General features: G+C 41.5%; 2 protein-coding genes and 1 long non-coding RNA gene across 3 annotated transcripts; 1 reads left to right on the top strand and 2 right to left on the bottom strand.

Annotated features, from left to right (window-relative positions):
- Positions 1 to 28,357: 28,357 nt before the first annotated feature.
- Positions 28,358 to 37,937, bottom strand: LOC311203986. Its single transcript, XR_014617995.1, has 4 exons — positions 37,918 to 37,937; positions 35,789 to 35,911; positions 31,501 to 31,548; positions 28,358 to 28,422 (listed from the first exon to the last, which is right to left on the bottom strand). It is a non-coding gene; the product is annotated as an uncharacterized lncRNA (long non-coding RNA).
- A 31,176-nt stretch (positions 37,938 to 69,113) lies between these two features.
- BRD10 (bromodomain containing 10) lies at positions 69,114 to 123,372 on the top strand (the record flags this gene model as incomplete). Its single annotated transcript, XM_084277880.1, has 8 exons — positions 69,114 to 69,694; positions 72,157 to 72,357; positions 80,116 to 81,551; positions 93,731 to 93,807; positions 100,449 to 100,538; positions 113,501 to 113,616; positions 117,264 to 117,448; positions 119,322 to 123,372. The coding sequence occupies 8 exons, from the start codon at positions 69,114 to 69,116 to the stop codon at positions 122,909 to 122,911; spliced, it is 6,276 nt and encodes a 2,091-aa protein (XP_084134006.1). The 3' UTR covers positions 122,912 to 123,372.
- A 10,241-nt stretch (positions 123,373 to 133,613) lies between these two features.
- On the bottom strand, positions 133,614 to 138,172 carry MLANA (melan-A; the record flags this gene model as incomplete). The annotated part of the gene is made up of 4 exons (XM_084278282.1): positions 133,614 to 133,682; positions 134,585 to 134,686; positions 136,249 to 136,345; positions 138,099 to 138,172. The coding sequence occupies 4 exons, from the start codon at positions 138,170 to 138,172 to the stop codon at positions 133,614 to 133,616; spliced, it is 342 nt and encodes a 113-aa protein (XP_084134408.1).
- Between the last annotated feature and the right edge of the window lie 6,007 nt (positions 138,173 to 144,179).

Raw genomic sequence — 144,179 nt, 5'->3', positions numbered from 1 at the left:
TTTGCAACTAATAAGCAGAAGATTTTTTTAACTAAAAGCCCTGTCTAAGTATGACAAGGTTATCACTTCCTGAAGGCAATGTGAGGCAGTTTTCCCAGATTGTTAATTGACCTGTTGTAAGTGATTGTAGTTTTGGTCTACAGCCACGGCATTCTTAGCATTTTTATGTCCAGTGTGGTATAAAACTATCATCTTTCTGCACACCATGGCTGACATGCTTCATTTCTGGAAAAAAATTACATTTTTATGTCCCCATGGTGCACACAGTTACGTGTTCATTGCCTTCAACACACACAGAGTGACACATTCAACGTAACAGACAGTAGCTAAAATGCAATCAAATTATGGAGTGAAACTTGAATGCTATGGCCACATTACAATGCTCAGTAAAAGATTTCTTGGACACTGTCAGAGAAGGAAGACACAGACACCAAGTGGTTCGTCAGGCTGTCTCAAACTTTAATCACACAAGCATAGCTTAAATATAGTAGTTAGTTAGCTCATTGAATATTGCAAAGCCGAGCTCATCATTGGTCCAGCTAATCAATTGCAGTCCTGCCCTTGCTTACATTCTATTACACATTTGCTTACATTCTGTTGCATTTTGTTATGAGAAAGACCTCTTTCTAAGACAACAGGACTGCCTGCAGCTGGTCCCAAGGGCACACTGACTTTGAACCAACCTTTACCCTACTTATGCCATCTCGAGCAGGTCTGTGCAGCTGTGTCCCTTCTCCAACAACCAAGTCTGCACTGAATCCTCCACAGGACACCACTGGAATTTGATATGAGGAAAGGATGTAGGATTGGCTTCCAAGGGAATGAGTCTGTGACCGGTGACAGAATTGAACCATTATCTCCATAATTTTTGTGATGCCTTTTTTTAAAAGTGTTGTCCAGTTGTCTGGTGTTTAAGGAATTAGCTGAGTCAGAAAGGAAGACTGAAGTTGTTTCATATTGCTCTATGGGATAGACACTAGAAATCTCAGACATTTTAGGAAATTTTTCAGAGACATTCAGGAATTTTATAACTCAAGTATGTGATTTTATGAGGTAATAGACTTTCCAATATAATCCCAATAGGAATACTGCTAAAATGCAACCAAATGGAAAAAAATAAAAGAGAAATAAAAAATCCTTTGGCTTTTCAACCCAGGATGTTACACTATCCACAGCAACTGAAGATTGTGCCTTGCATTAAATTGTGGAGATCATACAATCACAGATTTTACCTTCTGATCTAAAAAAAAAAATGTCAGAAAAATTCCACATCATCAGCTTTTTGCCCCAGAATATCCTGTAGTGACACTGTTACTAGATCTAGCTGAAGAAAGGAGTGAGCATGACTGCCTCATTCAGGGTCAACTTGTGAGTAAAAGTAAGGTGAATCCACACAGCAAACTTGAACCGCTGCAAAGACCAAGGCGTAGGCTGGCCCGACATCTCTTGGTTCTATGGTTCCTGACTCCCAGGAGCCGAGCATTTTCCACAGGCCTCTGTTCCCAACTAATCTTTGCCATTTTGCCTTTGCAAGTTTTCTGAAGAGGATGCGTTCCTTTGTGTTAGGATTACTCTGTCACTTGCTGTAGTGTACAATAAGGTGATGGAAGTTCCAGAATCTTACCCAAGTCGTTTTAATTTTTTGCCAGTGTACTTAGTGGGATTTGATGGGTTTTTTGGTGTGTTTTTTATTGTGGTGGTGGTGGTTGTTAGGTATCTATCTGTTCCACCGTTGTTCACCCTAGCAGATTGTCAGCCACTCTTTTGTCCCAGAAACCGAAGTTCGTTGTTTCCGAGGACGTCTTGCGCTTGCAAACCCGCTGACCACGGGTAGAGGTGCTTCTCGGCGTGTTGTGAGCCAGGCGTGCGGGGGCATGGAGCTCATCTCCTGCCGTCACAGCACGGCGCGGCGGGGAGCGCGGAGCTGCAACCGCGGTGAGGGGCGTGGGAGCCATCCAGCGGGCTCCCGCGCAACGCGCCGCCAAGGCAAACCAAGTTACCTCACAGCGGGGGGGGGGGGGGGGGGGTGTCTGCCTTTTTGGGTTGCAAGGCGTTGGCTTTTGTTCTTCTGCCCAAAACCTGGTTGCGGTATTAAACGGCAAACTGCTTTACTTTTTGTGCTCACTGCAAAGAACTAGTTTCCCAAAATGTAGAAATTTCGGGAGGTCAAGATATGGAGCTGCGTTTTCTAGAATAGGAATTTAATTAAACTGTGAACTACAAGCTCAATTTTTTTTTTCTACTTTATATAATGCAAAGCTACCATATAAAAATTAATGAAGTGGGGAGTTATCCATTCATCCCTTTGATTTCTATTCTGAAATACAGTTTAATACTAATGAATGTGTGTAGCTTTAAGTGTGTGATATTTCAACTGAATGTAAAGATTTAAAAATTCTCATTACAGATTTATTTTGATTATTTCCAAAAACTGTTACCGTTGCTTTATGGGTGATTTATATATTTCTGTTCACTTACCAGAGCAAACTGAAAAGCAACAGGAAATACAACTTTTTATGCTCATAGCAGCACAAGATCTATAATCCAGAAAAATTTTTGCTTATAGCTCAGTGTTGGGAGAAACTGACAATATTTCTTAAGCTTGGAGAAAATGTTAATTGAAAATAAATTTAAGATTTATCTTTATTCCCAATATCCTAGCATGATGTAGATTTTTTCCTGTCATTCTTGTTGATCAAAACTTGATCAGGGACTGATCTGCAGGAAAACCACAACTTTACTTCTTGGCGAAGAATGGTGTAAATAGCTACAATGTCATTGAAACATGCAAGGGAGCAACTGTTAATTGAAACCGTAAGAAGAATTCAGCATAATACTAGATATGGTTTTCAAATTTTTATTCCTTCCTGTATGGCATATTTCTTTAAGGAATGTTTTTCTTCTGATATCCATTGAAAACTGTCAGTATAAACCAGAATCTTCTTTTCTAAAGCTCACCTAACGTGACTGTAAGTGTGGTTTGTTAAAGAAGCCTTCCTTAACTTTTTTATCTCAGACAACCAAAAGTTCTTTGTTGCTTTTTTTTTTAAAAAAATTCAGTTTTTACTAAAAGCTAAGTAAAGCAAATCTGGGATAATGTCCATGAGTACTTTAGGTAAATATGTGAAAAACCTCTAAATTTAACCTGATAGGTGTAGTTCCATAAGAAACAAAATTATGTATCAGTATAATGTTAATAAAATTCAATTTTCTTGTACTTTGAGTACAATAAGAAATGTAGGTGATATTATTTGTTACTTCACTGTCTTTTTTATCTAAAACCTTTAGAGCTTCAAGGATGTTTTAACCACTCTTGTAAACTTGTAGATTTACAGAATCTGGAAGCTCATAAATCTCTTTTGGGTCTAAAACAAATGCCCGTACAAAGCTGAGACCTACATATCCAGAAGTTCATCATGTCATTTCTTAATGCTGTAGCATATGAACTGTAGCTCTGGCTGACCTAGCCTTGCAGAGATTTACGTCAGCTTGGTCAGCAGTTTCTTCCTGTGAATTTTGTCATACATGCCCGTGCAAATTTGCCTGTTGGACAAATAAAAGCCTGGTTATAATTTATCTTCTGTGTTGGCTGAAAGCTGTGCTCAGAATGCTGTTAAATTGGTCTGGTCATGTTTTTCTGTGGTTCCAGTTCATTCTTCCAGTATTTTGGGAGTACTTCTTTAGTTTATGGAAATGTGTTTGCTGCCATTGCATTCAAAATACAATTACTTTTATATTTCAGAGAGGAATAAAGACTGGATGGGAAAACCCCTTTTATACTTATGCTTTTATTTTTAATTGAGAAATTAAAGCACTTGAAAATCATATAACCCAGTACAAATACTCCTCCTTTGTCATCTTTTGACTGCCCTGTAGTTTGGAGATGGTTGGCTGATAACAGAGAACCAAGCAGGTGCTCAGTTCTTAGATGCAGTTTGATCCCTATTTTTTACACAACCACCAAGTGAATTCCTTGTTCAGCTCGGGTGATTTGCTGGCATTCCATGAGTCCAAACTGGACACTGCCTTTCAGTGAGCAAACCTCAGTGTGTAGGTTGATCCCTTTGATAGGAAGAGCAATATCTTCTCAGCAGCTGTTGCAATGGGTATGGACTGCATTCGGACAGAGTTGTGCACATGTTCATTTGAAGGTGCACAATGCAATCCTGTGCTGAATTCTCCCATTATAACCAAAGTGAGGTAGAGAGTCATGTGTCAGGTTCCTCTGCACCATGGACAGCCTCCTGTAGCTATCCAACTATACTGTAAGACCAGGACATCTTGAAAGGTGGTACAAAGTGGTTGTATTTCACATACTTCTCTAGTAAGAAGTTCAGTTCTGCATTTTGAATAAAACAGGGTAATTTTATGTTGTCCCTTCTTTCTGTTAACCCAGTAAAATCTAGTTTAGTTTGTTTTAAAATATATTTTCTGCAAAGTGACTTCTTTTAAAAACAGACATTAAGGAATTGTAAAAAACATGCACTTAATTAAAAGAAATAATTTGATAATTTAATTAAGACTGGGAAAACAATTCATGCTGCTGTAAGATATAAGGCTTCCAGCTCTGATACAGCATATAGTGCATGCCATGTTTCCTGCTAACTCAAACCAGATAGAAAATGGTACTTTCTTTTTTCTTGTTAATTTTATTCCTTGGCCTCCTTGCTTCTTGTTTTTCTGTTTCTTTTTTTTTTTTTTTTTTTTTTTTTTTTTTTGGTAGTATTGGCTAGAAGAATACTGTTTCTTGCCAACGCTGGGCTTTTTTGTATGTTCGGGGAGGAAAGATCAACAAATAGTCCTTCTGTATTCATTTCCAGCAGAACTGAGGGGAAGTCATCCAAAACGTGTCTGTTTGTAAAGGTCTGGGGGTGGTGAAGAAGTCTGACCTTAGAATATAATAACAGGTTTTAAAAAACGGCAATTTAAGAATATGTAATAATTTCCATGGTGGAGCTGACAAAATACTCAAACTAAAATGACTGTTCTATTATAGAATTCATTTCATTGGCTTATTTTTACTGTTAGAAATATATCAGTGTGTTATGCGATTCAGTGCTACAATACGAGCAACTCCTTCCTAGAAACTAAACTGCTAGCTGGATGAGAATGTAAAACAGTCCTTCTTGAAATCTCTTTCAGCATCTAAAGCAAAAAGGGACATATCTCTTCATCTAGGGATTCAGGCTTTTTACATCTTCCTATACAGTTTTTAACACTGAGGCAGGAGGACTAATCTTTTCATAGCCTTTGATTGTGGTGCAGCAAGAAGTTGTATTTGATTTATCTGTTTGCTGAACTTACCAGTTACTAAAGAACACAAAGAATTTCTGTAGTGCACCCTGAGAAAGGGGCACTTTATTTCTGAGATTAAATTTTGAGCCCATGAAATCATACTTCAATTCAGGACTTATTTTAAAAGTAAATTGATTTCAAAACATTAGTTGAAATTACCTTCAGGTTTTACATCTGCCTCTGACCTTCTGCCAAATGTGAGGCTTTGGCACTGTATTTTCGTGTTTCAAGCAAAGTTATTCTCTTGTTATGTTAAAGACCCATTCAAACAGAAGAGGTTTGAAATACAGTCTTCATTGTACAGCTGAACCAGCAAGTATTCAAGAAACAGATCAGTTACTAGGAGATCTGAGAAACCATAATTCACAGTAGCTCTAAAGCCTTTCTAGACTCTGCCAACACTAGTAGGTTCCAAACAAGAAATCTCAGAGCCACTGTTTTCTTAGTGCCAACTCCTCAGCTTTGCCACCTCAACCAGGTTAATTTGAAGCTGACATGCTTTTTGTTCTATCAGCAGACCTAGCCAACTAGGGACGTCCCAGTTGACTGGAGGCTTGCCAATATCACACTCATCTACAGGAAGGCCTAGAGGGAGGACCTAGGGAACTGCAGGCCTCTCGGTCTGACCTTGGTACCAGGGAGAAGTTCAACTCGAGTGTATGGCACATGGCGTGGCAGGACAACGAGGTGATCAGGCCCAGCCAGTATGGGCTCATGAAAGGCAGGTCCTACTTGAGCAACCGGATCACCTTCCATGACAAGGCGACCCACTGAGTGGATGAGGGAAAGGCTGTGGACCTTATATACCTGGACTTCAGTAAAGCCTGTCACACTTTGACTACAGCATTCTTCTGGAGAAACAGGCTGCTCATGGCTCAGACAAGCACACACTTTGCTGGGTAAAAAGACTGGCTGGGTGGCCAGGCTGAAAGAACTGTAGTGAATGGAGCTGAATTCAGTTGGCAGCTGGTCACGAGCACTCTTCTCCAGGGCTCAGTACTGGGGCCTGCTCTGCTTAGTATCTTTTTCAGCGATCTGGATGAGGGGATAGAGTGCACCCTCAGTAAGGTTGCAGATGACACCAAGTTGTGAGGGAGTGTTGATGGGATCAGGGGTAGGAAGGCTCTGCAGAGGCATCTGGACAGGCTGGATCGATGGGCCAAGGCCAATTGTGTGAGGTCAACAAGGCTCAGTGCCAGGTCCTGCGCTTGGGTCACAGCAACCTCACACAATGCTACAAGCCTGGGGAAGAGACTGGAAAGCTGCCTGATGGAAAAGGACCTGAGGGTGCTGGTCGACAGCTGCCTGAATAGGAGCTGGCAGTGTGCCCAGGTGGCCAAACAGGCCAACGGCATCTTGGTTTCTATCAAGAATAGCGTGGCCAGCAGGAGTAGGGAAAGGATTGTGCCCCTGTACTCAGCACTGAGGAGGCTGCACCTCAAACACCGGGTTCAGTTTTGGGACCCTCACTACAAGAAGGACATTGAGATGGGGGAGCACGTCCAGAGAAGGGCAACAAACCTGGTGAAAGGTCCGGAAAGCTTCATCTGGGAGTGGAAGAATGGCTTGTCAACAGCCTACCTCATACTTACTGTTAAATAAATGTTGTTGAATTAGAGAGTTTTTTTAAAGTACATGTGTTCACTGTGTTTTTAGTGATCAAGGGTTTGTGATCAGAACTGGGGCCTCAGAAAGATCTTACTCAGAGTTTGTTTAAAGTACAACAGTACAACAAATTACAGAATAGGGTTACAGGCAAGAAAGGATAAGGGTGATAGTATATTTCCTATGTCTGATCAGCTCTCTCCTGTAAAGCATTATACTTTTTGAGAATTCTAACGCCTCTCGTGATTTAAGTGGAAGAATAGGGGGTAAAAGCCCCTCTGGACTAAATTATTAGAAACTAAATGTCTGTGACACCTCTACTTTCACAGCCATACTTTATGACACAGCTGATCCTTTCCATTTCCATGATTGCTCTCTATTTACACAGGTAGTTCATAACTTTCAGCAATCAATGGTAAAATCCTGGCCATATAAAATTCAATTTCAAAGTCAACTTCAAGTCATATTGCTAAGTTTAGAATATTACTGGAAGGTAGCTGAAAAAATATGACAAATAAACTAAGATTAATCTTAGGTTGTTTTTGTGGTTTTGTGTGACAAGGTTCTGGTGGAGAAGGGAGAGCTGCAGGGGTGGCTTCTGCAAAAATGCAGCCAGAAGCTCTCTGCAGGCCCAACAGAGCAAACACCAGCTGGCTCAAGGCCAGACCTGCTGTTGACCAAGGCCGAGCCCATCAGGGACGGTCACAGCACCCCTGGGAATCACATTTAAGAGAAAAAAAAAACATAAGCAGCTGCTTTTTGCCACCAGAGAAGGGAGTGAGAAGATGTAAGGAACTGTGCAGGCACTGAGACGGGGGAAGAGGAGTTGAGTCACTGCAGGTGCCAAAGAGAAACATTCCTCTGCAACCCATGGTGGAGCGGGTGTCCTAGCCCATAGAAGAGGACAGGGAACAGAGACTCCACCTGCAGCCCGTGGAGAGGCCCCAGGCCGGAGTGGGTGGAAAGATGTAGAAGATTCCGTGACCTGCGTTGGAGCAAGCACCTGGCATCGTATCTGCAAGCCATGGAGAAAGACAGGGAGAGATCCACTGTGAGGCAGATTTGCTGGGGGAACTTGTGACTCCATGGAGGATGAGGCTGGAGCAGTCTGGGCCTGAGAAGACTGAGAGACATTCTATGATTTGTGACAGCACCCCAAGAAATGACCCACGCTGGGGCAGCTGGTGAAGAGCTGAAGCCCCGTGGGAAAGGACTCGGGTTGGAGAAGTTCATGGAGTACTGTCTCCCATGGGTGGGACCCCACAGTGCAGCCAGGGAAGAGTGTAAGGAACTGACCAAAACTCCCTTTTACCCACCTCATTTACTTCCAACCCCACTCCGTGCCACAATGTGGGGAGGAAGAAGAGAGGAAAATAATGACTAAAGCGAAGCCCACGAAGAAGGGAGGGGTGGGGGAGATGCCTTAAGATCTGGTCACACTTGTTACCTGACTCTGGTGTCACTGGCTGTGCAGTGTAGTGTCATAAATGAGAGAATTTTCTTTCCTTTATTCTGTGGTGGGTCTGTTCTGCCCATGACACTGATTGTGGAATGATCAGGGACAGAGGTGAGGCTGACTGGCCTATAGTTGCTGGGATCCTCCTTCCTGCCCTTTTTAAAGACCAGAGTGACATTGGCTATCCTCCAGTCCTCAGGCACTTCTCCTGTCCTCCAAGACCTGTTGAAGATGATAGAGAACGGCTCAGCAATCACCTCCACCAGCTCCCTCAGCACACGTGGATGCATCCCATCCGGGCCCATGGATTTATGTGTGTTAATCCCTTTGAGACGCTCCTGGACCACCCCCACCTCAACCAGAGGGAAGCTCTTCATTTCCCAAACTCTATTACTTTCTTCCTGTGTTTGTGGGTCCCGGGGGTCTTTGAAGTGAAGACCGAAGCAAAGGCGGCATTCAGTATCTCCACCTTCTCAGCATCCTCCGTTACCAGGACACCCTCCTCATTCACCAAGGGACTCACATTATCCCTGGTCATCCTCTTACTATTCACATATCTAAAAAAACCCTTTTTATTGTCCTTTTGTCCCTTGCCAGTTTCAGTTCCAAGAGGGCTTTAGCCTTCCCAGTTGCATCCCTACAGGCCCTGACAACATTCCTATATTCTTCCCAGCTGCTCAGACCCTCTTTCCACAATTCATAGACCTTCTGCTTCCCTTTGAGTTTACCCATGAGCTCCCTGCTCATCCATGCAGGTCTTCTGCCTCTCTTTCCCAATTTCTTGCTCAAAGGGATGCACCAGTCCTGGGCTTGGAAGAAGCGCTGTTTGAATGCTACCCAGCTCTCACAGGCTCCCATTCCTTCAAACAGCGTAGCCCACAGGATAGCTCCTATTAGGTTGCGGAAGAGATCAAAGCTTGCTCTTCTAAAGTTCAGGGTAGCTATCCGTGATAATTTAGGGTAGATCTCTCCCTGTCCTTATCTTGACTCCTAAGCCTCCCAATATATCTTTTCTCCCCCGTCCAGCTGAAAAGGAGATTGATAGAGAGCTTTAGGGGGCATCTGGCCTCCAGCCAGAGTCAATCCCCCAGAGCTGTAAATTTAAAAAGAAGTAATAAACTTCATCATGATGAGTTAAAGCAGTGGTTTTTGAAATTGAACAGGTGACTAAAAGACAAAAGAAAATATTATCATACTGTTTGTTTGCCCATAAAATTAATGGACACTGTCCTGCTGTAAAGAGTGCAGGACTGAAACCAAAGGTTCACTCACTTCGGTGTAAAGCTAAATATCCTGCCACTCAGTTTTGCTGATGAGTTCTGATGAAGATGTGGTCTGAATGTATTTGTAAATTTTCATTTCAAAGGTATCAAAGCCTTAAATGTGTTTTGAGTAATCAAGAAGAAAGCTGCATAAAGTTAGTTGATTTTTTTGTCCTGATCTTTCTCAGCTATTAAAATCAAGGAAGATTGTGGCCAGGCCTTGAACAGATCAGCCAGCTTTAATTGCCACTAGAAGCCTGTAACCCTGTTTCTCTGTATCCCCCTCCTTTTGCAATCTGTCGCCCTCACTGAGTTCCTAACTGCTTTTATTTAAGGTCAGCTTGCTTTCCTTTGTAGACAGGCTGACCCTTGCTGCTCCCTTGCAAGTTATCTGCCATTTCTTCTTCCAAATGCCTGTTATTAGTACCTCAGAATTGTATAACTGCTTGTTATTAAAAATAAATGCAAATTAAAGAAAGTTCTTTTGTAGGTTCCACAGTCAAGTTAACCTAAATCAATCATTCAAAATCATGTTGAATGTAAGAACTTAATAAAGACCCATGGTAAAGGTTTGCAAATAAATCATTCTCCTCTGTCTCTGAAAGAAAAAAAAAAAAAAAAAAAAAAAAAAAAAAAAAAAAAAGAAGCTGCATTTGGGAGGAGGATTTGCCAGAATAGATTTTAATTAGAACACTGACATCTACTAATATGGTAACAAATACCAGTTGCCTTCTGAAGAAGAATTTATGAGTCTTCTGTTAAACTTAACAATTCTCTGGTGCCTGAATTTCTCTATATATTAATTTCTGTATTACAGCAAAAGCAGATGTTATTTCTATTTTTAAGCAATTTCTGGCAATTAGAATCACATACGAAACTTTATACACACTGCTGACAAATCTGTGTCCACAGTTAAAGCTTGGGGTTGGGTATTTTTGGGATTTATATAGTAGACATATACCCATACACTGTAGATCTCCTCTGTCTTGGGACCTGTGCTCTTTAACATCTGTATCAATGACATCGATGATGGAATTGAGTGCACCCTCAGCAAGTTTGCAGATGACACCAGGCTGAGTGGTGTGGTTGACGCGACAGAAGGAAAGGAAGCCATCCAGAGGGATCTTGACAGGCTGGAAAGATGGGCCCGGGTGAACCTAATGAGGTTCAACACTGCCAAGTGTAAGGTCTTGCACTTGGGCCAGAAGAATCCCAGACGTAGGTACAGACTGGGAGAAGAGCTTCTGGAGAGTAGCCCTGCTGAGAAGGACTTGGGGATTCTGGTGGATGAGAAGCTTGACATGAGCCAGCAGTGTGCTCTTGCAGCTCGCAAGGCCAATGGTATCCTGGGCTCCATCAGAAGAGGGGTGGCCAGCAGGGACAGGGAGGTGACTGTCCCTCTCTACTCTGCCCTCAGGCCCCATCTGGAGTACTGTGTCCAGATCTGGGGCCTGCAATACAAGAAGGATGTGGAACTGTTGGAGAGGGTTCAGAGGAGGCCACAAGGATGATTAGAGGGCTGGAGCACCTGCCCTACGGAGAGAGGCTGAGAGAGCTGGGCTTGTTCAGCCTGGAGAAGAGAAGGCTGTGGGGGACCTCATTGCAGCCTCCCTGTACCTGAAGGGAACATAGAAACAGGAGGGGAATCAACTTTTTAAGAGGATAGACCATGTCAGGACAAGGGGGAATGGATTAAAACTAAAGGAAGGAAGGTTTAGACTAGATATTAGGGGGAAGTTTTTTACAGAGGGAGTGGTGAGGTGCTGGAACAGGCTGCCCAGAGAGGTGGTGGATGCCCTGTCCCTGGAGGTGTTCAAGGCCAGGTTGGATGGGTCCCTGGGCAACCTTGTGTAGATCCAGGCTGGAGGCTGCTGTCCCTCTATGATTCTATGATCTTTTAAAACTAAGTTACAAAAAAAAAAAAACATTCAGGTTGAAGTCCTTTCTAGCTTCTTGTTGGTAACCTGTTATGTTACATTAAAATAAAAAACATTAAATTACTTCCATTTCAGTTTTGAAAATAGCAGTTCAGTGCTAAAGGGTCAAAATCAGTCTTGATTGTTACATCTGCAAGATGTTTTGCTTTGCCTTGCTTAAGTTCATATTCTAAAGTGTTCATACTCAGGTAGTCATGGAAAATCTGTTAGAATCTTATTATTTAGCTGTAGGAATTGTGTGTGGATGTCAGGCATACCTCAAGGCTGCAGTTCTGCACTACAACAATAACAGAGAAATGTGTGTAGGTCTGGGAATCACCAGTTAGAACTCTGCCATTTGCTATTGCCTGGTCTTGGCTAAGTTATTTTTCTGTCTTTAGTTTCCTCTATTTAAACATACACAGCAAAATTTGTATTCATCTTTATTACATGTTAACAGTTTACAAAGTTTTTACTTATAAAATACTATGGGATTGTGAAGCATTATTACAGGCTATACCAAGGCAGATTGTGTCACTGTTTATGATATCACAGCTTCTATCATTTTGCTTATTTACAGTTAATTGTTAGATTAATTTAAATAACATGTAATTGAGAAGAATGAGTACTGTCCAGGTACTGAAACACCTCTATATAATTTGTCCCATGGTCTTTGAAAATATAGCTAGTTGTTACCATCTCAAAAACATGGTTTTGAAAAAAGAGGGGGAAAAACCCATTATAGCAAAGGCACCTCAGTGTGACATGGTGAAATAATAACTTCTCTACTCTTTAGTCAAACCCACAAAAGGGGTTTGACTAAAGGCTTATCTTAAGTATGAAGCTTAATCATCAGCATAGATTGCCTATCTTTGTAAATATAGAACGTATTTGTTTATAATATTAGCAGCCAACATATGGTAGTCGTTGATACTTGCTTTAATACTCATGTATTAGTATGACTAATAGTCTAGTATTTAGTATGACCTTATTCAAGAGAATGACATAATTTCAAAGACAATATTAAATTTATATCAGACAGAAAATGTGGAGCAACCAGTAACACAAACAGCAAAGGTCGGAATGTAAAAGCCTTCTGAAAACGCACACTGAATTACACGTCCCGTATTTCTAAGCAGCAGCTTTGTATCTAGAAGCTGAGACTGAAAACTAAGCAAACTCATAATTAATAACTGTCTTTCTAAACTACAAAAAAAAAAAAAAAAGCTAAAATTGGATTGAGAAATCCTGCAAATTCTGTGGTAAAGCTGCAACAAATAATGAAGAACATATGACTTTCTAAACAGCCAAAATGGAACATTCCTGGATAGCTATACTTAATTTTTTTTTGGAGGGGGGGAGAGGGTGTGGGGAGGGAGTGTGGGGAGATTTTTTTCATGCAGGGAAAAAAAAAAAAGTAATTGAATACAACACTTAGGCAGTGAGCATAGGGTCTACTGAGGAATTAAATCTTCAAATAGCCAGCAATACGTTTAATTTCTGTTGTGTATGATCACAGACCTGCTGTCTTCCAAATAAACCCCCAGGGCACCCTTTGGTTAGTCTATCTTATTTGCAGGTCCCTTTACAACTGCAGAATAACTCGGGGCAAGAGGTAAGCATAGTGATACAATATTTTTTTAAACATACCTTTGTGAGTTCTTTCAACTGTGAGAGGCACTAACACGGGAAATTATTGGTACTATGATAAAAGGGCTTTGGGACCCATACAGAGATTTCAGGACCTTGTCCTCTGCTCAGCTATGTGAGAAGTACAGATTTTTACCTGAGGCTAGTGTAGTTAACTCTTCTACTTGTTAGTTTGCTAGAGGGAGGAAGGAATGGGCATAGAATCACATTATTGTTTCTCTGCTTCATTTTCAAACCTTTTCCTTATCCCTCTCCATTTTATACCTTTTATCTAGTTCATTGGGGTTTTTTTCTCGTGCATCTTTCCACTCTCCACATTTTGTCTTTCTGTTCTCATCTGTTCTCTTTCTGTGTATTTTCTTCTCCAATTTCAATCCTTCTTTCTAGACCTCCTCATCCATTTTTCAGGTGCTTCTCATATCCAGTCTCTGTAAACCACCTTCGAGCCAACAAACCCACAGCCAAGATACATTAAACAAGATTTTAGTTGTTTCTTATCAATGTCTGCTAATGGCTTCTGTTACTTGTATTGACAACAGTTAGGCTGGAAGCCAGTAGCACCGACAGCTTGGCCTGAATACTGGAAATCCTAATGCTTTATCTTTGTAAATATTTTAATGAGAAAGCAGTGCAAATCTCAGTCCTGCTTGTGCAGTGACTAACAGGACAGTCTCAATGTTACAGAGCATATCATCCACAACTTCTATGTCTATGAGAGAAAAATCTTTTTATTACAGGAGCTAATTACTCTGGTAGTAATTTGCATAACTTGTGGAATTCAGGTAACACTTGTAGCTAGGTGTATTAGATCTTTTAGTTTTTAATATAACACCTAATATGCAGTCTGGGAGAGTGTGGGTTGAGTAATAAAATTGCAGTTTTTCATTAATTATAATATTAATCTTCACAGAACTGACCAGACTTCAATAAGGTAAGAGGTTATTTCCTGAGATCATTCAAATACTGAGAAGAATATTATTTCAAGAAAAATTACACCAGCTTTTAAATTCACCTGGTAATCATATTGTAATTACTTTCTATTTTCCAGATGAACTATTTCTCTCCTTAAACAGTTTTCTGCTGAAAAATAGCCCATCTGCTTCAATCTGAGTTATCAGGAGATCAAGAGGGAATCTTTTACTCATTATGACATTTTTTCTGACACTGAATATATTTTCTCTTGGCTTGAGCCTGCATGTAGTCATGTAAACATTATACTTTGGGAAGAAATCAGTGGAATTTATTTGCTCTATGTGGTTCTTCCGTATGTTTGCATAGGTTTGTTGAATACTTTTCCTCTCTGGATTAAATATTCTGTAAGTTTTGAGAAGCTGAAGCTTCCTTTAAATCAGATAATTACAATATAATTTATATTGGAAGGAATCTCTGAAGCTCATTTTATGAAGCCATCTTCTCAAAGTAGGCTTACCGTTAGTGTTAGATGAGGTTGCATGTGGCCCTGTCCACTTGAATTTTAAAAAACACTAAAAAGGTGGACACTTTATAACCAGGAAAGGTGTTCCATTACATATGAGGATGATGAGGGGACTGGAGCATCTCTTGTATGAGGAAAGGCTGAGGCAGCTGGGTCTGTGTAGCCCGGAGAAGACTGGTCTCATCAATGCTTATAGGAAGGGTGGGTCTCAAGAGGAAAGGGTCAGACTCTTCTCAGTGGTGCCCAGTGACAGGACAAGGGGCAGGAGGGACAAACCGGAACACAAGAAGCTCCATGTCAATATGGGGAAAAAAACTTCTTCACTTTGTGGTTGGCAGAGCCCTGGGACAGGCTGCCCAGAGAGGCTGTGGAGTCTCCTTCTCTGGAGATACTCAAAACCCACCATGACGCTGGCCTGTGCAGCCTGGTCTAGGTGCTGCTGCTCTGGCAGGGGGATTGGACTGGATGATCTCCAGAGGTCCTTTCCAGCCCCGAACACTCTGTGACTGTGAAAGCTGAACAGGTGAGGAAAGAAAACTCTGCCTCTCATGCTGGAGCATGTCAGTTGGAAATAAGTATCAAGGCTTGCAAAAAGAAAGGATGCTTCATTGTGTTATGTTTTCAGCTGCTGGGGACTCTTCTTGTAGCTTTGTTGATGCGATAGAATTTGGATACAATTTACAACCGTTCACCTGAAGCCCACGAGATGGTGCTAGAGAAAGGCGACTTCCATGTTGGAGTAGCCGCTGAGGTCTTTCGTCCTCGGCTCTCGTCATCCCATGTAATTTGCCAGAAGCAGCAAAGAGAGGAGCTGGTAGAGAATCTGCCTCTCTGCTGCTGTTCATATACACAGGGAATAGGAGGAGTAAACCACACAAATGTCGGAGGAACTTAGGTTGACTACGATTTATTTGGGTACATGAATAAAAACAAGATTACATTTTGAAAGTCGATGTTTATACATATATTTCATGCCATGTATGTCTAAAAGCAGCAGCACTGGAGACAGTGTACTGTTCTGTCTAAATCCCCGAGGAAGCGCGAGATAACATACGAGTCTATCGCGATAGCAACACCATCACATCCTAACGTCCGTGAGGAGAGGGCCCTTGACTGCAGCATGAGTGACTGGGAGGGTGAGAACTTCAGACCAGGGAAGAGGCATGAATGAGTCTGTTTCTACTCACATGTTACTTAAGATCCTTAACAGAAACGGCCAGGTCTGGATTACTCACAAGTAACAAGCACTAGCGCTAGATTGTTATTATTTGTTTAGACTGAAAAAGTGTTAATTAGACTAACAATTTCAGGACTAAAAGTTAGAACAGAGCAGTACAGTTTCGAAAACAAAATGCGAAATAGTAATTATATTTAATGCTCAACCGTTAGACACATTGGGTAAGTAGTGTGTATAGTGTTAGAGGTTACGTTTTTCTGAGAGACTCACTGGCTTTCATTTTCTAGTTTTCAATTTTCTACATGCTTTCTGCCTCACAAACTAAAAACATACCTGCCACTGATAAGACACTCATGTTAACGGGAGTTTAAAAATGTCAGTTTGAAGAGTTTGTGTGACCTAAATAAGAATCCAATAAAGATTAAGATCCAGAAATTTTTATTTTGTTTTTCTATGCACATTTGTAGTTACAAAGCTAGCTGAATTTACTGTGTTTTTTGAGAAAAATATCAAACAGCATTACTATCTTATATCTCCAGTCTGAAACTTTACACAATCACCACTGCTGCCCTAAGGGCTTTTGTCTCTTCAATTATTTTTAAAAATCTTATTTTTCAGACAGATGGTAAAAGTACAAAATTCTGCATATAACTATAATTTAAATTTCAACTATAAAACAGATTCAGAATTCGATGAGGTCAATGTTACTTTTTTGTTGCCATGCTTTGTCGGAGCTTTACGATGAGTTGTCATCGTTTCATCAGGTTACCCTCTAAAGAGCATGTTCTCTAATGCAGTAAGGTCATCACATTGCAAATAATAAATGTATGACTATTAAGTGTTAGTGTACCAGTTAGTGAAATTATTGTAATAATACATAACTGAATTTATTTATTGTGCAACATAATTGGTAGTGCTAAAATTGTTTTATTCTAGTGTAATGTATGCTGAAGTCAAAATCTAGAGTTTGTTAGTTGGTGGTTGTTGGGGTTTTTTCCCGGCTGACTTCACTGAACTCTTAGCAGTTATATTATTTAGGGAATACTCAAAAGGAACAGAACAATTTTTCAGTATTTGAAGATTACAGCAAGTCCAGCAGAGAAACTCCATACTTCTGGGGCTGGGTGGATGGGACAGGGATGACATGGGGGGGACACAACCCCTCTGCCAGAGCAGGATCACCTAGAGTAGGTCAGACAGGAACCTGTCCAGGTGGGTTTTGAATGTCTCCTGAGAACGAGACTCCACAACCTCTCTGGGGAGCCTGTCCTAGTGCTCTGTTACCCTCACCGTGAACAAGTTTTTCCTTATGCCACACGGACCCTCCTATGCACCCATTTCCCCTTGTCCTATCATTGGACATCACGGAGAAGAGCCTGGCAGCAACCTCCTGACCCTCACCCTTTACATATTTCTAGACATTAATGAGGCCACCCCTCAGTCTCTTCCAGGCTAAAGAGACCCAGCTCACTCAGCCTGTCCTCATAAGGAAGATGTTCCACTCTGTTAATCATCTCTGTGGCCCTGTGCTGGACTTTTTTCTGGTAATTCCCCATGCTGTGTAGTTTGTAGGTTATTGCACTGTAACTATGTGACAGCTTCTTGGCATAGGTGAATCATGTCTATGACTTATGCACATACATTCCCAAATGACTCGCATCAAAGAAAATTGCCCGAAATCACCGTGGGACCCCAGAACCAGGAATTTAATACGCAGTCATCCTGCATACACTTTGTGATTCCTCATGTATTTCAAATGTTTTGTGCCTTGCAGGGTATGGTGTATGGACATTTAGGTGTCAGCATCTTCCATTTCACACTGACAGGCCCTCTTGCTAAAAGGCAGGTACTCCTACTGCTCCTCCCGTGTAGCCCACGGAAGTACCTAGTGATTATCTTGTTAAGAAATTTTGAATATTTTATTATTTTCCAGATGACGTTCTGCACCCTGCCTTGGCGCTAAGCACAGGATTGTATTTCCTTCTATGAGTCAGAGAGGGAAGCCAGTACATCACAGCAGTTATCACAGGTGTCTGTTATGCCCTGTCAGTTCAGTGTGCCTCCTTCCCTCTACCTGCACACTGTGAGTCTGATGCTCTGAGCACCATTCCTAGAGAGCTGTGTGCTGGATAGATGCTGGATAGATGCTGAAATTGCATAATGGCGAGTACAGGCTGGCACAGGGACAGACAGATCTTCTGTCTAACCTTCAGCTTCTTCCTTTGTTCCCAGTTAGACCTGAGACACCTTTTCTACTCCTTTCCCAAAACCAGCCAGTCAGTCAGGACATACATTTATACATTTCATAACTGCTAAAAGTTCCCCTTCTTAAAAGGGCATATCATGATACACATATATATTTATATAGATATATATATATTAAAAAAAGGTAAAATGTTTTTATCACAGAGAACTACCTGTGCTTTGTATTTCATACCCATGGATGCTCTGTTCTTTATCCCCTGTCTTCAAAATATCCCCTTTGCATTTTTCCTCTTCCAAAGAATTCAGCTCCTGAAAACCATTATTGTGCATCTAAAAAGACTGATCAGTTAGTGTATTTTTCAAACTTAGCCTTTCTCTTTTTCTACTGAAAGTATAGAAATAAAGGATTTTACTCAAATGGTGACCCAGGAAATTGCAAAAGAAGTTAAAAGATTTAAGCCTAAATGGAAGTTAGTTTATCTCTAACTTGCTTTTCTCTTAGCTTATTATAGGCGCTGTGCGAACACTTAGGCTACTGGAAAGTAGACAAGTTACTTCTCCTGTAAATATGACACCCTGAAGTAAAAATTTTTGTCCTGATTCGGTTCTTTGTTTTCCGGCTTGCGAATGTCAAGCGAGTCGTCGTTCACATACAGGTAGTAACTTTTATCTTCGTAGCATTGGAACTGCACTGAGTCTCCTTGGTAATGCATGATGAAGAAGAGATTATCTTCACTCAGCTATGAAAATACACAAAGTAAAGAACACATGTTACAGTTTTAAAGACATTATATTGGGTTTCGTACGACCGCTGGTGGCTTGTTATAGTTTGAATGCCAGTGACACACATTTGCCAAGCTTAAGATACATCTTTGGCAACAACCAATAATTTCGGGATGTACTCTGTGATAACTAGGAATAAAATAATACCTGTGTCCCTCAAAGGGCCGAGCATTTCTAGACTCGTAGCTCCATTCCTTCACTTCACAAAGTTTTCCTCTGCCATATACCTGCTACTGGGGTAATTTAGGATTTTCACCTGCTTATTTTCTTACCACAGGCAGCAAAATGTCAATCCACGGGGGTTTTTTGCCTCTTTTGGTGTAAATTTAGAATGTCACAGTGCCAATTACTCTTAAACAGCTGCCTCATTACATGCGGTTTTCCTGTAGATCTCCATTTTCCAATTTCCACATTTTTTTAAGGTCTGTCTTTGGAGGAACAGCTATTTCCTGGAAACCTCTGGAGTGTGGGTACAAGGCTCTGCTCCTGAGTGAGTGCACAGAGTGAGGGAGGGAATAGTTATCTGCTGCTAATAATGAGCACTTAATTAATAAAAGGTTGATATTTGTGTTTCCCCCCCAACGTAACCTCTTCAGAGAGCAGGGAATTTATAGTATCTCTTAAGGAAGGCTGAGGTCATAAACGAACGCATCATAACAAAGTAATTTCATTTTCTCTTTTGAACACTCTCATCCTACCACTCTCATCAGTTCTATAAATCTGGCCAGTCTTCTGTATTATTATTGTACGTGATGCTTAAGAGGACCTCCATAATTAAACTGAATGCTTGGGGAAAAGCAGGAGGATATTTAAAGGGTGCCAGCTATGCTGGAGATTTCAGCATTACAAAAAACACCTTTCCATGGAAGGAGGAATGCATCCTTTCAGTCCATAAGACTGAATCAAACAGAAAGAAAAATGTCCTGTAGTTACTGCAGAGTATCTGAGAAAAAGTTGAGGATACACCTCCAGGATTGGCAAAGCTGTAGTGGGAAGGAGGTAGAATTTTCTGTCTTGATCAAGCCAGTGTAACAGCAGAGCATCTGCAGCTTCAATCTCAAAATTACATTTTAAAAAATACTATGAAGAAAGCTGAATGTCCCTGCTAGGCACTCAAAAAGGTAATAAGGAAATACAAGTCAAATAAAATAATCTGGTGAATTCAGAAAGAAAGAGAGAAAGAAAGAAAGAAAGAGAGAAAGAAAGAAAGAGAGAAAGAAAGAAAGAGAGAAAGAAAGAAAGAAAGAAAGAAAGAAAGAAAGAAAGAAAGAAAGAAAGAAAGAAAGAAAGAAAGAAAGAAAGAAAGAAAGAAAGAAAGAAAGAAAGAAAGAAAGAAAGAAAGAAAGAAAGAAAGAAAGAAAGAAAGAAAGAAAGAAAGAAAGAAAGAGAGAAAGAGGAAAGAAAGAGAGAAAGAGAGAAAGAGAGAAAGAAAGAAAGAAAGAAAGAAAGAAAGAAAGAAAGAAAGAAAGAAAGAAAGAAAGAAAGAAAGAAAGAAAGAAAGAAAGAAAGAAAGAAAGAAAGAAAGAAAGAAAGAAAGAAAGAAAGAAAGAAAGAAAGAAAGAAAGAAAGGAAAAGAGAGAGAGAAAGAGAGAGGGAAGGGAGGAAGGAAGGCAGGAAGGAAGGCAGGAAGGAAGGAAGGCAGGAAGGAAGGAAGGAAGGAAGGCAGGAAGGAAGGAAGGAAGGCAGGAAGGAAGGAAGGAAGGAAGGAAGGAAGGAAGGAAGGAAGGAAGGAAGGAAGGAAGGAAGGAAGGAAGGAAGGAAGGAAGGAAGGAAGGAAGGAAGGAAGGAAGGAAGGAAGGAAGGAAGGAAGGAAGGAAGGAAGGAAGGAAGGAAGGAAGGAAGGAAGATTACATGGGATCCATCACAGGGGAATGATACTGTGTTACTGGGGGAAGAAAGAGGAGATGGGAGTAGAAGCGTGTCCAACCACTGCTAGGACTGGTAGTTGCAGCAAATCATTGAAGAACAGGGTGTTGTGTTTGGCAACAAATCATGAAACATATCTGGTTTCCTGATAGGAAGGCAAGTGAGGAAACCTGGACAGGATATATGGTGGGCTGTTGCCAGGTAAAGTTCATCCTGGGGACAGCTCCTGTGGCAGCAGGCATGCATGAGGGATCATTTGCAAGTTCCAGGGAGAAAAACAACTGGTTTTCAACTACAGATCTGACTGTTTCTTTGCCATCACATTAAGAACCAATTTGTCAGTTAGCTCTCGTGTTTAGTGACCAAAAATGTGCACGTTTGCCCATGTCCCACAGCTGGCTCACAATGCACATGCAACAGCATATGCATGCTTGTGTTAGAATAAGGCTGCAAGTTAAAGAAAACACCACTGGATTATGTAGTACTGTGCCAGTGATGGGAGCTAGAGAGAAAAATGTGAGAGCACAGTAGCCAAGTTTTAAAACAAACCGACTGAAAATGGCTCCAACTCAGTTTGAATAAAGTGCAGTGAGTGCAACCCCAGAGTAAGTTGCACTCTAAACCAGGAAGCAGCTAAAGAGTGAGGAGGAATGGATATGAAGGCATCACAGTTCAACCCTGGCTGGCAACTAAGCACCATGCAGCTGCTCGCTCACTCCCACCCAGTGGGATGGAGCAGAGAATTGGAAGGGTAAACGTGAGAAAACTTACAGGCTGAGATAAAGACAGTTTAACAAGTAAAGGAAAAGCTGTGCACACAAGCAAAGCAAAGCAAAGCAAACCTGAGGATTCATTCCCCACTTCCCATGGTCAGGCAGGGTTCAGCCATCTCCAGCAAAGCAGAGCTCCACCACACATAACAGTGACTTGGGAAGACAAACGCCAGCACACCAAATGTCTTGTCCCTGCCTTCATTCCTCTTCCCTCAGATGTGTACACTGAGCATGACCTCATATGGTACGGAATACCCCTTTGGTCAATTGTGAGCTGTGCTGGCTGTGTCCCCCTCCCAGTGCCCCGGGCACCCCCAGCCTCCCAGATGTGGTGACAGGCAGACAGGGCCTTGGGTCAGTGTAAACACCGCTTAGTAACAGAAATGCCCTTGTGTTACAACTGTGTTTTCAGCACAAATACAAGCCATAGCCTCATCCTAGTTACTGTGAAGAGAACTACCTCTACCCCAGCCAAAACCAGCACACACAGCCACCTGAAACAGAACAAAACCTCTTAAGCTGTGAGGAAGTGTTACTCAGTGGAGTATAGAGCACACTACAATATACATATCAGATGAAACAGAGCAATGAGCACGTGATCAAAAACTGCCTGAGTCATAGAACGATGATAAGCAAACTAGTAAAACTGAGCTGGCACCACAATTGCATCAAAGAAGCTATGGACCTTGGAAAGAATTACAAATTAATTGTCGGGCACTTCGGATTTGTGGCTGAAACAGTGTTGATAACACAGCAATGTTTTGAGCAGTGCTTGCATAGCATCAATGCTTCCTCTTTGCCCCACCCTAGACCTGTGAGTAGGATGTGGGTGCGCAAGAGAGTGGGAGAGGACACAGCTGGGACAGCTGTCCTGGTTTGGCCAAAGACATACTCCATGCTGTATGTCATGGTCAGCCAGAAAGGCTTGTGTGGAGGAAGAAGACAGTGGAGTATTTTTTCTCCCAAGTGACTGCGCTGAGAGACTGGCTGGGCACTGATCTGTTCATGGAAGGGAGTAAGTACTTCTGCATGACTTGGGGTTTTATTCTGACCTTCACATATTCTACTGTCTTTATCTTGACCCACAAGTGTTCTCTCTCCTGCTCTTGCTATTGTCTCCCCTGCCCTGCTGGTGGGGAGTGGGATTGTGTGAGTGGCTGTGTGAGGATTTGGCAGCTTTTTTTTTCTCACAGCTGGTCCTGTTGTGCAAATGGTAGGTAGGGCTGTGCTTCCAGCCCCGGGGCAGTCTGTTCCAGGCCTGTTGGACACCTCACCACATGAGAGAAAACTGTGGCCTCCACTCTGTTGCCAAAGGGGTCAAGAAAAGGGCCTTCATAATGTCAGTTGTAGCATATGCTCTGACACTTATGAGTGCCTTACACTCATACTGGAGCTCTAGGCCATCCAGTATAGTTACACTCAATGGTGGCATGACATTGAGCAGGCCTGGATAGTCCACTGCTAACGTCGGCCCTCCGTCAGGCTTGCACACTGTCCATTTGTGACTGAACCCTTAAGACAACTGCTCAGCTTTCCAATAGGTAAATCAACTTAAGGTGCAAAAAAACTCACTGCACATTGCTTGCTGGGAGCCAAAAAAGAACCATGCTGTGTTGACCTAAGCCAGCAGCCAAGCACAACAAACATGACGTTGTTGTTACTGACAAGAACAAGAATTCCGAACAACAGTAATTCTATGGACCTCGCTTGCCAGATTTTGCCTGTTTGGATCTTCCTTTTTCTCTATTTTGGCCTATTCACAGGCCAAAATTTTTTCCCCCTGTACTCCCTCCTCCTATGATTCATTTAGATGCCTGTGTCCCAAGGGTGGGGGCCCAGCTCTGATACTACATGGCCGCATAACACTTTTTCAGACTTCTACGGAAATTGCTAATTTATGAGGCAGCTTACAGGATGACAAGAAATGCATGAAACAGTCTAGCTCAGAACTCCAGGTTAAATCAAGCCATTAATGTCAACAGCGAACACTTAAGTAAAACTCATTTCAGCATCATAACCAATTGCTGGTTTGAGGGGGTTGTGTTCAGAAATGACCAGATTAACATTTTTGTCTGTGTGTACGTGCTACATCAAGTGAGAAGGCTTGTCAATGTAGATCTTACTTGTGCTATAAAGAGACTGTATTGGCTGGTGGGACAATTATATATAAAGGGTGGGAAACATCCCATCATTGTCAAAATGTTGTGGGGAGATAGTTGGGGAAAACTCAGAGGAGGGCCACAAGGATGATTAGAGGGCTGGAGCACCTGCCCTACAAAGAGAGGCTGAGGGAACTGGGCTCGTTCAGCCTGGAGAAGAGAAGGCTGCGGGGGGACCTCATTGCAGCCTCCCAGTACCTGAAGGGAGCTTATAGGCAGGAGGGGATTCGACTTTTTAAAAGAGCAGATAATGGCAGGACAAGGGGGAGTGGACTAAAGCTAAAGGAGGGAAGGGTTAGATTAGATATTAGGGGGAAGTTTTTTACAGAAAGAGTGGTGAGGTGCTGGAACAGGCTGCGCAGAGAGGTAGTGGATTCCCCGTCCCTGGAGGTGTTCAAGGCCAGGTTGGATGGGGCCCTGGGCAGCCTTGTGTAGATCCAGGCCTGGAGGTTGGTGTCCCTGCCTGTGGCAGGGGGGTTGGAGCTCTATGATCCTTGGGGTCCCTTCCAACCCAGACCATTCTATGATTCTATGATTCTATGAAAACCTTTTCTGTGGTGAGGCTAAAGGGAAAGACTGCTCTGTATTCCTTAATTCGCGCTGCCGTGTGGTTAGCTGCATTTACTTGTATGATATTATCAATTATGGTGAGTGTGCTCTATTGTAGAGCTAAAATAATTACAGTTATAAGTAAATGTAAGGCTGCTCTTGAGTGAACTGCTGCGGGTAGCCTCTCCGCTGCCGCTCCAGTTGGGCAACCACAAGCGCACACTGTGTGAAGCAGTAGCTACGTTGCATGATGCAGGTTTCCACTCTTACCAGCATAGTGTTGCAATAAATACTGGTTGTGACCTGTGTTACCTTCCTGACTTCATCCCTTGCCGGAATAAGATGCTATAAACTATTGTTTACTATTGCAAGCTCTTACTAGTTTATTTTGGCAATAGCAGCCTAATTAATAAAGGATGGTTTAATAGATATGGTGAACCATTATCTCTGTAAGCCTTAGTTACAGAAATGTGAATTTACAACACTATATGCAACTCTTCCTGCTGATATAACAGCAGGGTCCACAGATTCTATTGTCTCTGGTAACTCTACTGGCAGTCTTCCAATAAAAACAGGAAAATCTTTGTCTTTAAGAATTACTGTTGAAAGCTAGCAGACTACCACGTTGCAGCACTGCACAGCTTCGTCATTGACCATGAGGAGTATTTCTCCATCTCAACTACTCCCATACTTTATTGCCCCAGTAGAAGTTTAGTTCATCACACCAAAAATAATTTCCTCAGCAGTGCACTCATTTCAGGAGGTTTATTAATTATCACATGATTCAGACTTGACTATGATTTGGTCTCTTGGCCTACCTGGATGTGATTAACCATCAGGCTGCTGATTTCTTACCACAGAAATTAGTAACTTTTTTTCCTTCTACTTGGAATCATAGAATCATTCAGGTTTGAAAAGACCTTTAAGATCAAGAAGGTATCAGCAAGCAACCATAATGAGTAGATCACTATCTGTCTTGTTAAGTAACAAATACATTCCCAGGATTAATTATTTATTTTATTTATCTGTTTAGAAATCTGAAGCTATGAACAAATGTCTACAGGCAACTGTTACAGCTCTTCTTTCCAGCTGTCTCCCAAAACTTGCAGCCATGAAGACACTAATCATTCCCTACGAACAGCACCACAGAAAAAAGCATATCTTTTTTTCTATACAAAAGCATATGAAATACATTTTAGAAGAATGTAATATGACGACAGTGTACATCATACTAGGAGGGGACTGTAAGTTGCCTTTTAAATTTCCTAAGATTTATTGTTTTCTCCTAGAGCCAAAGAATATTTGTAGCAATTACCTCAGCAGGAACATAAACTCAAGGACCTATTTGGATTTTCCAAGCCCAGTGTGCAGATTTACTGCAGATTACTGGGGGGAGGGGAGGGACGAGGGGCAGGGGGTTGGACTAGATGATCTGGAAAAGTCCCTTCCAACCTTACACATTCTATGATTCATTCTGTGAAGATTTGTTCATTAATTACTAAATATGAATTAACTACTAAAAAAAAGAAAATAATAGTAGCTCATGAACTGTAAAAATGAACTGTAGCTCATGCCTTTGAAGGACCATTTCAGAGTGACTTAAAACAAGAAATATGTTGTTATTTCAAATTACTAGAATTCCTCTCCAATTTAGGAGACGTTAGAAATGTGAGAAATATTAGGCTGGAAATTTTAGGTTTTCAGTGTTTCATATTTGTTGTTATGAAGTTCTGAAAGTTATCTGATCTCAGATAGCTTTAATTTTGCTCACTGAACTTGAAAAAAGGGTTTTTTTAAATCCTCATAAATAGTAAGTCCACAATTTAGCAAAAATGCAAACAAAAAATAATATTAGCTACATATCTTTAGTTTTGCATTTTCTCTAGGTTAGAATGTCTTTCTAAGATATCTTACAGAACAACCAAAGTAGTTTCCTTCTTGTGCTCACAGTGTTTAATCTTTTTGATCTTGAAAAAAGCAAACAAAATCAAGCTTTGGTCACAAAAATGTGCTAAGAAGCCACCTCGCTACCTGCATACAAAATGCATTACTTCTGATTTATAATCATCTGCTGATATAAAAATCAGTCTGAAATTACTTCAAGGGCTTCTTATTTTAATTTTTTATTTCCATTAAGTTATATGTATATTTTTAATGGTTTTATTACTTCCCAGAAGTTTCTGACTGATGGATTCACTATTTCCTAAAAACATCATTACTCGTGTAGTTTGACCCTTCTAGAACCGCTACTTCACTCATCCAGGTTTTCTAGATCTTGTCTAAGAACTTGTACTAGGTGAAAACTTTTGTACCTCCCTGCATTTTATATAAGCATAATAATGTGGGAAGCATCTCTGTCTGTTGTGTTTTAATTGGAAGTCAGACCTTTTGCCTGTAGACTGAAGGATGCACTCTTACACACAAGTCAAGTTAAAAGTACGGAAATGTCCTTGAATTCCTTTTTCTGAGGAAAACAGTAAAAATTACGTGAAGTGGGAAAGTAAACAGTCAGCTAATGAGTGACAGCTGGATGGACTTAGCTGCACTTTCTTTACACTTATGTTTGCACGCTCTCTCTCTCACACACACACATTTTTATGTGTTTGATCATGGTGATGTACCTGTTTGAAGTCAGGAGCTTCGTGGCTGCAGGCTTTCATGCTGGGTCTTTCCGCGAAAGGAAAATCTGGCTCTGAACAGGATGCCTTTAAGACCTGTGTTTACAAGTGCCCAGATTAGTAACTTTGTCTTCATATTTTGCTCTTTTAAACCACCAGGTATAGTGCTAATTCTAAAGAAAACTCTCATTTTTTTTTACAAGGTCCATTAATGATTACATTCAAGTTATCCAAGCTGAATAAGTTGGTAAGTTCGTAAAACACTTCAATGAATACTTTTCTCTTTAACAATTTGTAGGGCAAAATGAAACAGGCTGAAAGCAAGTACCAAAGACAGTCCTTCAAACTATGTAATGCCCAATGCAATGCACCCAAGACTGAACCATGCTCTAACAGAATACTAATACTTTATCACAGATAAAGACCCTTGTCATCTCCCGTATCAAAATTCCTGTTGGAATTAAGAAAATTAATTGTATCTGCTAGAAAAAGAAAAGTCCATGATCTTTGCAAGTCTTCTACGTATTTGGGAGATGCTAAGTATGTCTCACCTCATTTTCAGACAAGAACTGGTTTTAGTCATGTCAAGAAACATAATCTGGTTTGACCTGGCACCCTAAAATAGGAGATTGGGTAGTAAAATCCATTAGGGCTCAACGCATAGGGTTTTTTCGCTGATTTGGTGAAAACTCTTTCAAACAATTAATTTATGAAAAGGTAATCTTTGAACCAGAAGAATTCTTTTAAAATAGTTGTTCTTTCAAGGACAGAAAGGAAAATCCCAGAGGGATAGTAAGGATAAATATAATTAATGTATCTTGCAACATAGATTTCCCCAGAAAATTTCAGGAAAATAGATTTTATGGGAAGTAATCTGTGGAATAAAAACAAATTAAAAACATCAAAGACTTAATTTGTGGAAGTATTTGGTGATTTACACCATGCTGCATAGCCTTAGACGAAGGGTCACTCTTCATCTCAACACAACCTGTGTAAACAGAGCTTAAACCTTTGCCCTGTTTCAGAGGGTAAATTCCAATATATAACGTTCTTCCTCAGATTTTAGTAAAGGTTATGACTCTCCAGTAGGGAAAACTATCCTTGCCTCCTCTTCCTACCATAAACAAACCTTCACAAGACTGGAGAAAATGAGAATGCTCCAACAACAGATGGTAAATGTTTAAAACAGGATACACCATTCAGCTGCATTTCATTTTCACCGCATTCCTTATTTTGTACTTGGGTACCTTTGGAGGAAATAATTGTCCTCTTAAATTCATTTCACAAGATAGCAACCCTGCTTCTCCCCTTTTCATTTCCTGCATGTTTTCTGGGAAGAAGCGCCCTCTCCCTCCACAGAGACTGGAAACCAACATCCCCCGCTGTCTTCTTGCAACCTGAGTCAACTACTTAACCCAATGACTTTGGCAATAACCTATTTTAACTATTTCCCCAGACATAATAGAGGGAGGTAGTGAGAAATCGTGAAATGTGGAAAGTGGTAAGAAAAGGATAATGAATTTGAAAGGGTCTCCTGTAGTAAGAGAGAGCACCCACAAGTTACAAAGGAAATAAACTTCTTACCTTCAGAGAGAGCTGCTTCTTACCCTTGCATAATAGGACAAATTCATTAAGCTTTGATCTCTGCGTGAGGATCACCAAGTTTTTAGATTCTGTTTTACACAGAGGAGAATATTGTAATAAAAATGCATCCCTTTGTAAAATGAAGCACAGCTGAGAATATTTTGTAAAGGGACAACATTCAGGTTCACTTTACCTTGATAAGCATAGGGATAGAAATGAATATAATCACTCTTGATACCATTGTTTTCTGTAAAGTATTTAAAGTCTGTGGCTTTGCGATGCTTTAAATTTGCCATTTATATACTTTGTTTCTCTGTAGTTAATGTATGGAATAACAGTTACATATGACTATATATCATATGACTACAAAAGCATATATATTAGTATTTAACATAGCCATGTAATTTATGTTTATGTAATATACCCGACTATGTATAAATCAGAATGAAAAATGGAGGAGTTCTTCCCTTTCATTTTCTGTATAATTACAATAATTTTGACTGTGCTGGATGGACTCCCTTTTGAGACAACACTGGTTTTTTTTCAGCTGCAGAAAATAACAATATATCAGTAATACAGGATAGTCCTTGGCCTGATAAACTGACAATGTTCATTACCTTTTGGTACTTGAAGGCCTTAGGAAAAAGTAAATAAATTCAGATACCCTTTATCACCTGACAGGGCATACAGGAGCATCAGCTAGCAAAGCCTGTGACATTAATAACTACCTAGTGGTGCTATAACTATTTGGCTGCCTTGCAGGTTTACTTCACATATAACCACTTATGGTTTTAAAAGTTCTTCAGGAGTACTGTTTAAGACAAAAAAAAGCAAAGCAGAGGAGAAAAAGAAAAAAAGAGAAGAGAGGAGAGGAGAGGAGAGGAGAGGAGAGGAGAGGAGAGGAGAGGAGAGGAGAGGAGAGGAGAGGAGAGGAGAGGAGAGGAGAGGAGAGGAGAGGAGAGGAGAGGAGAGGAGAGGAGAGGAGAGGAGAGGAGAGGAGAGGAGAGGAGAGGAGAGGAGAGGAGAGGAGAGGAGAGGAGAGGAGAGGAGAGGAGAGGAGAGGAGAGGAGAGGAGAGGAGAGGAGAGGAGAGGAGAGGAGAGGAGAGGAGAGGAGAGGAGAGGAGAGGAGAGGAGAGGAGAGGAGAGGAGAGGAGAGGAGAGGAGAGGAGAGGAGAGGAGAGGAGAGGAGAGGAGAGGAGAGGAGAGGAGAGGAGAGGAGAGGAGAGGAGAGAGAGAAGAGAAGAGAAGAGAAGAGAAGAGAAGAGAAGAGAAGAGAAGAGAAGAGAAGAGAAGAGAAGAGAAGAGAAGAGAAGAGAAGAGAAGAGAAGAGAAGAGAAGAGAAGAGAAGAGAAGAAAAAGAAAAGAAAAGAAAAGAAAAGAAAAGAAAAGAAAAGAAAAGAAAAGAAAAGAAAAGAAAAGAAAAGAAAAGAAAAGAAAAGAAAAGAAAAGAAAAGAAAAGAAAAGAAAAGAAAAGAAAAGAAAAGAAAAGAAAAGAAAAGAAAAAAGAAAAGAAAAGAAAAAGAGAAAAGAAAGTAGCTGTTGATTTATATGTCCATGATTGCAGCAACTGAATACAAATTTTACAGAGATTAGGACAAATTTTACAGAGATTAGGTAATTATGCATTAACAGTTACAGTTAAGGAGATTTTTTTTTTCATACTACCAAAGGGGGTTTTTAGCCTCTGAAGGATATTCTGAATTAGCAGGACATATTCATCTCACCTGACTGATCTTAGCTGCTTTGCTCCTGGCTCTGATTTTAGTGTCCCTAACTTACCCTAACTGCAACACTTTTGTGGGATTCTTCTGAAAGAATTCTGTCCAAGCCAGATGGAGTATGAGAACAGCGTAAAAACCCTTGTTAAAAATAGAGACACACTCCAGCCTAGTGCATTTTACTTAGTTTACGTATGTATTCAGATAAATGTAGCAGAATGTAGAAAGTATAAAATTCTGCCATCTTTATTAATTTTGTGACATCGGTTTAGCCTGCGTCAGTTGCAACTGTCCAGCTTCATCTGCAGCCTACAGGAAGCCCATCAAGCAAGCAAGAGATTTCATATGAGAGTCAAGAGCGTTCTGTCTTAGAGGTGAACAAAAAAGAGGTCAACAAAAGAGGGTGCAGGAGTCCAGCCAGCCATATGTCAACATGATTTACAGCCACCTGTCCTTGGCTTTCTCTGTCTATGGAGTTTATTGTGACTTGCTTGTATGTTGCTTAGTCTGAGTAAATCTGAAGGAATCTAACTTTCCCTGTCACCTCTCAAAAAATGACAAGTGGTCTGTGAGGCAGGCAGTGAATGGCAAGGAAAGGAAGGAAACTTTCCATGATTTCATACATGACAACTTCCAGTCTCTGATGGCTTTTGACTGCATTACCTAGTCTCCCTGGCTACTGCAACCTCACCAGACTCTAAGAGACAATTGTACAAATTCCTGCAAAAGAAATACCTGGAAATTAATTGAATACAAGAAACCACTTCTTGCTTTAGGTGTCTGTGAAACGTAAAATGTTGGGTTTTGGGTGGGTATCAATATCTTACCTAGATTTCTGTCACCTAGAAATCCTCATCTGGCTATTGTTCAAGTCCTGAACCAGATGGATAGTTTCTCTCCTCTATTACAGCAGCCTTTCATAGCTGAAACTAGAATATGTTTCTCTTCTATTGAAATACCTGGAAGTAATATATATTTGATTTTCCCAGTCATTTCTTATGCCTGCAACACTGAAGTTCCAAAAAAGTGTCTCCTCTTCATATCCATTTCTTTTGTTTATTTATCTCCTACTACAACAGGTCTTTGCTAGCTTACACCCATATGCTAGCAACAGCACACACACATTTTTCTTAAAAGATAACTGGATTTTATAGCTTGTGCATTCTATTTCCTCATATACATCTGCCTTCAGTCCAAGACATTACTCATAATTTGCTATGATAAAGTTTGTGACTTCAAAAATTTCTTCTTATGGAACACAGAAAGGCTCTTTAATTTTCAGAATTGTCTAGTGACCTGAACTAAATGAAAATCTGGTATAATTTGTTACTTCTAAGGTCAAGTCCATGTATAAAACATTATCAACACCTTTTCCTACTCTCAAACACCTCTTGAAAACCAGACCCTAACAAAGATAACGATAACTCTTATTCCCGCAAGAGTCTTACCAGGAACTGCTGGTTCATTCCTTGTGAACACACTTAACCATGCAATATCTACAATGGAAGATATTTAATAAATATGTGGAATTAGATAATTGAATTAATCAAATTTAAAAACATCACAAATAATTTACAGAATTGTTTTAAATCATAATGTGAGAAAGGGTGTGTAAAAGCATCAGGCATCAGTGTTTATTTCCTGCAGGCCTCTGAATTCATGTAAGCCCAGAGTAATGTACAGTTAGAGTTGTGAACAGGTAACTTGATGTCTGAACTCTGAGCCCAGTAAGAGTAAATTGTTTCATTATCTTTTGTAAAAGACAACACACCAGAGAAAATAGGAGTCAATAATTAGATGTAAGCCTAAAATGCCCTAGTACTTGGCATTGGTGAGGCCTCACCTCAAATAATGTGTTCAGTTTTGGGCCCCTCACTACAAGAAAGACATTGAGGTCCTGGAGCATGTCCAGAGAAGGGCAACCAGGCTGATGAAAGGGCTGGAGGGCAAACCTTACAAGGAGTGCCTGAGGGAACTGAGTTTGTTTAGCTTGGAGAAAAGAAGGCTGAGGGGAGACCTTATCACTGCCTACAACTACCTGAAAGGAGGTTGTAGAGAGGTGGGTGTTGGTCAGTTCACCCAAGAGACAGGAGATAGGACAAGGGGAAATGTTGCAAAGCTGTGCCAGGGCAGGGTCAGAATAGACATTAGGAAAAAGTTCTTCAGTGAAAGAGCTGCTGGGCACTGGAACCAGCTGCCCAGGGAGGTGGTTGAGTCACCAGCACTGGATGTATTTAAAAGGTGGGTAGATGATCTCAAAGGTCTTTTCCAACCTAGATTCTATGATTCTAGATAGAAGCCTGAAAATCTTTGGCAGGAGATATGTAGACCCCAAAACAGAATGTACAAGATTGAAAAATAGCAGGTATCAATAGCAGCTGGTTCTTGACTCTTCTAACATCATTCTGAATCACCTAGCCAGCTACCTGGGGAAGGCAACACCCTCTTCAATTCAAAGTCATAACATCCCAGTTACAGCTGTTTCCTAATGCAATGCTATCTTAGCTGTACCATCGCAAATATATCGTGGTGATGCTTGTCTTTACATATACAAGAATATCACAGCATTTCCTTTCTTTTTTTTTCCTCCTAGGAGCACCAGTATCTTCTACATTGGGATTGTCACACCATTATTCTATTCACAAACTGCTTGCTTCTGTTGTAGTTCTGTACAGGTTTTGATTCATACATTGGTATACTAATTGCATGAGTTACTTCAATGAAGTTATGAAGTAAAAGACACTTCAAAATATATAAAGCACACCTAAATACTTTATCAGTGCAGCTGCCGTTATTCACAATTTAATAGAATAAAAACAATGTTCATTTAGTCATTCATCGCACAAACCTTTCTGTGTCTTCATTAAAACATATGAGGCATATGAGGACTTCTTGTTCCTGTAAAAGCTAGTGTTTTCTAAGAAATAAAGTTTCACTAGCTTACAGTTTTCAACACTGTCCTGTATTTCAGTTGGAAAGATGGTTTATTGTTTTTTCTTCCATCTTTTTCTGGAAAATGCATAATCTAGAATACTTGTGTGTGTTGTTATTTGGCTCTTCTCTACAAAAAGAATACCCTCTAACAGCTACTTCTGTGATGTTAGCTGTGATATAATTTTTTTGTGTGTCAGTTAGAGAAGCTCCATTTGAGATAAAAGAATTCCATGAAAAATAAAGAAATCCTGCTAATTCCAAAATCTTCTCTATTTTTCTTCATTTCATCCTTGTCCCTAAGGATGGAATATCTTTCTTTTCACTCTCTTAATAGCTAAGCATCTAGACTTCCCACTAATGCAAATAGGAGTGAACAAAATAATCTTCTCATTTAAGTGTATTAGGGGGCTATGGTAAGGTAGAGTAAAAGTGTTCATATATGACTAATGATATTCATAAAGTTGTTTGTAGCTTTGTGTGGTGGAGTTCTGGTGGAAAAGGGGGTGGCTGCAGTGCAAGAGACAGCCATAAAGTCTCTGCAGGCCCCACAGAGTAAACACCAGCTGGCTAAAGGCCAGACCTGCAACTAACGAAGGCCGAGCCCATCAGGGACGGTCACAGCACCTCTGGGAATCACATTTAAGAGGGGAAAAAAACCGCAAGCAGCTGCATTTTGCCATCAGAGAAGGGAGTGAGAAGATGCAAGAAACTCTGCAGGCACCAAGGCTGGGGAAGGACGGGGAGAAGGAGGCACCCCAGACACAGGAGAGGAAGATGCCCCTGAGGCCCCTGGAGAAACCCATGGTGGAATGGGTGTCCCCCCACAGCCCAGTGAAAAGGCCGAGACTCGACTTGCAGCCTGTGGAGAGGCCCCAGGCTGGATGGAACAGGTGGAGACACACAGAAGATACTGTGACCTGCACTGGAGCAAGCCTCGGCCAGCACTTGCAGCCCGTGGAGAGAGACAGAGACACAGAGGTGAGTGAGACAGAGATATCCACACCACAGCAGGTTTGCTGGGGGGATTTGTGACTCTGAGGAGGGCCAGGCTGGAGCAGTCTGGACCTCAGAGACTGAGAGATATTCTTATGAGTTATGACTGCTCCCCATAGAAGTGACTCACACTGGGGCAGCTGGTGAAGAGCTGAAACCCCATGGGAAAGGACTCAAATTGGAGAAGGTTGTGAATGACTGTCGCCCATGGGTGTGACCCCATGGTGGAACAGGAGAAGGGTGTGAGGAATGTCCCCCCTCCCCGGCTACAAAGGAAAACAACTCATGAGGAACTGACTGAAACTCCCATTCCCTCATTCCCTACCCCTCCCCGTGCCACAATGGGGGGAAGAAGGGAGCAAAATCATGACTAAAGTGAAGTCTGCTAAGAAGGGAGGGGTGGGGGAGGTGCTTTAAGATCTGGTCACACTTCTCATTACCAGACTGTGGTGTCACTGGCTGTGCAGCATAGTGTCATAAATGAGAGAGTTTCTTTCCTTTATTCTGTGTTAAGTCTGTTCTGCCCATGACGCAGATTATTTAATGATCTCTCCCTGTCCTTATCAATAGATATTTTCTCCCCTGTCCAGCTGAAAAGGGCAGTGATAGAGTGACGTTGGTGGGCAACTGTCAAACCACCACAAACACTAAACTATACAATCACAGAATCATAGAATGGTCTGGGTTGGAAGGGACCCCAAGGTTCATAGAGCTCCAACCCCCCTGCCACAGGCAGGGCCACCAACCTCCAGGTCTGGATCTACACAAGGTTGCCCAGGGACCCATCAAACCTGGCCTTGAATACCTCCAGGGATGGGGCAACTACCACCTCTCTGGGCAGCCTGTTCCAGCACCTCACCATTCTCTGTAAAAACTTCTCCCCTAATATCTCATCTAAACCTTCCTTCCTTTAGCTTTAATCCATTCCCCCTTGTCCTGCCATTATCTATCCTTTTTAAAAGTTGATTCCCCTCCTGTTTGTATGTTCCCTTCAGGTATAGGGAGGCTGCAATGAGGTCTCCTTGCACCCTTCTGTTCTCCATGCTGAACAAGCCCAGCTCCCTCAGTCTCTCTTCATAGGGGAGGTGCTCCAGCCCTCTAATTATCTTTGTGGCTGGCTCTGAACCCTCTCCAACAGTTCCACATCTTTCTTGTATTGGGGGCCCCAGATCTGGACACAGTACTCCAGATGGGGCTTCCCAAGGGCAGAGTAGAGAGGGACAATCACCTCCCTGTCCCTGCTGGCCACCCCTCTCCTGATGGAGCCCAGGATACCATTGGCCTTGCGAGCTGCAAGAGCACACTGCTGGCTCATGTTACCAACACATCTACATGACGTATAAAAACCTCCAGGGATTGTGACTCAACCATTTCCCTTGGCAGCCCATTCCAGTGCTTTATGACCCTTTGGGGGCCACCATTTTTCCTAATAACCATTTCAAACTTCCCCTGGCGTGACTAGAGGCCATTTCTTCTGATCCTGTCACTTATCACTTCAGAAAAGAGACAAACACCCATCTGTCTATGACCTCCTTTCAAGTGACTGTAGCAAGTGATAAGGTCTCCCCTCAGCCTCCTTCTCTCCAGACTAAACAATGGCAGTTCCCTCAGCTGCTCTTCTTGAGACTTGTGCTCCAGACCTTTCACCAGCTATGTTGCTCTTTCTTTGGACATGCTCCAGCACCTCCATATCTTTGTTGTAATGAGGCCCCCAAAACTGAACACAGTACATAACAATACATTTTAAAAATGACAATACATTTTTAAAATACCTATAGTTGATGAGTTTTGGTATAAAAAGCACACTACCTTCATGGGATTGGGAATCCTTGGTTGATATTTCATAATGACCATCTTCATCTATGTCAAAATGCACTGTTTTTGAATCTTCAGTCAGTATATAGCATTTCAGTGTTTCTCGCAGACAAAACACTAATAAAAAATGAATTGTAATTAATTTCACCAGTCACAAAAAATTGTGCGATTCCATTATAAAAAGATCAAGTGTATTTTGATAGCAATCTTTGCTTGATAGTTGAACCATGATCAGTGGAGCCAGCATAGTATAATAGAAATTACACAGTGGGGTTTAAGTAGCTGTTTTGGGAGCTTGACGGTGTTGTGAAGAAGGAAAACAAATATTTCTTTGCTTGGAAGGTGATCTCAGTGAGAAGATTAGAAGTATGCTGAACCTTTTGGAGTGTTAACATGTGCAAAAACTTCAGCTTGAAAAAATGGCTTGCAACTCAAAAGCCTGAGGTACAGTGTAAGAAGAGAGATCGTAGGCAGCCTACAGATAGCTGTGTTAAAAAAGACTAATAGGGACAGGAGGAATTTGAACATGAGAGGTGGGGCATAAATAAAGCTATCTGGTGAATGAGTAGTCTTATCATAGGGGAAAGAGACCTGGGAGGAGCCAGAGCCAGAGCCATAGCACGTCTGTGCACGGGAGCCTGCACATGGAGACAGATGTGAAAAACACAGGTTTATAATTTTTCATTTTGAAGAAGAGGTGACGTAGGGTAAGTATGTCTGCAGCATACTGTTTCTAGACTGATTTCCCTTATTTCATAGGTAAGTACTTCTCTGTTTCCCAGTTTTGCACTTTGAAAATTGAATCTGTGTACGGACAACAGTTTTAGTTTAGAGTGCATATGGCTACCTAAAATATCTGCATTTATTTTGGGGACCTCTCATCTATTTTTGTCATCTCTTATTGAAAAAAAAAAGAAAGAAGCCTTTGTCAGTAAAAGCTGTCATTAGGGAAATCATTTCCTTTCACTACTGGACGCAACTGTGCTCTCCTGGTTGTCAGAAGGATTTAGGTCCTGCCTCTTGGGTGTCAGAAACCTAGAGTAACACTGTAAGGGACAATCTTGATTACGTGAGGCTGAATGTTGTTGTTTTGCTGCAATAGGTTTGTTATTTTGAAATTGAATTAAGTCATTTCTGAGACCACACAGACCTCCAGAATATGCTGCAAGATAAACAGTCCTTTCCGCACCAGAACGATTAGGCAAGTAAAACAACAGGATATCCAAAACGTACCAGCAGTGACATAATGTTCTGGGAATGCTTGACTTTATCAAAACCTTTGTTACTCATTTTATATTCATGTACTTCCTCTGAGACATCTGTATTTAAGCAAACATTTTGGGAAAATAAAATAGAAAAATAATTTTTTAATAAGGAGTTGTTTCCAAGATCGTTTCTTTCCAACTTCTTTGGGTTGAGCAGAAACTCTGAGCATACAGTCAACAAAAGGGACAGATGATGCACACCCGGACAGCCAGAGTCACACCTTCCAGAAGAGTCAGGTCTGACATGTCCTGAGTTGAACCTTCAGCATGTGTATAGCTGAAGTGTGTGTGGGCAAAGTCCTTTTAATAAAAAGGCCTGGCAACTAAGGCTGCCAGGCTTCCAGAAAAAAAAGATGGGTTGTTCTAAAAAGCAACAGGGCAACAACTGCAATAATCAATACAGAACACCTTTACAAAATTAAAATGTTGTAATAGTTACAAGATAGGAATTTTACTTTGAACTAGTACAAGAACTAGTAGAGTGCCCAAAAAGAACATGACTTCCATGTGATTCACTCATTTCCAGGGAGGAATAGATGCACTTTGGGGATTACTGGTCTGAATATAGTAGTATGAAAAATCTAATGCCACTGTTTTGAGGAGTATTTCTGTACTGGGTTTTTTAAAGGTAGCTTGCTTTTTTTTGTTTTGGGTTTTGGTGGTTGTTTTTTGGTTGGTTGGTTGGTTGGTTGGTTGGTTGGTTGGTTGGTTGGTTTGTTCCTCCAGGTATTTTTTAATTTTTTCTACCTTATTATAGGTAAGCTGTCACAGATACCACTTAATTTGGCTGGATTCTACCTAGGATTGGAACCATCCTTCCAAGATTACAAACATATCTGTCACTCAAGAAAGGGTTACCTGACTTTCTAGAAGCTGTTTTCACATTTCTCATCAGACATTTTCTCTTAACAGGCATGCCACGCAGCGTTCTGCGGCCTGAGCGGAGCAGCATTGCGGAAGCGCTCGAGAAATCCTGGTAACCTGAGTTGCCTCACTTCTCCAGTCCTAAAAATAGGAGGTAGAATTTGTCATGATACTTCATGTTTCAGTTGAGAAATGAGTTTTCAAAGACTGTAATTTTGATAAATGACAGTTAAAACAGCAGGATAAACTCAGTAAATGTTTGACTGCTTGCATGACCCAAACCTGTGCCTTACAAGAAAAAAAACGCTGTGTTTGCCATGATGGTAAATCAGTTCTCCATCCATGATTTCCCTAAGATGCAGGTTATCATGGATACAGTTGTGTTGAAGGAACACAAGGTGAAAAGATTTCCCTTTAGATAAAAGATAAACAGTTTATATTGCTTCAATTTCATTTATTTATACTTCTTGTACACTTTTGTTGCTGGACTGAAAAATCAAATTATTTTTGAACTTCAGAATACAGTCTAAGACAATGTTCAAAGTATTCATAAATGAATGAAAGTTATGCTTACTTCAGCACAGATTAGTCTGACTTGCAGTAAAGACATATTGCAATCTTAAACCAAGGTTGAGAAAACATGACCTTAGGGATGAGGACTGGAGTTTGGAAATAGGAGCATATTAGAAATATTAACAAATATCACAAGTGATGAGAAAAACAATCTACCATTAGCAACTCTTCGTATTCTCAAATTATTAACAGTTCCTTTACAATTAAAAAAAAAAAAAACTTCAATGGGGTCTGCAGTTTTTCAGATTATTTATTTCTTACTGTATTTACAAAAATCAATGCCCTTCAGTTTTTGAAGGCTGGAAGAACAGAAGGGTTTAAGCATTACTTAGGCTAGATATCCTATGGAGAGGCTGTTATCAAAAAATTGGAACTACATTGACTGAGGAGTCACCCAGGCTGCTAATAAGATATCCTGAAGACACAGCTTAAATCACTGCATTTCAGTAAAGCTGAGGACCCTACTTTGCTTTGAATAAAGGGAAACTGGAATTCTCAACATTTCTGAAGTCAACTGCTTATGACAACTGTTCACGTCAAGTGCAGACCAAAGAAAACAACTAGCTTCTATTTTGTCTGGTACCCTGGAAAATGAACCAAGTAAAGGTGGGTGTAACTTAAGCCCCATGCAGCTTTGCACAGAGTATCAGTTAGGCCAGAGAAATCATGGCTCTGACACTAGGCTAATCATCCGTGAATTCACACAGGGGAGGGGATTCCATCTTCTGGTTTGGTTCAGTTCAGTGATTCAGAATTTCATACTAAATATTTATGTGAAATGGTAGAAATGAAAAACTTCTGTCCCTGGCAGTTCTCTTGTCACTAGACTATGAAGGCTATCCATGGCTCTTTTCCATTCTCTTCGGCTCTTCAGTTATAATCAGACACTTAGTTAAGCCACTGAAAAGTGATATATTCATTAGAAAGAATTAACTTACTTTTCCTAGTAGTCTCATTGTTTTAATGTCTGATAACTTGTAGTCAGAGGTAGAAAGTAAGTCTTTTCATCTTGCTGGAATTGTTTTATCATTGAACATGCTAAACAGAGGAGAGAAGCCTTTGTGTTCTTTCACTGAGTCCTAACTGGGACCTGACCTTTGCAAACATCTAACTGAAACAGGCTCTGCAGAGTATGTGGGCAGTAACACCAGCTTCTGGATCTTGAGAGGCAGTAGTGTGCTCAGCATTAACAAAGCACCAAGACTTTGTTAGATCTGGGATGCTCAAAGCCAGACATTTAATTCCTTACAGAACTGTCCTACTGAAAACCTAACTGCAATTCTAGTGTGTCTGCACTTGATTAGAAGTTCGGAGATCCCAATTCCTGATTTTTGTAGGTACTGAAGAAGTCAGGGGTTTGTCTTCTGCTGGATTTACCCTTCATATACTGCAGTTACTAATGCCAATTTATGTTGGTAATCCTAAATGCTTAATTAAATGATTATGGGTTGTGTTTGGGCGGGAGGGGTGTTTGGTTGTTTGGTTTGGTTTGGTTTGGTTTGGTTTGGTTGTTTAGAACCAATGTGATCTACTGTAGATTGTATCTGTGTTATTTACACCCACCACTGTGAGAAAAGAAGGCAGGTGATTACAAGCCAAGACCCTGAAGCATTAATTCCTGAAGAGGGCAGGCCAGTTCAAAGACATTTTCAGAAGCATATTTAGAAAGTGGATAAATTCTTAGGATACTTCAATGGGGAGAAACAGGTAACCTTGAAGTTCTGAAGGACTTGTTCTTGTTTGAACAAGCAGGCAATTGAGAAGTCTATGGTAGAATTTCACCTCTGTTAGCTCTCCATAATGAATAAAGCTCTCTACAAGAAAATTACAAAAGCTTCTATAACTTGATTTCTTCACATGTCCCTTAAGACTGACTGACATATAAATACTCCCATTGCAATAAGCCTTTCCTCTCATGCCATGTTCTTACATAGATGTCACCTACTCCAATGTTTTTCATTCTTACTCATAGTTTTTAATGTTCTGTGTCCCTATGTCTACTTAATGTCTTAATGTCTTTAACGCCCATTTCTTCAGTTCTTTTACCTCTTCTGGAAGGTATATGCTGCTGAAAATCTGGGTACTGTTCTTGGCTGAAGACCAGCCAATCACAGTTTGTTTTGGAAACCTGGGTCTGTTTGGTTTTGTTCTGCATCTAAGCTGAGTACAAGGGAAGCAGTAAACTTGAGCTATATAGCCCTTTACACTGCTGAAATCAGATATACTTCAGCACATTTGTTCCCAATGGCAACAAGATCACCCTAAAAGTACAGGGATTTTGAAAGGTTTTCCTGCTACATAGACCATATCAATTCATTTCAATAAAAGCAGCAAAGAAAATCTGTTACATAGCTTCTCTCAGTCCCTTGGTGATCTCATTTCTTCTTAGCCATTATTGTCTCTTCCACTTAGCCCCTGAACACATCGCATCATAAAATTAAAGCAAATTCTGTACATGAAAACAGAATTTAAAATTCTGGAGTTAATTCCTACCACAATATGATGCACCTACTACCTCGTACGACACGGCTACATTCAGAACAAGGTACCTCTAAGACCAGTAAAGGATCGGAACTGTTTTTGTTGAGCACACTCTGTTGCCACCGACAGTCCTGCTTCCAAAGACTGTAAGTAACTCCTCCAAGTTTGTTACAATTTGACAGTAAATTTAAGAGAGCTTTTGGCATCCTAAAGCAAATAAATAATGAGGTTATAATCTCTTTCAAGTCAGACAGATGTAAAAAAGAATCTATGCTCTGAACTACATATAGGAATATATAAAAGTAGATACAAGCTAGACTAAGGAAGAGATCAAAGAAGAAAACTTTAAAGGCAACTAAAAGTATTACTATCTGTTAGAATCTAAACATGCAGTTTGATAAAATAATTTTAAATTGATGCCTGTTTAAAACCCTGCATCCATTCTTGCTTACCTTATTTTGCTTGCTAATGTCTCTGCTGGGATACTTCTACTCAGCAGAATGCCAGAAGCAGCTCTGTTACAGCCAATTTATTGCCTGAATGCATGGCAGGAAGCCAGACCTCCAAATAAAATAAATGTCTGACGTGGACCTAATCTTTTCTGCATTCACTCATGAATATCAATACTTTCCTGGTTCTAACTGCTGCTGGAATTCCAGGGCTGTTAGATATAGTAAGAGCAAACTTCTAAATGCCTCTTTCTGTCAGATGCCACAGAAACTGTCCTCCCCAGTGCTGCATGCACATTTTTCGCCAGCAGCTCCGTGCAGTTCCTGAATATAATAAACTCCATCCTGATACTTGGTGTCACTGATATTGTTCTTGCTATCTGTTACTCCTTCCAAGGCTGACACGAGGGCAGATTCTGGGTTTATGGTAATAGGGACTTATTAAAAGTAGGAGTGTAGCCTCAGTTGCAGGGAGCTTGAAAAAAACCGAGTGCTTAAATATTTACCTAGCTATAAAATGGGCTTTGCAGGCATTGCACCAAGGGCAATTGTAGGGCTGCCTGTGACATGGGTGAACTTGTTCAGAGCGGATGTGCTGCATTTCTTTGCCCAATAAATCCCAGATAATGTTTTTTATCGTAGGAGAACTCTCTCTTTCATGATCACATTCATCACGTTAAGTTGGCTTTATCTACTTACCTACAGGCGGTACCTAACCCTTCACTCATCCACTGGTCCTCTCTGTTCACACACACTACATTTGTTTTAATATGCAAGCCTGGCATTTTTAAAGGAGTGAATCACATTTTCATGTACCTCACTGAAATAATTAAACACTTCTAAAAATTCTTACTTCTTTATTTTTTTCTTTGCACTTTTTTCTTAAAATGACAGATATATGGATTTTATCTTGATAATTCACTATGGCAAAAAGCTTATGTATCTTACACGTGTTGGGTTTAGGAAAACTCTTTTTCAGTTCTCTAAGACCTCACCAGACACTGGTGGTGTATCAGATACGTAGAAAGACTTAGTGAAAAGATACCTTTAATGACTAAGGAAAGTGAAACTTTGAAACCCCAAGCCTCTGGCTGTTACGCAAACTGAAAAACATGTGAAAGATTCTGAATGTCGTGGCTTACAGCTGTGATTTCAGTACAGGACAAATGCTTTGAAAAATATGCAGAAAAAGCTGCTTTATTTTTTTTTTAATACACCTGTTTAGAGGCTACACTGGGTCAAGATCTGTTGATGCTGAAGAAGCTGTGTTTTTTGGTAAGAGCAGCTGTAGCTTTTCCTGGATCATGAGGTAACTAACATTCCAGGTTTAAGTGAAGTGTTTGTGGTCCCTGAATCCACTGCACAGAACATTTTTTTTATTAAATGATCAGCTGTATGAACATTATAATGCTCTACGCTAGGGTAATTATATAATTATACTAGAATAGCACACTGTTAAAAAATAACATACACCTCCAGCAGCCACAAAAAGAAACAATCTTAAACTAATGGTAATTGATATGATCTGGGTAGATTAAGCATTGTAGCACTGCAGCCAACCTGCCATCTTAGCCTTTGCAGCCCAAACTTTACTGTTGAGACTGTAATCAATTATGTCATTAAGCATCTTTGGATCTGAAGAGTCTTTCTGAATCCAGATCAGTAGTGGTCTTCAACAATAAATAGAAGGTTTAGCTTGCTGTATCCTCAAGTTTAATGTTGGCAGGAAACTCAGCAATGAGCCAGCTGTGCAGCGTCATTCCTCAGCAGCACATACTCCCATCAACAATAACAGCATCAGAGGCAGGAACAACCAACGGGGAATATGTAGAGTTCCTGATGCAAAATATCAAGTTATCATGGGGAAAGTACTATTCGGGGTACCACCTGCTCCACTGGAGAGGGAATCAGGAGAGGACACTCATCTGAGGACCCCCACACACCTCCTTCCTCCCTCCGTGGCCCCAGACTCTATTTCTCTTCTGGAGCACTTCTACAAAATTAGTTTTAGTGTAATTATTGACATTCAAAGTAACAAGGAAACAACTGCCTAAAGCTGGTTTTTTTTAGATAAGAGGATTCTCACCCACAAGTAGTCAATATTTGCAGCAAGGAGAAGGTGGAAATTTCCTGGTACTTGATATGGATTAGCTCCAGCCAGCAGCTAAGCACCACATGGACAAAAACCAAGACATATCACATGCAGGAGTAATATTGAGCGTAGAGTAATTGCCAGCAACTACATTTTATCAGACAGTTAATTTGCAAACAATCTGCGGGAGACCTAACTGAAACATAGTCAATGGATTGTACTTGAAAAAAAAATTAAGCACAAAAACTTACTTCTGACCCCAGTGTATTGCCAGATTTACACCTCAGAAAAGTTTGATCACAAATAGTAGTGTTCTAAAGTCTATCCAAAACATCTTCATGAAAGTGAATGTAAATATTAAACCAGATGTGAAATACAGGATTTTCGGATTTTAGAGATGTCACATCAAAAATACTTGCATTGAATACAGAGTTTCTAGTCTAAAATCTATTCATTTACTATTAGGAAATACAGATTATATTTTCATTATGCCAGAATGTATATTAATATTTGTATGAGAAGTTCCTCTTTTTCTTCACATTGAGGCCCTTCTCCTACAATGTCCTGAAGATACCAAACTGAATATATTTAGCAGCTTGCTGAAACTGACATGGCAAAATATCAATACACTTTTTTTTTTTAGAAACTGTAGAGCTTTTTAGTATTCTAAGAACATTTTAGCAGGAGGATGTAACAGTCAACTTTATCTTGCTTTGCATCCTGTTTACATGGCATGCCAAAGATATAAGACTAAGCAGAGTCTGCTGTAGCCTATCTATTGCTCCCAGTACTTACAAACTGTCATTAAATAATTCTGTTCTACAGTACAGTGAAGCTGTCTACTACTCAAAACAGTGGGCACCTATTTAAAGCTCCATGTGTTTCTGTATGCAACAAAAGACTCACAACTTCGTAACGGCTGTGCCAACCACTGCTGCAGAGTCTGCCATTTTCTGAGAAACATCTGTTCTTAAAAACACACACACAAAAGTGAACAGTGGTGCTGTGTAAGTGGAAGCTATTTCTGCTGCGGTGCCACTCTGCTAGTTTTTTAACATTTCTCAGTGTCTAGAATTCTACACCGAATGTTGCTGCAGTTGTTTTTTCTCATTATAGACTACATCAGTTTCAAGGAAGGTGATGAGCACTGGTTGCTGAAGTCAGTTCTTGTTCCATCATCACTGCACTTTGCTCAGTTTCATCGAAGTTCTTCCTCCTTCATTGATTTGTCTGTAATACCATTGTACAACATTGATACTGTAATACCATTGATACAACATAGAGCAATTGGAGCAATGATGACATACCATGGCAGGTTTATTTAGCAATTAAAATCATACAGTTGCATTTATTGGCTCTTCTCACCCAAAATCAAATCCCTTTGAGTTATACATCGGACTAGCCCATCTTTCTGTGTCACCCACCAAGCACACCCTGATCTTTCAGCCAAAGGTTGTCCCACAGAGGGGTTTGCCTTTGCCTGAAGCAGGGCTAACCCAAGCTATCTTCACCAACATATTCTTCATGTACACTACGGGGACTTCAACACCTTCTACAGTGTGTGCTAGTTTTGATTGGGCAGAGCCAGCACAACGATAGACCCCCTAGAGTTAACTAGCCAGGTGGCTTTTCTACATGTGTTTGAAGGTCCCACCACCCATTGCTCTTAGGGTAGTCACTAGCAGTCCACTGTATCATTTGGTTTTCCCAGAAGCTGGTGCCTAACAGGGGATCTGACACACCCACTCAATGCCATGCTCTTTGGCCCACTTACTCCATGCAGTGTCAATGTCATGAGGTGTAGAGGGGATCCTCCCTTTGAACATCCAGCCCAGCACTGGCAGCTGGGGTGCAGGAGGAGCTGGACTTCAGTTCCTGAAGCAGCTTGAACCTCTTCATATGCTGCCAGCATTTCCTTTTCTGTTGGAGTGTACCAGGCCTCGGATTCTCTGTAGCCCCGACTCCAAAACCCCAGCAGTCAGCCTTGAGTCTCCCTGGTGCTTCCTGCCAGACTCCAGGTAGGGTCATTCTCCTGGCTGCAGTCCTGCCCAAAGTGGTCCAAGGAATACTGTGTAGATGACTTCCTATTGGTTTGCTCAAATGCTTGTTGCTGCTCCAGGCCCCATTTGAAATCATGCTTCTTCCAGGTCGTGTGATAGAGAGGCTTACAATCAGACTGCAGTTTGGAATACGCATGCGCCAGAAACCCACAGGGCCTCAGAAAGCTTGTGTTTCCATTTTGCTAGTTTGTGGGCACAGAGCTGTTATTTTCTTGACCACATCCATTGGGATCTGATGATGCCCTTCTTGCTATTTTATTCCTAAAAGCCAGATGTCTTCTTGTCCTGTTTTGGCTGGGATAGAGTTTATTTTCACAAGGAACCAGGACAGGTGGCCCAAACTGGCTAAGGGTCTGTTCCATACCATGTCATGTCACACTCACAATAAAAGGGGGCTAGTTAGGGAGGAGTGGTTCCATGCAGCTCTAGGATGAACTGAGTGTGGGCTGAGCTTCTGGTCAGTTCTTGAGTCAGCAAATTGCCTTGTGTTATCACCACTGAGTATATTCTGTTGTAGGTCCTGTTGCTGCTATTTCCTCTCCCTTTTCTGTTCCAGCATACAGTTTTTATCCCAACCCATGAATTTTACTTTAGTCTTCCTATTCTCCTCCCCACCCCACCAGGAGAGGAGTGAAGGAAGCAGTGCATGGTGCTCAGCTGCCAGCTGGGGCCAAATCACAACACCTCTGCAGGTTCCTTGACCTTACTTTGGTTTATGATAAAACTGTCTTTCAGAAGGATTTGGATTATTTTCTTCTATTTCTCCAAAACTTCTTCTGTTGTGTTGCCCTATACAGTGATGTCATCAATGTACTGCAGGTGCTCCAGAGCTCCACCCTTTTCCAGTGCAGTCACCCATGGCATGTGGTGGGGCTGTGTTTCCACCCCTAGGGCTGTCAATTCCAGGGGTATAGGACGCCTCTCCAAGTGAAAGGAAACTGTGGCCTGCCCTCTGCTGCCAAAGGGAGTGAGAAAAATGCATTAGCAGTATCAATTGTGGTGTACCACTTTGCTGCTTTTGAGTCCAGTTCACACTGAAGTTCCATCACATCTAGCATGGCAACACTTATCATGGGTGGTGACTTCATTCAGGCCAAGATAGTCTACTGTCAGCCTCCACTCTCCACGGTACTTCCACACTGGCCACATGGGACTGTTAAAGGATGAGTGGGTACTACTGACCACTCTTTGTGTCTCTAGCTCCTGGATGGGAATCATGGAGTCTTGGCTGGCACAATATTGCCACTAGTGTACTGTTCTGGTAATAACTGGAACGTGCTGTCCTTTGACTCTGAGCAACCCCACAACAGAAGGGTTGAAAGAGTGGGCAGAGTAGACAACTGTTCCAATTCCTCCATCTCCAAGGCAGCTACACAAAAAGCTCACTGGTACCCTTTTGGGTCGTTGAAATACCTTATCCTGAGATAGTCTATGCCAAGGGTGCACAGAGCCTCTGGGGCAGTCACATGGGGTGCTCTTCCCAGTCAATCCCATTTAGACCTACTTCAGCCTCCAGGGGAGTCTTTTGGGACCCCCATGTCACTCCAGAAATACAGAAAAGTTCTGCCCCTTCATGATTTGATGGCATTAGAGTATGCTGGGCACCACTGTCCACTAGAGCTTTATAATTCTGTGGATCTGATATTCTGGGCCACTGGATCCACACAGTCCAATAAACCCAGTTGTCTCCCTCTTCCACCTGTCTGGAGGCAGGGCCCCTCTAATCCTGCTGATTGTATTAGCTTCTCACTTTTGGTAAAACTTACTTTGAAGTCCCTTCAAGAGCACTCTAAGTATGATCAGGCCTTTCACTCAGTCTGGGGAACTGCCAGAACAGTCTGGCGAAAAGAATCCCGCTTTGTGTTTTATTTTTCCTTGCAACTCATGTACCCATTGCCTCCAGGGTCAAGGGTCAAGGTAGTTTTTCTCTCTCACTTCCTCATGTCCACTCCATGGTCATGCAGGTAAAACCACAATGTGCCTTGTGGTGTGTACCTTTTATATCGTCTCTCTTGAGCAGAGGAACTCTTACTCCTAGTAGGTAAGATACTGGTCCATACAGGTGGGGAATAAGACATACTGTGAGTTGCTGGATCTTCCAGGACAGATCCCCAATAGCAAAGACAAAGGAGGAAAAGAGACTTTTTTTGTATTGCTGGAGTTGGCTAGCCTCTTCACTTCTCAGTCCCTCACTACCAATGATTTGGCATATGCTGGCAGTGTGCTCCATACAAATGTCCACCACATGGGTTGAGTATTTGGGACTTCATCAGGATCTGTCGGTTACTGGGCCTTGTCTGGGTCATAACCAACCATCTCCTGCATGGTTAATTCCCTCGGGTACTGGATAGCTCTCTCCATCGTGGTGCATTTGCCAGGCCAGCATATATTTTCACTGAAAGGATACCTTTCCCTGATACCTGATGTAAGTCACCTCCAGAGGTTAAGAGCTTGTATGTTTTTCCCAATTATTTTGTCAGTACTCCCTTCCCTGGGCAGGGATCCCAGCTACTTGGCTCCCCTTCCCTGTAATTCCAAGCTACTAGTGCCGTTATACCAGCATAAGAGCAGCCAGGTAATGATGTGCTTGCCTGGAAGTGGCTGAAATCTTTTTGCATATCTCACAGCTTGCTCAGGGACAGGGATCAGGTGGTGACCTCTGGTTCTGTCTCTTCCTTCTGTTCTTTTGATGGTCCTGGTTGGGTCATTGTCATCCCTTACTAAGAAAATTGATTTTTTGTGTCTATTTCTTCTGTACAGGAGCAACAGATACAGAATCATAGAACAGATATAGAATCATAGAATGGTTTCAGTTGGAAAAGACCTTCAAGACTATCAAGTCCAACCATCTATACAGCCCTACTAGGTCCAACACTAGACCATGTCACCAAGTACAACATCAACTCTTTTAAACATGTCCAGGGATGGTAATATCCCACAACACTTTCAGTAAAGAAATTTTTCCTAATATCCACCCTAAATTTCCCCTGAAGCAACTTCAGACTGCTTCCCTTTGTCCTGTCACTGGATACAAAGGAGAAGAGACCAACCCCCACGAAGGTAGTTGTAGAGAGAGATGAGGTCTCCCCTCACTCTCCTTTCCTCTAGACTAAACAATCCCAGCTCCCTCAGCAGCTCCTCAGATTTGTCTTCTGAACCATTCACCAGCTTTGTAGCCCTTCTCTGGACATGCTGAGGCATCTTGATGTCCTTCTTGTAGTGAGGAGCCCAAAACTGAACACAGTACTCCAGGTGTGGCCTCACCAGAGCTGAGTACAGGGGAAGGATCACTTCCCCTACTTCAGCTGGCCACACTGTTCCTGATGCAGGCCAGGATGCCACTGGCCTTCTTGGCCACCTGGGCACACTGCTGCCTCATATTCAGCCATCTGGTGATCAACATCCCTGGGTGTCTGTCATCCAGACAGCTCTGGAGCCACTCCTCTCCAAGACTGTAGCTTTGCATGGGGTTGCTGTGACCCAAGTGCAGGACCTGGCACTTGGCCTTGTTGAACCTGTTGAACCTGTTGGTACAGGTTGTTTTTTTTCCAGTTCAGCAGCAGTGCCTGTTATGGGGGTTGACCATTGCTGATGGGCTCAGCCTTGGTCAGTGGCTGGTGTTTGCTCTCTTGGACCTGCAGAAAGCTTTTATCTGCTTCTTGCAGAAGGCACCCCGGCAGCCCCCCTTCTCCACCAGAACCCAGCCACACAAAACTACAACAAATGGACAGTGGGGTGGGTTGAAAATGGGCTGAGAGACAGAGCCCAGAGGGTGGCACAGAGTCTAGTTGGAGACATGTAACAAGTGGTTTTCCTTAGGGATCAGTACTGGGCCCAGCCCTGTTCAATATATTCATCAATGATTTGGATGAAGGGACAGAGGGTACCCTCAGCACCTTCAGCACCTTTGCTGATGATACAAAACTGGCAGGAGTGGCTGACATGCCCGAAGGCTGTTGTGCCATCCAGTAAGATCTGGACAGGATGCAGAGTTGGGCAGAGAGGAACCTTATGAAATTCAACAAGGGCAAGTGTAGGCTCCTGCATGTAGGGAGGAATCACCCCATGCATCAGTACAGCTTAGCAGCTGACCTGCTGGAAAGCAGCTCTGTGGAAAAAGCCCTGTCATTCCTGGCGGACATCTGGTTAACCACGAGCCAGCAGTGTGCCTTCATGGCCAAGAAGACCAATGGCATCTGTTCAAGGACAGGGAGCTATTGGAAAGGGTACAAAAAAGGGATATGAAGATGAATGGGGGACTAGAACTGCTCCCTTGCAAAGAGAGACTGCGGGACTTTTTAGCTTAGAGAAGACTGAGGGAGGTATCTTACCAGTGCTTGTAAATACTGGAGGAGTGGGTGTCAGGAGGATGGGGTCAGTCTTTTACTAGTGGTGCCCAATGACAGGATAAGAGGCAATATACTGGAATATAGGAAGTTCCACCTGAACATGAAGAACTTCTTACTGTGAGGGTGGCAGAGCACTGGAACAGGCTGCCCAGAGAGGTTGTGGAGCCTCCTTCTCCAGAGACATTCAAACCCCACCTGGACGCTGTCCTGTGTATCCTGCTCTAGATGATACTGCTGTGGCAGAAGGGTTGCAAAAAGTGATCTCCAGAGGCCCCTTCCCACCCCCATCATTCTGTGATTCTGTGATTCTGTGAAATTAGTACTAAGAAAAACATTAGGTATTTGTATTGATTGATTTCTTTACCCTGACTTTTCTAAATCTCCTATTTGGAAATAACTGTGTTTTTTCTTTGAATACAGAGTCTAAACAGATATACAGAAGAGATGTGGTTGGATGAGACTGGAGACTGTTAACTTTTTAACCAAATTTTACTAATGGATTCCTACAACATTTTGTGAAATCACTCCAGAACAAGCATCGGTATTTCTAGTCATCCAGAAATAAAGACTATCCTTTGAATTTATACTTTTCAAGTACAACCCAGTCTTCCCACTATTCTTCATTGATGGACTGGTACAGTAGGATACAAGTGTTGATTCGCATGTGCGTTCCATGTGTAAGGTGACTAAACACTGCCACAGCTAATTCTGTGTGACACCCATGTCCACGCACAGTGACATACGATGCATAGTCCAGGGTTGCTGACAATGTAAAGATATTTGCAGGTGTTCTCTTCCCCTGTCAGCAGCAGACATTCATATCTGGGTGACTGCAGTTTTAGCCCCGATTCGTGATGCATCTTCTCAGACACCGTACAACACAGTTACAGTTAATCATTATAAAAGGATGGAGTGAACAGAGCAAATATTTTAGTTATTTAAGTGCTGCCTCTCTGTGTACTTTAATGTCCATGACTAGCCTCTCTCAAAATCTTTCTTTGCTGTTAAGATTATATCCCTGTGTTTATCTGCTCTTCAGCAGTGCAAAAGGGCAATAACTGCTGTTTCTATAATGCCAGAACAATGAAAAACAAGTTTCAGCTCTGCAATTAGATGTAGTAAAGAATAATTGCAACACATTCCACATAAATAAAAGATAAGTCTTTATGAAGCAATTCTGTGGTTGCTTTTCTTGTGTTGCACAATTATAGAGAGAATAGTAAAAATGTAGAGTGTTGGAGATTACTAAGTTCCTGTAACCCTGATTTTCTAAAGAACTGGGGGTTATGCAGTTGTGTTGACTGCCTGCCTGCCTCTCCTCTTCCGTCTTTTGACCTTGCTGGATAATTTTGTCAAAGTTTGTCAAGGGCATGAAAGGAACAAGTTTAGCTGCAAAAAATACCTACTCTTTGAAGTTTTATGAGCATCTGCAGATGAATATCAGACACACTGACACACATTATGAATGAAGAACAGCAGCCTGATCTCAACAGTTATCTCTTCTGTCTGGCTAAGGATATACTTCTCAGCTGGTATGTACTGGCTGTCCAACTGTCCAGGTGCAACAGAGTAAACAACAAACCACAATGATACGAACACCGGAGCTTATTTCAAAATCAAGTTAATGAGAACTTTTATCCCACTTGAATATCTGGCACAGTCACTCACATCACATTCCTAGGTCTCAACTTGCCTACTCTGAAGGAAAATTCCTGCTGGTATGGGATGGTTGTGCAGAAAATCATGTTGGTTCCTGTTATGCCATCTGCTGCACCCTCCACACTCAGAAGTTAATGTCCAAAGTCCCCGGTCATCCCACAGCATTCATCTTCACACAGCTCTCTGGTCTCCATGATCTTCCCCACTTTCAGGCTCTTCTCTCCAACCAGGATTGGCCCTTTCCACTTTCTCAGGCTGCTTCTATTCAGGGACCTTCTTTTTGGCCCCCTCTTCTTTCCAGGGCTGCAAGCCCATGGTTTTCTAAATTCAGAGAGTCTCTGTGCAGACACGCAACGCATGACCTGCCTCCTAACTGGTGGGTTTGTCTCTATTAATTGGAGGGTTCAGGACATGCCACTTTTATTTTGTCTAGACATTGCTAAAATTCATAGCCAGACCGTATCGACTGCAGCTTGCTGGTAGCAGGCTCATGCTTGACATCCAAAGATCAGTTTGATCACCACCTCACCATGCAGCCATTATCCACCAGCTCTGAGCATTCACAGCTAGAGTTACTTTTCCCCCCTCTGACAGCAGCAAGCACATCTGTAGCTGAACCAGTCACTGCACTGGGCTGTGACACTCTTGCCTCACTGTCAATGGAAGGGAGGGGAGGGATCGAGGGAAGGTTTAAGGATGTGAAGTTGTGGCAGCAGAGTAACTTCCTCTCAGAACACGTTGGTTCACCAGGAACCAGCCAAGATGAGTTCTGCTGTTCAGGAGCCAATGTTGGAGCTATATTGCTGTTCTGCTTGTCACATACTTGGTGACAAAAAGTAATTAAAGTGCAGTGTTACGGAGAAAAAGTAGCTCACATTAGGTGAGTGAGTTACAAAATGTGGAAATGGGAAGGAAAATAAAACATAAAAATTCTAGAATAGAATAAAAATGGTGAGTTCCATCACACTGCTCTTCAGGAGGAACCTCATTTAGTGGCCTAATCAGAATTAACTAGCTCATGCAGTGGACTTCAGATGCAATCTGGAGTAAAGAAGAATTATTTTATTTTCTTCAATTGCTTTATTCTTTCTCTAGTTCTGAAAAGACATCTTAACAGAACTTTGCATCATAGCATGTAATATTAGTAAAAATTAAATATTTAATCATGGTGTTAGTAAGAGAATGGATTTTTGAGGCACTGCAACACATTGTAAAATTTTGCTTCTGCTTTAGGTTGCTGAGAGTGACTTATTTTAGGGAGAACTGCAGTTTTTCAGTGCTATTTGCCACAGAACTTGGGCTACAAAACAGCTTACAGCTTTGAGAACTCAAAAAAGGGGGCAAAATTCACGGATGCTTTCCGTTTTCTGTCAGCTTGTATACATAATCAGCAATGAGGACAGCATTGGCAATAAAAAGCAGTGCTGTGTCCCTAAAGGAGAAGAAGATACAAGTATTGGGGCTGGGGCATGCGAGAGGATGAAGAAGGTCAGCAGAATAACTCACCTGGAACATTTCAAAGACTGGTTGTTTTCTTCACGCCACAAAGATTTTCCCCAGCTTTTGAGCAGCTGATAAAACCAAGCAGATCCTCAAGAGAAAATAACTTTGATAGCATTTTCTGGAGTTTGGTGGTGCAGGTTCTACTTACCATTAGTTTATGTAGGCAAAAGGAGCGTGTGGCTGTAGGTACGTGGTTCAACTGCTTCTGCTGGCAGCGCTACTTCAGTCACCTCACAGAAGAGTTCCAAGGACGCTGTCCTTGGGGCTGTCTTGCATGTCACTGTGGGGATCATCAGTAGCAGAAAATTTAATATTGTACCTCTGGGTTCAATATATGAACTAAAAGAAGCAGAATGAAGGCAACAGTAAGTTAACCAGTCACTGTTTGTGACAGTGCCAGGAGGAGGACAAAATGGTACACTCAGCGTGTTATATAAAGAACAGATATTTCTTTTTTTTTCTGGTATGTGGAGCATAACCTAGAGTAGAAGGTGGAAAACACTTTCTGATCCCCCCTTTACTGCTCCAGAAGGAACCAGGTAACATTATTTCAAGGTTCACAAAGTCTGGGTCTTCATGGAAAGAAACAAACCATTTTACTCCTCTTCCTAAACACTGTTTCTGCACTGCTCCCATGGAGGTGATCCTTCTTTCTTCATCCCACACCCTGAAATCAGACAGCTTCTGACCTGTTAGGACACAACCTGCAATGTCCTAATATGCATAATATAATTCTGCCAGCCTTAATGACTTTTTTGAGTGCAGTGGAATAGTGATGTCTTCCTTTATTAAAAAAAAAAATAGAATGGTTTGGGTTGGAAGAGACCTTAAAGATCATCTCATTCCACCCCATCCTGCCACGGACAGGGACAGCCCCCACTAGACCAGGGCTCCCAAAGCCCCACCCAACCTGGCCTTGAATGCTATAGCCCTGTTAAAAATGTTTGCATAGTCAACACTTGATCTAGAGGGCCTCTGGATTTAAGACATTTAGAGTAGTTTTTGTAGATTATTTTGCACATTTTCTGATAATTATGTATAAATGTCTGAGAATGCTCATTTGTTGTTAAAATTTTGGGGTTTTACCTGACAGTTCATCTTATTCTATACAATATTTAGAGCCACTAGCTGTTCCTTCATGGCTTACTAACACCGATTTCAGTTTGAGAGCAAATGTAGAGGAGAATAGCAGGTTAGGGTAAACTATAAACACTTTATGACAATATCCAAATCAAGTTTCAGGAAGAGACTAAATATTTACATTGTTGGTGGCTTTCTGTAGAAATTGTGGATGCTTTCATGGTTAGCCTAAAGTACTCTCTTAACCTTAGATTCCCTGAATTTGACCTCCATGACCTGCTAAGGTTCCCTCACCCAAGAATCATATCAGAGTTAAGAGAATTCTGGTCATGTCTGATAGATGTCTGTTCCTTAAAAAGATGATCTTGTCCCTTTTGAACTATGTATGGAAGATTATTCTTTCCCAGAATATCCACTTGATATTTGTACTTTTCCCTAACCACCTCAGACACTGATGATAACACTGAGATTGCAAAATTCCTTGCCATTTTCTCAATAAGATGAAGGCAGAGGTGCTAGTTTAGCGTACCATTCTGTATTACAGAAAATAATGCAGATCCACATTTGTAATTATTTTTTAGGGTTAAAACGGACATTAATGTGTATCATGACATTTTACAAGATTGTATATCAAATTCAGATGTATGGAGAGGAATTAGAACAAGCCTTATTTAAGTGTTAAATTTATTAGCTCTATTTATTCGGGAAAAAAAAAGCTAATAAGTGGGTCAAAGGTCCTATCAGTAATACATGGTGTGGCAAACCACAACTCCATTTTATCAGTGTAACATATTTTCTATAATTTGTTTGCTTTTGCTCCAGTAGTTACATCCTGGCTACACCAAAATGGGGTACTACCTCTAACTTAGACTAGGAATGGGGTATGGTTTCTATTCAAGAGTGCACTCATGTGGCAAGACTTAGAAAGCACAGACACAGTATATTACAGGATTGTTTAACTGCAATGTGTCTTTTAATTACAGAAGATGAAATGACACATTACAGTTGCAGTGAATAGGTCCAATGATCTGTTCTCCAGTACAATTCATTTCAGGTACTTTTCAAATTCTTTTCTCCTACTGTGACTGCATTCTTGGAAAAAACACCACCTTTCCAATATTTTGGTGGTACGAGTCACAGATCCCAATAAAGAATATTATCTTGTCTTGTCATATTGCCCCATTCTTCATTGTAAATTTAACTTGAGAATGTAATCTGTGTTTGTTTTATCACCATGGACTAAAAAATCTCTTTTCTAAGCAGACCTGAATATAGCTGAGACATTATCACACCGATTTCTCAGACACTAGTCTGTGGATTGCATGCAGAATTCTGACTAGAAGTTCTTATACCCTCAAGGCAAGGTCAGACGTATAGCAAGAAGTAACAACTTCTATTAAGCTACCTGGTACTGTTGAAGACAGTATCAATGCAGTCAGAAAAGCCCTTCAGAAAGAAGATTTGGATTTGAAAGCAACACACATCTCAACGGGGAGAATGACATTCTCAGTATGGGAGAATTACATTTACAGTCCTGAAGAAAGAAAAACCTTGTTTTGAAGATTACTGGAGAACTGATCCTTGTTAATCCAAGGCAGGCATGATCTCAAGACTTGTGAAGATCCATGGTCTTACACATTGTTAAGCCAAAGATTGAAGGGAGGAGGGAAGCCACTGCTTGAATGTCCTGTGAGAAGAGGCCAGACAGTCCTGACTGGATGTATTTTCCCATCTGATTGATGCATTAGTACCAGGAAGCAAGTGTTGCTGGCCAAATATCCAAAACCTACAAAGCTGTTAAAAGAGCTGCCAGTCTAATATTTCAATTCCAGTAGAAATTCCCACTGTAACAAGGTTGGCTGCTTTCCATACTCTTCAGTCAGGCTTTTTCTACAGCTGATTCATAGAATCATAGAATCACAGAATGGTTTGTCCTGGAAGATCATCTAGTTCTAAGTCCCCTACCATGGGCAGGGACAGCCTCCACTAGCCCAGATCGCCCAAAGCCCCATCTAACCCTTGAACACTGCCAGGGAGGCAGCAGCCACAGCTTCTAAGGGCAACATCTTCCAGTGCCTCACCAGCCTCACAGTCATTTCTTCCTAACATCAAAACTAAATCCACCCTTCTTCAGTCGTGTCCTGTCCTCCATGCCCCTGCAAACAGTGGCTCTCCAGCTTTCCTGTAGGTCCCCTTTCAGGTACTAGGAGGTTGCACTAAGGTCTCCCCAGAGTCTTCTCTAGGCTACAGAAGCCAATATCAGCCTCTTTTCATTGGAGAGGTGCTCCAGCCCTCTAATCATTTTTGTGGTCCTCCTCTGGATTCGCTCCAACAGGTCCATGCCTTTCTTGTGCTGGGGATCCCAGTATTGGGCCCAGTACTCCAGGAGGGGCCACACAAAAACAGAGAAGATGGGGGAATCACCTCCCCTGACCTGCTGGCTACACTTCTTTTGATGCAGCCCAGGATATATTTGGCTTCCTGGGTCACAAGTGCACACTGCCAGCTTATGTTGAGCTTTTCATCAATCAACACCCTCAAGTCCTTCTCCTCAGCACTGCTCTCAATCCATTCTCTGCTCAGCCTGTGGTTATGCTTGGGATTTTCCTGACCCCTTGCACTTGGTCTTGTTGAAATTCATGCAGTTCTCATAGGTCCAACTCTCAAGTCTGTGAGGATCCCTCTGGATAGCACATAATAATGTCCACACACATTGCAAGAAGCCCTCCACTACTTCTGTATCCCTCATGAGGACATTCCACCTTCAACTTGGAGTGGGAATTAGAGAAGTTGAATAATCTTCCTGAGACAAGTTATCAAAGAAAACACAAACTAGCATACCTTCTCTTTTGCACCAGGACATACTGTTCCATTATGGTCCCAGGAAGAAAGGCACCCAAGACTGCAAATTATCTGTCAAAGAATTACAAAATGGTAGGGGTTGGAAGGGACCTTGAAAGAGCATCTAGTTGAACCGCCCTGCCAGAGCAGGATCACCTAGAGTAGGTCACATGGGAATGCATCCAGGTAGGTTCTGAATGTCTGTGGAGAAAGAGACTCTACAACTTTTCTGGGCAGCCTGTTCCAAGGGTCTGTCACCCTCACAGTGAAAAAGTTTTTCCCTATGTTTACATGGAACCTCCTATGCCCCAGCTTGCACCCATTGCCCCTTGTCCTATCATTGGACATCGCTGAGAAGAGCCTGGCTCTGTCCTCCAGTCACTCATCCTTTACACATTTATAAACATTAATGAGGTCACCCCTCAGTCTCCTCCAGGCTAAAGAGACCCAGCTCCCTCAGCCTGTCCTCATAAAGAAGATACCCACTCCCTTAAGCATCTTTCTGGCCTTGTGCTGGACTCTTTCAAGTAGTTCCCTGTGCTTCTTGAACTGAGGGGCCCAGAACTGGACACAGTACTTCAGTACAGTACTGAGGGGCAGGAGAACCTCTGTCATCCTACTAAGCACACCCCTTCTAGTACACCCAAGATGCCACTGGCCTTCTTGGCCACCATGGCACATTGCTGGCTCATGGTCATCCTGCTGTCCAACAGGACCCCCTGGTCCCTGTCCCCTACGCTGCTCTCCAACAGTTCCATCCCCAACCTCTACTGGTACCTGGGATTGTTCTTCCCCAGACACCAGACTGTACACTTGTCCTTCTTGCATTTCATGAAATTTCTCCCACCCAACTCTCCAGCCTGTCTGGGTCTTGCTGAACAGCAGCACAACCTTCTGGTATGTCAGCCACTCCTCCCAGTTTTGTGTCATCAGCAAACTTGCTGACAGTGCAACCTGTTCCCTCATCCAGGTTGCTGATGAATATACTCAATAGCACTGGTCTCCCTACTGACCCCTGAGGGACTCCACTAGATACAGGTCAATACAGGCCTCCAGCCAGTCTCTGTTCCATTGACCACAACTCTGACTTCTTTCATTCAACCAGTTTACAGTCCACCTCACTACCCCATCATCCAGACCACACCTCCTCAGTTTAGCCGCAAGGATGCTGTGGGAGATGGTGTCAGATCCTTTATTGAAATCAAGATAAACCCCATTCACTGCCCTATCATCATCTATCCACCTGGTTATGTCCCATAAAAAGCTATCAGTTTGATCAGATATGACTTCCCCTTGTAAACCCATGTTGACAGCTCCTAATGACTCTCCTACCCTTGATATGCCTAGAGACAGCAGTGAGGATCACAGAATCACAGAATCACAAGGTTGGAAGAGACCTTTGAAGATCATCGAGTCCAACCATTCCCATCCTAAGCTAAACCATATCCCTCATCTACCCTTTTTTTGAACACATCCAGGGAAGGTGACTCAACCACCTCCCTGTGCAGCCTGTTCCAGGCTCTGACAACTCTTACAGTAAAAAATTTTTTTCTAATGTCCAATCTGAACCTGCCCTGGCACAGCTTCATGCCATTTCCCCCTGTCCTATCTTCTGTCACCTGGCTGAAGAGACCATCGCCCAACTCTCTACAAACTCCCTTCAGGTAGTTGTAGCTGGTGATAAGGTCTCCCCTCAGCCTTCTCTTCTGCAAGCTAAACAGCCCCAGCTCCCTCAACCGCTCCTCATAGGATTTGCCCTCCAGCCCCTTCACCAGCCTGGTTGCCCTTCTCTGGACTCGCTCGAGGACCTCAATGTCCTTCTTATGGTGAGGAGCCCAGAACTGCACACAGTACTCAATCTGTGGCCTCACCAATGCCGAGTACAGGGGCACAATCACCTCCCTAGACCTACTGGCTACACTGTTTTTGATACAAGCCAGGATGTCATTGGCCTTCTTGGCCTCCTGGGCACACTGCTGGCTCATATTCAGCCTGCAGTCAACTAAAGCTCCCCAGGTCCTTCTCTGCCTGACAGCTCTCCAGACAGTCTCCCCCAAGCCTGTAGCGCTGCATGGGTTTGTTATGTCCCATGTGTCTCTACACTTGTCCTTGTTAAACTTCATCCCACTGATCTCAGCCCATGGGTCCAGTCTGTTCAGATCCCTCTGAAGACCCTCCCTACCCTCAGGCAGATCAACACTTCCTCCTAGTTTAGTGTCATCTGCAAACATACTGAGGGAACATTCAATCCCTTCATCGAGGTCACTGATAAAGATGTTGAACAAGACTGGACCCAGGACTGAGCCCTGGGGGATGCCACTCCAGCTGGATTTGGTTCCATTCACCACCACCCTTTGGGCCCGGCCATCCAGCCAGTTTTTAACCCAGCAGAGGGTCCACCTGTCCAGGCCAGTGCAGCCAGTTTCTCAGTCAGAATGCTGTGAGAAACCGTGTCAAAGGCTTTACTGAAGTCCAGACAGACCACACCCACACCCTTCCCCTTGTCCATTAAGCGGGTCACCTTGTCATAGAAGGTGATCAGGTTTGTTTGACAGGATCTACCTTTTGTAAACCCATGTTGACTAGGCCTGATCCCCTGACCATCATGCATGTGCTGCATGATAGCTCCCAAGATGACCCTCTCCATGATCTTCCCCGGGACTGAGGTCAGATTGACAGGCCTGTGGTTCCCCGGATCCTCCTTCCGGCCCTTCTTGTACATGGGTGTCACATCTGCCAACCTCCAGTCGAGTGGAACTTCCCCAGTCTGCCAGGTTTGCTGATAGATGATGGAAAGGGGTTTGGCAAGCACATCTGCCAGCTCTCTCAGCACCCTGGGGTGGATCCCATCTGGCCCCATTGACTTGTGGGTATCTAACTGGCCAAGTAGGTCGCTAATTGTTTCCTCCTGAACCATGGGAACTTTGTTATTCTTCCCCTCCCTGTCAGCCAGTTCCTGAGGATGAGTACTCAGGGAATATACATCTTTACTATTATAGACTGAGGTAAAGAAGGAATTAAGGACCTCAGCCTTGTCCTCATCCCTTGTCACTAATGTTCCCTCAGTATCCAATAAGGGCTGGAGATTCTTCTTGATCCTCCTCTTACTGTTAATATACCTATAGAAGGATTTTTTATCTTTTACAGAACTGGCCAGTCTAAGTCCCAGTTCAGCTTTAGCCCTTCTGACTTTCTCCCTACATGATCTCACTACATTCCTATAATCATCCCAAGACACCTGCCCCTTCTTCCAGAGCTGATATTTTTCCCTCTTTTCCTGAAGATCTTCCTGGATCTCTCTACTCAGCCAAGCTGGCTTCCTTCCTCACCAACTCCTCTTCCAACAGACTGGGACAGCCTGTTCTTGTGCCGCCAGGATTTCCTTCTTGAGGAGCAACCAACCCTCTTGGGCTCCTCTGCCCTCAAGGGCTGCCTCCCATGGAATCTTATTGAGCAGCTTCCTGAACAGACCAAAGTCAGCCCTACAGAAGTCTAAGGTGCTTGTTCTGGTGTCTCCCTTCCTTACTTCTCCCAGTACTAAGAATTCTATCAGCTCATGATCACTATGCCCCAGGTGCCCTCCAACCTTCACATCCCCCACTAGGCCTTCTCTGTTTACAAATAACAAGTCCAGCAGGGCAGCTTCCCTGGTGTGTTCACTCACCAGTTGGGTCAGGAAGTTGTCTTCCAAACACTCCAGGGACCTGCTAGGCTGCTTCCTCCCTGCTGTATTGTACCTCCAGGAGACATCCGGTAAATTGAAGTGCCCAATAAGGACGAGGGCTAGTGATTGTGAGACTTCTCATAGTTGTTTAAAAAACAATTCATCAGCTTCCTCCTCCTGATCAGGTGGTCTATAGTAGACTCCCATCACTATATCTCCCTGATTTCGTTTTCCTCTGATCTTTACCCAGAGACACTCAACCCTGTCATCACCATGCTCCAGCTCCAGGCAGTCAAAACATTCTCCGACATACACAGCTACACCACCTCCTCTCCTACCCAGCTTGTCACGCCTGTTGTGACAGGATAAGTTGTTCCATCACCTTTCCAGGGATGGGGGTGAGGCTGACCGATCTGTAGTTACCCACCTCCTCCTTCTTACCTTTTTGAAAACTGCAGTGAAATGTGCTTTCCTACAGTGCTCAGGCACCTCTCTAGTTTCCCACAACTTATGAAAAATGATGGAGAGTGGCCTTGCAATGACTTCTGCCAGCTCCCTCAGCTACCCGCAGGTGCATCCCATCAGGGCCCAAATGCAATTTATTAAAGTTAACATCACAGAGAGAGAACTTTTATCTGACAGCATTTGAGATGCTGAAAACCATTAGTAGTGCAGCATCTAGTGGGCCTCTGATCAGAGCACATTGTGAAAGACACTGTCTGGGGAAGGCCTACCCCACTGTGGTCATTCAAGGTATTACAGGATTTTCTTAGGAGAAAAAAACTTATTCATCATTTCTACCTTCAAACAGAAATTGTATTCACATGGTAACTTCTTGTTGCACTTTTAGATAGAGGTAAGGCCATCAAGGTGGTGTAATCACCAGCACAGCATGGAAGCTGCCCACTGACTCCTTTAACAGTGAGCTGGATGAGTTTATTCTGTGGTTATGGGATACACATGGCAAAACACACATGAGAAGAAGATCACGCTGTATGTGACTTCACTTGGGTTAACTGTTGCATGGATCACTTAGATCTGAATGTACCATGGTCCTCCAGGCAGGATCACCTCCCTCCAGTGTGGAGACACAGTGCAGCTTCTGCTGCAGGTACAAAGCCCTGCACACTGAGGTGCCTGATCTAGTTTCTTTGGAGTCTGTAATTCCAAAGTCAGACTTGGAGGACAAAACCAGGTAACTGTTATATCAGAAGATCATTGGGAGAGATGGCAGGACCTCGAGATTAACCCCAGCTGTACCAGGGCTTTGTGGAGGGTACCTTGCTAACCTTGTAAATCCCAAACTTCTGTCCTGTAGATATGTTTGAAGAGAAAGCATAGCACTGTGAGTGGGGAATCTCACAGAATTATAAAGGTTGGAAAAGGTTTCCAAGGTCATTTAGTCCAACTGTCCCCCTACCACTGATATTCTTACTAAACCGTGTCCCTAAGTACCTCATCCATCACGCCTGCTCAAATGCCTTTTGCAAAAAGAATTTGACAGACTCGTTTATGAAAGCTCTCTGTGACCAAACAGGGATGAAGGGGACTGAAATTTCCGGTGTCCTTCAAATGAGAAAGTGCCATAATGACAGGGAGTGGGTCTACATTTCTGTATGTTGCAAAGTCTTATTTATTCCAAACAATATAGCATCTTGAGCAGAGTCTCTGGAGTGATGCCTGCAGAAACTTACCTTACAGAACAGACGAGAACTGCTATTGAAGTAGAGACTTGGTCAGATAAAGCCCCTCCCCTCTTGCATTCCAGCCTTTGACACAGTCTCCCACGGCATTCTCCTGGAGAAGCTGGCAGCCCATGGCTTGGACAGGTACACTCTTCGCTGGGCTAAGAACTGGCTGAATGGCCAGGCCCAGAGAGTGGTGGTGAACAGAGTTAAATCCGACTGGTGACAGATCACAAGTGGTGCTCCCAGGGGTCGGTAGTAGAGCCCATCCTCTTTAATATCTTTATTGATGATTTGGATGAGGGAATTGAGTGCACCCTCACTAAGTCTGCAGCAGTGTTGGGGGGAAGTGTTGATCTGCTGGAGGGTAGGAAGGCCCTCCAGAACAACCTGGACAGGTTGAACAGATGGGGAGAAGCCAGTGGGATGAAGTTCAACACAGCCAAGTGTCGGGTCCTGCACTTTGGTTGTAACAACCCCAGGTAATGCTACAGACTTGGGGCAGAGTGGCTGGAAAGCTGCAGAGAGGAAAAGGACCGGGGGGTGTTGGTTGACATGCACCTGAACATGAGCCAATGGCGTGTCCAGGTGGCCAAGAAGGCCAATGGCATCCTGGCTTGTATCAGGAATAGCACAGTCAGCAGGACCAGGGAGGAGATCATCCCCTTGTGCTCAGCTCTGGTGAGGCTGCACCTCGAATACTGTGTTCAGTTTTGGACCCCTCACCACAAGACATCGAGGCCCTGGAGGGTGTCCAGAGAAGGGCAATGGAGATGGTGAAGGGGCTGGAACACAAGTCTGACGAGGAGCAGCTGAGAGAACTGAGACTGTTCAGTCTGGAAGAGACTGAGGGGGGACCTTACTGCTCTCTACAAGTACCTGAGAGGAGGCTGTGGTGACCTGAGGGTCAGCCTCTGCTCGCAGGCAGGCAGTGACAGGACAAGAGGGAATGGCCGCAGGTTGCACCAGGGGAGGTTCAGGTTAGAAATCAGGAGGCATTTCTTCTCAGAGAGAGCGGTCAGGCATTGGAACGGGTTGCCCAGGGAGGGGGTGGAGTCACTGTCCCTCAGGGTGTTCCAGGGAAGGTTGGACGAGGCACTTGGGGACATGGTTTGGTTAGCAGCACAGGCGGTAGGGGGACGGTTGGACCAGATGCCCTTGGAGGTCTTTACCACCCTTAGGATTCTGTGACGAGTGTGAACACGGTGTCTGTCTGTCCTTGCTGCCTGGCCACGTGCGGCTCTGGAGTGTGCAGATACTCTGCTACGACCCCGGCAGCCCCCTGGCCCCCCGGGGCGGCACAGCGCGCTCGCCAGCCCCCACGGGTGCTTCCCGGCCGCCGCCCGCCCGCCGGCTGCACGGCCCGAGGCGGCAAAAACGGCGCCAGGCGCCGCGGGCGGGCGGTGCCGCAGCGGCCCCTGCGGCTGCGGCGGGGGAGTGCGCGGGCTCCCTCTGCGCGAGCCTCGCGGGCGCGAGAACCGTCGGTTCACAGAACGGACCGTCCGGTGGAAGATTCAAAGACGATTTTGCACCGTGTGAAGTCTGTCAGCATAACAAAGTAAAGTGTGTCTGCTTGTAAAGTGACTGTGAGCCTGATAGCGCATCCTCTGCGGCTGCAGCAGGATTCCCTGAGGCCCTGGGGCTCCAGGGGCCCGTGGCCATGCCCCCCAGCAGGCTGGTGCCGTTACAGTGGGGTGCGAGACACATTGGGAGAAGGGGAGAAGGCCACAACCAGAGACGGGGTCAGGAAGAAGACAGAAAACTAGGGTTTATTTCTATTCCTTCCACTGGAAGATGAAGCCCTGCTATGGTCCCTGGGAGCGCGGCCTCTTGTGGGGCTGGGGAGAGGCCTGTGGGAAGGAGGCCCTCCTCTTCCGAGTGCGCCAGTGTCTGGACCCCCTGGGGAACCATTCCCTGCCCAGGGCAGGGGGAGCGGAGGCACTGCGCCTTCGGCCCAGGCCTGAGGGACCTGCTGTGGCCTCAGCCTCTGATGTGCTGGCTTCCTCCTGCTGGGAGCTGGCCACGCGTGTGGAGAAGGCTGCGTGCGGGGTGGGCGTCCTCTGCCGGGAGCTGGTGGGGCTGGCTGCAGGGTTGTTCTCCTCCTCGTCCTCCTCCTCCTGCTCCTCCTCCTCCTCTTCCTCTTCATCTGTAAGGAATTGCAGCAGCCTTCGGGCCTCCTCACTGCAGAGGCGTCCGATGGTGTCAATGAGGCCATGGACCAGTGTTGCTGCATGTTTCTCCAGCACAGGCTGCAGAATCTGGACCATGACCTCTGCATCAGGCCCACAGACGCAGAGGACATGCAGGATCCTGCTCTGTGCACTCTTTGCCAGCCACCACTGTGCCCCACAGATTGCCTCCAGCTCCTGGTGCAGCCAGGGCAGCACAGGATCCAGAAGACGTCGCCATCTTTGGAAGAGTCCTGCCCAGACCTCGGGCAGGAGACCACCGACAGCCTCTGGCCCTGCAGCCACACGCTCAGCTGGAGACAGCATCGCCTGTGGAATAGGTGGGAGGGAAGCCACAGGGTAAGGAGGACTGTTTTCGGCCAGGTGGCCAGGAGCACTTCCTGAGGGGCTGCTGGCATCTGGCGCCTCTTCTTTGGGAGAGAAGAAAAACACAATCTCATCCTCATCTTCCCGCACTGAAAACGTTATCTCCTCTATTGGTGTTCCACAGCATGGGCACACTGGTGTCTTCCGTGCCCACCGCACAATGCAGCCCAGGACGAACGGGTGGCCACAGGGCATCGCATAGGCAGTGTCATCTTCAGCACTGGAGCAGATGGAGCAGGTCCACTTGCTCTCCGTGGCCATGTCTGTGCTCTCAGGTAGCTCTGGGCTCTCAGGTAGCTCTGGGCTCTCCGGCGGCTCTGGGCTCTCCGGCGGCTCTGGGCTCTCTGGTGGGTTGTGGGGAGCCGAGGATGAGAAAAAGTTCCCCATTGCAGACGCTGGTGCCACCAAAGGGTGTCGGGCACTGCAAAATGGAGAGGGGCCACGGTCACTTGCTGTGCCACGCAGAGCAGGAGAGGAAGAAATACCCAGTCCCCTTGAGAAGGACACCCTCCCGGCTCCACAAGCCCCAGCTCCCACCCCACAGCCACCCCTGGGGAACCTTTCCCCACATGGCTCACCTGCCCTGCTGCAAGCTCACCCCACAGTGCCCGGCTGCCTGAACCAGGCAGGGCCGGGGAAACACAGAAGATTCGGTTCTGGGACAAACACCAAGAGCTGCCGGTGGCAGCCCTCAAAGCACCTCCCAGCACCTCACAGTCACTGTGCTCAGCAGTGAGCCAAGCTCGAGACAGTGTGGCTCAGCCTCTGCCGGCGCCCAGCTTTCAGCAGCGAGGGAGATGATGTCACAGTGCTTTGCCTGGTGACGTCAGAGCCCACCGACCAATTAGAATCAGAGAATCTCCTGAGGTGGGAGGGACCCATAAGGATCATTGAGGCCAACTCCTGGCTCCACACAGGGCCAGTCACCATCCAGGTGCCTCTTGAACTCAGTCAAGCTTGGGGCTGTGACGCCTTCCCTGGGAGGCCTGTTCCAGTGCCCGACCACCCTGTCAGTAAAGAACCTCCTCCTAACATCCAACCGAAACCTGCCCGGTCTCAGCTTCACGCTGTTCCCTCGGGTTCTATCTCTGGTCACCAAGAGAGGAGCTGGGGGCCTGCCCCTTCGCTCCCCCTCGTCAGGAAGCCGTAGACCACCAAGAGGTCTCCCCCCAGCCTCCTCTTCTCCAGGCTGAACGAGCCAAGGGATTTCAGCCTCTCCTCGCATGACTCCCCCTCCAGACCCTTCACCATCCTTGTTGCCCTCCTCTGGACGCTCTCCAATGTTTCCGCGTCCCTCCTGTGCTGAGGCGCCCAAAACTGCACACGGCACTCAAGGCGAGGCCGCAGCAGCGCAGTGCAGAGCGCGACAATCCCCTCCCTGTACAGGCTGGCAACGCCCTGCTTGATGCACCCCAGGATAGAGTTGGCCGTCCCGGCTGCCTGGGCACACTGCTGGCTCACGTTTGACTCGCTGTCGCCCAAGACCCCCAAATCCCTCTCAGCATGGCTGGCCTCCAGCGTCTCAGCCCCCAGTCTGTATGTGCAGCCAGGGCTGCCCCTTCCCAGGTGCCAAATCCGGCACCTGCTCTTGTTAAGCTTCACGCGGTTGGGGATTGCCCAGCTCTCTGATGTGCCCAGGTCTTTCTTCAAGGCTTTTCCACCCTCCACAGAGTCAACAGCTCCTCCCAATCGGGTGTCATCTGCCCTAGGGAACCCTGCCAGTGACTGGCCGCCAGCCAGAGGTAACCCTGTTCACTATCCCAGTCTGGGGAGAAGGGGGAGAAGGCCACAACCAGAGACTGGGTCAGGAAGAAAACAGAAACCTAGGGTTTATTTCTATTCCTTCAGCTACTGGAAGAGGAAGCCCTGCTCTGGTACCTGGGAGCGCGGCCTCTTGTGGGGCTGGGGAGAGGCCTGTGGTAAGGAGCCCCTCCTCTTCCGAGAGTGACAGTGTCTGTGCCCCCTGGGGAACCATTCCATGCCCAGGGCAGGGGGAGAGGAGGCACTGCGCCCGCAGCCCAGGCCTGAGGAACCGGCAGCCCTACTTACTGCTCAGCACAACCTGTAATCCACAAGCCTGTTGGGAGCGCACTGCTTCCGATCTGCTCGTGTGGCCATCAACTGCAGATTTCAAACTGGGGTCACCAGCAAGCAACAGGTCTCCAGAGATTTCCGGAGACTGGTGTCTCCAGTACCTGCAGAAGGGAATTTCCTCTGCAGTCCCATGACCCTTCTCTTTCCTGCAAACATAAAATTGTGCTTCAGGTGGTCCTGATGAATTCTGCTGCCCACCCTCCCTGATGACCAGGGCACTATGCCAGTGCTGAAGCTGCAGGTCTGCCGGTGGAGCAAGAACAGGCTTCCAAAGCCTCCCCTCACCCTGATGACCAGTTGCTTTCACCTTGTCCATATGACAAGAGGGAATGGCCGCAGGTTGCACCAGGGGAGGTTCAGGTTAGAAATCAGGAGGCATTTCTTCTCAGAGAGAGCGGTCAGGCATTGGAACGGGTTGCCCAGGGAGGGGGTGGGGTCACTGTCCCTCAGGTTGGGTGAGGTACTTCGGGACACGGTTTGCTTAATAAGACAGGTGGTAGGGGGACGGTTGGACTAGATGATCTTGGAGGCCTTTTCCAACCTTACGATTCTGTGATTCCTTGTGTCTCCCTCAGCAGGGTACACTACACCTTTCAGACAGGCGGGTTCGCTGCAGGGGATAAGCTCAGCAGCGTACGAACAGATCGCTGCCCAACGCAGGCTCAGTACGAGCGCTGCGGGGTCCCCCGGGCCCAGGCGGCGTGAGGCTGCGGGGATGAGCAGCGCCGGAAGGCGCGCAGGGCCCGACGCGGCCGGGCCGCAGGTTCACGCCCGGGACGGCTCAGCGCGGCTTCCAGCAGCTGCCTGAGCCCTCGCGGAAGCACCTGGGCGGGAGCGCGGGAGCTGCCGGGCAAACCCCCCGCTCCAGCTGCCGGGCGTCTCCCGCCGAGCCCCTTCAGCGCGCGGGGCGCCCTGGGAGACCCCGCCCGCCCATCCACTCACAGCACAAGTGCAACCACCTGCGCCTCGGCGAGCCCGGCACCAGCCCCCCCACTGCCCGTGTCGGCCGCCGCGCAGTTCATATTCACCGCGAACGCCCGGCCCGGCCCCGGTCCCGCCTCGCCTCGCCCCGCCTATAGCCGCCTCGCCCCGCCCCGCCTATCCCCGCCTCGCCCCGCCCCGCCTCGCCCCGCCCCGCCCCGCCTCGCCTCGCCCCGCCTCGCCCCTCCTCGCCTCGCCCCGCCTCGCCTCGCACCGCCCCGCCTCGCACCGCCCCGCCTCGCCTCGCCTCGCCCCGCCCCGCCTCGCTCCGCCCCGCCCCGCCCCGCCCCGCCCCGCCCTCCAGCGCTCCGGTCCCGCCCGCGCCCGCGCGTGCGCACCACGGCCATCGCGCCGCCCGCCCGCGCCCCGCCCCCAGCCAGGCGCGCGCTGATGACGCCACAGCGCTCCGCGTCCAAAACAACCGGCGCCCCGCCGCCGCTTGGGCGCACGCGCGCTAGGTGAGGCGCCGCGTCTCCTTCGCCACTCTGCGGGGCCGCCGCGCCCCCTTTCTTCCTCCGTCCCCTCCCCTCACGCGCCGACCGTTAACTGACAGCGCTGCCCGCCTTCGGCCGCCTCCAGCCGCCGTGCCCCCGGGCCGGCCCCGCCGCGCTGAGGCGAGGAGGGGAAGCGCTCGCTGCGCAGACACGGGCTGGCCGGGGGCGGCCAACGCGGGGACGGCACGCACCGCCCGCCCTCTGCTCCCTCCAGGAGGGGGCCGTGGGCGAGCGGCGGAGGGAGGCCGCGTCACGACGCCGGGGGGGACGAGGCCTGGGGATGCGGGAGGAGGGACGCGCTGCTCTCCGCCGCCGGGGGCGGCCCCCGGAGGGCGAGGGCGCGGTCCTTGGGCGGGCGGGGCCGTACGCAGACCTGGGCGCGCCAGCCGGAGGCCGGGGGAGGCCGGCGCCGGGGAGGGGCGGGCCAAGCCGGCGGCCGGCCGCTGCCTCCTCCCCGGCAGCCGCGGTCCCCTTCTCCCCCCCCCCCCGCCTCCTCCTCCTCCCCGTAGCTGGGGGCACGGCTGAGGCCGTCGCGGGGGAGCGCGGCGAAGGACTGAATCGTGTCTCTGTGCGTAGGTGAGCCCGATGTCCGTTCGCCGGCTGGGCGAGGAGTGCGGCTGTCCCTAGCTGATGCTGAAGAGCCGGCCCGGGGCCGCTAGCCCCCCTGGAGCCGGCGAGGCCCTGTGCGTGCACGGGGTGGGAGAAATGGACTCGGCAGAGCCCGCGGGCGGAGACCTTTCGGCGGATCGGCCAGCGTCTAGCCGCCTTCGGTGCGGGGAGGAGGAGCCGGACAAGGAGGGACATGATGCGGGAGGAAAGAGCGACGGCTGCTCTTGGGAGCAGAGCTTGAATCCTGAACTGCAGCAGGGATACCGCATCTTGCGCGAGTTTCTCATGGAGAAGTACCGACCTCTGACAGCACCGTTCTTGAAGCCCCTCGAGGATCCGGCATCTGGTAAGGAAGAAGGAGCTGTCTTCCTCTCGGGTCGTAACAGCGGTCCCTCCTTTCAGCAGTCGCCGGCTGGAATGTGGCTGTTGAAGATGGAAGAGAAATTTTCCAGCGGGCAGTACACAGGCATAGCAGATTTCGTGAGTGACTTCCGGCTAATGTTAGAGACATGTTACCGGCTGCACGGTGTAGATCACTGGCTCTCCAAACAGGCCCAGAAGCTGGAGATGATGCTGGAACAGAAGCTGGCGCTGCTGTCCCGGTAGGTGTAGAAAACTCTACGGGGGTCGTGCCAGATGCTGTTTACATAAAATTATTTACATAAAGTAGAACAGGAGAGTGTGTTTCTTTATGTTAAAAATACCTTTTTAATGTTTTTTGAAAAACCTACAGTAAAACGCATTGAATGATTCCCATTCAAATAAATCCTCGAATTCTCAATGCTTCCACAAAGAGGAAGGTTTCCTACTGGGAACTATTCGACTCATAATTCAAAATCCTTTGGAGATTCCAAACCCAAAAATACCAAAATGCAAAACAGGGCACAGCATTTCCTGGCTAAGATTTTCCTTCTGAAAGAAGCCTTTTATGAGTACGGAGGCACGCTTGTTTAGACAAGATGTCAAATGCTCCTTTATTTTATGCTGTGAAAAGCAAGTGAAACTACCCAAACTCTGTATGAACAGTTGGCTCTTTAAAATTGTTATTACTACAGTCCAGAATTTTTACTGTCTTTTAAGTAGAAGTAAAATCTTCAGCCAGAGTATTGACTTTGAAATAGGTCATTTGATGTCAGGATATTTTTTGATAATCATAGACTGACAGGTAATGCTTGGCATATTATAGTCTTGAATGGTAGAATGGAAATTATGTTTAATACTCAAGTCCCTGGCAGAAAATTATGAGCCAAAGCAGCTGAAGCATAGAAAGCTGTCAGGCTGTGTAGTAGAAAGCCCAGCTTAAATCATACCTGAAATAGATGCTCTCTCATGAGTTCAACATAAGCTTACTATCAGTCATATTTAGAATAACTCTTACAATGAAAGGTCCATCAGTCTTCTGAGTGACGTAGTATTTTACATGGCAAAGGGTGAAGAAGGCACCGTATTAAGAAATGCATAAAGCTCTGAGTGTCCCTCAACCTTAAACTTGCTAGTGACACAGAGCATTAGCCATCAGCTGGTGGGAACCTTGCTTGTGTAGTATGAACTCTCAGGGAGTGTGGTGCAGAACTCAGCTGAGCAAGGCTGAGTGAATGAATGTGTTCTGTTTTGGTGTAGCAACACTGGATTTGAAACTTTTGTTGCATAGCAGTTTTGGGATAGTTTGGGAATAGAAAGGAAGGAGCTGAAGCTCTTGTGGCATGAATGTTGCTAGTTTGAGTAGAAATTGACTAAAAAAAACCCCACCCAAATTTATTGCTTAAAAAAGTTACTGCCTGCAGATAAATAGCAAATGCAGCTTGGAAGATTTGTGTCAAGTTCATTTCTGTGTGTTGTGTGACTGTAATATCCCAACCGTGTTGAATTAAAGGGCATTTTGTTGAAGTGTTGAATTACATGACTACTCAGTGCACTTGGTAGGACTTGAGAATGCTCAATGCCTTTCTGTTAGAAACTCCATAAAAAGTGAAGGCAATTTATGTACTGTGCCATCAAATAGCACTACATACATTTAGTAAGAAACTCGATTGCTGTTGTCATTGTTTTTCACAAATGCCCAGTCTTTGTTCAAATGAATATTTAGAGATATTAAACTACCCAAAGTAATCCTTCCTCAGTATGTAGTGAATTAACTCTTGTGAAGATCTTTTCAGTATGTCTGCGTATAATAGCTTGGTAAAAGTTTTTAAGAGCTACATATAGAAAGGATTACAGAATCTAGAAGTCTCAAAAGTTCTTTTACATTTTTGATCTGACAGATTTGTTTCAAGTGTTTAACAGAAGTAATTTTATTAGTAAAATTAAATGCAAGCACTATTTGGAATAATCATTCTTGCTTCATTACAAAGTGTATTAGCTCAGTGATCCTCATTGAGTGACTCAAGGGAAGCAATTGGTGTTGGTTGTATAGTTCTCAGATATTACAAACCACAGAAAATTGCTTTAGAATGAAGGTTGCTTTTCAACAGAAGTTGAGTTCTCCCCTCCCACCTTGCCCCCCAAACGATTTCAGATGTTGTGTAATAGTGTCACTTCTTGTACCAGTTTTACTGGAGTACTTTGAAACTGTAAGATGAAAGGTAACATTACAACCAAATTTGTTGTGATTTGCTTTTCATATTTTTAAATTTTTAACAAAACTAAAACTGCTGTTTAACACCTCCTGCAGCCCAAACCAACAAGTACACTTTTCTTTCAGTATTTTCAGATGTCTTCTGAAAATGGTAATTTCTTGTTTTAGGTCTCATAGAAGTATTTTCTTTCTAAATACTTGTAGATTAATGTATGAAGTTCAATCTCCAAATAGTATTTGGTTATTTGAGATAAATATCCACTATTTTTAACAGATGTGAAAGTATAGTTCGTGTTAACATGTTGGTTTTAAGTTTAAAATTTTGTAAAGGAACTTTTGAAGTGGAAAAAATGGCAGGTGAAAAGCAACTGTTTTTTTTTTTCAGTGAGTAGGCTTGATACATGCTTGGTAGTATAGATGTTAAAGTGCTTTTGATAAGGAAAATTGTAATTGTGAATTGGCTTGGGTTTTTTGTTTTTTTTTTTCTAGGCATTTAAGAGAAAAAACATCAATAGCTGTAACATCCAGAGGATGCTATGGGCTGGAAGATGAGAAAGGAACAGCATGCATTTCAACAAGACGTCGTTCCACACCTCGCAATTTAGTAGGCTTGTCAACCGGCATGTTTGAGTCTGTGATGGTTCAAGTTCTAAGACAAGAGGAACAGCTGAGAGCAAAAGAGGAAAAGAGGTAATAGCAAAAACTGTTTTGTTTGGTTTTAAATAATTATGTCTTCCCACTTCTCTGCAGTGGTTAGCTCCTTGAGGGTTTTTGGGTTTAGGTAAATGATCACTGTGGTGCTCTTTGTCTTAAGTTCACGAATGAACCTCGGACTTCAATCCAGTGCATCCACAAATCAAGAAATGGAAGTTTGGTTTACCACCTTCTTGAAAAATTGCTACTTTTGATAGTAACTGAAAGCATCCACATCAGTTTCCTGTTAGCTCAGTCACAGTTTATCATACTTCTCCTTGGACTGTTTTCCATGCAACAATTAGATTACAAACCACCATAATGCTTAACTACACTCTAATTCTGTGATCTTGTTACCACCTCCCTCACTGCTAGCCAGAAGCAAGTTATCTCTGCCAGTGGCGCTCCTGTTATCTCACTGATGTGGTATTTATTTCAGATTGTCAGGCAACAAATTTAGAATGTATGTCATTAACTCGGGGGGATTTTGTGGTTTTCATAAATTTAGGACGTATATAATTCCAGGAAGTGTTTAATGTTTGTGAGATGTTTCACATTGAGGAAAAGTAAGCTTATAAGCTTGTATACTTTAACAGTAACTTTAGAGACTGTGTCTGAACATGTAGCATGATAATTAGACAGTATTAGTTTTAGGAAGCAAAATACTTCCATCTTTTTTTTCAAATCTTGCAGTTCTGGAGATTTTTCCCATGCATAACCAGTTCACCCATTCTGCAGATCATCTTCATTTCGAACAGATTTGAAGCCATACAGTTTTGAATGACTTGAGTGTTAGGCTTTGTCCCTAGAAATGAGTGAATCTTTCTTCTTCTAACGTATCGTATGTTGCAGAAATGCACAAGTCAGTAGAGGTTTGTTTCTGGTGAAAGTCTCATTACTTGTGTTCAGCTGTGTGGTCTAGACCTCTGAACTTTGTAACACTGTTACAAAAAAGGACATTTCAGTTGGATTTTAATTCATCCAAAGAGTCAGTAGAACATATGACCTGATAAAGTTTTTGCTTTCATGGAGCTGTTGTAAGCATGTTCCTGCAAAACTGTGGGAGTTAACAGTGAAGTCCATATATCTAAGGACTCAAAAGTCTCAGATGCTGTGCAAAGGACACTCAACAGTAGGTGATTCTACAGAATGTTGTACAAAACCAGGAAAAGATCACAACCAGCTTTCCCCTCTCTGCTCGAAAATTTTGAATTGTGTCACTTACTAGGAAGCAATAAAAAGGTGTTAGTAGATAGCTGGTTGAATAGTTCTTTGCCTTTAGTGACCTCAATCAATCATGCTTCAGGTATCTTCTTAACTCTTCTTACTTCCTAATGTATCCACCATGTTTCCAAAGTAACTTGGACTGCCTTGTCATTTATTTCACAACTCGCCAAAATGCAAATATTCTTTAAAGTTCTTAAAGCCCTATAAAATTAGTAACACATTACTAGTGAAGATCATTTGATACAGCCTATATAAATTTTCAAATTGTTTTATAAATGTACGTATTGCAGTGCTAAGATGGGACTTAATTTTGTGTGAAAATGTATTATGGCTTCCTACCCTTAATTTGGATTATTGCTAAAATACAAATTGTATTGAATATATTGTTACCTGTTCAGAAAATTGTTATTTAAGTTTTGGGATTTTTAAATCTGATACACTGAGGTTGGCACAGAACAGTTGCTTTCAAAACTATATACAAGATTGCAAACTTTGATGGTTTAGTTGCAATGCACAATACTGTCCTTTTGGTAACCCCATCTCCATATTCCTTAGAGTTACAGTCTTGGTCCATTGGCAGATGTACTTCTTCCTTACTGAATTTGGCTTTCACTCAGTCTTTGTTTTTTGTAATAAAGTTTGTTTATACCCGTTCAAAGCCTATACTAAATCTGCAAGGAAAATTCAAGTAAAAAGATGTCATTTGGAACTATTATCTGCATCTTTTTCAGGCCACAAAATGTTAGTGTAGAATTCCTATTTATTTTAATGTGTGCCAGTCAAATAGATGGTACAAATTGTATTCTTAAAGCACTACTTTAGTGTATACAGTTTATTTTATTTATTATTATTGATTCTTTCACTTAGTCTTTCATCACAGTTGTAAAAGAATGAGTGTTCCAATTTGTTGCTGTAATACAGGCTATCCTGTGTCAAAGTATGATATGAATGACCGTGATGGTCAACTCAGAGTTGTGGGTAAACTAGGATTTTAATTTCTACCTTAGTGAACTTTGCCTTGCTTCTCATTTTACTCTACTGCTGGCTTTCCCCAATCCCACCCCAACCCCCACTCCCTATCCTTGAAATTTACAAGCGCTTTTTATCAACTGCCTATTGTGGAATTGTATCCTGAAGTGTGGTTTTTGTCTTCTATTCTGTGGCTAACTTAATGGAAATCCAAATCCTTTAATTATTTTTGGTATACAGGTATCGTTAGTAGGGAGTTCTTTTTCTTTCTTGTAGCCTATCCATTCCTTGCACAATCTATTTCATCTTTTTATTTCATGTTTCATAACATCCCCCAAGTGCCACATTCACCGTAGTAGACTCAATGTTATTTTGCAGCTAATAGGTTCTGAAAGAAGTGAGAGAGCACTTTCCCTTTTCCCAAGTATATATATCAGCACCTGGCATAATTTCATTGTCAGTGTTGTTTATCAGCTTCCCTTTTGTTCAGTTGTTCTGGTTATCAGAATATTGACTGTCTTTGGGTTATTGGTTATATTTCCATGGGATTCTACTCAGCTGCTTGGTTACATGCTAATTAAGTAACAAATCAGCATACATATTAACTTATACATTAGTTAACAATAAATAATCATGGAACTGTTACATATTTGGCAATGTATGCCTATTTAGAGGCATTTAGATACTGAAACATGAAGGTAGATTACTACTGAAATTTTTCAAACCAGCAGTGAATGACAGGTAATTAACTGGTTGACTTGAAGGCAAATTAAGTGCCTGTGTGGCTTTGTTGTGTTGAAAATTAGGCTAGGCAGCTCTGTGACCTTACCATCTCTGAGAATGTGATCCTGGGATAAGTTTCAGATATGTTCATTAAAACATTTAAATAATTCAATTTTGGTTGCACATTAGTAATTTAAATTAGGAAATTGTGTAATGAGGTATACTTATTCAGTTAGTTATTTCTTCTTTGGGATGTGAGCGTGGAATGAACTTGGTCCTGTGGAAAAATATAGAGTATGTCATAATGCAATGTAAGGTATTACAGGTGCATAATTAAGGTCACATGGACATCTCCAAATTTCATTTCTTCTGACAACTGAATGGTGACTTCATAGAATGATAGAATGGCATGGGTTGGAAGGGACCCCAAGGATCATAGAGCTCCAACGCCCCTGGCACAGGCAGGGACACCAACCTCCAGCCTGGATCTACACAAGGTTACCCAGGGCCCCATCCAACCTGGCCCTGAACACCTCCGGGGATGGGGCATCCACCACCTCTCTGGGCAGCCTGTTCCAGCACTTCACCACTCTCTCTGTAAAAAAACTTCCCCTTAATATCTAATCTAAACCTTCCCTCCTTTAACTTTAATCCATTCTCCCTTGTCCTGCCATTGTCTACCCTTTTAAAAAGTTGATTCCCCTCCTGTTTGTGTGTTCCCTTCAGGTACAGGGAGGCTGCAATGAGGTCCCCCACAGCCTTCTCTTCTCCAGGCTGAACTAGCCCAGCTCCCCCAGCCTCTCTTTGTAGGAGAGGTGCTCCAGCCCTCTAATCATCCTTGTGGCCTCCTCTGAAGCCTCTCCAACAGTTCTGCATCTTTCTTGTATTGCGGCCCCCAGACCTGGACACAGTACTCCAGATGGGGCCTCAGAGGGCAGAGTAGAGAGGGACAATCACCTCCCTGTCCCTGCTGGCCACCCCTCTTCTGATGGAGCCCAGGATACCATTGGCCTTGCGAGCTGCAAGAGCACACTTGCTGGCTCATGTTAAGTTTCTCATCCACCAGAATCCCCAAGTCCTCAGCAGGGCTACTCTCCAGGAGCTCTTCTCCCAGTCTGTACCTATATCTGGGATTCTTCTGGCCCAAGTGCAAGACCTTACACTTGGCAGTGTTGAACCTCATTAGGTTCACCGATGCCCATCTTTCCAGCCTGTCAAGATCCCTCTGGATGGCTTCCTTTCCTTCTGTTGTGTCAACCACACCACTCAGCCTGGTGTCATCTGCAAACTTGCTGAGGGTGCACTCAATTCCATCATCGATGTCATTGATACAGATGTTAAAGAGCACAGGTCCCAAGACATACCCCTGGGGGACCCCGCTTTTCACTGGCCTCCACCTGGACATAGACCCATTGACCACCACCCTTTGTCTACGTTAATGTGATTTAATTTAGAATAGTGCATAATATTGCTGGTTTTGTATGTAGCTTTATAGTTCTGTTGGGTTTGGTTTTATTTAAAGTTAGGAGAAACAAATTATTGTAGAATTAAACAAGCTCTCTTTACCTTGTCACCAGAGTTCCCATGCCTTACCTTTTACCTGTGAAACATTACTCAACACTGAAGTGGGTTGGAAGTGGTAACTGGAGGCAAGAAAGTACAATCTAGCCTTTGCTTTCCCTCCCCTCCAAATGAAATCTCTTGGAAGTGAGAAGGAATTAGCTGTTGAGATGTGTTTGCTGTCTTAAAGCAGGATATTATTAAAACAGTGGGCAGGTGGTTTTGGACTCTCTTTTAGATGATATGTCTACTTTGAAAACATGTCTGCTGAGTTTTAAGGTCAGGTGCCGTGGTTTTATCCACTCAAGCTGTAACCAGCTGCTGCAGATGTTTTAGGAATGTTTGCCCTTTGTTAGTGTGGAAATGTCAGCATGACCTTAGTTTAGTGTTGTTATTGTGAACACAGTACATGTTTACAAAATATATTCCTGGTAAATGTAAAAAAAAGTATGAAACAACAGGGTTTTTCACAGTTGCTGTCAGCATGAAAGCCAAATATGTTTGTCCAGAGAATTTCTCAGTGTGTGATATTTGTCCTGATAAAATACCAAATATTTCTCTCTCTCCCCTCCATGCCTGTTCTGCTCTTCATCCTGCACCACCTTTTCTGCCCTTTTTAGCCCTCTTTGCCCCTCTTCTCCTTCACAAAATACTCCCCAGGTAAAAGCTATGCCCTCTGGTAGATGTGCAGCTCGTAGGAAGACCTCAGTAGAGAAAATAGGAAAGTGTGCTACTATTTACACTTTGTCTCTAATGTCAACTGAGAATGGAATGGCTGCAGATAATTATGATAAAATGATAGATTTTTTTTTTTAAAGATCAAACTGTTTTCTTTTTTTAAAAAAAATCTTTAAAATAGTATGATGATTGTCATTTTATGACACACTTGATAAAGGTGAATCTAAGGTACTGTATTTAGTTTGAGAATTCTAATTTAAATTATTAATTGATGATAACTTGAAAGCCCTTGCAAAGAGAATATTTTTAGATCATCTACAGCCTGTGTTTCTATTAAATTATACTGAAATGTGATGTTTATAAAAATGTTCTATCTCACTGTCTGTCTACTCATATTTAAGCTTATTTCCATAATATTTTAATAGATGTCACACCTTTTGGAGGCAGCAGGTTATTAGGAAGTATGTTTTACAGTTAGGAGGGGAGAGGGAATGGGATTCAGGAGTGCTTTGAAATTTATTTTTTTAGAACGCTTTTTACTTACTAGTGTTTCTTCCTCTGCCTCCCTTGTTAGTAATATTTATTATTTTTAGTTACTTTTTATTATATTAATGTAGTAATAACGAATGCAAATAGAACGAAATAATTGAAAAATGCTCACTTATTCAAGTAGTGTTGTTGAATTTACTGTTTTTTCCACATAGAATGGCTAATGGGATTCTGTCATTAGACCACATTCATTACATGTTTAAATTTCCACTGCAAAGGGGGAGCTTGCCTTTAGATCATATCCATTGTACAGTAGAATTAATGTGAAGAGTGAAGTTGAGAATTTACTGACCTGTTTGCTTTTACATTTTAATTTTATGTTTTACATTAATCTGTCTTTCTGCATTTGATAGATGCGTAATAAGAAGGATGCATGTACACGGTATTAAAAAATTCTGTTAAAATTGTGGGAGCAAGTCACTTGAAATTTAATTTAATTATATGAGATAAAGCATTTGGTGGACTCTTACTGCATTATGTGCTATTTTCCATACACAGAGGATGCAAATTTTAAGTTTGTGGTCATGGCATGTTTCTCCTGCATTGATACTAAAATGTGGGCTAAGCTAGGTTTGTTGCATTTTTTACATTATTGAGTTACGTAGGCAATACTTAATGATTCAAATACACATTCTTTATGCCAGAAGAAGCTTAAACTATGTTTTGTCAAAAGAAAGATTTTAACATATCATTACTCTCTGGCTGAATTTGGAAAGCATTGATGCTGTCGATCAATGCATGGCCTTTATTTGCGGCTTGTCTGTGAAGGAATAGAATTGGAGGTTAGCAATCTGAAAATAAGGACACTTAAATTCCAGTAACATGTCATTTTAGTGATATGCACAGGTAATTGTTTCTAGCAGTGGTCAGTGATAGAAGCTTCAGAGGAAAAGATAGGAGAAGCTTTGGATGAGCTCTAGAAAAAAATTTCTGTAAGTACAGCTGTTTCCTAATCGTATCTTTTGGAATCTGGTCATGCCTTGAGGCAAAACTGTTAGTTTACCATTGCTACATTAAAGAAAAATCCTTCCTGTTACTGGTAACCCTTGACACTCTTGTGATTCCAGCAGATGTTTTGTTTTTCACTTTGGAACTCAATTAACATATCCTTTGTTTTAGTAAGTTAGATGGTAAGCTCCTAGTGTGTCATCAGTTACCTGAAGTGGAAGCATTTCTTCCTCTTAAACTTGTTGCATTTAAATTTTGTGATTACTTTACAAATAAAAGTAAATGAGAGTTCCCAGTCTATTGTATTAGTTTTGTATATTGCTGTCATGTTTCCTCTTGTAAGTGTTTTGTGTAGAGTCCCAGATTTCTCAGAAGTTTTTGCAGGCCTCTGATTACTGATAACCTCTTTCTCTGAATACCCACTATTTCTGCTCTATCCTTTTTTAGATAGGGGGACCAGAACTGAATACAGTTTTTCAGGTGAGGGCAAACCATTTATTAATGTAATGACATTTTATTTCTGGTGTTATTTTCCATCACATTCTTCATGCATCCTGATATTTGTTTCTTTTCTGACCACCATTGTAAACCAATTAGTAACACGCCTATGGGTGGGAGGGAAAATGGCTTTTGTATGTGTATAAATCACTTAACAGGTATGCATACTAGTGTACTGAGAGAAAGAGTGACAAGGTAGGTGATACAAGCCACGAAGCAACCATTTGAAAGCAAAACTTAACTGGAATTTTTTTTCAGAGATTTTTATACCCATAGTTTGTTGGAAGTACTTCATCCTGCCAAAAAGGGATTGGGGAAGGGAATACATTTTTTTAAAAAAAATCTAAACCACACGAACTATTGATACCTGCTGGAGGTTTTTTCCTTACCTTTTCCCCTTTTTTAAACTAGTGGTGATAGAAATAAAAGATTATAGTTTGCCATTTTGGTGCAGTGATGCGTTGAATTGCAACTTTATCTACTGTGTTCTTTATTGCTTCAAAATACATAAGTTTATCGTGCTGTAGTTCGGATTTATTTTTTTCTCTGTGGTTTCTTTACATCCACCTAATATCTGAATTTTTATGAACTTTCTTTTAATAGGCTGAGAGAGCAAGAAAGAAAAGAAGCAGAAGAAGCTAGTCAGAAAGAAATAGAAGAATGGGAAAAGTCACTTTTAGCTCAAGCAGCACCTACAAGGATGGAGACAATGTGGGAGATTCCAGCTATTGGTCATTTTCTTTGTTTAGCACAACAAATTTTAAATTTACCTGAAATAGTATTCTATGAATTGGAACGTTGTCTTCTGATGCCTCAGTGTAATGTTTTTTTGTCTAAAATAATGACTTCTTTGTTAAGCCCTCCTCATCGTAGATCTACATTACATCGCAGACCTACACTTTCTTACAGGAGTTGGGAGGCAGCACTCAGACAGAAAGTGCAACACTGGTATACTGTTGTAGGGCAGACTGACAATCCGAATAGCTCTGCAGAAAAACTTGGATTGTGTCCCCAGTTTTTCAAAGTCCTTGGAGAAGTTAATCCCTTGGAGGAAAAACCATTTCATGAGTTACCATTCTACCAAAAAGTGTGGCTGCTGAAAGGTCTCTGTGATTTTGTGTATGAAACACAAAAAGATGTGCAGGATGCAGTGCTAGGTCAGCCTATCCATGAATGCAGAGAAGTAATTCTTGGTTATGACTACTTGGAGAATGCATATGTTCATTTTCCACAGTTCTGTGGTGCAGATGTTCGGATTTACAAGCAAAAACCTTTTCAGGCTCCTGAATTCCCATCTCCTCCCATCAAAGTTAAAAAAGTGTCACGTATTAAATTGGAGAAAGTAAAACATGAATATGTAAGCAAAAGCAATGGGGAGGTCACTTCTGGTGGTAGAGAGGAGCAGCTGCATCATTCCAAGGTCGAAGTAGAGAAAAATACAGACTCCGTTGTTAACTCTCCAGAAAAAAAAACACATTTGGGTAGCTTTAGAGTCACTACAGAGGAGATAAGGATTAACTGTGAAATCAAGACCTCAAGAGACTGCGAAACAAAAAAACCTGGTTGCTATAAAGAGAACTTGAGAAATTTGGTTAGCTCAGGAGAGATTTTTGGTATGGGTGGTCACCCTAGTTCAGGAGAGATAAGGACTGTGGAGAATGGTCAAGGTGGTGCTGAAATGGCCAGAGTAAAATCTGAGATCAGTCCATTCAAGGAGAACACACTGAAAGTTTGCCAGATGCATATCAATGGCACTCATAATGACAACCAAGACACAAGTTACCATGAATCTGCTAAAGAAATAATGCTGGAAAACTCAATGTGGAATAATAAGAAGCTGAATAAATTGCGGGCAAAAAAGAAGAAAAAGAAAAAAAAGAAGTTGAAGGATATTCTAAATGAAAATCTGCAGAGAAAACTAGATGACTTGCAAAGAAAACGTGAGATTCATCTTCATCCATTCAAGTATTACAAATCTGAGCTCCAGAACAAATTGTTTATAATTAAAAAGAAAGCAAAACACAAGAAGCACAAGTCTGGTAAGTTGACATTTTTACCTGTAATAAAATTTAGGAGGTTACTGATCTTCTAAAAATAATTTTCTTAGCTAATTAGTCTACATTTTATTTCATGCATTAGACTTTCCTGATGTTGATTTTAGTGTGGAAGTTTCCTGTTTAGTAACATAAGCATATAAAACACGCATCAGCTGATGAAACCATTACTCATTTGCAGAATGTATCTTTAGATGACATAATTCATTGGAAGAGTTTTTTCATTATGAAAAATATTTAGGGGAATGAATGTGACTGAGTGGTTAGCATTACAGTGTGTAGCTTGTAGATGTTTTATGCTGTTTTATGTCATAGCAATTGTGGAAATATTTCTCCCCTTCCAGATATTACTACTTTTTCCAAATTACTCATAAATGCAAAGTAGTTACATGAGATCACAGAATCAGAGAGTGTTAGGAGTTGGAAGGTACCTCAAAAGATCATCTAGTCCAACCCCCCCTGCCAGAGCAGGATCACCTAGAGTAGGTCAGACAGGAATGCATCCAGGTGGGTTTTGAAGGAGACTCCACAGGCTCTCTGGGCACCCTGTCCCAGGGCTCTGTCACCCTCACGGTGAACAAGTTTTTCCTTATGTTCACATGGAACCTCCTGTGCCCCAGCTTGCACCCATTGCCCCTTGTCCTACTGTTGGACATCACTGAGAAGAGCCTGGCTCCGTCCTCCTGACACTCGCCCTTTACGTATTTATGGACATCAGTGAGTCTCCTCCAGGCTAAAGAGACCCAGCTCCCTCAGCCTGTCCCCATTAGATGTTGAATCTGAAATCATTCCTAGTGGAACTACATCTTAGGTCTCCCAACAGTACTGCTTTGACTCATGACCTGATCACATTTCTGCCTAGTCCAACACATGAGATAGAGAATTAGTGCAGACAGCGTTTTTACTGAAGATGGGGGCAACATCTAGTCCAGCATTTCAGGTAGGTGATACATGATCCAGATTTCCATTAACACACTGGAGAATTTTAAACCAATTTTGAAACAGTAAAGTTTTGCAGTCCTTAGGTCAGTAAATTTTCCTGTAGTTGTAGTATTTTGGATGTCATAGGAGCACTATAAAGCTTAATCTTCAGTCATCGTGAGTTGTGGGGTAAGTTATCTGTGCTAGATTTTATCAGACTGCTTCAAAAATTTTTGAAGCTGCAGACACTTTTTTCATAACAGTAAATAGACAGGTGAACGTTGGATTTCAGCTGATAAGCAGAGAGCCAAAACCAAAAATCTGTCTTAACTAAATGTCTTTTAAAAGGTAAGAGAATTCTGAGATCTGATGCCAATGTATTTTAGCTAGAGGTTGAGTGGGAATTTAAAGCTAAGAAAACAAGTAATGTTTAGATCCCAAATACTTGTGCAGAATACCTAAAGAACTATCTTGCTGTATAAATCACAAACTTCTGCCTTCAGGAAATTTCAATGCTCTCATCTAAACATAAGCTTTAAGAATTGCAGTTAACGTTCATATATGTAGTATTCAGCAAATGTAATGTATCTTACATTCATGATTGTTAGCTCTCCAAATGCATCACTGTCTTCATTCTTCTTAAAACCAAACAACAAAATAACCCAAATTGCAAATAAAAGTCTTTCAATTTAGAGAACTATTGGGATAAGACGTACTGTGTTTTGCATATGGTGCACAGATGCTAAAGTGAAAACAAATACCTGGCTCTTTGTTACTGCAGTTACCTTACATACACTGACCTCTATAGTTAGTGTGTGATCTCTATTTCTTGTAATAAATTTGTTTTACTTTCTGAAGTGCTAAAAAAGTTTAGGCTTTGTAATAGCATAATACGAAGGCTCATCTAATGCTGATCTGATACAGGATTTTAACAGAGTTTATTTATCCAGTTGTCATCTTTGCACTTTTCTTAGAGTGTATCTGTCGTGGTTTCACCCCGGCTGAGGGGCAAGATCCACGCAGCTGCCTGCTCCTTAAAGGAAAAGAGCAGGGAAAAGGGAAGGGGCGGGGGGGCTGAGAGGTAAGGGAAGGGAAGAGGAAGGGGCAAATAACCCCAAAACCAAGAAATTAAGAGGCCCGTGGGTTAGGATAAGGATAGTTTACTAAGATAACAGAAAGATACAATATAACAATGCTAACAGGACTTCAGAGCAAAAATATATGAAGCTGTTGATACCCAATGCAGTTTCTCACCAAACCACACAACTCAGGCCGTGCCACCCAGAGCCGTCCCAGAACCCGACCGTCCCCCAAGAACCGCGCGTCCCGGAGCCACCCTCGTCCTTCCTCCCATCAGCCCCCGATATCCTGGGCAGGACGTAACTGGCGTGGAATACTCTCTTTGGTCAGTTGGGTCACCTGTCCTGGCTTCGCCCCTCCTTTCTCATGAAGAGCTGAGAAAGTCCTTGACTTTCTGACAGCAACTAGAAACATCAGGGTGTTACCAGCACTACTCCCATTTTACTCTCAAACACAGCATTCATCTGCTGTTACAAATGAAATTAACTCCATCCTGACCAAAACCAGGACAGTATCTTAGGACCTGAATATATTTCAGAAGCATTATAAAACAAGCTAGTGTTGCATACTATAAAAAAACAGGAGTTAAAGCAGTTGTACTTTCAGTTTTAGTTTGTGGTGGTTTTACATGACTGAATAGTCGATTCAGCAGTAGAATGCCTTGTATCTCTGTTTTCCAATTCTATATTGTGCCATAAAGAACATTAGCAAAGGTAATTGTATATAGAAATTAATGTATAGTTTTGTTAAGAATAAATATCTGTAACTGTAGACCAGTACCAGATGCTGTTAGTTATCTGAATTTTGGCTTTAATTTTACATATTTTCATAGTCAGCACTTCAGCTGTAGTATTACTCCCTGCCATTGTCCATTTTGGACAGGAGGTAGATATGTCAATGCAGGTGGAAATCCAGAAAAGAGTGACATTTTGTCACATATTCCATTGGTGTTTGCACTGTTTTGCAATCCTGACTGCACACAGAGAGGTCATGTGTGTCTATTGAATGAGAGAGGATGGAAATTCCTCTTCTGCACTTTTACTTTTCCCATGTGTCTAACTTATTCATCTGCCGGATCTTGATAGTCTGAATTAAGCTTAGATGGTGTGTTCATCTTCATTCAGGTGGATGGCATAAGATGCTCTTTTTAATCTGCAGGTGACAGGCATTGACCTGGGCATGATATGAAGGGTCCCATTTCTTTTGCTGCTGTCTTGTCCTTTATTTCTTAATGTGTCAAGGCTTTTCCTTTCTTACCCCAAGTCATTGCAAATTTTGACCTTGCAGGAGAAATTTTTCCTAAAACATTATAGTATTAAAGAGCTCTTCTTCCTATGCTTGTTGTCTGTTATTCCTTGAGCTGTTAGGTTGAAACAGATAGGATGAGATCAAATTAATGCTAATGCCGTATTATTTTGTAACAGTTCATGATGTGCAAGGCTACGTTGTATTTATTATAGAATCTTTAAGGTTAGAAAAGACTTCTGCAATAGCATTAAGTAAAATGTCTTGTCAGTATTGCCATGTCAACTAAACAATGTCCTGGAGTGGCACATCTGTATGTTTTTTGAACACCTTTCGGGATGGTGACTCCACTACCTCTCTGGGCAGACTGACCACTCTTTCAGCTAAGAAATTTTTCCTAATATCCAATCTAAACCTCCCTGACACAACTCAAAGCCATTTCCTTCTGTCCTGTTGCTAGTTACTTGGGAGAAGGGACCAACCTCCACCTCACTACAGACTCCTTTCAGGTAGCTTTAGAGACTGATAAGGTCTCCCCTCAGTCTGCTCTTCTACAGGCTAAACAAACCTGGTTCCTTTAGCCACTCCTCACAAGACTTGTGTTCCAGACCCTGTACCAGCGTTTTTGCCCTTTTCTGGACATGCTTCAGCTACTCAGTGTCCTTCTGGTAGTAAGGGGCCCCAAACCAAACACAGTACTCAAGCTGTGGCTTCGCCAGTGCACAGAGTATAGAGACACAATCACTTCCCTACTCCTGCTGGCCACACCATTCCTGATACAGGCCAGGATGCTGTTGGCCTTCTTGCCCATCTGGGCACACTGCTGGCTCGTTCAGACAGCTGTCAGTCAACAGGCCCAGGTCCTTTTCTTCTGGGCAGCTTTCCAGCCACTCTTCAACAAAAGCTCTTCTCAAATCTCTTCTGAAATTTTACCTTTGGTGTAAAGATACCCTTACAATACAGAACAGACAAAGAGATTTGATAAAACTTGTTCTAAATTAAAAAAAAACAATTTAAATCTGATCACAGCTGTAATCACTCCTCACAATGTTCTTTAAAAGTAGAAGAGGTAGAAGAGAGCATCAGGGATGTAAAAGTGAGTAGCTTTCCAAAGATTTCATCAAGATGTTGGGTTTTTTCTGCTATTGGTTCTTTAAGACAGCTAAACGTAACTGAGCTCATATTTCTGTTGAGGTAATTTGCACATTCAGAACTTGCTGTAGGAGTAGTACCCAAAAGTACTGTTCACAGACTGGCTCTCTAGGTTTCTTTTTTCTGAAAACTTCCTCTAACTGTAGTAAGTAAAATGTCATGGAGAACACAGCCATGTTCTGAATATTGCTGAGTTACAGGGTTTTCTTACAAGGTAGAAAAGGAAGATGTAACCCCTGTAATGAATCAGTGCCTGAAAAAGGTGATGGTTGTTATGGTGGCACTGGTGTGTCTTTTTATTATTGACAGAGTAGTACTGAATATAGCAGAAAGATAGCATCAGGGAGTATTTCTGTCAACAGCTTGCATGCTTGGCATTCATTTTAATCGTTATTTTATTACTGGAGTTAAATAATAACTCCTGGAATTGGACTGTGACAAGGCGTTAGGCTTGTTGGATCTGGATTAGACCACATTGCTGAAGTGAATAGTGGGATACAACAAGGAGTGCAGCGCAAGACACAATACAAAGACAGGAGAATTCAGTGACTGCATGCTTGAAACAGAGACTGGATGAAATTCAGAACATCCATAGGGTTGAGAAAATAGGAGGGACAAGAGGCTGCTTGAAATAACCATGATGTGCCTGAAGCAGAGGTTGAAGTAAGTGTAAATAATCTTTTATTCCAGTTGATGTAGCAAGCACCAGTATAGCACACACTTTAGAAGGCTCTTGATTTAAGTTCTATGCCCTGTACTTGAGCTTTTAAAGATTCATAGCAGTCCCCCTGCTTACAGTCTGTTTCATGGGGTATTTTATTTATTTAGAGTACCATTACGCTTTGTGTATGAAATCAAGAATTCCCTGAATGTCAGGAAAATAATTTAACCCAGCAGCAGAGTTCATAGTGTCTGCTGTACTGTCCTTCAGAGTTTAATCTTCACTTTTGCCTTCAGAGATATAAAAACGTCCTCCTAGTGTTGTCATGTGTCTACATCTGGAACAGCTTGTTAACAATTTTGAAAAGATTAAATGAGGTATTTACCAAGTTGTAACAATGTATTCAGTGTATTAAGCTGCAGTGTCAGTGTGTTCTGAAACATGTACCACTGAGTTTTTATTGGGTTACTTACATTGTTCTGTAAAGCAGCATTATTAATGCATTTGTTCAGACTTGCTTTGCTGTTTTGACCATACAAAAGCATATGCTGTGTCAGTGTGGAAGCTTCAAAAGTCTAGGCTAATGGTTCATTTCCCAGATTATTGCACACTGTTTAAAAGAGGAGCCATCGCAAGGAAGATAGAAGGTTAGGAGCATAAAGAGAAAACAACATGCTCAGTACTTGCCAGATCTTTGGAAGGCATGAAATTTGTCAGTTTTTCAGTTTAAGCATTGTTGCTAGAATGTAATAAGAAAACAGGAATTCTTTCAGTTGGAGGAAGAGAACTTTATTTTACTCCTGACAGATACAACTGACTTAGTTTTTGATGTTAAAAAACTTCCATTTCGCCATCTAAGGGAATAAGGCTCTGCTGCAGTAAAAATTGCATTTGTGTTTAAAGTCATTAATAGTTTTTATTCAGAATGTTGTGTGCTTTCACTTTATAATTTGAAGCACAGATTGTCGTTCTTCAGGGAGCAACCACAAGGACTCAAATATCGCAGTTGATAGCAAATCTGTAAAATCTTTTTAAAGTCAAAATTATCTATGTTATGGTCACTTTCAAATGGGTTGTATTGCCCTTGATTGAGGTAGTTTACAAATGCTAAGAGCATTTCTGTGGCTTAGTGTTTTGTCTACATTTCTATGCCTCTAAAATGGGATGAGATCTGAAATACCATGTGCTTATTTATTCCCCCTAGCTTAGTTGCATCTAACCTACATAGTAGATGTTTTTGGATGCTCAACTAGTGTACAGGCCATAGTTTTTATGTTACCTTGTTAATTGCCTGTGCATCTCTATTCAGTCGTAACTGTGGAATTTATTTTGGCTTGAAAGGAAAACCTGTGGCAGTCAGACATATTCTGGACCTGCTTAATTAAAATAATATCTAAGAACTTTCTCAACACCTCTGAGAAAGCTCTTAGACATTATTTAAGTTAAGCAGGTACAGAATATATGTTCCACCATGTGTGAACACCAGAAAGGTGTTCATTTCCAGTGCATCATAGAACTTAGAAATGTTCCAGCAGTGGTGTTATTTAAAAGGAATGTATGGGAAAGAACTGTAGGTCTGGATTTATTTTGTGCTTTCAGCAATGAAGCAAATTACTTGATGACAATTATAAACATGTAGAAGGAATAACCAGCTCTTAATTCTATAAAACAATCTAATGCAGTTAAATAGTCAACATCATAAAATAATCTAATGTCTTGGAATTGAGATTAGAACAGATAACTCAAAGCAGTATTAATTCAGGGAAGACATAATTCTTCTGTTCCACCTACTCTGGTCACCATTCATTTAACATTAAAAATTAAGAAGCAGTAATGTAAAAATTGTTCACCTTTGGATTATTTTACTCATTTATTTTGTTTTAGTTTGGGTTTGTTATGTAAAATATTGTCTTTACTCTTTACTCTTCATACATGAAACATAGAATATTCTGTTTCAGACATTACTAGTATTTCAGTGCTTTCCAATACAATGTTCACCTGCTTTGAAATCGGCTTTTCTCAGAAGAGCATTTTCCACATTCAATTCAGTGCTTTCACCAGCTTCTGTTACTGGGTTACAGGCAGGCAGCTAAACACTACAGAGCTGTTTGCCTCCTGCCCCCCTGCAGTGGGATGGGGAAAGGAATCAGGTGGAAAAAAGGGTGAAACTTGTGGGATGAGACAATGTCAGTTTAATATAAATTTTATTATTAATTATTACAAAACCAGGGATGGATAATGCAGTTGCTGACTGATGCCCATCAAGGTTTTTAGCAGTGGCTTTTGCCCCCTGCCCCCCACAGCTTCCCTCTTGGGTGTTTGTTGGGGAGTTTTTTGGTTGTAGTTCAGCATGACATCATATGGTGTGGAATATCCCTTTGGGCAGTTCACCCTCAGCCTACTCACTAGCAGGGCAGTATGATAAGCTAAGTCTTTGACTTGGTGTAAGCATCGCTTAACAACAACTAAAACAATTGTTATCAGTGTTTCATCAGCACTGTTCTCGTCCTAAATCCAAAACAGAGCACTACACCAGCTACAAGGGAGAAAACTAACTCTGTTCCAGTCAAAACCAGAACATCATTATACAGATTAAAATCCTTATCATTCTTCAAGCACCAAATACTGTCTGGGTGGACAGGGTTCTATCCAACTTAAAGTTGCTTTGGTCTGCTTAATAACATCTCCAGTTTTTTTGGCGGATGAGTATGGTTTTACTCAGGTTTTCCACAATAAACTTAACTGTATTTTACTGCATTCTTGTTGCAAGATGATTTATTTCAGCAGGTAAAGGCAGAAAATGTGCAAATTTAGCTTTTGGGCTCTGATGCTACTAGCTCTAAGTGTAGCTTGGTAGGATGTCATCAGAAAGAAATCTTCCCTCAAATCAAGTTATGTTTTATATGCACAGATCATTATAGTTTAATGTAGGATCAGATTTGTTGTAGCTGTCTTGAAGAATAAAGTAATTGGATAATTTCAATTTATTCTGTTGTAGAGAAAGAAAGGGACTCTCTGTTTGTTGCATAGTCCTGATTCATCTACGTAACATGGAAGGGCTCGTGGTGTAGGTGTCTGAGTTGTCCCCTCCCTAATCTCAGGAACAGCTTAAATCTCTTTCAGTACTGGAGATGGTATAAAAAGAGCTGATCATCTCCTGCAATATGTGAGGAGGAAAAGTGCTAGTGACAACTTCTGTCCAAGGTTAGATGTCATTATGGTCTCTTCTCGACTGAACTGAAACCCAACTGAGATGTGGAAACTGGTGGAAAAGGTGGTGTGGAGACATAAGTAGTAATTGTGCCACAGTAAAATCATGTTAGGCTGACATTTCCTACCTTTAGAACGGTTCAATTTGCAGCAAAGTAGATCTTTACATATATATAGTTATATATTTTTATATATATATAAATATATACATAGTTTTGATGTGCATGTATTTGAGTACAACTCAGATGTTTTTAATCCAGTAATGTTATTTTATAATTCTGGCAAGGGAAAATAAAGTGCTTTTTCCCCCCATTTTTTTTCTATTATTATGCAAAAGGAACTTAAACTTTAATTTTTATTACAAGTATTGCTCTATAGTAGAAACAGAATTAAGACCATACCAATAAGAATAAAAGTATATCAATATTTATTTATAAATATTTATAAAACGTTTATCAAAACAGTTGTCCAAGTAAGTATTTCTCTACTCTGCAAAAAATAATTCAGTGTTGGAGCTGTTGCTGGATAGGGAGGCCCCTGTTAGTACCTCGAGATGGTAGGGCTAGCAATAGCTTGTATGCACTTGCAGCTATTGAAGAAGGCTCCCTCACCTATTTCAAGATCATGATTTTCTTCTGGACTTCTTGTTTCAGATTGGGAAACTCTGTTTTGAAGAAATATGTTTTCTCATTTAATTCTTAGATGATGGGGAAGAAGTGTAAAGAAATATATCAGTCAATGCTTTTGACTAATAAATATATATATATTTATTACTTCTGTTCAGTGCATCCCCGAGTTACTGATTCCTGGTTGGCTGTATGCTGTTCAAGGCAGCCTTGTAAATTTACAAGTCACAAAGCCATAGCAAAGCTGGTTGGAAGGAACATCTGTAGGTAACCTACTCTGATTCCAGGACTGTCATAAATACCAGATCAGGTCAGCTGGGACTTGCAGACTTCTAAAGACGGGGTATCTTTATTGAGCCACTGGTCTCCCTCCCTTCTGAGGATTTTTGTATTAAAACTACTTTTATTATTTGGTCCATGTGTGGAACTACCAAGTGGTTTATAAATTATGGTTAGTATAAGCTGGAGACTAGGAGGTGGCAGCAAGCAGGGTATCTTGAATTGGAATAGGTGACCTGAGGAGATAATGCGTGTGAGCTTCCTTATTAGAAATACTTTTTTCTTTGCTATTTCTTAGGTGTGTTTTTATAACACCTATTGCTTTCAGTACATTTGTACACTGTATATCTTCTGAAAGACTCAGTGTGTTAGTGATTCAAAGTATGTCTTGCTGCTGTCAGAAACATTACTTCAGCCAAGGAAGTAATTTAAGCCTTTTAAAATTATCTTTTTACATAAGGTTACAGGCAAAGGACCTCTAGCCAACTTCAGAGGAGTAGTTTGAGAGTTTGCCACTGACGGTGCCTGTTCAACCCCATAGTTGATTTACCCTCTGTGCAGAATCTGTGCCCACCTCAGCCTGGCAGTTGAAGCTAAGTAACTGCTCTGTGGTGGCATGGCTGCAGTGTTCGTGTGGTTGTGCTACATGTGACAGGACCTGTAGCAGGTAGCTGATAAAGGCTGGCACGTTGCCGGTGTTTTTTCTGAATGTGTCAGCCCCTGGCCTGAAAATCTAAACTAGCAGAACTCAATATGTGAAAATCTGGTCCTCAGTTAATTTAATCCAAAGATTTTTCCACTTAAAGGTAAGTGAATTGGAACTTTTAGGTGCTAAATTTAACTTGAGACTGGTGGTGCTCTCTATACAGATACATTCTTAGTTCATCGCAGATGTCTGCCTGAGAATTGTGTAAGTCTTATGGTACATATATTTAGTAGGTGTGCTTTATGTTAACCCATATGTCATACTCCATTTTCAAAGACTTCTTTTCCTTGATTCAGTCTGCACAGAAGGTAAGGTACATTTTCCTTGGGTTTCTAGCCATTATTTTTTCATAATCCTTGTTCCATCTGCTAACCTGCATCTTCTTTCCTGCATGTTTTTCAGATGTTGCTGTGAAGGAAGAAATACTTTTTTTTAAGTTAACTGCTATTCTTCCTATCATTTTTTTCTCATTTTTCAGAAGGAAATGTTGGAGAAAAGAGTGTATTTATATTAACTAGGCTATTTTTTGAAGGTTGCTGCATCATACATCACCCAATTCAAGTAAATATTCACCAAAAAGTATGTTGAAAATAATAAAATAAAATGAAAACTTTCATTTTAATTCCACTCGAATCTTTCTTTTTGTAAAAAAGCAAGACAGTCTAGCTACCCCATGTTTTTATGCCTTCATGTTCTTGGCAGGTAATATTCTTTTACAGGGCTATAACAAGGATCTACCATATCATCAGACTTCTTTTTGAGTCACTATGTCGAGAAAGCTTATGTTAGATATCTGCTTTAGTCCATGAAATGGTCAGCACTGTTCTCAGTCATAGCAATTATGTTGTCAATGCGTCTCGATTCATTCAATATATAACAAAATTGCTAACTTTTTTTGCACAAAATGTTTGGGTTGTTGTTCTAAAACACACTTCTCTGTTATTACTTGTTCTGTAAGGTAAAACCCCTGAGTTTATTTTTGGTAGTTGAGGATGCTTTAAATTTGGTTATTCATTCAGGCTGTGGAGTTTCAAATCTAGTTTGATTTATTGTATTTTATCTGGTTTGATTTTATGTGGAGTTTCAAATCTAGATGCTTTGAGCCCTGTGCCTTGTCTCTTATGTGTGCCTTATTTCAGAATCAGGTAAGATGTTCAGGAAAGTCACAGTGTAATAAATTGAAAATAGAGTAGTGTAATAAATCTGAAAATACAGGTGCCTAGGCATCTATGGATAGGTGTGTGTATATGTATGCAGGCATTTGCACACACAAGCAGGTATCTGGTATTAAATGCAATTCCTGCCAGTATTTTCATAAATACAAATATCAGATATGTTTGTGTTAGAACCATTACAGGCACCTGGTAATATTTGACAATGTATTCCACATAATTTATGTGACTATTTTTTTCCTTTTTAAAAATTTTTTTAAAGTTTTAAATTGCTTATTAGTAGTCCTGAATGTGAGCATAGTGGTCATCTTGGAGTGATGGTTTTGCTCTGAATAAACAGGTCAAAAGTGGGCCTGTTTCAATTTACCATGCGAATGTAGAAGTTATCTTGCATATATGGCTTGATGACAAAACTACTTGATTTAAGATATGTGGCTTGTGAACCCTACCCTGTAGGCAGTAAATCACTTGCCTTACCTTCAAAGAGGTTTTTAGTTATGTCTGTGTCCTTTTATAGCACAGTTGGGTGTGAAGGACATTTTAGGAAGGGGTTTGCTTTCTTGTAAAATACCAGATTTTGCCACAGACAGAAAAAACAATCAGTAATCTGATTTCATTGGTAACTTCAGTATGTTTGTTTGGAGATTTTTAAATATTGCTTGTGCTTTGAGGGTATTTTTTACTGTAACATAAAGTGGTCCCAGACCCTAATATGTGGTTCACTTTACAGTGTCAGAGAACAAATTATGCAGGTAAGATCATGTATTTCTTAAGTTTGTGGCATAAGCTCTAGATTTCACTCCTTTAAGAACAGTGGTCTGAATGCTTCTTTTATGACTTAATAATTAAGTGATATATTATGGGCCTTGCTGCGGGTTTGGTTTTTTTCTTTTCTTTTTTCTTTTTCCCCCCAAAAGGCAGCCCAAGATAGATATTTGTAGTTTAATGTTTGATTTTTTTGTTGAGTCTGGTTCTGATTCATCATGTTTATGTGACTTAACTGTCAGCCATCTGTTAGTTACAGTTTAACTTTGAAGTCTGTGTGTAATTTGGTTTTATTAATGAAGCACAACAAACAGCATTATGAAGCTTTTCTCTTTTAATCTTACAAGGAAAAAAATCACTATCTAAAAAAGCGATCACAAAGAAGAGGAAGGGTGTCACAAAGTCTACCATACCAGAATTTCAGGTAAATTTTTTTAATTTTTGTTTTAAGCACTTGTAATCTGAATGTCTGTAAAATAAATCCTTTAGTTTCTGATAGAGGTCTTGGAAGTCCTAATAAAATATTAATTTCCTTCTTCTGGTTCAAAAGGTTTAATCTGATAGTGTTTTTATGCATGCATTTCACCTTCTCCTGGTAGAGAATGTTTTAGTGGTTTAAATTATGTGCTGCTTAGACAGTGTTTCACAGTATTGTTTAAGATTCCAGATAAATCTATTACAGGACAAACCTGCAAAAAATAGGAATTGTTCATGGGATTTTTTAAGCTAGATACAGTTTTCTAGGATAAAATTATTTGTGTTTTGCATGAGGTGTGGTACTGTGGTCCTTGAATTGAAACCTAACTTGCTTCACTGAAGGACTTGTGAAAAAATTCCTAGGTTCCTGTGCGCATCTTACTTGCAACTTTTACCCCTTATCTGCATGTGAACATTAGATCCGAGAGCACCAGGAAAAGAGTGCTAATTATAATGATGGTCACAATTTTTGGATGCATGCCTGCTTGGATTGAAGTTCTTTGGCTATATATGCATATATTTTAATATTTTTCTTCCTGAAAGCAGTCTGAGCTATTTTGAGCAATAGATCCACATTAAATCATGGAATATACTGAGTTGGAAGGGACCCATAAGGATTGAGTCCAACTCCTAAATCGTTATTCTTTAAAACCCTTACACTGAATCAATTCATTCTGTCGTGATGATGTGCTTCAGGTGGACCTAGTAGAATATCTGGTGATGAAATTGGTTAGTTGTAGAAAATGTTGAGAAAAGACTGATTTTTAAGCGTACACAGACGTTTTGTCTATGTGCTAGTGGTAGTGACTAAAATATTTTCTAGCGATTCCAAAAAATAGGTACAATGTCTAAAAAAAATAATTTTTCCGAGCACATTAAGTGCATGCCATGGATGTGTGTGGTTAGGTTAGAAGTAGTTTTTTACAGTTTTGAACTACTGTATTTAAGTAGTCTGTCATTATTTAAAATTTAGCTCAACTTTTTTACAAGATAAATTTTACATTTACCTAAATATAAATGTAACTTCATTATATTTACCTACGTAAAATGTTAATTAAAGTCTAACAGTAGTCCTGACCTTTTGGCTAAGATTCATTAGTATGAGCATTTTAATCTTCTTACAGAACTTCTAAACAGTTTAACCTGTCTCTTTTTAAGAGTACAGACAGGGCTGGTATGACTATTAGAAGCATTTGCAAATATTAAAACATTTCTATTTGGGATACTACTAAGACTTAGAGCCTAGTAAAGTACACTTCAAGATAGTCTACTCCACATACATTGATGGCTACACTTAATGTAATTACAGAACAGTTTGAGGGTGAGAGCATGTATAAACATATATATATTTAACATTTTATAAAACAGCTTTAGTGTATATAGGCCCTGTGAGGTATGTCAGGGAAGATGTAAGAATATTGCTATTCATATCTGAAAATCAGCCTATTAATGTAAAGAAAAAAAAAGTTAGTATTAGTAAATTCTCTAATATATAAATGTGACCCAAATTATAAATGGAAATCAACTATTAACAACAGGAACAAAACAAGAAAACCCCAAACAAACCAGAAGATAATAGTACTACTTCATCTTAACATTTCTAAATGCTGGTTTTGGACAATCTTTTAAGGAAACTTACTGCACAGCTTTTCTGCTCTCCATCGTAGTTTGAATGTGGTGGTCAGAGCAATAAAACATAGGTCAGTGAGCATCACACATCAGTGATTTCAGACCTTATATTAATTTCCTAGCTCAAGGCTGCTTTAATGAAAACAACACAACAAAACAAAAAACAAGCTCAAAACAAAACCAGATGCAATTTAAATTCTCTTTATCAAATAAAGTCCTGGTTTTCGTATTTTTAAAATTGAGAAGTCAAGTTTTAGCTTTACAGATCATGAATTAGTTGGCTGTTGTGTACTTCCTTTTAAAAGAAATTCTGAGTTTGAAGTTTATTACTGCTGCTTACTAATGTTGTAAAGAAATTACAGTAATTGTTTTAACATAGGAAGGGAGACTAATGTGGTTTTGAGGGGGTTTCTCTCCCAGTTACAAAGTATATTTATGTTTGGTAACAAACGCATTGTCTCAAGTCTTTCCCCCTTTCCCCTCCATACATACACATGTAGCTATACAGGTCTACATGTACTAAACTAAGGAAGAAAGGAACACATATTTTAAGGATATTGTGTCTTAACAGTTTGAGTTTTATCAGCTGTGGTCTATATTAAATACTGGTATTGTAAGAGGGCTGTCTGGACATTTTCCACATGGAGATAGCATCAATAAAAGAGCAGGTTCATAGGAAATAGAAGTACAACTTTATTAGAGTCATTACACAGATAACTTGAAGTTTAGCATGAGACCCCATTGAAGTGAGTAAAAATTATGCTAAAAGATGGGCTGAAGTTAAAGAAGGAAGTGAGGGAGTATCAGTGATCTGGGGAAGCGTACCAGGTTTGTGTTTGTGAATAGATTCACAAATTAGATTTGTTTTTATAACAATAAATTGTTTGTTTATAAATTCTGATAAATTAATCACAGGAGTGTTAGAAGTTGGAATAGAGCTTGGTCATGGTGTCCTTCCAAAAATCATGGGAGTTTTCCTGTCTTTCCTCTTTGAAGTCCCAGTAATCAAAGAGGGTCTTTGAAAGATTGTATCTGTAGTGGTTTGACCCTGGCTAGAGGCCAGGTGCCCACCAAAGTTGCTCTGTCACTCCCTTCCTCAGCTGGAGAGGGGACGGGGGCTGTGAGGGAGACCGGGGGCGGTGAAGAAAGGATACAGTGAGTGGCGCTCAGGTCAAGAAAAGGACAGGGAGAGATCATTCCACAGGTAGCATCATGGACTCAGCATGGAATAAAATGCATCTACTTTATTACCCAATGAAACCATAGTTGGATAATGAGAAATAAAACCAAATATTGATACACCTCCTCTCGTGCCTCCCTTCTTCCTGGGCTCAACTGTGTTCTGGAATTCTCTCTCTCCTTCCCCACCTAAGCAGCATAGGGGGACATGGAATGGGGATTGGGGTCAGTTCATCATGCATTTCCTGTGCCGCTCCTTCCTCCTCAGGGAGAGGATTCTTCATACTTTTCCCCTGCTCCAGCATGGGGTCACTGTCACAGGAGACAGTCATCCACGAACTTCTCTAATGTCAGTCTTTCCCATGGGGGCTTCAGGTCTTCACACACTGCTCCAGTGTGGCTTCCATGGAGTGCAGGCCTTCAGGAACTGACTGCTCCAGCACAGTCCCCCACAGGGTCATAAATTCCCCCCAGCAAACCTGCTCCAGTGTGGGCTCTTCTTTCCACGGTCTGCAGGTCCTGCCAGGAGCTTGATCCAATATGACTTGTAGTGTCTTCCATATGTGTCCACCCACACCTCTGTGGGGTCTCTCCCCAGGCTGCATGTGGGATCTCTACTCCCCATCATCTTCTGTGGGCTGCAGGGGGACAACTCACTCCACCATGGGTTTCTCCATGGGCTGCAGAGGAATCTTTCTGTCTGGCACCTGCAGCGCCTCCTTCCCACCTGCTTCTTCACTGGCCTTGGTGTCTGCAGAGCTTCTTGCATCTTCTCACTCCCTTCTTTGGTGGCAAAAAGTGGCTGCTTGGTTTTGGAGTTTTTTACCTTCTTAAATATGTAATCACTGAGATGCTATGACCATTGCTGATGGGCTTGGCCTTGGTCAGCAGCAGGTCCGGCATTGGCCCTGTGAGACCTCGGGGAAGCTTCTTGCAGTCACTTGCAGAAGCCACCCCTGCAGCCCTCCCACTACTACAAAAACCTTGCCACACAATCCCAAAACAGTATCCTAACAGGGAAGTTGAACACTGAATTTGAAAATTTACGGATAGTAAATTATCTGAAGCTTTTATTGTATTAAGTTAAAAAACAAGATGCTTATTGCCTATGAAAATGAAGTCCATATATAGAATGTACTGTGCCTGATGTGAAAATGTCTGTGTTACAGTTAGCATACACATAACTTAATTGCACATTAATGGAGATATTTACATCCTGAATCTTTAAGCCACCGTGTAGTGTTTGAGAGAACAGGGGATAATCCTTTAATACCTTTGAGTCATAAAGGAGACAGTTTTTCCTCTTCAGATTTTTTTCTTGTGGTAGATGATTAGAAGTCATATTCTTCAAGAGCAGTATATGAAACTGCCAGTGAGCTATCAGAATATGATTGCATGATTAGATTGTAACGTTAATACCTTGGGGTTTGCCTTCACTTACCTCTTAAAACACAGAAAACAATTTTGAAAGTCAGTATCCTATGCAGAAAATTGAATTGCTAAGTTCAACCAATTAAAAGCTATGAGCAAAGAACACTGACACATTTACAGTAGTCTCATTTTGAGAAATAGATGCCTAGATTCTATATCAAAATTATCATACAAAATATGCTACACTTTTTTTATTACTGTGTTCATCTTTCCTTCAAAATGCTGGCTTCTGTTTATAGGATGGCAAGGGTTAACCAAATGAGAATTTTCAGAAAGAACTTCTTCCCAATCATTGTGCAACTTCAGTATCACGTCTCAAATCCTACTGTGAATGAAGAAGTATAAATTACTGAACTTTTTAATAGAGGTTTTCAGTATTAAACTCATTTTGACAGTAAATCCTCTAAGATGATGTTTTACCAGTGGCTAGTTGACACAGATATCAGCCTCAAATCCACACCTCTTCTGATAAAAATTGAGACTTAGATTTGATGGCTCTTCCCTGCAAACCCCAGCCCCAAGAGGACTAAACTTTATCTACTTGCATTGTTTTTCCAGTTGATTTAGTTTGGATTGGTACACACTAACAACTTTGGGAGTTGGATCCTTTGGGAATTCTCTCATGTTACAGTTCTTAAAGTGACAAACAGGACTGGGACCTGTGAAAAGTTTGACCACATGAATTGTCTGATGTGTGATGTATGAGTTCTTTGTGGTAGATTCAAAGATGGAGTTGGTATTTTCAGGACAGCTTTCATCTACAAGTACTGAAATCATCCTTCCAAAAATTCTTGCCTTTCTAGAAATGAATTCCTAGACAGAAATTCACCCACTTCTAGAAAATGAAGTCAGTATTTTTCTGTTCATAGTTCTGCTGTGTCTTTCATCAGTGGTACACTGAATTAGATGTGTCTCATAGGAGAAAATAAAAAGCTGTGATGAAATCTAAAAGCTGGGTTGTCAGGTATATGGTCAGAGGAGTGGATTATAATTGAGTAGGAAAAAACATCATCCATTCCTTTATTGACTTTTGTCAAGGGCTTGATGTGACAAACTCACACCAATTTTTTGTAATAATACAGATCCTGGATTTCTTTGCAGGCCAGGTGGGAAAAGAAAAGCCATTATTTGGTTTCTGGTTTAGATCTTATATATTTGGAACTCTGTTAACTGCAGGGTAGAGACATGGATGTTGAACCTGGTAGAGTTACACACAGTAAAACTTTCCTGGGTTAAGAGGAAAACCTTTTGCATGTTAATTTTACATACTCTGTCTACAGCAAGACAGTGCCATTTTCCTTATTCACATGCTATTTTAAACCTGATAAATGTGAACACGATAAACTTCAGTTTCAGTCATTCCAAGTGTTACAAATATAATCGCATGTATGGTTAGAGGTTTCTGAAATTAATATGCTTTTCTAAAAGTGTCAGTTGTGTGTTTTAATAGTGAAACAAAAGGTGGTTTAACATGAATATAAATATAAAATGTCTCTTGTAATTCAAGTAAAAATACATTGTTATGAATTACTGATTTGGGGAAAAAATTAAGACTCAGTAGTTGTATGATACAGGCACTTTTGCATGTTGTTTTCTGTTTGGATTTGATTTTCTTAAATTATTTCAACATGGTTTTAGTAGTAATGAAAACATTTCCACTTAAGGCTGTTCAGAAAGAAGCAAGTCTTAACATATGATAGCTCCTAACAGCTTAATAATTTCCAGTTTATTAAGTCTTTAATTATCCCAAATGACGGTAAAGAAAAACATACAGATTACTTCTTGTTTAACAGTGGTTTTTCAAGTAAATGGCATCCATAGTCTGAAAGTAAAATGAAAAAAGCTGTTTTCTCAAGAAAGTGGTAAGAAGAATATAATATGTAGATAGGTAGATTTGATAGGCATGGCTAGGTTATCTTTCAAGAATACTCTGTGTAAAGTGATGTTCAGGAAAATGTTGCAATAAGTGTAATCTTGTAACCACACTGTAGTCCAAAGCTCGTTAGCTTTAATTCACCATGGGGTTGTTTAGTATACAAACCTCTTCCAACTCATAAATATACTTGAGACAAATTGGGTAGTTGTCATTCAAACAAGTTTTAAGAAAATACCTACATTTTAAATGGAAGCTTACAGACAGAGATACTGTTGATGTCTGAAAAGTGAAGTCTTTCCTCCTTAGATTTTCTTCCTTTCAAAAAACCCTACTTTTTTTTACATTTAAAAATGCTTAAGAAAATAAAAATCAAATGATGGCACTAAGTAATAACATGTGCTTTTACTTTTTAATTTCATTGTTCATTTTCCAAGTCCCACATTACCAAGTGTTTGTGTTCATTTGTTTTTTAGCTTATTTGCACTAATCTTGATGAACTCAGGGAATTAATCACAAAGATTGAGAATGAACTCAAAGATCTGGAGGACATTAAAAAGAAATCGGTATGTGACATTACAAGCTTTCTCTTGTGTGGGTATAACATGGTGCCAGTTATTTGCTGAGGCCTGTCAACTGAAGATTTTATGTCTGTTCAGTAGCTGCATGAAGCCTCATGAGGTTGATACCTGGAGACTGTGACTTTAATCTTTGCTGTATGTAGTGTTCTGTTCACAATGCTTTTATGATAAGTAAATTCAGTAACTGTGTTAACACTTTTGACTGCCAAAACAAAATGTGGATAGTGCCAATGCCTTAGAAGGTATAGTTCATTTCTATTAAACATGTGACTGTTTTTTCCTGAGGACAAACTCTTGCCCAACAAGTAATTACACGGTAGAGTTTTCATATCTGCCTATGCAGTGCTGATCAGATCTGCTTTTGTGAGTTGACTTTTACTTTGCTGCTTAGGATTCCTAACCCCTTTTGTTTGCAAGTAACTTACTACAACAGGCTTTGTTCAATTTTTATTCACAAAGATTGTATGGGAAAGCGTGGGATCTAACTTTCAATACCAGGCTGAGATACAAATTCTAACAGTGTACCCTGGAATAATGGTCAGACAAGAGAATCCCACGCATTTGGGGTTTTGTATGAAGTAGTGATTCTCATCAAGATGGTGAATGGTTTTAAATACATAGCACTAATTTAAATGGCTTTCTAAGTCAATTCTTCTTATTACTACTTTTTTTTTCAGTTTTGTTTATTAAAACTTTGGTAGGTACATCTGTGGTATTTCTATGAACAGTGGTAGTTAAAAATGCTGCTTTTTCTATTCTGTAGAAATTAGGCTACTGATTTCTGTGAATGTCTTTAATCTTATGCAGAAACAGTTTATTCTTAAGTTATTTCAATAGCGGGAGAGGCATGATAGGTGAGAGCGAATATGAATTAGGACTTTGAAAAACAAATTTCCTTGCAGACATTTAGCATAATAGGTGTTGAAATAACCAAAGGAATAAAAGCAGGCTTAACTTGAAATTATCTTGTAGTTGCTAAATTGCACATTGGTTTTATGGTAAGTGTCAAGAGGTTATCAGAAAGGTTATATCAACAATACAATAAAAAGCCAAAAATGGTGATACACATCAGTTTATCAATAATCTTAGACTTTTAGCCTACTAGTAAAACAGTACCAACAAGACTTTTTCAAGGGTAGACAAATGCTAAATATGTCATAATTGCTCTTTGAACTGAAATCTGATAATGTCATTATGTAATTAAGTTGCATGACTTCAGTAGGAATACTATGTTTAGTTCTAATCGCACCATCTTAAAAACAACAAACTCTTAAGTACGGAGGGGAGTTAAGATACAGCTCATTCAGGGTTTAGAAGTTGTGAGGTAAGGACAATCTTTCTATGTGCTTATATAGATCTATCAGCTCATGACTCTAGGTCTCCTAACACTTGTGTCGTTAGAAAGTTTATATGTGGAGTAAAAAGTTAGGATTAATTGCTGAAGAAGTGATTTCAAAGCAACAGAAAATTACTGATTTAAAAAAAAATCAAATTGTTTTTGTATTCACTTTTTAAAAAATACAAATAGATCTTAAATTAGATGGAAAGTCAAACTTGGCTTTCTAAAATGAGGTTTCACTTTGCAAGGGTAAGTATTAGAATTTTTCAAGTCTAGCACCCTGTCTAAATGTGTTAGATGTCTTAAAAAATGGAGGAAATGCAGATTTTCATTTTTCAGCTCTGATAAAAATGACAGTGGCAGTTTCAGAAGCATCCAGAATAAGAGTTCCAGGTTTTCTGCAGTGCCTACTCAACATTAAGTAAAGCATTGTTCTAATTCGATGATGGAAATTTGACCTAATGTGAAAGCTTATTTTATCAGTATGGTATTCATTTTGATGCTGTTCATGGACTTTTCTTGTTTTGACCCAAAGATAGTGCTCTTCTTACTGCATCATAGTAACTTTATTTAATTTTTTTGTTTGTTCCCTTATAATAATGGCCTAGGTTAAGATGCAAGAATCTTTCTTCTTCATGACTAACCTACTCAGTAATTCCAGTTTTAGTAGTTGTTAGCACATGCTACTGAGAGACACCCCCAAGGCAAACTTTAAAACTGATATTAAATACTAACACATATTAGAAATACAGCTTCTCTAATTTATATTGAGATGTTAATTTATAAACTTTTTCTTAGTCCTAACTGCCTTTTGTTTCCTATAAGACCATTCTAGAGTACATAAAGGGAATTCCTTCTCCAGAACTTGGAAGTACTGGGGGCTGTAATGAAAAAGCTGAACTGTAAGACTTCTTTAACACAAGTAAACTTAATGTTTTGCTGCATTTTTTTGTAGGTAACTGGACCAGTAGTATCTCACACTCTCAAACCGTGCGTTTGAGCCAACCAATGTCATGAGAGATTTTTAGCCCAAACAAGTTTTCTTTGGCAAGTTAAAAGCAAATTAGAACAGGGTTATGTAATGGAAAGCCAGAGGTAATTTTAAGTGTAGGCTACAACACTGAAATAATAAACCTTGTAGTTCTCTACAACAATGAAATAATAAACCTTCTGGAAAGGATTTTCACTGTTCGGTTGATAAGTACAGAATCGAACTGGTTTATTTTGTACACCTGTATTGTTTTTGGAACTGAGTAGTATTTTTCCATTTTAAAAGTATTACACTTTTGGTTGATGACTGGTGAGTTTGTTGTAATGATGATGAGATTTGCCTTGGTGCAAACTTGCCATGACTGCTTAGAGATGAAAATGAAATTTGACCTCAGTTCTTTGATTTCAAACAGAAGTTCAAGTTAGTCTTAGAATTCTCTCTTGCCAGACTCCTTTGCTCTTGAATTCTAGCCATGGTTCTGAAAGTGAGGCTGCAATTCCACATATGCTTTCAACTGACACAAGCCAGAACTGCTGCCAAATAAGTAGTTGCTACTCTCTGTGTCTCTGGCAGCTTATATTTTCTCTGTCACCTCATGAGAAAGGGTGGCAAAATTCTTTGTTCAGCTGCATGGTGACAGAGTTAGTTGGTGATAAACCTAGCTACTTTTTTACTGCTTGCTGAGGTGTTTGTAACCCAGATCAGTTTTCTAGTGCAATTTATGGTGTAATTGCACAAATACCTGTACAAATACCTGTCCTGCCACAGTTTGAGGGATCATTGTAAGGACAGGAATGAGTATCTGGGACAAAAGAAAGTGGAATTGGTTTTGACAGAAATGTGCCTTTTTGTGGCAGGTGAAGTTGTACATTATATTGCAATCAAGGGTGCTTTTAAAAAAAAATCTATCCCTTCAGCTATTAAACAGTTTCACTCCTTTACCACCTACTACATTTCAAGAGGGAGAGGAGAGAATAAATGAGTCAGATTTACTACAGGAGCTGCAGAAAGGGGACTTGAAGGACTTCGGTCTAACGCTCTGTGCACTGTCTAGTGAAAGGATGGATCGCTCCCGAAGGAATGTCTAAGAATGTTGTCAGGCTCTTGTACATACCATAGGAAATGCAAAGTGACATCCCTTCATGTTAAAGCCACTGACTAAAAAGTAGACTAAAAATGGAATTAATTGAGAAAAAACAGAATTTACATTAACAGGAATTAGATTCTAGTAAAATTTGTCTGGTTTATGACTAATACTGACATAGATAGGCGTGGGGGAAGCTCCAAGCTGTCAGTAGACAATTACCGATCTGATTTAATTTTGGTAAAAAAAAAAAAATTGAGATGTTTTTTGCATTCTTACTTCATGTTTGTGGAAAATTTAGGCTGTATATGTATGCATAGCGTTTCAGTTGAATGTGAGCTCCTAGAAACTTGTTATAATTAACAAACAGATCAGGACATGTAAAGTATCCTAATTCTGCTTGAAAATCTACTTGTAGCAGTATTGAAGAAGAAATAATTTTTACAAACAGATGTGGCAATGAAGCGTTTTACCAATATACGTAGAATGACATAAAGACTTCTGTCTCATATATGAAATTTCTTTTATGAAAAGAGATGGTAAAGTAGCACCTTCAATCCTGATAGATACTCAAGGTTGGAACTATCAGTTTCTGACGTTTTAGGTTCTATTTTTCCCCAGGTGTCTTTTGTGTCTGGTAAAATCAGTGTCAGGTTGCAGAGTGAATGGAAATGTCTTTACTGCCTTTCAGATAATGACCTTCTCATGATCTGAAGTCTTTGGGGTTTTATGTGAAAGTGTTAATTAGGCTGTTTTTTAAATCAGTTGTATGTATTTAACTCTTGCATATCATAGTGTCACTCGATTAACTTTTTTTATGACCTTTTTGCCACTGTGTAGTGTGAAAATGCCATCACTGCAAATACTTTGATCAAAAAGTGAATTCTGGGCTTTTGGGGTTCAAAATTGAGTTTTGACAGGCACATTTAATTCTAGACAGCGTCTTGATTATGTGAAAGCATAGATTGTATTGCAGAGAACATAAATACTGAAAGTTTCCTTGTTCACTGAAATGCAAGACCTTGTTTTGGCAGCACCACTGGACTTGAATCATTCCCTGCAAGTCTGATCGGTAAGTGCATAGCTGTCTGGGGAGTGAGAAGGGAAGCTGGAACCCGGGATTCCCACAGTTAAGTTGACAAGGTTAAAATGGATAAAGAGCTGTACCTTCCTGAGAAGGAGATCTGACTCTCTCTACAGGGAAAGAAAAGTCAGACGAAGGTGAGGGGAAGGAGAATTACTTAGTCAAAGACACCAGCCAAGTTCACAGCTAATTAGGGTTTGGAGAAAATGCATTAAAGATTTATTGTTTTGCAGAGGCCTGTGAGACATTGATGTTCTTAACTTATGTTATTTACCTACAAAGATACAAACATCCTTAATAAAGGTTTTAGGCTCTGCCATCTTCTAATGTTGCTCCTGAAGGTTTTAATGAGACAGTTGTACATGTCTGGTTTTGGGAGTGGATATGTACATGTCTGGTTTTGGGAGTGGATATGTACATGTCTGGTTTTGGGAGTGGATATGTACATGTCTGGTTTTGGGAGTGGATATGTACATGTCTGGTTTTGGGAGTGGATATATTTTTTTTTAAAGTAGGTGAATCAGAAGTGCTGAAAGCAAACTGAGTTTTTCTGCAGCTCTGAGTCCATATCACCCACAGAGTGCACCTGAAAGCTCAAATACCCATGGTTCAGGTCACAAATATTTAGAAATTCAAATACTCAGATATCCCAGTGGAAACTATTGGGTTAAATCTTACTTTTCAGAAGGAGACAAATTTCCTTCTCCCCATTTGTCTCTTCTATTGGCTTCTTCCTCCCCTTCTGAGAGACGTGTACCACACTTGAGGCTTTTGCATGTAAGGAGTTTTTAGTTGTACTTGTTTTCACTTTTACATGCAAATGAATAATTGTAGTCTGAGAAATCTGTGTTTGTGCACACATTTGCAGGTTTAAACTGCAGATTGAGATCCTTATTCCAATAAATGTTTAGGTTAACAGAATTTTAGTAGACCTGCTTGAAGCCTTGCAGCTGAAACATTTTCTTTTGATTTAAGCTGAGCTTCTGTGTCACTATGCATCTCTGTCTGTAATGCATCAAACACATTCTTTTTTCATTCTTCCAAAGAGCCTGGTATTACTTTCTGTGACTTGCCTGCATCCTTTAAAAACAGTTACGAGCACAAAATGTGGAGACTGAAATTTACACATTTACATCCGTGCAGTTTCCTGTACTTCTGAGGAGAGATTGAGCATGCGGATGTTCCGTAAATCCAAACAGCTTTTTAATTGTCAAGCAGCTGTTTAGTTTTACAATATGGATGAATGAAGCCAAGTTTAGTCTTCACATTTTAAAACTTTGTCCATAATAATGACTTTTTTTCCCAGTTCTGGTATTTCTGTCTTCTGCTTGTCTCACTAGCCTTTAAATGTTTGTCCTCGTCTTCAGTTCTTAGCTCCTCCAGTATCTTTTTCTGTCTATACTGTCTAATTTTTTCACAACTAGTTTCTGTTAGCTTCTTATGATCTTTCATGGCTTTTCTTTCATATCTAGCCCTCCAATATATGTTTTATGAGAAGCTCTCCTTAAACCAGTCTTACCATGTACCTTGTACAGTTAGAAAAGTGTGGATTCTGCATCAAAGGTGTGAATGTGTACTCACACACATTTAATTTGGAACATTTTTGTCATAGAGATGCTGCTGTATATTCATAACATTTCAGAGTGCTTAGGGTTTTGTTCAGTTAGTAGATTATTTAGAAAACTTATTCAGGGCATTCTTGACAGCAGAGTTATAACAAAAGAGCTGTTTTTTAGATAAGCTGCTGAAGAATAAATACTTGTATATCCAAAGTTAAGAAGATGCAAAATTCATCTATAAGAAAGGGAGAAAAGTAACAATAATAACAGGTTAAGAGAGACAGGTGTTCTGTAAATAGTTTTAAAAGATACTGGATACATCCAGTTTCTTCTGAGTTACAGAAGTGTAAGTTAGTTAATATTTTGAAGTTCTTCCAAAAAAGTGTAAAATACGAAAGTTCAATGCTGGATAATTAAACTCTTCTGAGTTAGGCTCAAGAAGATAGTAAGAACATACTGATAAAATTTCTCCTGTGTTTTTGTAGTTTGTACCTTTAAAATAAATATGGTAGATTAATCAACACAATGATCATGTAGTAATTTTGCCTAAAGAAGATTAGAACATGTGTCTAAATGTCTGAATGAAGTAATTTCATAGCAATGAACTTAATTGTGAGATAAAGACATGAGCAGCAGTAAGAAATTCATTAGGGTTTTTTTTCCTTTAACTTCATTTGCAGTGTTTAATAAGAGAGTATGGGATACCATTTTCAGATATAGCTTCTTGGAATCAGATATCTAGGTCGTGGAAGTGCAAGCTGAGTTCTTTAAAAAAAGTTTGAGGGCTGATATAAGATACCTTTTCATAAGTTGCCAGTAAATGCTCTAAGATAAAATTTATTGAGATGTCATGAGTCATTCATCCTGAATATATTCAGTCCCAGTCTTGAAATAAGATCAGAGGTTTGCTGTTGATAGATATGTATAATATTCCGCATGACATTGCTGAAGGTAAAATACAAGATACCGACTTTCAGGAACTTTAACTGTAGTAGATTACAACATATTTTCTAAATGAAAACACTTTAAATTATAGATGAGTTTGTGTATTCTGAATACATAATCTCACCATGCATTCTTACACAGTCAAAATGGTCATTGAAGTAAGTGGCTGACATTCTAGTATTTGGCCCCTATATTGGTTAACAAGAACATTCAATATCAATCCATGTCTGAATTGAAGAAGTTATCAATCTCTTTTCTTTAGGTATCTGATGTCCAAAGCAGCTGCAGATCACCAACTCCCTCTCTGTGTGACATCACTAGAAAACACTAGACTGGTGATGTCACACATACCACAGAACCCCGTTGCAGAATGGAGCAGGCCTATTTTAAGGGTTAGGTAAGTTTTCTCCTTCCACCACCACCCCTTTTAACAATATTGCGTGGTTTTATAAGATTTCTAATTTTCTTTATTTTATGTTCATGGGATATTAAGTAAAGATTAAAGAAAATCTTATAAAACTGCGTAATATTGTGGTTGTGTGTGTGTGTTTAAAAAACAAACCACAAACTCCCCTATAAGGGTTCAGTCCTTACCCCAGATATCCATATCCTGGCTCCAGTCTGCTTTGGGGTTCCATGATGAATATGCCAGAATAGCGTATGTTGGGGCATCACGGAGAGTGGAGTCAGCATTTCCTGGCTGCTCTGGATGTCAGAAACCTTATTCTAAAAGGTAAGTTTTCAGTTGAGAATGTGTTGAATGCCTCTCTATGTTTATATGGGAACATTCAGCACATTTCTAAAATGCAGTTTTATTGTGGTTTCATTTTTAAAATTTTCTTGTATCTTAACACAGCTGGAAGCCACATTTTATACTTGTTGTTTGCCTAGGATGTTTTCCTCTTTTGTTCTGTTGTTAATGCCTTACCTTGTGTGTCCCAGAAGAAAATAGTGTTTTGTTTGTCACTACCTGGAACAAGATAGTAACTAGAAGTCAGATCCAAGAAGTGGTACTGGGAATGTGAATTGCAGACTACATAAGAACATAAGTCATGGCTGTTGGGCGAGGTCCCCAGGGGCTGTAAAAAAGGTCACGTCACTCCCATTTATAAGAAAGGGAGCGAGGAAGACCCAGGGAATTACAGGCCAGTGAGCCTCACCTCTGTGCCTGGGAAGATCATGGAACAGATCCTCCTGGATGACATATTGGAGTACATGAGGGATGAGGGGGTGATCTGGGACAGCCAGCATGGCTTCACCAAGGGAAGGTCGTGCCTTACCGATCTGGTGACCTTCTGTGATGGAGTGACGGCATCAGTAGGTAAAGGGAAGGTGACCGATGTCATCTACCTGGACTTGTGCAAGACCTTTGACACAGTCCCCCACCACATCCTTATCTCTAAGTTGGAGAGAAGTGGATTTGAAGGGTGGACCATCCAGTGGATAAGAAACTGGTTGACAAAACGTAGACAAAGGGTGGTGGTCAATGGGTCTATGGCCAGGTGGAGTCTGGTGACAGGCAGGGTCCCCCAGGGGTCTGTCTTGGGACCGGTGCTCATTAACATCTTTATCAGTGAAATCGATGATGGAATTGAGTGCGGCCTCAGCAAGTTTGTGGATGACACCAAGCTGAGTGGTGTGGTTGACACAACAGAAGGAAAGGAAGCCATCCAGAGGGACCTTGACAGGCTGGAAAGATGGGCCCGGGGGAACCTAATGAGGTTCAACACTGCCAAGTGTAAGGTCTTGCACTTGGGCGAGAAGAATCCCAGACACAGATACAGACTGGGAGAAGAACTCCTGGAGAGTAGCCCTGATGAGAAGGAATTCTGGTTCATGAGAAACTTAACATGAGCCAGTAGTGTGCTCTTGCAGCTCGCAAGGCCAATGGTATCCTGGGCTACATTAGAAGAGGGGTGGTCAGCAGGGACAGGGACGTGATTGTCCCTCTCTACTCTGCCCTCGGGAGGCCCCATCTGGAGTACTGTGTCCAGGTCTGGGGGCCGCAATACAAGAAAGATGCAGAACTGTTGGAGAGGCTTCAGAGAAGGGCCACAAGGATGATTAGAGGGCTGAAGCACCTCTCCTACGAAGAGAGGCTGAGGGAGCTGGGCTTGTTCAGCCTGGAGGAGAGAAGGCTGCGGGGGACCTCATTGCAGCCTCCCTGTACCTGAAGGGAACATACAAACAGGAGGGGAATCAACTTCTAAAACAGGTAGACAATGGCAGGACAAGGGGGAATTGATTAAAAGTAAAGGAGGGAAGGTTTTGTTTAGATATTAGGGGGAAGTTTTTTTACAGAGAGCTTGGTGAGGTGCTGGAACAGGCTGCTCTGAGAGGTGGTGGATGCCCCATCTCTGGAAGTGTTCAAGGCCAGGTTGGATGGGGCCCTGGGCAACCTTGTGTAGATCGAGGCCTAGAGGTTGGTGTCCCAGCCTGTGGCAGGGCGGTTGGAGCTCTATGATCCTTGGGGTCCCTTCCAACCCAGACCATTCTATGATAACTTAGAACACAACCAAGTTAGGCACTGGATGTTTCTATTTAAATAATCAGCTAGGAATGCAGACTCTTGTCAAATTTAGAATTAGCTCTGAATTGAAGGGAATCTGTTTCTTCATACTTCTATTCAGACTAAGTACTTGAGCAATAGAATGTTTTTACCTCTGAAGTACTGTCTTGTGGTGGTGCAGTTAGATAATTTTAGTTACTGTGTACTAATAAATTCCTGCTTGTTTTCATTAACATCGCAGGGCAATGCATCAGGGTCTCCCATTTCTACAGACCTCTTGTTGATGAGAGCCCATTGTTGAACTAAGGGGCTGCACTCTTACTAACCTTGCTGTTCCACTAAACCACTCCATTCCATTTATTTGTTAATCTTGTAACACATCAGGTCATAATCAAGATGCTTTTGTCTTTCATGATAAGGAACCCTGCAGTCAGTGGTTGAAAGGGACATTTGAACATCCCCCCACCCTGAAGAAGGACTCTTGTCAGTTCTGCATTAGGTAATATATGACCTGACTAGCCAAATTCTGAAAATAAGAAAAAACGGAGATTCAACAGCTTCTCTGTGCAACCTGTTCTAATGCTGTATGTTTTGGATTAAAATTTACCTTCTAAGGCCTGGCCTGAACCTCCTAAAACTACAGTCTGTACCAGTTCTCCTACATTATAACATTTGGTATTACTGAGAGAACTACACTGATATTTTGAAAGGATAATTTATTACACATAGAAATTAGTAGGCAGCTCTGTAATGTTGAAGTAAGGAGTTAAGTCGTAGCTTTATCAATTTAGTGATTTGGGTTTTTTTTTTTCCCCCCTTGGAAAGAAACATAAGAATGTGTTAGGGAATTAAATTGCATAGGTATGGTAATGCTACATTTTGTACTGATGTGTCTTAAGGTTATGGACTTTTCTAATATCACTTCTTACTGTTTTAATATTTAAGGACTAACAGGTCATTTCTGTAACATCTGGGCTTTGCAGAAGTCTTACATGTTTGCACAGAAAAGCAACTGAACCACAGTAATTTAAAAGATAAGGATTTATATTTTTTAAATGTCTTTTTTGGCCCATATTTGTTTTGTGTACTTACTGTTAATGAGGAAAGAGAACTGTTCTCATGACTTAAATTTGTGTTTCCACTAACAGGTTTAATGTCAAGTCCTAAAAACCGGTAAAAAAAAGAAGAGTAGTTGGGGTATAGGGAAATCTTTACTTTACCTTTTTTAATTATGTTGCTGTAATATTTGCATTAACATTGCTTTGACGTACGTGTGGCATTTACAAGGTATTATATCCAGAAGATACTATTTTGTTAAAACTAGCTCTAGAATTTGGAAGGGGCAGGGAATTCTTTTTTTGTTCATTTTTGTAAGCAAGGAGAAAACTGATTCATATTTCTTAAAGGTGTTAATGAGGGCAGTAAGGTCTTAAGTCTGCTCTTGACTAAGCCTTACACTTGTGTCTGGCTATTCAATATATGATATAGTTAATCACTTCAAAGTTTACTCAGCAGTCAGATAATACTTACCTGGCTGATAATTACTCTTCTGCTTTAAGATCTTAGCCTTTTTATAAATATGTCTCAAAAATTAATAATATCTTCTATTATTTTACTCTAGTAATTTTTAATATCTTTTTAATACCATGTTTTCACATTTCCCATTCTTTGCTCTATCAAATGCATCTATATCCTGATAGAAGTGGGGTTATTTTTTTTACTATTGCTGTTTTGGTGTAATCCAGTAATACTACATATACAAATTCATTCTTTTAAGACTCTGTGAAATGTTTTTTGTATCTTAAAAGAAACCTAAATGTTTGCATGTTTCATAAGTTAGCAGTTCTGCTGACTGCTAACATTAGGGGTGACACCAGCTGCTTTGGTAGGGTACAGTATACAAAAAGTCTGTTTTCTGTTGCAGTGTTCAGTGCCAGGTTGAATGCTGAAGTACATAAATAAATTTGCATGCACAAATATGGCCACAATGAATGAAATTAGAGTACAGTTTGCTGGCTTGTCTGTGTGCTCCAGACTAACCATTGTGTGGTAATGTGGCATCATTTCCTACTTAAGATCTCTGCTTTTGTAATTTCAATTAAAGAATGAAGGAGTACCTACTCATTTTATTATGTAACGTGTAAATTATTCTCTATGAAAAATAGACTCCTGGTCTTCAGGCAAGCATTCAGCCTGACTGATCTTGTACTTGTGGAGCTGCTGAAATGTGTAGAAATATATTATTCTGTAGTCCATAGAAAAATCATCTTTATTGTAGACTGCTGAAAGACGTCTGTGTCAAGCTCTACCCAGTTTTTTCCTGCCCTAGAATTCTTGGTGTGCTGGACCACAGAAAGCTGTGAAGAATATGAACTCTATCAAAAGCTAAATACGTATATGAAATAAATAAGTTCTCAAGTCTTGCCTCTTCTTCTTGCAGAACCATAGTCTCTTACATCCTGCCAAATCATTTTTTGCATAAAATGCACAGAATAAGTAGAATGGCAGAAGTACTAGAATATACCACATCTCCCTTTGTAGCTCTTATGTATATATATGTATTTGTTCAGTCTTCTATGTAATAAGATAGAGAATAAAGTTTTGGGAATAAATTCCTTTGTGTGGTATCTAAGAGTGGTAAGTTCTGCAACAGTATGGCCACCATGGTATATAAACATTATTGTAATATCCCAGTGTATTTTCGTCTCACTCAGCCTTTCTAGATTTATTAAAATTTGAATTCTTCATGTAATCATAAGATTACATCTATCACTTTGGAAAAGAAAACCATTTTTAATTACACCTTTTACTTGAAAGCTTAAAGCTTTTTTGTTGGAAAACTAGTCTCTGCTGCATACTTGCAATCTGTTACTTCAGAAATTACAATTTTGCTTTAAAAAAACCTTAAGAACTTAAACGACTAACATGTAATGTAAAAACTCTGTGGGTTTTGTCTCTCCAAACTGTAGTAAATTGTTTTTGCAATTAATAATATAAATTATATCACTTGTGTTAAATGAGATTACAGTAAGATATTCTGTAGAAAGTTTTTCTCTCAACTATTAAAAGTGAACATACACGGTTGGATTCCCTGACCTGACTGGATTGCTACCTATGTTAGATACTCATTTAAGTAATTTTAAACCATGGTATGTTCATAGGATTCTGCCTCAGTTTTAAGTTTGACCTGTAAAAAGTGAATATTCTTGTGGTATTGCTTTTGTGACTCTGACATCTCTCCTTAGTATATTTAAAAAAAAAAGTATTCATGTCTTCCCTAAGTTAAGGGTAGATGTTACTCTGTAACTTACTAATGTTTTCTTCCAGGTATTTACCCCATATGCTTTAGTAGCATACCAGGATTATTGTAGTGGTAATACAAGATAACAAGATTCAGGTCTAATACAGTGATAAATAAATGTATTTATGTTTGCAGGGAAGATGGTACCACCGGAAGCAAGCAGTAAAGGAACTGCATGGTACCTTGATACGACTGCTTAACGAACTATTACCATGGGAACCAAAGCTAATGAAAGCATTTCAAAGAAACAGGTAATTAGCTGCTCTTTTTTTAACAATAGTGCCTGGGCTGGAAAACAGAACAAAACTCACCTTTTAGAAACTAACTAGTAAGTTGGCTTCTCAAATAAATTAAATGAAAATACTTTGAGGAGAGGAATGAGGCACTGGCAATGCTTTAGTTGGAAGACTTACTTTATGTTCCAGATTTACTGTCTCTAAATAAAGTTGAATTTAATATCCTAGTATTTTTTCTTCTGAAATGCTCTAGAATCCTTAAGCATGCCTAATCAATAGTTATATCACAGTCCAGCTAGGATTTCTGTTACTGTTCATTTGGTTAAGAGGTGCTGAGAACCTGTATCTGGAAAACCTGACTAGGGCTGCTTACAATATTTTGTCAGACTACTTGCTGTATAAAGCTACCTAAATTGGTTGTCAGTGAATTCTCCACAAAGCAATTTTTAAGAGTTTTAAGGTCTTTGTAACCCTGTCAATGGGAAATGCATCTGTAATGAGGTGCACAGGAGAAATACCAGTGAAGCGATGACTGATGTAAATCTATGAAGGGCAAGTGCTAGTAGCAGTGAAGATGCTACTCAGATTATAAATCCTAGAGAGAGCCTGGATATTGACTTGCTGTCGTCACTGTATCCTGAAGCATGGTGCCGTTGTTGTCTTGGCCATACAGCTGCTGCTGTAATCGTAACTTTGCCTTGTAGACATTTTTAAAGTAAGTAATGATTAGCAGCTTGAACTCGGTGTCAAAGGATAGGTAAAGTTAGGCAGCTACTTAAACACTGAGTGTCAAAAACATGACTGTTTTACACAGTTATGTAGTGCTGAACTAATTCTGGAAAGTGTAAAAGATTATGTGACAGAAAACCCATAATACCACAGCAGTAAAGACCTTAAACAGAACTACTAAGAGTTGGTTCTTTAGTAGCTCATTTTATTAGTATCATGCATGAATTAAAATCCTTATTTGGAAATCTAGATTGCTGTTGAACATCTTGATTTATATAATGGACCAATTTATTCTTTTTTCTATTCCTTTCTATTGAAGTTTATATTACTTTTCCTTAGTTGTTACTTTTTTTCCTCTCTGTAGTGATTCAGACTCCTTTTGGAAATGTGGCAGATAGTAGTACTGTTAGAAAGGATTTCCACTTCTGGTATATGGGGTTTCCAGTTTTACCTTTATGTAAATTCTGCTATGGAATGCTCTGGAATGATTTTGTACCCGGTATTTAGTTACTGTTTGTTAAATGTGGTTATAGAATACATAAGAAGAACTGCTGTGTAAAGTGTGCCGAAGTACTGTATATGAGGTGTGAGTCGTATGAATAAATTTTAGTCTGGAACTGGGTGGCTCACGTCTTGCATGTACATGTGCTGGTAGCTGGAGAAGCAGAAATTACCCTCCACTTTAACTTAACACTATTTCTCAGTATGTATGTTTCAGGCTATAACCAGTTTATTCAGCAATGCTATCCTAGGTATTTTTGTGTCATAAGTGTTTAGACAGACACATAGGGAACAGCTCCAGATGAAAAAGAATCTTCGCAAATTAAGGGAGGAAAGAGAGATGGGGAGAGATGCTGAATCAATGTCTTGATCTGATCCATTACACAGCTGCTAGGCAGCAGTGTAGCACCAATGACAGTGGTGAAGAAAGGTATGTGAAAGGGAAAAAGTAGTTGAGTAAAGACTGCTTATGCTGGTGTAAACAGCAGCACCACCACAAGGCTAGATGCAGATGCAGTGTCTATAGGTTGTCTCAGCCAGCTACTAACATTTACTAATTAATGTTGGCCTTCTAGGCTGTCAGTTGCTGGGCAGAGCTCCCTCCTTCTGTGCAAAACTTCAGTATGGAATAAGAGTCTGGAGTTTTCCTTCCCTCTTTTATTGTCTTTAATTAGTAGGAGCACCCTGATCAATTTTTGGAGGTTTTTTTTTTTCCTTCTGAAAGGTCCTCTGGTCTTCTCAAGATTATGAGAGTGTAATGTTGAATAGTATTCAAGTAACAGCACAGTTTAAAAGGTTCTTTGATTCTTTGAAAGGTTACTTGTGCTCTCTGACACATTTGTTCACTGACCCTACAGCAGAAGTTCCTCAAAAGAAAAGAGGGAAATTCCAACCCTGAAGCCTTAGTACAGTGGTGGTTCCCTAGGGTCTTTCCATGGTTCTTCCACACCTAGATTTCAAGGGGAAAATCCTAGTGACAGAGTTGAAGTGTCATTCATGCTACATCTTCATACAGACTTTGAGGTTGTCTTCTCACAGTGAGAGTGTCAAAGCTGCAAGTAAACTATTAGGTCTTACTGACCCTGACCAGCCTCACCTGGGTCCTGAGGCATATCACCTACTCATAGGCCCAGGTTCCCTACTTCAGGTCATTCTGCAGCCTTCAGTCTCTGCCATGGGAATGCCGGTTTTCAGCTAAACTACAGCAGTTACTCTGCTTGGTCATGGGTCCTGGACCCATGATCTGGACTGACCCTCAGACTGACCTTGGACCTGCATTATCACTGTGGACCTGCTCAGAAGTCACTCAACTAGGTCCTGACCTTAGCAGGCATCACAAGACCTGATATGAACCTGTGAATTGACTTCCCAGCCCAACCTTAGACCTGCCTCAGCACCAGGAACTTGCCTGTTGATTGGGCTCTTGCAAAGTTACCACCGAATGGCCTTACTCTGCTCCCTTATTCAGAGGTGGTGGGATGGTATCCTTGCTGTTGAGGTTCATGCCCTGCCAGCTGTAACATCATCCTTGGCTCCTCCCTTTCCATCTGTTAGGGAGCAGCTGACCATTTCTGTACTCAATGCAAACAGCTGTTACTTTAATGCATAAGAATGGGGTAAATTAAGTTGCTATTCTTGCTGTCATAAGGGTTAGATCCAGACTAGGGTCTAGAACCAGTACTTACTAATTTTCTAAATAACCCTCCTTGATACAGTGTTGGTTCCCACCTGGGGAATTATGTAGATTGCTGTATTTGTACACTAAGATAGCCCCTAGGTCTTATCTAAACAGTGGTTTAGAGAAAGGGAAAATGGACCTACATAGGCAAGTAGGTGTATCCGGATAAGCAGATGTGTTTCTGAATTGTGTTCAGATGAGTGAAGCTGCTACATATTTCCACCATATGCACATTCTTTAGTGGAATATGAACCTATGGAAACAACAGTGGCAGCTGTTCCAGTGGCCCAGATATAAGAAAGTTCTCTTAAAAGGAGAAAGTTACCATACAGTCTCAAAGCTGGGCCAGAAGCGTGAGACATTTAGGGACAAGCAGAATTACTTCTCTAGTTATGGTTGCCTTCAGGGGAAAGAGTAGAGTTGCTACATTTAATGTTCAAGTCAATACAGGTTACATTTGTTTCAATGCATGATGACGGAAGAAACAGAAGATAAGTTCAGTAAAACAGTGATGGTCATATTTGACTCAGTCTTTTTTACCTACTATTAGAGGACTTAATGACATAGAATTCAGTCTTGGTGAAGGACGGGATTGTCACTTCACGATTTCTAGCTTTCAGAGGCTTGTAGAGAGACATACCCTGAACTTTTTTAAAGGGCACAGGCACCAACAACTTCAATTGCAGTAAAGACAAATTAAAAAATGTTACTAAAACTGTGGTTCTTTACTAAAGTTAATTTTCTTATTTTCAAGGTCTAGGTTGAAGAAGGATTATGATGACTTTAAAAGACATCCAGACCATGATAAATTTACCAGAGAATTGTGGAGCAATGATGAAAGTGAAGTTGATTCTGGCAAAGATTCTTTTGCAGTATGCAGTAAATCTTCAGAGTCTTCAGAACATGTGGAAGTTCCCAAAGAAGATCCCCCAGACAATGGTAAGCATTTACTGGAATCTGATAGCTTGAACTTGCTTCAGGAGCTGAATCATGTTGATTCAGGAGCTTAATTTTTCCATGTGAGCTTGTGTCCTACTTTTTACCTTTACTACTACTGTGATAATAGCTTGTGATGTATGCCTGACAGGTGTGGACTAGAAGGGGGCAGAGTTGACCAAGATTTTTGCCACTTCTGTGCTTGACTACTTATGTAATAACATAGCAGACCAGCTCAGAATTTACACTTACGGTGGGCTGGCTTTGGCTGGCTGCCAGATGCCCACAAAGCTGTTCTGTCACTCTCCTTCCTTAATAGAACAGGAAGAGAAGGTAAGATGGGAAAGATCATTAGTCAAGCTACAGACAGGGAGATCACTCAACAGTTACTGTCACAGGCAAAACAGATTAATTTTGGGAAAATGAATTTGATTTATTGCCAATTAAAATTAGAATATGATGGTAAGAAAAGAAGACACAAACTGAAACATCTTCTGCATCTCCATTGCCTCCACTCATCTCCACATTCTTCTACCTCCTCCCCTCTCCAGTGGCACAGGGAATGTGGGGATTGGGGGTTGAGGTCAGTTCCAGAAAATTTTGCTTTTCTTTCCTCAGTTTTTGCCCTGCTCCAGTCTGGCTCCCTCCCATGGGATGCAGTCCTTCACAAACTGCTCCAGCATGGGTTCTCTCCACAGGCTAGAGTCCTTCAAGATAGGACTGCTCCAGTGTGGATCCCCCATAAGCCACAGTTCCAGTCAGAAGCCTGCTCCAGCATGGGCTCTCCATGGGCTGCAGCTTTCTTCTGGGCATATTCATGTGCTGTGGAATGAGGTTTTTGAAGGGGTCCAGCATGGTCTTCTATGGGAGGGAGTCAACCTGCTTCTTCACCATGGTCTTTATGGATTGCAGGGGAATCCATTTCTGAGCCTTTAGCACCTCTCTTCCTGCTTTCACTGACGTTTGGTGCCTACAGGGTTGTTTTCATCTACATTTTTTCTTCACTCTTCTCTGTCATGCTCTTCTGCACAGCATTTTCCATGAAGCATCACCACCTTGGCCAACAGGCTCAGCCATGTTCTGCAGTGGATTTGTTTTGGAACCAGCTGTGTCTGGTACCTGGCCTCTCCTCACAGACTGTGCCTGCAGCCCAGCAGTGCCAGAACCTTGCTAAAACCTCAATGCACAGCCCCTCTGTCCACTCAGCACCCCTGCCTGCATCACAGAATTGCAGAGCCACAATTGTAGGGGTTGGAAGGGACTTCCTGGGCCCTCCTACCTACTTCATGTGTCTCCTGCATGCTGACTTGTCCAGCTCAATGCTCGGTATGCAGCCTGTGGCTCTCACACCCTTGTTGCACAGGCACCGCACAGTCACAAGTCTGCACGAATTGCCAGCCCAGACCCTAGGCCCCACTGCTTACTGACTAGTCCAGCTTGAAGTTTGCCATTGAATGAACACACATTGCCCACATCCAGGCTGGATTTGGGGTGGGACACTCCTCAGCTGGCACCAGGCACACCAGTTGTGACCTCCTGATCTGTTGTTGCAGCTCCCCCTTCTTCTGCACATCCCTTCATGGGTTTATAGCTCTACTGGTTCACTCATGTTCATGTTTACTGTCCCTGTATTTTCTTGTTTATGGCTTCCTCCTTTCCTTATTACCCCATTTATGCATTGAAAAAGGTCCTGATCTCTTGAGGTCCCTTCCAACCCCTACAATTCTATGATTCTATGATTCCTTGGCCAGATGCCTTTAAAGGAGCAGGCCTTGCAAACTAGCTTGTTGCATTTAGCTAGACATTGTAAAATTGTTATACAGAGGTATCACTTGCAAATATGTAAAACACATTTTCTGTTTCAATATCCTTGCAGATGAAATGAAATTATTAGAGATGAATTTACCTGCAGGAAAAAACAGAATTCTGAAAAAGGAATCAATTTCTAAAGAAATACAGAAGACACTGCCCAAATGTGTTAAACGACAGTCCAAGCAAAATATTTGTCTGGATCAAAGCACTAATGAGCTTTCACCAAGGAAGAAGGCTAAACTGAGCACTAACGAGACTGTTGTGCCTGGTTCAGAAAATAGCCTGCAACCAGACAGTCTTGTCACAGAGGTGAAACACGTGGAAGGGTCAACTCTAGATTCGTTTTCCGTGACAGATCCTGCAACATCAGTTTCAAACTTTTTGAAAGGGACCAAACCCATCCAGGCCTTGCTTGCCAAGAATACTGGGAACAAAGTGACCTTAACAAATCAACTGTCACCTCCCCAAGGCATAAATGTATCTGCTTCTGAAAAGCCAGTCTTACCACCTTTGGAATCACCACTGATAAAACCAGCATTGCCCTGCCAGACCAGTTCAAAGACTCCTTTGCAAATGGTATACAAAATGCCAAATGGACACTGTGTACCAATAGACCTTCACAACAGTCCTGTGAAAATGCAAATGCAACCTGTGATTGACCCTAAAACTGGAGAAAAAGTCATGCAACAAGTTATTATTTTACCTAAGAATCTTCTTATTCAGCAGAAAGAAGGAAAAATTGTTTCCAAGGACATTCAGTCACTACAACAAAAATCATCTGAGCTGCACTGTCCAACTCTACCAGAAATATCAAATGTCAGTGTTTCTTTAACACCTGTTCTGGTAACAGGTCCTGCAAATACTACCACTCAGTCACCTAGTACAACTTTTAACAAGAATATTACCCACATGAACACTAAACAGCCATTGCCTGCTGCAACTTCAGCAGGTAACGTATCATCAACAGTTAAGGTGAGCCAAACAGAAACTGACAAAATCAAGACTACAGTTTCAACTACCACATTCCCTGTGTCTTTGACTTCACCTGCTCTTTCCACAACTAACCAGTCTGTGATATCATCAACAGCATTAAGTGGCTCTACAAACACTACTTCTGCTTCTCATACTACTGCATCACAGCAGACAACTGACTCCTTTGAAGCTAGGCAGGAGCTGAAGACAGTGTGTATAAGAGAATCACAATCTATTCTGGTCACAACACGTGGTGGAAACACAGGAATTGTGAAAGTGCGAACAAACCCAGACCACGTTTCGCCCAGTAGTTTATCTTCTGGTTCAGTTTTCACTTACGCGCCTCAGCTTCAGGCATTTCTTGTGCCAAAAACCACAGCATTCACATGCTCTACTCTTCCATCTGTAGCAACAGCCACGTCTGGTCTCCCTCATACTGGACAACCATCTCTTTCTCGATTTGCCCCCTCAACAGCTTCTTCTGTTAACATTCCAGCTTTTCCATCTGATCTTACCCAGACAATAGAGAAAAATATCAAATTCACATTACAGCAGCCTGCTGTTGGGGCCACTTTGGGTAAAGTAATGGAGAACTCCTGCTGTGTGTCCTCTGCTTCTTTATCTTCCATTTCATTGACTAGCAATGCAATATCAGCAACTCCAAGCAGTCCTGTTAGTGTGAGTAGCATTGGGCAAATTAACACTATCGTAACTCCAAATTCTTCTATGCAGCAACAAGGTGATACTAAAACTAAAACAAATTCTGTTATACAATCTGAGCCTAATTCAGCAGTGAATGGAGATTTAATTAGTGGTACTCCAGTCCAAAAACTTACATTAGTCACAAATCCACCTATTTTGTCACCCTGTGGAGCATCAGGAGTCAGCATTATACCCTCTCCAGCATCCACTGCTGTTAATGCCCAGAAGTTGGTTTTCATTAACACACAAATTGCCAATGGCCCATCAACCACCAACCTTCCATCTTCCCTAAGCAAGACCTTTGTTAGTGCCAAAGAGCCACCGCAGCTGGTTCTGATCCCATCTACAGTAGGAGCACCAATAAGAATAAATTCATCACCAACTATTGCTCAAGTGAAAGAGGTGAAAATTGGACTAAATATAGGTCAAACCATTGTAAATACCAAAGGCAAAGCACAGCGGCCTCTGCCAGTTAATATATTGCACTCTGCCATTTCTAAGGGAGAAGACAAAAAAACCGTGGGCTTGGCACTATCTTTGACAAGCAGTGGTACTTTAGTTCCTGTTCAGAGCTTTGTGAGTCAGAGTGCTGTGTCAGTCAGTGAGTCCATATGTGTGGCAGCAAAAGCTGAGAATGCCTGTACAGCAACAACAGCAAACACATGTATAGAATCTGCTTCAGTAACGTCAAGTGGCACCACTTCTGGGACACGTCCCACTGTCTTGATTGGTGGAAATGATCTCTCAAGAATAAGGCCAATTCTGGGTAATCGACTGTGCACATCAAATATTGGAAATACTGTGGGTATGTCAACTGTGAAAACAGGACATCTTGCATCATCTGTGCTGATTTCAACAGCACAGCCAACACTGTCACCCCAAAACTTAGTGTCTGCTTTGCAGTTTCCAGTTATTAGCTTGCCTGGATCAGGAGCCACCCCCCACAAAGTGTTGCATACACTTCCTCAGTTGGCAGCAGTTCCAGCTCCTCCAGTACCAAAAAGCCAACTGCCCACACTGCTTCAATTTCAACCATCAGGAGTTCCAGCTGCTATCCCTAGTAACACAGGTATTCACAAACCTCAGAGCGTGTTGCCCTCTACATCACCAAACACAGGTAAAGTCAATAGTTTTCCCAGTTTTTCTCCCCTACAGTGCCAGCAGGTGCCTCCCCATACAGAGAAACAGTGTCATGCTTACACCTCTGCTTCTACCCTTCGGACAGGTGGAGCGTCATCTGTAACAAGCAAGGCAGGAGGTCAGTTGAATGAACCTTGCATTCAACAGAAAATAGTCATTAACACCTCTATGCCTTTAGCACCTGGAACTCAGATAATGATCAATGGTACTTGTTTTGTTGTTCCCCCACAAGGCCTTGGAGCTGGCAGCCATGTTCTTCTTCTGTCTTCTAATACAAAACAGACTACTCCTTTAACTATTAACCTTGGTCAAGAGGCTCAAGGTGTAGCAATTGTAAATCCAATAACCTCGAAAATCGTGCTAGCACCAAGTAATTCATTAAGTTGGCAAATACCAAAACATCCTTTGAAAAGCTCTACAAAAATTGTGAACTCTTTTGGGTCTGCAGATGCGTTACCCATCGTACACGCAACTCCCCAGGTACTTAGCACTTCAGCTAGCTCTTGTACTCCAGTGTCTGCAGAGAGGCTGTCTGTGTCTTCAGTGATCAAATCTCCCGTTAACGTTACAGCTACTACATCATCTGTGGTTTCTTCCACTCATCCTCCGAACTCTCATTCAGCAAGCAATACTTCAGTGTTTCACTTAGACACTTCTATCAAAAAACTGTTGGTCAGTCCAGAAGGAGCCATTTTGAATGCTATAAATACTCCAGCATCAAAAGCTTCTTCCCTGTCCTCATCACTGCCTCCTGCTGCGTCCACAAGCAGAAATCCTACTGCTGTCTTCCCTGCATCTCAGTCATCTTGCCTTGATAAACCTGACAAAGCTGCATCCTGAATTTACCACAAACGAGCCACTTTGAAATTTTTTGGGCATTCTTCTGACTTTGGAAGCCGTAACTGTTGAATAATTTCTTACATTGTTTGAAATAGTTAATTTTACTCAGAATTACTTAATATTACATTTATTTCCTGTTTAGCTTTGAGTCTTAGGAGGAAGAAAAAAATACATAGTTTGTCAGAATTTTTCAGAGAGTTCTTTACTAAAAAGGTCAAAAATGACCAATGAGTTCATTAAACATTTTAGTTTGGAGAAATCTAGCCTTTTGCACATGTCCCATCTTACAGTATGGACTGTTTGCCAGTGTGTTTATGACTTCTTTTTATTTGTCAAATTTATTTTTTATTTGTTTCTGTAAAAAAATTATTTATGCATTGTAAAAATGCAATCTATGGTATAGAATTGTACATATTCATTAATTCCTAACAATCTGTACTAAACTATGTGTACAAAGAACTATGTTGTCTTATTTATGTTTTGTTTACATAATGTATAGTTTTTTAAGTATTTTAGTAACTTTGGACCAGTGTACTGTTTAGCAACAATGCAGAAGAATCTGCATATAATAAATCAAGTTGCTGTACTGCTTTGTGTTGGCAGTAGTTTAAAAATGTTTGTATCTGTTGCATCATACATCTTCCTACTTAATGCAAACGCACCTCAGCTTTTAGCATGTACTGGAAAGATTTTAGTTACTCTCTTCTGCTGCTCTTTGCCGTTTATGTTTCACATGGTTTGACAGGAGTTGGAAGGGAGGCTATCTTGGTGATCCTCCTGATGCAGGGCAGGATAAACTATATGTTATCCAGTCTTAATAAATGTTTCGTTATATTGCCTAAACTGATGTGGCAAGGCTAGAAATGGTTTTCCAGCTACCGTTCTGAGTCGCACTGGTTCAGGACTAGCATGCTTTGCCATAAAGCTTGTAGGTCTGTTGAACAGTTCATTATTTTCTTTTTAAAGCCTTGTATGCAGTTCCACGTGTGTGGTGACTGTAACAGGGTCACTCTTAAGTTTTCTGTCTAGCTGTAATGAGCTACCCTGTTTTTTCATGGGTCATGCTTTCTGGATCTGGATTTTTTTTTCTTTACCTTTTAATTGATCTGTCTGTAAGGACAGTCCTAAAGCATCACAGTATTAAAGGAAACTTTATTAGGGCTTTGAATGGGAATAATTCCCGTATTACATAAACCTTCCCTTTTTATGTAGTGTATTCAATATTTGTTGGCTTTTGATCTGATAAAAACCTGGGGTTATTTTCTGCAGATCAGCTGAATTCACAGGTGCCTGCTGTAGTGTTCATGGAAATGAAGTTTTTTGCTATCTTCTAAGAAAGAGCATATAAAGAAAAGGTGCTCATCTAGCAGCTCTTATTTTATGGAACATGGTGATTTTAGAAGTGTTTAAAAATCTGAAGTGCAAGTCTGTTAGTTGCTTGTAAGATGTAGTCTTAGGCTGAACATCTTTGTATTTGTGGAACTTTTTGTTTGTTTTTTGGTGTTCTTTTAGAAACTAGAATCGAAGATTTCAGAACTCATATATGTTAATTGCCTTTTTAATAGCTATGACTTCAAAGGGGATAAATGTTTATATATCTGTATTTAGCAGCATCCTATAATGGATCTTCATCAAGACAAAGCTTAAGCTTTTGCTCCTCATGATGCTGAGTTTTCTTCTTCCCTTCCCCACTTCCTATACACAGTTTGGCAGTTTGGATTTTGGGTGGAAAATAAAACCACAGCTTACTGTCACAGTGTTGTCTGCCCTTCATATTCTTCTTAGGAGTAATCTGGTAACTAGTTAACCAGAGTTCTGGGAAAGTTGGGGGAAGAAGGTCTTGTGCCTTCCATAGGAACCTTACCTTTCTGCACTAAAAAATTTTAACTGGGACATCTTTCTGGATCAGCAATCTCCATCTTGTCTCAGGGCTGGGAAAGATGGAAGCTGTAACTTTGGGGATGAGAGGTTTGTTTTTATTTTAGAAAAAGCTACGTGGTATGCTTTTGCTGTGTCTCATTGTTCTGTGAGTGAATTTTAAGACACCTAGTAGTAAGTGGTGTTTGTCTGCCAGAGTTTTTAAATCCAACTGCATTTTGCAGTTGAATGCTGCAAGTAACTTTTCCAATGGGGAAAATGGCAGAGAATGGCAGTTTATTCATGAACATTTTACATACTCAAGCTATATATACCAGCAAGATAATTTATTTCTTATTTCACTGGTGGAACCTGGGGACTGATTTTATCATTTTTTTTTTTTCTCTTACAATGGTTAGTTTCCGTTTTTAATTTTTATTTATGTTTGCTGTAGAGTGGATATCTACATTGTTTGGAAAGCTTAAGACTAAGTTCTGCTATTGCTAGTGTCCTGGATGTAGAAAAAAATTCTTGCATGATTATTTTTCTGTGTTGCTAATGCAGTAGAAAAAGTTATGGTATAATTAATTTTAATCAGAAAAAAGTTAGAAAAGCTTGAGAAAATTAGAACTCAAGTTACTTTCCTGAATGATTTCTTAGTAAATTTCTGAATTAGTACAATAATATTTTGTAACTGTTTTATAAGTATTTTATAATGCAAAGTTTGATTCCATTTGATTAGAATTTTCATGGACTTTAATTCTCTGCTGGACACATGGTAAAATTCCAAGTCCCATTGGAGAAGGGCTTGAGACTGCTATGTAATAGGTTTGCATGATTTGTTATTTTGTAAAAACAAATTTTAGTCATTTTTGTGAATAAAATTCCTGTTCCCATCACTCTTCTCTGATAATATGAATGTCAGTCAGAGTAAGACTTTCTTTCAAATGAAAGTAAATCACTACTTCTCTTTTGCTCTCTATACCAAATAAATAAGGCTATCTATAGCATAAAAGCAACAATGAAAAAGCAGAACTACCTGCATCTGTACTTGAAGTGAAAAAAAAAACCATTTCATTACAGATATAAACAAATATACATGTAAATGAATCTTTGAAGAAAATATGTGCAACTTTTCAGAGCTTGTAAAATGCCTTGCTTTTAGATCCCTTCAGAAATTACATGCAGATATTCAGGCATCATATTACATACAAAACTATGCATTTATGTATTATTTACAACATTTTGGATTCTATCTTTGTTATTTTCCTAAATGGACATTCTGCAAAATAATTTTGCTTTGAGTAGCAAATCACATTCGTTTTCATATAATCATAAGAATCTCCTGAGGTGGAAAGGACCCATAAGGGTCATGGAGTCCAACTCCTGGCTTGACACAGGGCCAGACAAAGCTTAGCCTCACTGCTCTAACCCATGTGTGAGCGCTCTCGTTGCCTTCGAGGGATTCTGCTGCTACCACACTGGAGGCAATTAAATTTCACAGGTACTAAGGAGTCACAGAAGTACCTATTCAAACCAAGTGTGTTACTATCAAGTCATTCAAACCCACCCTGATTTCACTAAATTTCACATACCAAAAAGTACAGTGCAAAAAGTGATGGAAAAATTCTCCTGATCAGTGAGTCAGAGAAACTTGTCTCACATAAGAAGGTCAGAAAATTACTAAAAGTTGGCGTTTGAAGGAAGTCCACGGTCACATCACAGAGTTTGTTTCATGACTGGTTCTGCTTATATATTGTGGCACTGAAGAATTTTGGTAGCCCAAGTTAATTTTAAAGTAATCACTGTTTCCTTTGGAAAGAACAAGCAAGGAGGTGTTCGCATGTTTATGTAGCCCATCCTCCGTGAGATACACCTGAAGTGAGTTTACCAACCCAAGATCAGTAATTCTGTATCAGACTAAGGATGCATCTATTCGAGCATCATATCTCAACAGTACCAATCCAAAAGAGAATAACAGCCTTGAATATTACTCTTCCACTATCCTCTAATCTGTGAGCAAGAGTCTTCCTCAAACAGCTGTGATTTATTTTTTTTTCAGTTCAATAGCTCTCGGTGTATTTTCCTTGATATTGACCAATCCTTTCTAGAATTGTTGAACACAAGTAAATTATTACCAATCAGTGTCCTGTTATTCATACACTATGTCAATAAATCTGTTTCTGAACCTGGCAACTGCTAGTTTCATTTCATAGAATCATAGAATTTTCTTGGTTGGAAGGGACCTTTCACACAAATGATATTTATATTGTTTATTTTTAATTGTTTATTCGTTTTTCCGTGTGGCCTGTGTAGATCTTTACTGTGTTGGTTGTGGCTTTATTCTAAAATAAAGAGACATATTTCATTCAGTTATTTAACATGGAAGTAATCAGTTGCTGTCATTGCTGTGTCATTCTTCAGCTTTACTATATCCTTGAAGAGAGGAATCAGAATAGTGTATGTTCTAAAAGCACTGTTTGTTCTGCAGTGTGATGACGATCTTTCATCGTTATTTCAAATTTTTGGGGTGGGTTTCTGACAATTATTTAGCATTTTATTTAGCATTTCTGGCTACTATTTAGTGTTTTTTCATTAAAATTTCCATTGTAAACTAAATATGCTACAGTGTCAAAATAAATTCATCCTATAGGACTATACAACTTGCAGTATATCATGGCTGTGAAGACACGATCTTTAAACCAGATTAGTGAAATCAGTGCAAGTCCAGCACACTCTTATCACTGTGCAGTTCCTACTTTGGCTTGGCTCTTTTGAAAATGTAGAAGGACAAACTGCTGTAAGGGTCCTGAACATGATGATTTTTTAACTCCGTATGCGCTTAGGGCACAGGATACGTGCTCAAGCCTGCATATTAGATGTGTGGTCCTATTATATGCGCTGGCACCCAAATAAAAGTGTCTGCCTTTTTGAAGAGGCCACTTTTGCAAACGTGACACAGATTATGTTCTAAGGACTTCCCTGGAAGCTGCAGTGACTTGAAACAAGCTTTAAATCTTGATAAACATGTCTTGTCTTCTTTTCTCAACACACTGAATTTGCCCATCAGTGGTCATACCGGATGTCTGGCGTAAACTTGGAAACCAGGATACTTAGTTGCTTCCTAGATGATTGGTCCAGAAAATCTGCAGGAAGTTGGTGTTCATACATCTTTTATTTCAATCTCAGCTGCACTATACATACTAAGTGGAAATGGTACGTAAAAGTAAATTAAAGGTAGTTTAATTTCTTGTTTTGTAATATTTCTTAAAATTATGTTTATTAAACAGAAAGTATATCAAATGTGCATAAATATAATTTTCGACCTTTTGCAGACGAGGAAAATGAAGTACATAATTCTTGTAGCAACTTGGAAGAACTGGGAACAGGATCTTTGGTGCCCTGACTCCTCTTCCAGCATCCAATCCATAACTAAGGTTAGACAACTAGATTAATGCTTTATTTTCCCCTATTCTTGCTTTTTACAAAAAAGAAAACATAATTACAAAATTAAATTGTTTCAAGAAAGAGAGTGGCACTGAGATGTAGCCTTTATAGAAGTTAAATAGCACAGGAAAACAAGACAGGAAAGGAACCACTACAACTGTGATTTTTGTGAATGTCTTCAGGTGTTAGAACTTTACTTGTCAATACTGATGTCATAAAAAGAAGACAATACGCCTCTTTAATTATTTGTTCATATTAATTCCTTCTAATAAATGTTAAAGTATGAAATCAGACTATTTTGTGTATCTGTAGGTAATGGGCACCTAGTAGCATATACATTGAGGTCCTGTCTATGTAACACTGAGGGTATTTATAGAATCATTCCTCACTCCCTTGGTTTTTTAATCATAAGCAGCAGTAAAATAGGGTATCAAAGAGGGAATAGTGTTTGGATATTATTATAAAGTCACAGGGTGTCTTGGATATAATAAGGAAAGAGTGGAAGTATAATGGAATCAATGTACACTATCAAAAGCAGGTATTTGTAGCATTATCACAGAATCACAGAATTGTAAGGGTTGGAAGGGTCCTCAAGAGATCATCAGGTCCAACCCCCCTGCCAGAGCAGGTTCCACGGTGAATAAGTTTTTCCTTATGTTCACGTGGAACCTCCTGTGCTGCAGCTTGCACCCATTGCCCCTTGTCCTATCATTGGACATCACTGAGAAGACCCTGGCTCCATCCTCCTGACACTCACCCTTTACATATTTGTAGACATTAATGAGGTCACCCCTCAGTCTCCTCCAGGCTAAAGAGACCCAGTTCCCTCAGCCTGTCCTCATAAAGAAGATACTCACTCCCTTACACATCTTTCTGGCCTTGTGCTGGGCTCTTTCAAGTAGTTCCCTGTGCTTCTTGAACTGAGGGGCTCAGAACTTGACACAGTATACCAGGTGGGGCCTCACCAGGGCAGAGTAGAGGGGCAGGAGAACCTCTGTCATCCTACTAAGCACACCCCTTCTAGTACACCCCAAGATACCATTGGCATTCTTGGCCACCACAGCACATTGCTGGCTCATGGTCATCCTGCTGTCCAACAGGACCCCCAGGTCCCTGCCCCCTACACTGCTCTCCAACAGTTCTGGGATTGTTCTTCCCCAGACACCAGACTACACTTGTCCTTCTTGCATTTCATGAAATTTCTCCCACCCAACTCTCCAGCCTGTCTGGGTCTTGCTGAACAGCAGCACAACCTTCTGGTATGTCAGCCACTCCTCCCAGTTTTGTGTCATCAGCAAACTTGCTGACAGTGCAACCTGTTCCCTCATCCAGGTTGCTGATGAATATACTCAATAGCACTGGTCTCCCTACTGACTCCTGAGGGACTCCACTAGATACAGGTCAATACAGGCCTCCAGCCAGTCTCTGTTCCATTGACCACAACTCTGACTTCTTTCATTCAACCAGTTCACAGTCTACCTCACTACCCCATCATCCAGACCACACCTCCTCAGTTTAGCCGCAAGGATGCTGTGACATGTTGACTGCGCCTAATGACACTCTTACCCTTGATATGCCTAAAGACAGCAGTGAGGATAAGCTGTTCCATCACTTTTCTAGGGATTGGGGTGAGGCTGACTGATCTGTAGTTACCCAGCTACTCCTTCTTACTTTTTTGAGGGCTGGAGTGACATGTGCTTTCCTCCAGTGCTTAGGCACCTCTCCTCTTTCCCACAACTTACCAAGGATGATGGAGTGGCCTTACAATGACTTCTGCCAGCTCCCTGTGGGTACATCCCGTCAGGGCCCGTGGATTTATGGATGTCCAAATTGCTCAACTGATCCCTAACCTAGTCCTCATCAGCCAAGGTAAACTCCTCATTTATACTGACTGCTTCTGGAGCCTCGGAGTCTGGGGCTCCCGAGGACAGTGTCCAGCAGCACAGACAGAGACAAAGAAAAGTATTCAGTAACTTCACTTTAGTATCCTCTGTCCCTAGGGCACCCACATCATTCAGCAGAGGGCCTGCATTGCCTCTAGTGTTAGTTTTGTCTGCAAGGTAATTGAAGAAGCCCTTTCTGTTGTCCTTGCAAGGATTAATTCTAAGGAGGCCTTAGCTTTCCTAGTTGCCTCCCTGCAGGCTCTGACAACAGTATTGTATTCCTCCCAAGTGGTCACCCCTCCTTCCATGGATAGACTCTCTTCTTCCACCTGAGTTTACCCAGCAGTCCCCTGTTTAACCATGTGGGTCTTCTGGCTCCCTTTCGCAATTTCTTACCCATTGGGACTCTCTGATCTTCAGCCTGGAAGACGTGGTCCGTGAATATAAACCAACTTGGGCCCCTTTTCCTTCTTCTACCCTTCCCATGGGATTTCCCCTAGCAATTGCTTGAAAAGGCCAAGGTTGGCCCTGCTGAACTCCCGGGTTGTGATCCTGCTTGGTGTTCTGTTCCCACCACACATGATCCTGACCTCCACCATCTCATGGTCACTGTACCCAAGGCTGCCCTCAACCTTCACCACTTCAACCAGATCGTCCTTGTTAGAGAGTATAATCCTCTCCTAGTTGGATCATCCACCTCTTGCATCAGGAAGTTATCGTCAATGCACTGGAAGAACCTCCTGGACTGCAAATGGCTGGCTGTGCAGGCCTTCCAGCAAACACCTGGGTAGTTAAAATACCCCTTAAGAATCAGGGACTGTGACTGTGAGGCTGCTGTCAGCTGCTTGTAGAAGGCCTCATCAACTTCCTCATCCTGATCAGGTAGCCTGTAGTAGACACCCACAAGAGTGTCACCCATGCTAGCCTGTCCCTTAAGTCTTACCCACAAACTCTCAGCTCAATCCCCACAGAGCTCGATACATTCTAGTTGCTCTCAGGTAAAGAGCAACTCCACCACTCTGCCTTGTTGGCCTGTCTTTCCTGAAAAGGACAAAGCCATCTATGACCACATTCCAGCCACGTGAGCTGTCCCATCATGTCTGAAATTGCCACCAGATTATAAACACTTGACCACACACAGATTGTTTATTCCCCATGCTGCATGCATTGGTGTAGAGACATTTCAGGGAGCAAGCCAAGCACACTGATCTCACCTTCAGGGGGTGGGGACCTTTGGTCTTCTTTATTACCAGAACACTTCCCCACTCATGAAAACCTAGCAACATCCGCATCCCCCTTCATATCTAGTTTAAAGCCCTATGGATGAGGCCAGCTAATTCTTGTCCTAGAGCTCTTTTTTCCCCTGGAAGATAAGCTCTTCCCATGTATTCCTGTCAGGCCTGGTGTCTTATAAAACCATCCATGATCAAAAAGCCCAAAGTCCTGCCTGTAGCACCAGTCTCAGAGCCAGGTATTTACAGACTGGATCCTTCTATTCCATCCCATGTCATTGCCAGGAACTGGAAGGAAGGGAACATAACTTGCACCCCAGACTTTCACCAACAGTCCTGTGGCCTTGAAGTGTCTCTTCATTCCCCTCAGACTACACAATGCCTTCACAATCCTTCCCACCCATCTGGAAAATCAGTAGTGGGTAATAATAGTCTGAGAACCATACCAGGCTGGGGACTTTCCTAGTAATATCCCTGTCTTGAGCTCCATGAAGACTGCAGACATCCCTATGATGAGGGTCAACCTAGCACATTGGTCCCTCCATTCTCTTCAGGAGCGAGTCTTCAACAACTACAACTCTTTTCCTCCTTGTTGCAGAGGTTGCTGTATGGCTGGAAGGCCTATCTGACCGTGGTAGGATCTCTGGTATAGTTTGCCTATCGTCCACCTCAGAGTGGACATCTTCCAGCAGGGCCTCAGATCTATTGCTCAGAGGCAAGAGGGAGGTGAGGTAGGCAAGGAGACTGCTCACCTTCTGCCACTGCCATGAACTTGACTCCACTCACCCTCTTCATTTAGGCTTCTGTCTTCACCTGGCAGGGGCAAGGACACAGGGACCCTCAATCCTGGGTGTTCCCATTTCCATTGCCAGGAGGGCAAAGCCTGGCTCTACCAGTCTATCCCCATTTCAGCATCCCTGGTGTTCCCAAGCTTTTAATCTTTCAGCCTTTCAACCTCCTCTTGCAGCTGTGCCACTTGGCATCTGCTTGTTCCCACTGCACAGAGCTGTTCTCACAGCTGCCCCTGCTACCAGTGAGAGCCCATGGCATCCCCTACAGCCTGCAACCTGCCCAGCCATGTCCATTGCTGGGAGCTGTCGGGGTTCCTCCATCCATTTTGGTTGGTGTCAGGAGGGTGATCTTCTGCTGGGTGGAGACGATTGTTCTTTGACCAAGCTGGCAAATTGATTAATTGATTTGTTTGTTTGTTTGTTTGTTCGTGCCCTCTATGCCCTCTCCACTTGCCTGCTAATCGACTTACCATTAACACCCAGTCATTGCTGGTTTTCTGTCCTCCCTCCAGAGTTCTTTTAAGAGGGGAAGGTGTGGTCTCAGCGAGGTAAACAATAACAAGAAGGGCTAAGTAAACAATAACTGCTAAATGTATGTAGCCTAATTTATGTGTATCATGATGCTGTGTTTTTGATTTCTGCTAGTGTTCTGGCAACCTGTAAGCATTAACATCTTGGAGTCTGCTGCCTTCTATATTCTTCAAGGGATGTGGGCTTCACGCATTTTCTCATATGTTTTCATCATGTTAGAAACAGATGACACCTAAAGCTCTGTATATGTGTACCGAGTTCTCTTCCTTTCTCAGAAGGCACACAGAAGGAAACTAAAGTTGATCATCATTATACCCATTGACCAGTGTGAAATAATACGGGCTCTAAGCAGAAAATCCTTGTTTGCCTGGACCATGTTCTATGCAGAGTGATTTCAGTGAAGGTATATAAACAAATGGGGTGAGATAAAAGCCTATTGTAAACCACAATCGGGTTTTTGCAGGTTAATTTTAGAACTCCTGATAGGGAAAATGGTTTTTCTTTGTAACAGGACATGCAGTCAAAGGGTTTTGTCCATTTTATGACAGATTCTTGTACACTGTATTCTAGGGAATAGTTTACTTATTTTTTAAAGAAAGAGATAATAAGTGGGAAAATGGAAACAAAAGCACCAGTGCTTTCTATTCTGGTTGATGTTCCACATTACATACTTAGGCTTGGTAGATCTACAAAGAATGCAAAATGCCCAGACTTGAGTATAGTCTATTAATCTGATCACAGGAAATGAAAAACTTAAAACAAAAGCACATTCAGATTTATTGAAGCATTTCAATAGACACTTCTGTAAACTAAGCAGGAATAAATTTCAGCAATTGCTAATGAAAGCACATGATTATTTTTTATTATTATTTTAGCTCTAAGAAAGTTAAGCATGTACAGAAAATTAGAGGGAGCTTGAATAAATTGAATTCTTATGTTTAGAGTTTAAGATTTTGTATTTTCATGGTGAATAAGGTGGTGGTGATTGATCTGCAGCAATTTTGTCATAAGCTGGTGGAGCATCAGGTACCTATAGTAAGGAAAACAGGTGTGAAAGACTGAAAAAAAACAACCAAGGTACAAGAAAATTGCATCATATCAGATATGGTACTACATCTTAAAATAGCTAAGCTCATTCTTTTTTTTCTTTTTATTTTTTAAGTTTTTTTGCTAATATTATTGTTTGGCTTTGCATCAGATTAACTTCATTTGTACCATTAATCCAAAGAGAAAACTTCCACTGCTGTAAGGACTGCATTTTTTTTTATACTTTCAGACTAATACTGAAACTTTTCTGTAAGAGTCTTGATGAAGGTACTTTCTCTTATCTCCAATGTTAACAACTTGCGCAGCTTACTCAAAATTGGTGGTAAATTTGCCTTTTCCCTATTCTAAAACTATTTAAACAGACCCATAACTTGACATATATATTTATCAAAAAAGTTATTTATGTTTTTTTTTTAAATTATAAGTTTGAATGTTCATCTTTCCATAATGGTCAGAGGAGCTAAAACCTTGAGGTTTTCTAACATGTCCTAACAATCCTTGTCAGTGTATAGTATACCAAGCACAGTTTAGCACTGTTGTTTGTCAGCATGGCAGAACTCTGTTAGGGAGGTGTTTGTTTATTCAGCATATTTCAGCATTCAGCTGTTACATCATTCTAATAGATTACATAATACTGATACAACTTAAGAATAAAGGTAGCTGAAAGAAGAAATATTTTTTTTAAGAGTTCTCAATAGTAGTTTTTAAAAACCCTTTTCACAGTAAAAATTCTGCAAAATACTACCTTAAAGTTAATTTAGAGACATTGAAGACCCAATCTAGACAACATAGCCCAAGAAAGAAATGATCCGCAAGTGGCTGCCAAGTTTGTCACATCATGTCTTACTGTGTTGTAAGTAAATGAAACCTTGAGTTGCAACTCACCACAGAATTAAAGTTTCTGTACTCCTGCAGAGCCATTTTGCAGTCCAGCATTGTTCCCTCACCTACCATGGTTCGTATTGTGCCCACACTAGCACCTTTGCTCTGTGACAGATCATAAAGAAATAAGGGGAAGATGAAGAGAAGAATATGAAGTTGGAGCAAATTAGGCATCTTTTAGTATTTGACAGTGCATTTACAGAACACATAAAAGGTACAGGAAGGAATGCACCTTTTAAAATAGTTTTTTAAGAGGTCACAAAGTAGAATTTTTGGAAACAGTTTTAATTAGAAAGCAAAAAACTCAAACCTGCCCTGTTTTTCTGTAAACCTTAAAATTGCGAGTCAACTTCTATACAAATATATGGTGCAGCACCCATACATTAAATTATTAGAATCTAGGATTAGGGCTGGACACAATACCAGCCAGTAAGAGGCCATCCACCTATTAATATTTGCTGTCTCTGCGGAGACATGGTGACATTGCCAGAAGAATGAGGGTCGCATTTTTTAGGTCCAGGATGGCAGCAGAAACTGACATCTTCTCATGTACCTGAATGTCTCCTCCCTTTTACACCACCCATTTCTTTCTTTAATCTCCAACCTTATTCTTTTCCATTTTTCCACCATTTATTTTGTATGCATTCTGCACCAGCTGTCCCCTAGCCAAAAAGCATAACAGAAATTTGACTTTTTTCAAAGCTATAAAGCAGCAACTGCAACGAGAAGAAATTTAAAAAGAGATTATGCTTTTTGCCACGACATACAAAGCCAGCATAGGGGAATTCCAGTCTGCTTTTTGAGTTTGGGGTTTTTTTTCATATTACTTTTGGGTTTGCTACATTTCACTATGAAAGTTAATGATATATGGTACGTGTATTGGAAACACACGTGTAGGTCATGGGAAAGGTAGCAGGATAAAATTACTGGAAACAGCAAGGAAAAAGATTTGCTGACTTAGCTGAGACGTATGTTTTTTAATTCCAAATGGTCACATCTTCTTTGAAATATTAGGATAACTGATATTTACTATTAAACATACAATTGGATAAAGCCTTCGCTTTAAAGGATTAAAAGTGGCATCCCTTTCATAGAAGAGAAAGCAGAACTTCAAAGATAAAGCTTTGAGCCTTCTAACAACAATTCCTTCTGGAAAGGAATGTACCTTTTAAAATAGTTTTTTAAGAGGACACAAAGTAGAATTTTTGGAAACAGTTTTAATTAGAAAGCAAAACTCAAACCTGCCCTGTTTTTCTGTAAACCTTAAAATTGCAAGTCAACTTCTATACAAATAAATGATGCATTGCCCATACACGAAATTAATGGTTACTTGTGAGTTATTTTTCTTTGCTTCCTAGGTTTATGCTAAAAATACCTGTCCTTATTTAGGGGTAAATCTTATAAGTAGTGAATATGTTATTTTAATTTAAATGAAAAAACACATAACACATCGTGTTTTGGGGTAAATGTTAAACAAAATGCTTCCTGGAGATCAGTTTTTCTACTGACGTGTTGTGCAAACTTGAGCAACGGGTTTCATCTCCCTGTGTTTCTGCTTCCTCGACCCCTTTGCCTGACTTCCAACTTCTTCAGGGCAAGGTGTGTGCAAAGAACAGTAGTATGCCATCAAAGTAAGAGCATGCTAGAAGGCGTGCTGCCGTGCTTACCCGCAGGCTCTTATAGCCACTACGCCTTCTGTAATACCAGCAGCCAAAGATAAGTAGAATTGCCAGCACCAAAACAAGAAGCCCAATGCCCAGAGCTCTGTTGGGAAAGCAAAACAAAGTGATTAGCACAAGAACTAGATGTATTCTTCTGGCAACAAGAATGATAAGAGCAAAAGTTTGTATGGGTATCCTTTCACTGGAGGAGGGAATGGAGGAAAATTTTGCCTCAGAAAATGGAAAAACTATCAGGAACTTCAGCCAGTCTCTGTAGATTAAGCAGTTAGCTAAATTTTCTGCCAAGTTCTTCAGCATTTTAAAAATGAGGAATATATTGCTTTGACGATAATAACCTACCAGTGACTACTACTTCAAAAAAACCCACCAAAAAAACCTCTTCCCGTAAATCTAGCAAACAGCATTACGATATTAGAAGAGAATGTGAAATAAATGCCACACCTGCAGAGACACTGCTCATGTTTATTTCTTAAATTTCTCTAGGCAGCCAGTATTGAGAAACATGTCCTAATTGCACCATATTGCAACAACTGCAGCTGACAGAGGGATTTGGAGGTGGAGGGGGCATGGTGTACATAAATCACTATGCAACCCCAGAACTCCAAATAAGAAATGCCGAATTATTCATAATGACCTCTATAATTCTTTAGTTCTTGTTCTGTGACTACTTTTAGGGAACATAGGTTTTCAGACTGCGCTGTAAGACATCGTTCCCACTGCCTTTCAGGGACTTGGGAGAAGTAGCGCAGTTCTACCATCTGTCAGAAGGAAAGCTGACAAAGTGATTGCAGGTTTCCTAGTCACAAAGCCCTCTCCCCCTGTGTTAATATCCTCCCTGTTACAGCATACAGAATCCACTCCTCCTTTTTTTGTTCTTTGCCTGTTCGGGCACAGATGACTCTGCAAAACGCTGAAGGGAAAAAGAGGACAGGAGGAGGAAAGGACCCGTTCTAACACACTTGTGTACATTTTATGTTGAGTTTCCCAGCAGCAATTAGGAAGCTTTTCCACTAGGCCTGAAAGGCAGGGAATGTGACTTCTCAGAGACCTTTTATATCTATTTGGTATCAGTTCCCTGACTCAGAGTCCCATGAAGGACTGTTTGCTTGTGACCTAAGAAGTGGATTCGTATGGCAGAACAGGCTGTCTTTTTGTCTGAACTGCCTGTCTGCTCTCAAGGCCCCTTGGAGCCAAAGGGATTTTCTGTTTCACAATTACCTAGATCTTGCAAGTTACCCGTGCCCCTTCAAACCTGGTGCTGGCTGGAGATCAGTTTAACCCCAGCATGCAGCTTACGTGCTTCCTGTTGCAGCTGCGTTTCAGCTGACATTCGAAGTTACAAGATGGATCCACTGTTACTGTTTATTGTCCCTGGCACAGTTAAAACACAGAGAGGATACTCCTCCAAGCAGCAGCTGCCTTTGCTAAGTTTTGAGTCTGCTTTCTGCTTTTCACCTGCTCCGTAGTTTTATCCATCCATCCATTAGCTGCCTGTCTGCGACCTGACTCCTTCCCTGCCTGCTCAGGGGTTACTATGAAAAGTGAGTGTGCCATTTCTTGCAATTCCAGGTAAAGTTGCAGCTGTGCTGTTAGGAACCTCTGCATGTATCTCAAATGCTCCTTCCAGTACTGGCAGGAGAGAGTCCCTTCTCCCTGGTGTTTGCAGAAACGCAGCCTGCCGTTGCAGCCACTGGAATTCATGGCCATTAGAGGTGAGCGTGGTTAGTCGCCTATCCACAGCAGCGACTTTTTCCAACACTCTTTTGTATATTTCTTTCAGTGCATTTTTTTTTTCACCAGCTTACATGCTAACAGAGCTTTTGCTTTATGCTTACTCTTCTGCAGCAAGATAGCTGTATCCTTTCCCTCTGAAAAAGTTGCCATCTGGATAGTGGTTTCTTCTTGGCATTTTGTGAGCTTGGTCCCACTCAGACCTACAGGACAGAAATACAGTGCCTCAGTGCAATAAATAATTTATCTTTAAAGCATAATATTATCAACTTTTTTGTTTTATCAGGAGCATTTTAGGGAGACGAGGCAATGTGATATCTTCAGAATTGAGTAGATCCCCATACATATGCAATTGTCCCAGTTAAAGGCAAAACTCAAAACCATAACCATAGTCTCCTTTTTAATATCTCCACTGACATCAAGGTATTTGCAACCAAGGTATTGATGGTCTCTTTAGGTATTCATGATGGCAGACTTCTGAAGTAAGTTCTCAGGGGAAGATAGAAAGGTAATTACCTGGAGAAGAAAAACTCTTCAGAAGGGAAAAAAAAAGTCTTTACATGTAGTCTTTATTTCTGTTATTCCCTGTAAAAACTCAAGGGCCAGGTTTTCAATCAGAGTAAACCCTTTGAGATCTGTGGATGTTCAGATTGTTAAACTAATTTCTACCTGCTGACAATCTATACTTAGATATCCAGGGAATTTTATTATAATCCTTATTTCCATTTTTAAGGGAATAGTCATCCAGCTAAAAGCAGTCCGAACAGTAAAACATCTAACTGATCAAATATAACAAAGAAGAAATCCACAAGTAATCATGTTTCTGTCATATGAACAGCACAACAGATCCTACCTCATAGTATCCAGCTAATATACCTACCTTATACAGGCAAAGTATAACACCTGATGACTGAAGAGAATTCTAGCCAAGGAAACAAAACACTGCCAAAGTTCACTTAGATACAGTCAAGCCACTTCTGAAGCATACTTTGAAGAAATACAGAAAACTTTGTAGAATAAAGTAATACAAATCTTACCTCCTTCAGACCTGTATCCTGTCTGTTAACTGAAAAGCATCTACAGCTTTCTTTTCCTTCACTTGGTCTGTTTTTTTCTTCTTTGATCTGTTCTCTTATGACTATCACGAGTTTAAATTCCTTTCAGTACAGCTGAATGCATTAATTAGCATGAAAGAGGCAAGGAGACAACTTCGTTTTCTTCTTACAGTCTGCATCCTTCCCTCCTAATAAGCTACTAAAAAATCTGCTATTTCTTCTTTCATTACATGCCCTCTGAGAAATGGCTCAACACCACTGTACCTGCCGAACCAGCACAAGCTCCCAGAGTGGGCAGACTACTTCTAAAATAAAACATGTTTTGATTTAGGGCTGGTTGTTTTGGGAGAGGGCTGATGTTTTCACATGTGTTGAACTATAGCTTTGCTTAGGCACACCTTTTGCACCGTTGTAACGCTGAAGGAAGTAGTATAGTTGGAGGAAACTTCAGAGGCAGATGCTGTTACACTGTGATAGAAATACCTTAGATTAGGGCATGTACAGTTTAATTCTGTACAGGTACCCAAATGCTGCGACACAAAGAGAGTCAGTCCCATGGGCGGCAGAGCTGACAAAGCCTGGGGCCCTACCTATGCATTTGTGTGAATTAGCTGTGCTCACACCACAGTAATTCCGTTTGCAACACCAGACAAGAAATGCCACTCTGATTAATTCAGAGGTCTGGGTACTGTTGATGGGCCAGCAGTGTGAGTGACTACCAGAAAGAAAAAAAGAAAAGAAGAAAAAAAAATGTAAAAGAAATTAAAAAACCCCCCAGCACCTAAGAGCCATGTTCTGCTTGTCATTTATCCTAATGAATCATTAATTAGGGCCTCTCTATCCTGCCACAGCTGTTTCTTTTAAGTTTGAAGGACACTTGAAAATGGCTAACAGACAGATGGTGAATAGGAAAGAACAGATAATATGAGAGATCAGCATCCATGTCCTTGGGAAATCAGATTAAAAGCCCTAACATCTTTTTTCCGCTTGCAAGTTGTGCCTAATTATGGTAAAAATCTGATCTTCCTTTGCATATTTTTCCATGGTGGTGCCCAGTGACAGGACCAGAGGCCATGGGCACAGACTGAAACACAGGAGGCTCCAGCTGCAAATCAAGAAACACTTTTTGATAGTGATGGTGACTGAGCCCTGGCATGGGTTTCCCAGAGAGATTGTGGTGTCTCCCTCCTTGAACAACTTCAGAAGCTGTCTGGACACAGTTCTGGGCAACCAGCTCTAGGGGGTCCTGCTGGAGTGTGGGGTTAGACCAGATGGGGACTAGACCAGATGACCTCCAGAGATCCCTTCCAGCCTCAGCTGTTTGCTGGTTAGCACCAGAAGGATTGAGCTGTTTTTGCTAAACCCATTAAAGTTTGAAGCAACACATTTTTTGCAGAAGTAAAAATCATGGGAAGAAGAATGAGCATTAATGATCATTTGGGCAAAGGGTTCAGTGTTTCTGTTCTGGTATCCCCGTTTGACAAGATGGAAGTTTCAAAGGTCAAAGAGATGCAGGGGAAGTTTCTGTAGATACCCTGTGTGTAAAATGGTAAGTATATGCTGTCTATCAAGTTCCCAAGCAATGTGCCAGCCCTTGTGCAGCACTCTGAAAATGTCATAGAGATCATTACCAAATCATGTGTTTTTCCCAAAGAAAAGCTTCACTTCTGAGAGAGGATGATAGCCAATAACTGATTCTTCTTGTCAGAATCAAGCTGAGATATGCAGAAAATCCACGTGATACTAAATCCAGTCTCTGCCCCTTCCTTGCCTCAAGCAGAGTGGGGGGCAAAATGTCAACTGATTGACTGTTTTGTTTTCTGAACGAATCTCTTGTTCATAGTTTAAGAAGGAAGGGAAAAAAAGGACAACTTTGTCATGGATCTGTGGTGCCTTCTGGTATGTAAATGCACAATGCTGCTATTGAGGAATCGGATGGATGAGAAGGTGAGATGCCATGTCCTGGTTCTCATCTCAGGTTGGATTTTTTTTTTATAAAATCTTAATTTCTCTGAGGTGATGCTTCTAACTTCATCAGTGCAAAATCACTCGAACTGGCCAAGGGATTCCATACATATTTCATTCTAAATACAATGCTTCAGGATTGGAAGAGGCTGGAAAAGGAGGAGTATTTAGGGGAAACCCTAAAGCAAACCAGGCCTTTTGTGATAACCAGCAAACCTAGGTCACTCTGATGAATATTGGTGGTAGGTATGAAACGAATGCTTCTGGTGTAACTGAAAATAACATCCCTGACCTTTTAAAAAGCGCAGCAGTTCTTTTTATCCTGTTTACAGTGTGATTCCATCTTTCTAGGATGAGATCCTGGGATTTTTATTAATTTATTTTCTTTAACAACAAATCTTTATTTTTTCTGGCATTTGAGGCTTCCTACAGCAGACAGAGCAAAGAAACGTAAGTACCTTGGCACCTGATTTGGCAAAGTCTTTAGTTTCAAGTCTTAGGAGAATTCCATTGGAAACTCTCAAGTCTTTCAATGCTAAATCCAAAGTGACAGTAACACCCATACAGTCAGAGTAAGTAAGGAGGCTATGTTCATTTCAGTTGGTGCTGAGGATGCTCATTTCTCCGGGGCTGGGAATTTACTTTGAAATATGTATTATCTGGCTTCCCAGGCTGAACATTTCCACTATAGACCTGATTTGGAGCTTTTCTGAAAAGAAACTATTCCGCAAGTTGCTGTTACTTCAACTGCAGACACCTCCAGGAAGCAACGTGCTGTCCTGTAGACTGCGTTGCACAGACACAGTTAGTGTGCTGTCGCAAACTGCGGGTGCAAACCTTGCTGTCAGGCACTGTCAAGGTGAGGCAGAGTCACGACTTTCCTTGCCTGTAATTTCACGAAGCCATACTTGGATTCAAGAGAATGGTAGCCGTGCTTCCTGAAGTCTCACAAGCCAGTTTCCACCAGCGAGGGGTGAACTGGTTTGGGCTGAGAAACTGCTTGCAGGTGAGCTGCTGATTTGGGTCTCTGAGGCCATCTCAGAACACAGTTTGTTTGAAGGACTGAATGTTGGCAACACTGACCACATCCTTAGCTGCTCGGAACAAAACAGCACTTTGCCAGCAGTGCCTGCAGCCATAATCCAGTGAAACTTAACCTGGAATATTGCTGCCACAGCTGAAGTAAAAGCAGTCCCAGAATAAATACACCACTTGGTACTTCTGTGCTGTTGAACAGATACGTAGTCACCAGCTGACAGTGTTGAGGTGACTAATGCTATTCAGTGCACTTAGCAAAAAAAATAATAGAAGAAGGGCTCTTCAACATGTGGAACAACTTTTTCACAGTGAAGGTAACAGAGCACTGGAATAGGCTGCCCAGGGAGGTGGTGGAGTCTCCTTCTCTGGAGATATTCAAGACCCGTCTGGACGCCTATCTGAGTGATATGTCCTAGGGAGCTGCTCTGGCAGGGGGGTTGGACCCGATGATCTCTCGAGGTCCCTTCCAACCCCTACAATTCTATGATTCTATGATTTCTCCCTTCAGAGGGTCACCGTGTCCTGTTATGGCTTGTGGGAGCTTGGGGAGCTCTCCAGCCCCAGGCCCTGCCCAGAGCAGAACAAGTTCTGGACTTGGACCGGGCTGCTCAGGTCATCATCCAGGCAGGCATGAAACCTCAAGGGTAGAGAGGGAGCCCCAGCTCCACCACTGGGCTGTCCTCATGGCTCCAGCCTCAGCCTCTCCTGTTCCAGCTTGTGCTGCTAGCTCTCTCCCTCCTGCCACACACCACTGTGAAAAGCCCAGCTGTATGTGCTCCATCCCTCCCATCGGTGCTGGCGATGCTGTCAGGTGCCCACAAACCCGCCCATCCTCCTGGCTGAACCAGCCCTGGTCCTGCAGCTTCTCAGTGTCCTTCTGCTGAACTCTGACATGGTTATCAACTTCCTTCCTGCACTTGGTGCCCCAAAAAGGATGCACAACTGCAGAGCAGAAGGGAATAATCACTTCCCTTGATCTACTATCTGTACCCCAGTTCAAACACCCCAGGATACCACTAGCCTTCTTTACTGTCCATGCCACATGTCAGAATATATCAAAGTACAGACATCAGTGACCAGGCTTGTAAATAAAAGAGAGATTTTTAAGAGAAAGTCAGAGGTGGAAGTTGCATCTGTTAAACATCTCTTCAATCCCCTCCTCCTCCCCCAAAAAATTCCCTTTCATCTTATAAAATGAAAATATTTCCACAATTTCAAACACTGGGACACTGCAAAAGACTGAGGAATCATCCTTTCTAGAAAAAAGCTTTTTTTTTTTTTCAATTTATGTGATTGTTTGAAAAATGGTTTGTCAGAAAGCTCAGGGCCTTGCTACAGGACTGCCCACCCAGTTGTGTCCTTTCCAATGTGTGTTCTGCGGTCAAGCTCTCACAGGTAGTTGATTTATTAGTGGTTCAGCTATTTTCCTGTAAGTTAAACTACATTTTAAAAATAAGTGTTATGAGACAAGAAATAATTATTTTAGATGAGTGATTTATGTTAAACTTGGCTTCATAAAGTGTTTAAATGGTAAAAAAATCTGATTTTCATAACTAGGACAGCTATGATGTGTAATAGTTTGAAAGCTCTAAGTGCTATGTTTTTGTCCATTTACTATTTCTTTTTAAATGTGATCCAGCTCTTCCTCTCTTATTTTACATTCTGTCTTCCCACTGATAAAATAAAACAACCTCCCAAAAAAGTGATTTGGATAAAGACTCTTTTTATTCTCACAAACCAAGTATTTGCTCAAAAAAGCCTCAGGATAGTTGAAACGTGGCACTAAAGAGGACCCTGGGAAGCCATCTCGTCCATCCCAATGTTCTGGAGCCCAACTGAATGTCTTTAGCCTCTCTCATGTCTTACCTATTCCCTGGTATCTCTGTGTTCTCATATTCTCCCTGTAGTCTGGTTTTATGCTTATCAGGCTACAGTGAAGCGGGTTTTCTCCCATTACTTAACTCTGTCTCATTGCAAACTGTACCAATGGCTAACTGCCTCAACAAGGAAATGAATTAATAGTGTCTTCTATATATCAACCTACTGCGTATTTCAAGGCTCTTCTCATGCTCTGTACAATTTGGCTTCTAAACCAAACTTTTATTTCTTACACTTTTTCTTTAGGCT

This window comes from Gallinula chloropus (assembly GCF_964237585.1).
Source record: "Gallinula chloropus genome assembly, chromosome: Z".
NCBI classification, from domain to species: domain Eukaryota; kingdom Metazoa; phylum Chordata; class Aves; order Gruiformes; family Rallidae; genus Gallinula; species Gallinula chloropus.
This window is presented reverse-complemented; position numbering and strand designations above follow the sequence as displayed.